The 143,403-nt window shown below is 33.9% G+C and overlaps 12 protein-coding genes and 3 long non-coding RNA genes across 42 annotated transcripts in view; 4 read left to right on the forward strand and 11 right to left on the reverse strand.

Annotated features, from left to right (window-relative positions):
• Positions 1–23,545: 23,545 nt before the first annotated feature.
• On the forward strand, positions 23,546–28,069 carry LOC112703602 (tubby-like F-box protein 7). The gene is made up of 4 exons (XM_025755136.3): positions 23,546–24,208; positions 25,077–25,164; positions 26,509–26,638; positions 27,295–28,069. Exons 1-4 carry the CDS (start codon positions 23,891–23,893, stop codon positions 27,875–27,877), a joined length of 1,119 nt encoding a protein of 372 aa, XP_025610921.1. The 5' UTR covers positions 23,546–23,890; the 3' UTR covers positions 27,878–28,069.
• Positions 28,070–34,429: 6,360 nt separating this feature from the next.
• LOC140174421 (uncharacterized) lies at positions 34,430–35,250 on the reverse strand. The gene is made up of 2 exons (XM_072198875.1): positions 34,975–35,250; positions 34,430–34,837 (listed from the first exon to the last, which is right to left on the reverse strand). Exons 1-2 carry the CDS (start codon positions 35,248–35,250, stop codon positions 34,430–34,432), a joined length of 684 nt encoding a protein of 227 aa, XP_072054976.1.
• Positions 35,251–37,490: 2,240 nt separating this feature from the next.
• LOC112703603 (multiprotein-bridging factor 1b) lies at positions 37,491–40,387 on the reverse strand. The gene is made up of 4 exons (XM_025755137.2): positions 40,200–40,387; positions 39,483–39,566; positions 37,947–38,029; positions 37,491–37,821 (listed from the first exon to the last, which is right to left on the reverse strand). The coding sequence occupies exons 1-4, from the start codon at positions 40,339–40,341 to the stop codon at positions 37,702–37,704; spliced, it is 429 nt and encodes a 142-aa protein (XP_025610922.1). The 5' UTR covers positions 40,342–40,387; the 3' UTR covers positions 37,491–37,701.
• A 29-nt stretch (positions 40,388–40,416) lies between these two features.
• On the forward strand, positions 40,417–42,494 carry LOC112703604 (mitochondrial protein pet191 homolog). Its single transcript, XM_025755138.3, has 4 exons — positions 40,417–40,635; positions 40,732–40,836; positions 40,927–41,031; positions 42,178–42,494. Exons 2-4 carry the CDS (start codon positions 40,768–40,770, stop codon positions 42,217–42,219), a joined length of 216 nt encoding a protein of 71 aa, XP_025610923.1. The 5' UTR covers positions 40,417–40,635; positions 40,732–40,767; the 3' UTR covers positions 42,220–42,494.
• A 2,196-nt stretch (positions 42,495–44,690) lies between these two features.
• Positions 44,691–47,008, reverse strand: LOC112703605 (uncharacterized). 2 transcript variants are annotated; one of them, XM_025755139.3, is made up of 5 exons: positions 46,869–47,008; positions 46,678–46,749; positions 45,359–45,940; positions 45,095–45,139; positions 44,691–44,990 (listed from the first exon to the last, which is right to left on the reverse strand). In XM_025755139.3, the coding sequence occupies exons 1-5, from the start codon at positions 46,887–46,889 to the stop codon at positions 44,931–44,933; spliced, it is 780 nt and encodes a 259-aa protein (XP_025610924.1). In that variant the 5' UTR covers positions 46,890–47,008; the 3' UTR covers positions 44,691–44,930. The 2 variants fall into 2 exon arrangements, with proteins under 2 accessions (XP_025610924.1, XP_025610925.1); XM_025755140.3 differs by lacking the exon at positions 46,678–46,749.
• A 5,278-nt stretch (positions 47,009–52,286) lies between these two features.
• On the reverse strand, positions 52,287–53,512 carry LOC140174422 (uncharacterized). Its single transcript, XM_072198876.1, has 2 exons — positions 53,015–53,512; positions 52,287–52,604 (listed from the first exon to the last, which is right to left on the reverse strand). The coding sequence occupies exons 1-2, from the start codon at positions 53,510–53,512 to the stop codon at positions 52,287–52,289; spliced, it is 816 nt and encodes a 271-aa protein (XP_072054977.1).
• A 5,905-nt stretch (positions 53,513–59,417) lies between these two features.
• Positions 59,418–60,371, reverse strand: LOC140174423 (uncharacterized). Its single transcript, XM_072198878.1, has 2 exons — positions 60,180–60,371; positions 59,418–59,876 (listed from the first exon to the last, which is right to left on the reverse strand). The coding sequence occupies exons 1-2, from the start codon at positions 60,369–60,371 to the stop codon at positions 59,418–59,420; spliced, it is 651 nt and encodes a 216-aa protein (XP_072054979.1).
• A 3,278-nt stretch (positions 60,372–63,649) lies between these two features.
• On the reverse strand, positions 63,650–64,066 carry LOC112701666 (uncharacterized). The gene has a single exon (XM_025752400.2). The coding sequence runs from the start codon at positions 64,064–64,066 to the stop codon at positions 63,650–63,652; it is 417 nt and encodes a 138-aa protein (XP_025608185.2).
• An 11,228-nt stretch (positions 64,067–75,294) lies between these two features.
• On the forward strand, positions 75,295–77,098 carry LOC112703607 (uncharacterized). 3 transcript variants are annotated; one of them, XR_003154656.2, is made up of 5 exons: positions 75,295–75,641; positions 76,093–76,140; positions 76,230–76,291; positions 76,383–76,534; positions 76,723–77,098. It is a non-coding gene; the product is annotated as an uncharacterized lncRNA (long non-coding RNA). The 3 variants fall into 3 exon arrangements; XR_003154655.2 differs by having other exon boundaries at positions 75,304–75,641; positions 76,230–76,274; positions 76,386–76,534; XR_003154657.2 differs by having other exon boundaries at positions 75,324–75,641; positions 76,230–76,274.
• A 442-nt stretch (positions 77,099–77,540) lies between these two features.
• On the reverse strand, positions 77,541–86,470 carry LOC112701667 (zinc finger CCCH domain-containing protein 5). Of its 20 annotated transcripts, none has more exons than XM_072199760.1 (13): positions 86,014–86,449; positions 85,232–85,343; positions 84,320–84,635; positions 83,921–84,026; positions 83,774–83,835; positions 82,568–83,064; positions 82,359–82,481; positions 82,109–82,267; positions 80,566–80,658; positions 80,006–80,122; positions 79,691–79,765; positions 79,263–79,480; positions 77,541–78,651 (listed from the first exon to the last, which is right to left on the reverse strand). In XM_072199760.1, exons 5-13 carry the CDS (start codon positions 83,781–83,783, stop codon positions 77,889–77,891), a joined length of 2,055 nt encoding a protein of 684 aa, XP_072055861.1. In that variant the 5' UTR covers positions 83,784–83,835; positions 83,921–84,026; positions 84,320–84,635; positions 85,232–85,343; positions 86,014–86,449; the 3' UTR covers positions 77,541–77,888. The 20 variants fall into 20 exon arrangements, with proteins under 20 accessions (XP_072055861.1, XP_072055862.1, XP_072055856.1 ...); XM_072199761.1 differs by having other exon boundaries at positions 85,232–85,301; positions 86,014–86,413; XM_072199755.1 differs by lacking the exon at positions 83,774–83,835 and having other exon boundaries at positions 86,014–86,453.
• A 12,925-nt stretch (positions 86,471–99,395) lies between these two features.
• LOC112703608 (uroporphyrinogen decarboxylase 1, chloroplastic) lies at positions 99,396–102,631 on the forward strand. Of its 5 annotated transcripts, none has more exons than XM_025755145.3 (6): positions 99,404–99,945; positions 100,088–100,163; positions 100,258–100,470; positions 100,555–100,839; positions 101,364–101,599; positions 102,238–102,631. In XM_025755145.3, exons 2-6 carry the CDS (start codon positions 100,140–100,142, stop codon positions 102,404–102,406), a joined length of 927 nt encoding a protein of 308 aa, XP_025610930.1. In that variant the 5' UTR covers positions 99,404–99,945; positions 100,088–100,139; the 3' UTR covers positions 102,407–102,631. The 5 variants fall into 5 exon arrangements, 4 of the variants coding, with proteins under 4 accessions (XP_025610927.1, XP_025610930.1, XP_025610929.1 ...); XM_025755144.3 differs by having other exon boundaries at positions 99,404–99,653; XR_003154659.2 differs by having other exon boundaries at positions 99,396–99,653; positions 100,088–100,470; positions 101,364–101,718.
• Positions 102,632–103,107: 476 nt separating this feature from the next.
• Positions 103,108–105,474, reverse strand: LOC112703609 (GEM-like protein 2). Of its 2 annotated transcripts, XM_025755146.3 has the most exons (5): positions 105,115–105,368; positions 104,908–105,018; positions 104,087–104,370; positions 103,727–103,819; positions 103,108–103,556 (listed from the first exon to the last, which is right to left on the reverse strand). In XM_025755146.3, exons 1-5 carry the CDS (start codon positions 105,230–105,232, stop codon positions 103,344–103,346), a joined length of 819 nt encoding a protein of 272 aa, XP_025610931.1. In that variant the 5' UTR covers positions 105,233–105,368; the 3' UTR covers positions 103,108–103,343. The 2 variants fall into 2 exon arrangements, with proteins under 2 accessions (XP_025610931.1, XP_025610932.1); XM_025755147.3 differs by lacking the exon at positions 103,727–103,819 and having other exon boundaries at positions 105,115–105,474.
• Positions 105,475–106,733: 1,259 nt separating this feature from the next.
• LOC140174524 (uncharacterized) lies at positions 106,734–108,567 on the reverse strand. The gene is made up of 3 exons (XR_011864201.1): positions 108,442–108,567; positions 108,066–108,138; positions 106,734–107,849 (listed from the first exon to the last, which is right to left on the reverse strand). It is a non-coding gene; the product is annotated as an uncharacterized lncRNA (long non-coding RNA).
• Positions 108,568–114,889: 6,322 nt separating this feature from the next.
• LOC112704155 (uncharacterized) lies at positions 114,890–117,369 on the reverse strand. Its single transcript, XR_003154804.2, has 2 exons — positions 117,104–117,369; positions 114,890–116,343 (listed from the first exon to the last, which is right to left on the reverse strand). It is a non-coding gene; the product is annotated as an uncharacterized lncRNA (long non-coding RNA).
• A 22,847-nt stretch (positions 117,370–140,216) lies between these two features.
• Positions 140,217–143,403, reverse strand: part of LOC112703610 (protein LIGHT-DEPENDENT SHORT HYPOCOTYLS 10) — a 3,193-nt gene continuing 6 nt past the window's right edge. The window contains exons 1-2 of the mRNA XM_025755148.3: positions 142,593–143,403; positions 140,217–140,528 (exon numbers count right to left, since the gene is read on the reverse strand). The exon at positions 142,593–143,403 is cut by the window's right edge and continues 6 nt beyond it. Of these exons, the coding sequence (XP_025610933.1) occupies positions 142,638–143,210 (573 nt within the window). The 5' untranslated portion in view covers positions 143,211–143,403 and the 3' untranslated portion in view covers positions 140,217–140,528; positions 142,593–142,637. The remainder of the gene's footprint in view (positions 140,529–142,592) is intronic.

The raw sequence follows: 143,403 nt of genomic DNA on the forward strand, positions 1-143,403 counted from the left end.
AAATTTGCACAAGTATATCTTATTCGGTAATTGTATAAAGGACTCGTAGGTCATTATGGAAAGTTCAAATCCGCAAATTAACCACTTAGCTCGATTGGTCGGCGTGTCGCCCCGCCTGTTAGGAGTAGAACCTTCTCAAGTTGTTCGCGTTCCATGTTCTCGGGACTTCCTTACCATCAAGCCTTTCTAACTTGAAAGCACCTTTACCCATCACTTTTTTGATTCTATAGGGGCCTTCCCAGTTCGCCGCTAGCTTGCCCGCTCCAGAGGTCGGTGGGCCGATGTCGTTTCGCCTTAGGACGAGATTGTTCGGCTCGAATTCCCTTTTGAGCACTTTGGTGTTGTAGCGTAAGGCCATTCTTTGTTTTAGCGCTGTCTCTGTCAAATGAGCCATCTCTCTGGCTTCATCTATCAGGTCCTTTTCCACGGCTTTCTCTACTCCTTTCAAAAGTAGCCGGGGGCTCGGTTCCTCGATCTCTACGGGTATTACCGCATCCAACCCATACGTTAGCCGGAAGGGAGTCTCCTTAGTGGAGGATTGTTCGGTTGTCCGGTAAGACCAGAGAACCGAGGCTAGTTCGTCGGCCCAAGCACCCTTTTATTATCCAATCTCTTCTTCAGCCCTGAAAGGATAATCTTGTTGGCAGACTCCACCTGTCCGTTTGTCTGGGGATGTTCTACCGAAGAGAACCTTTGTCTTATACCTAGGCCGTTAAGGAATTCCGTGAACTTCTTGTCAGTAAACTGTGTGCCGTTGTCCGAGATGACGACTTTTGGAATCCCGAATCGTGTTATCACCTGCCTCCACATGAATTTCTTGCAATTGGATGAAGATATGCTAGCTAGTGGTTCGGCTTCTATCCATTTGGTGTAGTAGTCAATGGCGACTATGAGGTACTTGACTTGCCCAAGACCGACTGGGAAGGGTCCCAAGAGGTCGACTCCCCATTGAGAGAATGGTCGGGAGAACGTTAGCAAGCTTAACTCGGAGGCCGGCGCCCTGGCGAAATTGGCGTTCTCTTGACACTTCACACATTTTTTGACAAACTCCTTGGAGTTTGCCATCATTGACGGCCAATAGTATCCGGCTCGGATTAATTTTCTTGCTAGGGCCTTGCCTCCTATGTGGTGTCCGCAGCAGCCTTCATGGACCTCCCTGAGGACGTAGTCCGTTTGGTCGGGGTGTAGGCACTTCAGTAGGGGCTGGTTGAGCCCTTTCCTGAATAGCTGTCCTTGGATGATGGCGTATTTGGCCGCTTCCCTTCTCAGTTTCGCCGCGTCCTTTTCGTCGTCAGGGAGTTTGCCATGTTCTAGGAAGCTGGTGATGGGGTCTAGCCATGAAGAACCCAGCCTTGACACGTGCAGGGTGACCGCTGGTTCTCTTGTCATACCTTGGATGAGAGACCGGTTGCCTTCTCCCGGTTTAGTGCTGGCCAACTTTGATAGGAGGTCTGCCCGTGTGTTCCTTTCTCTAGGTACGTGGTGGACCGTGACCTCCTCAAATTTTTGGCTTAAGTTTTTAACTTTTTCCAAGTACTTTTGTAATAACGAGTCTTTGGCTTGGTAGCTCCCGTTTACCTGGGAGGTGACGACTTGAGAATCGCTGCATATTTCTAGTCTTGTTGCTCCGACTTCCGCTGCTAGGGTTAAACCCCCTATAAGGGCTTCGTATTCTGCCTGGTTGTTCGAGATGGGAAATTCGAATCTGACCGACTGCTCGTATACGACTCCAACCGGGCTTTCCAGGATGATCCCGGCACCTCCAAACGTCTGGTTGGAGGCTCCGTCCACGTGGAGCTTCCACCGTGTGCTCGCTTCTTCGGTTGGATCCCCCGTTACTTCTACTAGAAAATCTGCCATCGCCTGCACCTTGATGGCTTGCCGGGGTTCGTATCGTATGTCGTACTGGGAGAGTTCGATGGTCCAAGTCATCATTCTTCCCGCCAAGTCGGGTTTTTGAAGTACTTGCCGGATCCCCTGGTCCGTTCTTACGACAACCTGGTGACTTTGGAAGTATTGCTTTAACCTCCGCGAGGAGGTCAAGAGTGCTAGGGCTAGTTTTTCCAGTTTGCTGTACCTTAATTCTGCCCCTTGCAAGGCTCTGCTTATGAAATAGACTGGTTGTTGAGCCTTCCCTTCTTCCCGCACCAGAACTGCAGCCAGGGCTTCTCCTGTTATGGCGAGGTACAGGTATAGCGGCTCCTCGTCCTTTGGCCTCCCGAGAACGGGTGGCGCCGCCAGGATTTCCTTGAAGTGCCGAAGGGCTTCCTCACATGCGGGTGTCCACTTGAACGCCATCCCTTTCTTCATGAGGTTAAAGAATGGCAGGGCCTTTGTTGCCGATGCCCCGAGAAACCGGGATAATGAAGTCAGCCGCCCCGCCAACCTTTGGACGTCCTTGATACAACCCGGGCTCTTCATCTGGAGTATCGCCTGGCACTTCTCCGGGTTGGCTTCTACCCCTCTCTGAGTTATCATGAATCCCAGGAACTTGCCGGCTTCCATGGCGAAGGCACATTTGAGGGGATTCAGCCTCATGCCGTGTTGCCGGAGAGACGCGAATACATTTTCCAGATCCTTTATGAGGTCATCAGGTCGCGTTGTTTTCGCGAGAATGTCGTCGACATAGACTTCCACTGTCTTGCCTATTAGATCGTGGAATATCTTGCTCATCAGCCTTTGGTATGTTGCCCCTGCGTTTTTCAGGCTGAATGGCATCACTTTGTAGCAGAAGGTTCCCCCTGGCGTTATGAACGCCGTTTTGTCTTCATCTGGACGGTGCATCGGTATCTGGTTATAACCGGAGTAGGCGTCCATGAAGCTTAGGTAACGGTAGCCCGCCGCAGCATCGACGAGTGCGTCTATGTTAGGGAGAGGGAAACAATCCTTAGGGCATGCCTTGTTAAGGTCAGAGTAGTCTACACACATTCTCCACTTGCCATTGTGTTTTTTCACTAGGACTACATTCGAGAGCCACGTCGAGTAGTCCACTTCTCGTATAAAACCTGCTTTCAGGAGGCTGGCCGTCTACCTGGCCACCTCCTCCGCCCTCTCTGTCGACATCTTTCTCCTCCGTTGCGCTACCGAGCGTGCTTCCGACCTGACAGCCAGATGGTGTGACATGATTTTTGGGTCTATGCCTGGCATGTCGGAAGGTTTCCAGGCAAACAAATCCCCATTGGCCCTTATCATTTCGACCAAGGACTCCTTTAACTCACATGGGAGGTTCTTGTTGATGAACGTGAACTTCTCCTCCGTGTCGCCGATCATGAATTTTTCCAGATCCCCTTCTGGTTCCGGTCTAGGTTTGTCGTCTACTCTGGCGTCCAGGTCGGCTAGGAACACGCCGGACGCCTCTTTGGATTTCTTTCTTAGGGATAGGCTGGCGTTGTCGCAGGCGACTGCCGTCTCGAGATCCCCTCTTATGGACCCTATAGATCCGTCATCGGTAACGAACTTCATGACTAGCAGCTTCGTGTTGATTATCGCTTCAACATCGTTTATCGTCTTCCTTCCCAAGATGATATTATAGGCGGTGGAATCTCGGAGGATCACGAACTCGGCCATCGTCAATCTTCGACCTTGGGCTTGTCCTACCGAGATCGGTAGGGATATTACTCCGTCAGGTTTGATGAAGTGGTCGCCCAACCCAATGACCCCGTGCTGGTGAGTCGTCAGGTCGGCGTCCTTTAGCCCTAGTGCGTCAAATACGTTGCGGAACATGATGTTTGAATCAGCCCCCGTGTCGACAAGGATGCGTTTGACGAGGCCAGTTCCCACTCTGGCCGTAATGACCATGGGAGGGTTTTCCGGGGCGTCGTCGAACCATTGGTCTTCCGGGCCGAAAGAAATGGACGGGGGCTTCTTAGAGTTTCGCACCAACGAGGAGGAGACCGCCAAGACCTTAGCATCTTTCTTGTGCGCCGATCGGGATTTTGGTGCGGCGTTTTTGGCTGTCACAACGTTTATCATAGTGAGGCCGTGGTCTTTATCTTCTGGCTCTTGTCGCCGCTTTGCCGAATGGGTTTTGCCTTCTTCGTCTTGGTCGCGATAGCGTCTCCTCGGTTCTCTGATAAGATGAGAGAATGCTGCTAGTTTGCCTTCCCTTAACGCTTGTTCGAGTGCATCCTTCAGGTCAAAACAGTCCTGCGTTTGGTGGCCGTAACCCTTGTGGTAGTCATAATAGAAGTTCTTGTTTCCTCCCGTACGGTCCTTGAGTGGTCGGGGCTTCGGCAGGATTCCCTTCTCGGCTATTTGTTGATAGACTTCCATGATGGGAAGAGTGAGTGGGGAACGACCTGGGTGTCTTGCTTGGTGCCTCCTCCCTGGTTTGTTCCTTTACTCTTTCTCTGTTACCCTGTTGCCGAGTTTGGCTGTAGCCGGACTGCCGCTTATTGGCAGCCACAACTCGGCTGACTTCCTCGTCGTTTATGTACTCTTTGGCTACCGTCTGGATCTCGTGCATCGTCCAAACTGGCTTTGTGGTAAGGTGTTTTCGAAAGTTTTCGTTAAGGAGGCCGTTCGTCAGGCAAAGGCTGGCCACCGAATCGGTTAAGCCGTCGATTTCCAAGCATTCGTCGTTGAACCGATCCAGGTACTTCCTGGTCGGCTCTCCCTGTCTTTGGGTTATCCTCAAAAGGTTGATCGGGTGTTTTACCTTTGCTATTCGAGTTGTAAACTGGGCCAGGAACGCACGACTGATGTCCGAGAAACTGTAGATGGATCCCTGCGGGAGGCCGTTAAACCACCTGATCGCGGGTCCCGCTAAGGTTACCGGAAAAGCTCGGCATCTCACCTCGTCCCCTACTCCCTCTAGGTTCATCCTCGCCTCGAAAGCCGTGAGATGTTCTAGAGGATCTTGAGTTCCATCGTATCTCATGTCCGTTGGTTTGTTGAAGTGTTTCGGCAACCGGACTTCGAGGATGGATCGGTGGAACGGGGTGACGCCCATTATCACAGGTTGTCGTGTCCTCCTGGACCTCCCTTCCCCGTCTTCACGATCTCGTGCCATGCGGCGCGTCTCTCTACCACGGGAGTAGATGATTGTGTCATTTCGTCTTCTCGGGATCGGGGACTCTTCACGGGTGCTCTCCGCTTCCGTTCGGGATGCGGAGGTGCGTCGCAGGCGGCTTCGGCGGGAGTCTCTCTCCTGGCTCTCAGGGGATGGGGTGTAGCTGGGGTCGGTGCTTCGTCCGTCGCGCTCTTGGTCGGCTAACTGTCGCTCCAAGTTTTGGACCCTGTGACGTAGCTCCTGCATTATTATGGCGCTGTCGCCGCTCGTTCCCCCGAAGGGTCGCGTCCTCGTGTGTTGTTCAGCGTGTTGTCGGGGAGACCTTCGCCGACCTCTCAACGAGGCGACAGAGGCTGCCCCTTCCGCTCCGGCTCCTCGGCCTTGGTCCCCGGGACCCGGCACAACGTCCATTAAGGCGTTCCCCACAGACGGCGCCAATGTACGGTAGTCGGTTTCCGGACAGGTCGGGTGATAATTGATGGGAGCGGGAATGCCTCGATCGCGGTTGTGCTGGGTTCAGGCCTGCCGGGAAGTCAAGCACTTGTTGTAGGAGGAAAGAGGGGGTGCCACCTGCAAAGACACTCCGACGATCTAGTCAGTTAGTGCGCAGGCGGAGAAATGATAGGTGAAACGGTGACGTACCTCCAGGGAAGGGCAGGTCCTTCCCCTTTTATATCGTGTCAGAGGTGGGCCCTTCGAGGACAGACCCACCCTCCTCGAAGCTTCCTCACAGCTGTAGTGGGGAGCTGCCAGGGACGCGTGTCCGGGTCGCGAAGAGAACCGTTTGTACTCGACCGTTCGGGTCGGGTCATCTTTGGGTCGGGTTGACCCGCGAGTTGCTTGGGCTGGGCCGTAACAGATATATATGAAAAGTTAGTTACTAGTCTTTCACTAACTCATAGTATAAATATATCTTTCTATATATAAACTCAATAATCAATAATAGTCTCTCATTTTTTACATCTGTTATCTATTTTTTTCACTCTTCAATTCTCTTAATTTTTTTTCTGCTTTCTCTGCTCATTTATCTCTCTTGCTTACACGACAATCTTTTTGTTTTCTTCTATCTTAAATACTTTGATAGGTATCAAGAGTCAATACGATTCATGGCTGATGATATTAAAACTGTTGAAAATAATGAGAATCAAGCTATTGCAAGAACTCCAACTCAGAATATGAATTTTGCTAATTAAAATTCAAATAAACCATTTAAAGTATTATTAGCAGACAAACTTAGTGAAGATAATTTTTTGACATGGTGCAAACTTGCTATGCATATAATCTGTGGAAAAAATAAAAAATAGAGAAAAATCTTGATCGAGAAAAGATTCTACCAATCTATACATTCACAAAAGATCAAATTTCAAGTATTGAACCTAAGAAATATAAGGAATGATACATTGATTATAAACCCCACGAAATAAATAAATAATTAGTTAATAAATTAATTATTAATAAAAAATTTAAAAAATTCAATTTTTATAGTTTAGAGAAGTAAAAATATTTAAAATACGAATTTTGACACTAATTTTAAAAATTTTAGTATAAAATTATGCCAACAGACCAAACCGATTAGATCGAGCCCAAAATATGCCCAAGACCCAATCCATTCACTCTCTTATAAGTTGCTTCAACCACTTCTCCCTCAATGAAAGGGAATTCACCCTATTGAATGAAGAGAGGTGAGAAAGGGGTTAGAGACGCTAATCACTGTTAACTTTCTTCGTCCATAACTTTCAATCTGGAACTCTGATTGACGAGTTGTCAGTGACAACGTGTTCGTCTCAGAATTTTCTTCAATTCTATTTGAATAAAGTGGTTAAAAATTTGTATTTCTCGTCCAGTTTTTATCCTCCTCAATTTCATGGATTTTGAGTTTGGGTATTAAGGAATTAAATGATTTTGATAGTTTAGGTGAACTCTAATAGCGGATAATCACTGGGTTTTGTCCAATTGATTCATAGGTAAGGTAAAGAACTGTTGAACCCTTGTGAATTATTGAATTAGTGAACCCTATGATGATTATAGTGATATTGTGTGAATTAGATTGTGTTCTTGGTGATTTGGAGTTTAATTTGGCAGTTTAGAATGAAATTCGGGTAATTAGGTTTGAGAAATTGACGTTTGGAAGCTTGGAGCTTGTGAAAGGAGAGGTTTTTGAAGTGTTTCGATTTTAGGGAGAAATCGGTCAATGTATGGTTTTGGTTTTTCATAGTTAGTTTTTATGTCATGTGAAAACTTATGCTAGAAGACCTTAAGATAGGAATAAACTGAATAAATTATTGATATATTATGTATATGGTATATGATGTGTGTAGAAAGGATGAATGAATTTGTATGTGTTGGATTATGTATTTGATAAGTAATAAAAATAATGAAGATTGTTAATGTGTTGAGGATTGATGGTGAGATATGAGTTGATGAATTTGAGATTTAATGAGATATGAGTTGATGAATGATGATGACATTGAGAATGATGAATTAAAATTCTATTTGACTTGAATAATTGAGACATTGTTGACCCTCTGTCGCAAGATGTGACCAGGCACTTTAACTTCCCGGGTTCCCCCATGAGCATGCATATATATGAATTTGAGCTTGAGTTGTCTCGCCCATGGATAAATTGAGTTTGGAATTTTTTCATGGATATTATTAAGTTTGGGGATGCGTGCACAGAGGGACTATCCAATGATTAATTACCAGGACATGTTGGGTTAGCTATATAACCGACAGATGAGACTCATCAGCCATAGGATAGGAATACATTATATTATGTGCATTGTATGTTTTGCTTGAGTGTTCATTGTTTTGGTTTGCTTAATTGCCTAACTTTGCTTATTTGCTACTTGTTCTACTTGCTATAATTGCACTTCTATCTGTGTTTTTCTTGCTTGAATTGTATGTGTATGTTTTCTGAGAGACTCCTCTTGGCGGAGGTGTGAGAGAGGGTTGTTCCATCGGTGATTCGGAGAATTGGAGGAGACATAAAGTAAAGTATTAGGTTAAAGTTACATTTAGAACTTGAATACCTTAGATAACTTATTTAATTCCTGGTTTAGTTGGATCTTTAAGCTGAAATCTGAGTGTTGAAGTTTGAAGAATGACTTTGGCTTTCCCAAGACCTTTTGTATAAGCGGGCACCTTTACCATTCTGAGAACCGCCCGTTCTCATTCCATATATATTTTTGTTGTTTTTCAGATGCAGGTCGAGAGGCACCTTGTTAAACGTATGAAGACCCTCCTTACAAGTGAAGAACTACCTTTTGGGTTGTTATATTTTATTTTAGGCTATGTATATATGTATATAGAAGTCTCCACATGTATATTTTGTATTTTGTCCCTCCTAGAGGTTGAATTGGAGAAACAAGTGTATATTCTATAGTTTGAGTTGTATTTTGGGTTGTATAAATATATATAATTATATACTCTGGCTAGCCTTAACTTCGCAGGTCGAGTCTGGAATTTGATATTTGTATTTTGGGACTCCGATCTGTATATTATGTTTTTAGCCTTGTTTTGATCTTACCTATCCGTTTTATGATTATCCATGCAAGTGTAAAACGATTTTCTGTTTTCGCTTTTGCTTAGCTTCTTCTTCAAGGCTCCTAGATATGAATTCTTTCAACTATATTTATATACGTCTTTTCTTTTAGAGGTCGTAATACCTCATCATCTCTACTTTATGACTTAAGCGTAAGGCTCTATGTGGTAGGGTATTGCATTGATGACTATAATGTCACTTCTTGGTTGCTTGCATCCATGAATGAATCGATTAAGCATCATGTTATTGGATATCAATTTGCACATGAAGTCTAGACCTGCATCCATACTTACTTTGCTTTACAAACAAGAGCTCAAGGTAGACAATTACAATTTCAACTCGAGACTATGAAAAAGATTAAAACAATTTCAGATTATTTGCTAAAAGTCAAGAAACTAGTAGACCCTCTTGCAGCTATATGCTCTCTAATTTCAGATACTGAATATACTAATATAATTTTTTACGGCAATATCATTCATTCATAATAATGATATCAGCAAAAGATCCACCTTAGCCAATATCATATCTTGAAGCCTGGCTTATGGCACAAGAAGAACTTGTTCAACATCTCAAGAAACTTGACACTTCAATGATGCAAGTACACTATACATTCAAATAGCTAATTCGAAAAATAAAAATCAATCTAAATTCACACCATTGTTAGGGTCTGGAAGAGGTAATAATGGCCTTTTAGGTTGTGATTTTGGAGAAAGATGTGGTTGTAGAGGAAGAAATGGATGCAGTGGAAGAAGATTCTTTGATAATCAAAATCGGCCTCAGTGCCAAATCTATAGAAAATTTGAACATGTAGCTAGTTGTTGCTCTTTTTAATTTGATCAATCTTTCAATTATGCACAACAAAATACTTCTTCAACCATCATGCACAATGCATTACCACTACTGCCACCATCACTCCACAATCCTATAGATATGATTGCTACTCCAACTTTTGTAACAGATTCTTCATGGTATGATGATTCTGGAGCAATACATTATTGCACCCCTAAACCATTAAATCTTCAATAATTCTATGACTATCAAGAGCAGGAACATGTATATATTGGTAATAGTACAGGTATAAACATATCAAAAATTGGTAATTTTTACTTGCAATGTTGTACTATAAAAAAAATATAAATTTTATGACTTACTGCTAATACCTACTAGCACTTAAAATCTAGTAAGTGTTTAAATTTATTAAGGATAATAATGTGTATTTTTTATTTTTACCTGATTTTTGTTGGTGAAATCACAAGCCACCAAAAAAGTTCTTCTCCAAGACAAAGCTGAAAAAGGAATGTATAAGTTTAAAAAAATAAAAATACCAAAATTTGTGTTCCTCTACTATGTACTTTGTAAAACATGCATCTTTAGAAATCTATTATAGAAGATTTAGACACCCTATTATAAAAATTGTAAAATCTAATCTAAATCAATAACAGTTATCAATTACTCAATATGCTAATAATACTGAAATAAATTTGTCTTATGAGTTTTGTTGCATGATTAAAGCTCATAACTTATCTTACCTTTTATCTAATCACAATTATGATTCTTCTTTGGCTTTGGTTGTCTCTAGTATGTAGGGACTAGACACCATCACATCACAAAATATTTACAAATATTATTTTTTTTTGTGAATGTATATTCTAGACATACTAGTATTTATCTTTTAACACATAAATCACAAGTCTTGAATGTGTTTAAGCAATACAAAGTGTAATGAAAAATTAATTTGGCTATTCTTTAAAGGCTTTGCAGACAGACAATGGTATGGATTATTATTCGAATGCTTTTTTTAATTACTTGAAAGAAGAGGAGATAGCTCATAGATTGTCATGTCCATATACTCCACAATAAAATGGTCTAGCAAAGAGAAAATATAGACATATTATGGAGATTGAATTGACACTTTTTGTTATTGTCTCTTTTTCACTACAATTTTGTGAGAATGGATCCTCTACTGCAATCTATTTAATCAATAGAATGTCATCATCTCTTACAAACAATAAATTCCCTCATGAAATTCTATTTAATACTACACTTGATTATACTTTGCTTAGAATTTTTAGATGTTTATGTTTTCCTAATATCATACCATATAATAAGCATAAGTTAGAATTTAGGTTTCAACTTCATATTTTTCTTGATTATTTTGTTCACAAAAAAAGTTACAAATGTATAAATTCTAAGGGTAATATTATTGTATCTAGAGATGTAATATTTCATGAAAACAAATTTCTTTATATGCCTTTCTTTACAAATAACTGTGAATTTCGCATTTACTTCTCATCTTAATCTTGAATCTAATTCTTTACCTATGAATTTAGTTTTACTTCTCACCCATCTTACCCCAACTACTCAATTTGGTACTAATTCAAACCATGTACAAGAGACTGGTCAAGATATTAACACTTTTGACTTTAATACTATGGATAAAACTCAATACGATCAACAAATAAATCAAGGTCTCAATACTATTCTGTGTAATTAAAAGATGCCAATTCGACTATACTAATATCAATAATTGAGATTAACCTTCCTCTTGCACAAATTGATTTGTCTAATAAATAACTACAAAATGAGAATCAACATCTTATGAGGACTAGATCTAAAATTGGTAGTTTAAAACCCGAAGTTTTTCAATCAACTATCAATATGATTGAAATTAATCAACATGACAAACTAGTAAAATCTGTTCATGCTGCATTACAATCACCTCAGTAGAAGGAAGCTATGTGGATAGAATATAAACTCTCCTTTACCATAATATATGGTCCTTTGTTGAACTACTCCTTAATAAAAAAGTTGTGAGTTATAAATGAATCTTTGATTTGAAAAAAGATGCTTAGGATCATGTCATAAGCAATAAAACCAGACTTGTGGCTTGTGGATACACACAAACTGCTAGGGTAAATTTTGATCAAGTCTTTTTTCTAGTCATTAAATCTGTCACAATATGATTTTCACAATGTTTTTTTAAATAGTACTCTTCAAGAAACCATTTACATGACATAATCACTAGGATTCACTTATAGAAATCCTCCTCTAGTCTATAAATTCAATAAAGCCATTTATGGCTTGAGATAAGCCCAAGGGTTTGGTATCTCACCATTACAGCTACACTAAAATAATATAATTTGGTTTGTACTAAGTCCAATCCTTCATTGTTCACTAAATTTACTTCAAATTCTATTATCTATATACTTATTTATATAGATGATATGCTTGTCACAAGAGATAGCACAGATGGAATTGCTTCATTTCTCAAACAACTATACCTTATTTTTATTCTTAAAGAACTTGGTAATCTGCATTTTTACTTAGTATTAAAGTTGTTTACCATACAAATACTTTGATTAAAATCAAAATAAGCATATCAAGAAGCTATTATTCAAGACTAGCATGCAAGAATCAAACCCAATGAGTATACTAATGGTCAACACATCAAAATTAACATTCAATACAGCATCACCCTTTGAAAATCTTACACTATTTAGAGTGATAGTGTGGAAATTTAAATATGTGAATATTACTCATCCAAATATAACATTTTTTATCGACAAATTAAGATAATTTATAGATAATCTTGGACAAAAATACTAGCTGGCAGTAAAAAAGGTTTTGAGATACTTGACAGGTACTACAAAACTTACTCTTCAATTTCACAAAATTTATGATCTTTATTTTTATATTTTTTTTAGATTCAGATTAGACAATAGATGTTGATGCTAAAAGATCAGTGTCTAGATATTAGGTATATTTTGGTTCAAATTCAATTTCATGAAAGTGTTTGAAGCAGCCACTAGTCAACAGAAGCTCCACTGAAGTTGAATTCAAAGCATTAACATCAATATTTGCCAAGTTAATTTGGATTTAAACACTACTAAGTGAGCTCAGGTAACCTTGTTTAATACCACCAACTGTCTTTTGTAATAATATGTTGTTTTATTTGCATATAATCCCATATTACAAAAAAATATCAAGCATTTCGAATTAAAGCTATACTTTGTAAGGAATAAAGTCATTCTCATTCATATTCTAGGAACTGAGCAAATTGCTGACATTACGACAAAATTTCTATCACAATTACTCTTTGACAAATTTAAAGGTAAATTTAGATTGGTTTTAAAGCCACCCTAAATTTATGTGTGGGGGAGGGGGGATATTAGATATATATATGGAGATTTAGTTATTAGATTTTAACTAACTAAATGTATAAAGAGTCTCTCATTTTTTTATCTATTGTCTATTCTTCTCACTTTTTAATTTTCTCAATTTTTCTCTACTTTCTCTACTCATTCATCTTATTCAACAAGCTTTTTATCTTCTTCTATATTGAATACTTTGATAGTAGTCTTGTATCCCAATCCTACAAATTTATGTTTCACGAGGTAATCTTAAATTTACCTCTCGAACATACTGTAAAAACACATTAAGATTATTATTAGTAGTAAAAAATTTTAATTTTTAATTCTAATAAAGGATATCATATTTCTTAATGCACAAGTTAATTTTTAAGGTACATGTTATCTAAACTTTTTAATAAAATTCAATGGTTCATAAAAGTAGTACATCAAATAAGTACAAAATTATTTGAATTTATTTTAGACACATTTAAAGGCGATTATTATATTTAATTCTCAAGATTTTTTTCAAAAATTAAAATTGTTGTTGACATTTTTTGTATGCAAAAAGCCTATGACATTACCATAAAATTTTAAATTGATCATTCTATTAAAAAGATTGTTAATTTTTGAATAAATTTACCTCCATAAAATAATAATTATAATTAATTTTTTTTTGAAAGAAAACATCTTTAGTCAAATTCATCACCTTTCCTCGTCATCCAATCTTTCTTCACATCTCAAACCATATTCTCATTCTATCTAGCTACATCTCCATTAAATACACTACTACTATCACCGTCACCACCTCATCTCCAGCAAAGAACTAGTAATTTTTAGCATCACTATCTTTAATCATTTTCACCAACTTCAGTTCTAATTTAAAAATCTCAACTTCATACACAGTTATCTTATAGACAAATTAAAAATAAAAATAATTTTAGTAACAATCCAACAAGTATTAGTTTATATGTTCTTAAAAAAATTAAAAAAATAGGAACGAAGAAGACAAAGTGAAAAAAGTCACTAGTTAAGACTAGAAGTGAATCGAGCTATGTCGAATCAGTCTAAATTCAAGTTTAGCTAAAAAAAAGAGAGATCAATTCTTAACAATTAAGCGAGTCTGTTTGTTAAGTTCAAATTCGACACACAAAAAACACATAAAATAACTTATGCTTAGGAACAGAATCAAATAACATAAATATATAAAATTTTATATTAAATATTAATATATAGATATGTTATTCACATCTATCATAAATAATTTAATTAGAGTTGTTATTCATTCAATTTAAAATAAAATAAAATAAAAAAGATATTATAATTTAAATATAAAAAAATAAAAATCAATGTAACTTAACTTACATGAATATTATAATTATGTGTGTATAAAATTATATATTATTATTATAAATTAAAAGTATAAATATAATAAGTAGTATTTAACTCAGCTCATGAGACAATAAACTAAGCTTACCTAAGTTTAGGTTTAACTAATAAGCTCATGAGCTTATTTTATCGAACTGTTAATAAGTCAAATTTGAGCTAAAAATGTTGAGCTTACTTGACTCACTTCTAGGCTTACCATGATTATTTTTGCCACACAATCCTCCTCCTTTGTGTTCTCAGAATCGTTGCTGACGCCAACACTTTGTGATACTTCTGTCATTTACGTCGTGTGTCATCTTTAAACCACTATCGTCGTTGATATGATACAATGTCTCTTTTGCCATTTTTTGAAACCGTACCGCTCTCACAAGCTTTCTCTTTCCTCTTACCAATGCCGCATTTTTTTTTATTTGCCTTATTACACCCTTTTATCCTCTTTTTTCTAAACCTAAACCCAAAGCAATTTTTAGGTTTGCTGCCTTTACATCTTCTGCTTTCTTTTCTTTCTCTTTTTTTGTTATTGTTGTTGTTGGTAGTGGTAGATTGTGAAAAAAAATTTGGAGTGGCCATAAGGAGTTGATAGTAGAATGAATGTGAATATGAGGATGATTGGGTGTGGGTGGTGGCAAGTAGATAAAGGACAATAATAGTAGGTGAAATTTGGATGAAGAGGATTATGATGGAAGTGTAATGATAGTGGTGGTATATTTTGAAGAAAATAAATTATTTCAACCCGCTTTTCTATTAGTTATAAACACATATATATACATCTTTTGATATAAAACTATATCAATTTTTTTTCATCTTAAAAGGCATAATTTACTATCCTAATAAATTAGAATACATAATTTTCTATCCTAGTAATATACATGAGAGTACTCAAAGAGTACTGTATCTATACTTTATTATCTATTAATACCCTCTCAAGGTGGAGCATGCAAGTTTTCAATGCTCAACTTGACCAATATTACTTCAATTTTTTAGTACCAAGAGCTTTAGTAAAAAGGTCGGCCAACTGAGTGTGAGTAGGAACATAATGGAATGAGGCGTTAGTGCACGATCTCATCCCGAACAAGATGACAGTTTACTTCAATGTGCTTCGTGCGTTCATGAAAAACTGAATTTTTAGCAATGTGAAGAGCAGCTTGATTGTCGCAATAGAGACGAATGGGGACATGATGAGGTACATATAGAGAGAGGAGAGTATATCTTTAATCTACTTTAACTCTTTTGTTGTCTAAGCCATTAAACAATATTCAATCTTAGCAGAGGAGACAGACACTGTCTGTTGTTTATGAGTTTCTAAGATATTGATGAGTTACCAAGCTGGATGAACCAGCCTGTGATTGACTTGCAAATAAGTGGACAACTAACCTAATCAGAGTCACACCATCCATAGAGTTTCAAATCATTTTATCGTGGGAGAAGAATTCCTTACCCAGGGTGTCCCTTTAAATAGCGTACAACACATAAAGCGGCTTGTCAATGTTCGGTGTGTAGATTTTGCATGAACTGGGATAACATGTGAACACTGTAGACTAGATAAGGTAGAGTAAAACACAAATAAATCAGTCTTCCAACAAGTCGATGATATATGCTAGGATCGGATAAAAGAGAACTTGTAGCTGATCCCAATCGATGATTCTCTTCACATGGTATTACTACAGGCTTAGCACCTAAAAGTTTTGTTTCGGTGATTATGTCCAAAGTATATTTTCTTTAGCACAGGAAGATATCAATCTGATATCTGGCAACCTTAACTCCCAAGAAGTACTTCAGCCGGGCTAAATCTTTCATGTAAAATCATTTGTATAAATACTCTTTGAAACATTGAATTGCAGCACTATTATTTCATGGAATTACAAGGTCATCAACATACACCAAAACTACTAATTGCACGCTATTGTGTCGAAGGCTAAACAAGAAATGGTCCTTTGGGGATTGTTAAAAATCATATCGAAGAAGGATAGATGAAAATTTTGCAAACCAGCAACGTGGAGCCTACTATAGGCCATAGAGAGATTTTTGAAGTTTACATACCAGTCCTTGTTAAGGCACTTGAAAACCAGGGGAAAGCTTCATGTAAGTGTCCTCGTGAAGCTCTCCATGAAGAAATTCATTGTGGACATCTATCTGGTGGAGTTCCCAATCTTGGCCTGCTGCCACTGCGAGTGTTGTGCGAATTGTTACCATCTTCACCACTGAAAAAAATATTTCATTGTAATCCAAGCCTTTCACTTTATTATTTTCGAAAAATTACTAGTCTTGCTTTGAACCTCTCTATTGTGAGCTTCCAAGTGTCATTGATTTGAAGCGCACAGATTTCTTGGGACATAGCTTCGCGCAAATGATTATCTCAAGTTGCTTGTGAAAAAAATAAGGGCTCTTGTTCTGTTTGGAGAGAGGCAAGAAAACTGCGGTGTTGTTTGGAAAAAAATTATAATTCACAAAATTTTGTATAGGATAGGACACACCTGAAGATTTGATGGAGAGAGAGGTTAGTCAATAGGGCTTATTGGTATCGTGGCAGCAGAGACGAAGTCGCGCAACCTGACTGAGGGTGTCTTCATGTTGTGACCTCGACCAAGTAGAACTTCCATCGTGACTGGTGGTAGATGACAAATGAATTTTTGTCGGTATAGAATTTATCAAGTGATCAATCGTAGTATAGTCTAAACCAACGCAAAATCCATCATCAAACAAATCTACAATCTATATCCGAGAGTACTAGTCTCCCGAGTCGTTCTCCCTTGGAATTGCCAAAGTGTGCATCTTATTGATTTAGTAAGCCTTGTTTGAGTTCTTTGAAGGTCTTAGCAAAGTAATGAGAAACAAACAATCAATTATCAAAAGGACTTGACTTAGGGTTGGCATTAGAATTCTTATCATTATAGTCCACTCAATGTTGACAACAATTAGGTCTTGCTCCATTTAGTTATCCCCCAAGTGTAGAGGGAAATCAAATGAAAACGATCAACTTGAGTCACAAGTTCTAGCTTCACCTCATGGGAATCTAGCTTTAGTGCACTCCAAGTCAATTGGCAATCCCTAACTCCAAATCAACCATTGATACAACTATTCAACTTATTCCAATGACCAAACCCTATGCCAAGTATAAAAATTCTACTCCATAGCTAGTGTTGACATTTTATCAAACATGTAATGAGCAAGAAGGAAGGTCATAGTAAAATGAAGAGAAAAGTAGAATTAAAGATATTGCAATACAAGGAATTAACAACAAACAATTGTCAAGGAGCAATAATGAGGATCAAAATCTCAAAACATCAATGGAATCCAAAAATCATAAAGTTGAATCCTAGATCCAAGGGATTTTAGCAATTACAACTACAACTTGAAATGGGAAAAGAAAACCTATTACATGAACAAAGTGGAATGAAAGTTGCAATGGATCTCACCAAGGAATGGGTAAAAATCCAGAATTTTGATGAAGAAGAACCCTAGTAAGAACTTGAGTCCTCTCTCCTCTCTCCCCCAAAAAAATATCTCCCAACTAGAAAATGAACTAAGTGTCTTTTACCCTTGCCCCCTTAGTCCTCTTAAGCCTTTTCCCGCCAAAGCATTTTCCCAAAAATGGGATCCTCAACCACCTCTATGCTTAAGTCACGTGACTTCTAAAAAAAAACACATTCGCAAATCGGCGCGCACGCGCAAGGTACGCGTACGCGCCTGTTGAGGCGTCTTGTATTGTGCGCGGAGGCGTGATGTACGCGTGCACATCCCTGAGGATCCTGGCTTAGCCGCCACTCAAACCGGCTCGTGGCTTGGCTCTTAGTCTCGGCTTCACGTTGCTCTCATCCGCGCGGGCGCGCCAGGTGCGCGCACGCGCCCATGTGGAAATTTCCAAAGCCTAATTCTCATGCTTTCTTCCTTTTGCACCCGTCTTCCTTTTCTTTTCCTGTCCATTCCTACTCTATATCCTGAAACCACTTAACACACAAGTCACGGCATCGAATGACATCAAGAGAAGATTAGAAATGTATCTATTTTAGTGCAAAATAAGCATGTTTTCATTCATGAGGCAAAACTAGGAAAAGAATGCAATTCCTTGTATTTTCATGCAGAAAGTGTGTGAAATCATTGATAAACCCCTTTGAAATTAGCACAAGATAAACCCTCAAGATGGGGTTTGTCAGTAGATCGTAAGTCGGCGTTGTTTCTGCTACACTTGGTTCCGATGCGTCGTCAGCGATGTACTCTTCAATCTCTTCATTGAGTTCATGTCCCCTTTGTTTGTCAATAGATGCTTCAATGAGGGGTTTTTTAACACAGACATTTAAATGTGGAGTACTAGGCCCAAGTGTGCGTTCTGAACTTGGCCCATTATGTGTGTCTTCTTTAACAATTATTTCTATTACAGGAGGTCCAACATCTTCAATTCTTGGTACCGGTGCCAAAGTCTGAACCTCTTGAAAAGAAAATATATCTTTAACGAAATGGACGTCATGAGAGACAAAGAAAATTTCTTTTTCCAAGTCAAATAGTTTTTATCCTTTTTGCCCGAAAGGGTACCTGACAAACACACATTTTCTACTACAGCTAACAAATTTGTCCCGTTGCTTATTCTGATTTTGAGCATAACACAAAAAGTCAAAAACCCTTAAGTGTTCATAACTTAGAATTGTTCCATGAAAAATCTCATACGGAGTTCTGCCCTTCAGTATTGAGGATGGGGTACGATTAATTAAATAGCCAGCAGTTGAGACACATTCTCCCCAAAATCGAATAGGAAGATTGCCTTGAAAGTGTAATGATCTAGCAACATTGAAAATATCGATGTTTGCGCTCCACTCGTCCAATTTGTTGCGGTATATTAACACATGACGAGTGGTGAACAATGTCTTGTTGTAAGAAGTATTATTTTAAACACATAAATTTCATCCCATGATCAGATCTCACTATTTTAACATATTTGTTATAATGGTGTTCAACCAACGTGAAAAATTTTTTCAACGTGATTGATACCTCAACCATTTCTTTCAACAAATATATACAAACCACTCGTGGATAATCATCTATAATAGTTAAGAAATATGAAGCACCACACGAGGAGGGAGTTCTATAGTGTTTTCACAAGTCACAATGGATTAAATAAAAAATATTAGAAGCTTGATAGTCACTTAAAGAAAACTTATCTCTTATTTGTTTGGATTTTTCACAAGTTTCACAAATCTCATTGCTTGTAGATTTCTCACTAACATTGGAGAGCATTTGCACAATTTTAAACAATGGATGCCCGAGTTTCTTATGCAAAGCTCTAGTTGATTCTTTGTTCTGGCATGACAAGCTTGAATCTTGTGTGCCCCACGATACCAATAGAGTTCATCCTTTCGCTCACCCACTCCAATCAGCGTCCTGGAAGTGCGGTCCTGTATGACACAAAATTTATCAGTGAATTAAACTAGACAATGTTCTGCATTTGTTAATTGAGAAACTGAGAATAAGTTGCATTTTAATTTACGTACATAGAGAATATTTTTCAATTCAAGTCCTTCGTCAAGAATCATTGTCCCTTACTTACACGCTATCACCTACTCTCCATTCGATAAACTTACTGGACACCCGTGTATAGTTTTTTTTCCCATAAATTTTCCAAGATTCCGGTTATGTGGTTGGAAGCTCCACTATCAATGATCCATAAATCAAAAATTCTTTTACCAGTCATTGTTTCAGATTCATTTGGTTTTTTCCTGTTGATTATATCTACCAATACGTTCCATTACTCATTGGTCAATCCTGATATCTCACATCTCTTGTCTTTCGTGTTGATAACATGGTTGCCACTTTCATCAGTGTGTGCCACATTTGCACATGCTGAAATTCCTCCAATACGTGTGCCTCGTCGTCCGTAGCCTTTGCCACCATCTCTTCCTTCATTCCTCGGTCGATTGTGAATGTTTACCATGTGTTCATAACACGCAGCTGAAGAAAAGAAAGTAATCCTAAAGATTTATTTTGTGCTTAAATTTTATTCAATTAAACAATATATATATCAGATCTAAATACCTGTGTATGCTAGTAAAAATTATTTTCTCATTCGATAGTACGAAGGCACTATGCATATCCACACCAAGACCAACCTTTGCTGTCAACTCCTTGACCAATGGACATCTGATATAAATTGAGAAACCTTTTGTAACTCTTTGCACGCCATAAAATTCTTCTCCAAGAATTAGTCTCACATACGTTTATGTGTGTAGAGGTAAAGGAATAAAATTCTTGTGCTTTATTCTCATTTTTTTTCTCTACTCTTGGAATACATATATATAGTATGAGATTTCTTACTAATTTTAAATTTGAATCTCAATTCAAATTTAAATCATATCTTAAAATTTTACTCTGAATCCTTTAAATTTATGAATTATATCATAACTCAATTTAAAATAAAATCAGTTAGGATATCATCCAAATGAAGAATTCAAATTTAGAAATAGAACAACTAATTATTCTCAAATCTTATTTAATATTCTCAATTATCATATTATTATTCTATTCTCGATGCTAGCAAAAAATACAACAACATTTCATTTGAATTAATATAATTATTTATTTGATCAAATCAAAATAATAATTAAATAATTCTACAGCAAAGATTAGAACACTCGTTAGTGTGTGACCCCATAGGTTTAATATTAAGCGAGTAGTAAATTAGTCGTACTAAATTTACTAATTAAGGTTGATGTCTAGCAATACTCCTCAATGACCCGATAGTATGAACTAGTATATTTTTACTAAGAACTTGAGAAGAACAAAGTATAATTCCTTCTATCTTTTTACCTCTTGGTTAACCCTTGGGATGTGTGTGGTTCAAAAATAGCATCAATATATAAAGTGACATTGTACGCACCACATCATTGACGTCAGTATACTTAACTCTAAAACTTATGCTCCTAAATGGTAAAACAAAACATTATATCTAACATTTACAAAAATATAAGAAAGACTCGTGATAATTTTTAAATGAATATAAAATAAAATAATAAAATTATTAATTCATACAAATATAAAAAAATAATGATAATTAGTTAATTACTAAAAAATACGAAATAAAATATTAGAATTATTAATAAATCTGAATATAAATAATTATTAAATATTAATTTGGGTATCACTAATTATATAATACTTTCTTAAAAATTAGTTGAAAAGAGAAAAATATTCAACAATATAAGCATGTTTGACGTTTAAATATAAACTGATGTAGAATTAAAATGTTGATAATTGATAATTGATTCACTTAAATATAAAATAAAAATCATAATAATAATTACTAAAAAATATAAAATATAATATTAGAATTATTGACACATTTAAACATAAAATAATCATTAAATATTAATTTGTATATGGTGAATTACATAATATTTTTTAAAAAATGGTTGAGAAGAAAAATGTAAGCAAATTATTATCATAATGTGTCACATCAGCTTGCGTGTTATAGTACATATTTATGTGTCATTAAGTTAATAAAAAAATATTTTTTTAATAAAAAATATCTTTTTTAAAAAGTTATAATTTACATATTTTTAAAAAAAATATTTTTCACATAATAAATAAACAAAAAAGTATTTTTATATTGTTATACTTAAACATAATTGATAAATAAATTTTTTTGTATGAAATATCTAAACATTAATAAATAAATAACTAAAAACAATATATTTTTTTAAAAGCCCAAATAAGCCATTAATACAATCTGTTATAAAATAATATAATAATAATTGACAAATTTCACCGTAATTAATTATTAAAATATTAACAAATCTAATTATTTAGTAGATAATATTTTAAAAAAAATAACATCAATATCTAGACCGACAAAAAAACACACCACCTCAACATACTTGACTCTAAAATTTATGTCCACAAATGATAAAACGAAATGCTATATATAACATTCATATAAATAAAGAATCATAATATTTTAAAAAAAAATATAAAATAAAATATTAAAATTATTGATTTACACAAATATAAAAAATTATTATAATTATTAAAAATATATAAAATAAAATATTAGAATTATTAACCAATTTTAATAGTAATTAATCATTAAATGACAATTTGTCTATGATTGATCACATAACATTTTTAAAAAAAATAGTTAACAAAAAAAGCATCCCAACCAACACTTAAACATGCTACGTTAGTATGCTTAGCGTCAAAATATAGTCTGTTGTAAAATTAAAATTATTGATTATTGATGTTTGACTAATTAAATATAAAAAAAATTATAATAATTATTTAAAAATATAAAATAAAATATTAATATTTTAATAAATCATAACATAAATAATCATTAAATCTTAATTTATGTACGATAACTATATAATACTTTTTTTAAAAAAATAATTAAGAGCATATACAAATTGATACTAAAATGCACGCATCAGTATATTTGGTGTTAAAATATAATTTTTTCCGTAGAATAATATAATAATTTTTTTATATTATATATCTAGTTTCTGTTTTTATTTTTATTTTTTTTACCTTTTTAAATTTAATAAATAAAATTACTCTATAAAAAAAAATCCTTACTCCGTAAAATATGTAAAAATGTCTTTTCTTACTTAACCCAAAAAACACGCTAATATATTAATTGGAGCATTTGGGGAGAAGGGGGTGTTGTTTAAATAAACAAACGAATGTAATTTACTCTAGAAGTAGAATAAAAATGATTATATGAGACTGCAATTGGATAATGGATACGTAGAAAAAGTATTAACTCTTATCTCTGTTCTTAACCTTTTTAGTTGAAGTTTTCAACCTTAATTTTTCAAGGGAAAAAAGAACTAAGAGAAGAAAAGTAAAACATAAGTGATTAAGGTTTAGTTTGGATAAATAATTTAATTAATTTTTTTAAAAAATAGTTTAATAATAAATTATTATATTAAAATTAATTTATAAATAAATTTTTTTATATTTAAATTTTTTATTTTAAAAATATTTATTTTATAAAAATATGATAAAAATAATAATATTATAAAAAAAGTTATTTTTTTTAAATTTTTTTATAAATTTTTAAATAATTTTTTAAAAAGCTATAATTTAATTTTAAAATTATACTAAATATTAATATTATTATTTTTTATAAATAAAAAAATAAAAAAATTATTTTTAAAACTTTCCAAACGACGTTAACCATGTGCCTGTACTTGATGTTTAGTTTTTTAAAAAAAGCTTTAGTAATTCTCAATAAGTAATTATAATTGGATTATTACTTATTAGTTATTACTGCTAACATCCCCAGAAGGCCACAACAAGTCAACAACTCATGGACAGTCAAAATTAAAAAGAAAAAGAACAAAAATAAAAAGAATAGAGAAGATAATAAATAATAAATGAGTAAATCCAGGGTGGAGAAAGTCAAAAATCATCAGCGCAAAATTCAGCACCACCCATGACAAACACAGAACACTATTCCACCCTTTAATAAAATTAAAAACCAACACACAAAATAAAATAAAAATAAAACACAGTACTCGCTAATCTCACGTGCCTGTCATTCGCTTCAGCGTCCTCTTGGGCCCACCATCCCATTTCAATCACCCTCACCCACCCGTCACTTTATCACACCCCTTCTTTCCGTTATTCCCATTTTCTCCTCCTCCTCCTCCTCCCCCCCTTCCTCCTCCTCCTCCTTCTTCACTCTGTAAAACTCTCTCTCTCTCCTATGACACCAACACTTATATTTTATTCTCAAACCCCTAACCCTAAATTCCCAAATTAGGTTCGATTATTCCTTACACCTTCTAATTGTTGTATTATTGTTGTTGTTGTTGTTGTTGTTGTTGTTCTGAGGAGATGTCTCTAAGGAAGGTGTTCCGCTCACGGAAATTCTCGAAATCGTTCATGGAGGTTAACGCTGCGGTAGCTCCTAAGGTGGAGGGAGGGGAAAAGAAGGAGGAGGCAGGGGAGGAGGGGAATGCGTGGTCGGGGATGTTGCCGGAGCTGCTGGGAGAGATTATAAGAAGGGTGGAGGTGGAGGAGGAGCAGTGGCCGCAGCGGCAGAACGTGGTGGCGTGCGCCTGTGTCTGCAAGCGGTGGAGGGACATGACGCGTGAGATCGTTGGACAGCCTCATAATAACGGCAAAATCACTTTTCCTTCATGTCTTAGGAAGGTTCGGATTCAAATTGTTATTCATTTCTCTCTCAAGTTTGAATTAATTTTATGCTTTTTCTTTCAATCAGCTTAAATTTTGTTTTTTTAATTTGATGCGTGAGGATTGAGTTATGTATTGTTTATGCGGAAGAAAATTTTAAAAAACGAAAAAGTTGAGTTTACTTCGTGGTCTTCTGTTGAAAATTTTTGAAGTTAAAATATTCGGTTAGTTATTTGTCTTTTTTATTCTTAAAAATTATATGCAAATATTTTTTTGAGCGTGATTCTAGAATTGGGATTTGATTGTTTCGGACATGTTTGAAGATGGCGTGTTGGATTTGGTCAATTTTTAGGGGATTTTTTTTTTTTTTGGTAAAAGTTGCCCAAAGTGCGGTTTTGATTATGAGCTTTTTCTTTTTTCTTCTAACATTAAAATTAGCTTAATCCAAAGACGTGATGAATGCTTCTATTAGTTTAGGGAGTGAATTTTTACTCTGCTCTGAGGAATCAGCCATGATTTTGGTATCCCTGCATTAAGCCATGGCGGTATTTGGGTGATTAATGCGTCAAATTCAGAATGGGCCCTCACTACTGCATACGAAATTGCAGTTCGATAGTCATAGAAGATGCAAGAGCGGGAAATGGTGATGTCTTTTGTGAGGAAAACTTTCAGATTCAGATAGTGGCCGTGCTTCACTGTGTGCGTATATGGATGATGTAGTTTCACTTTCATCAGAGTTCTAGTAGATAAAGATTAATTGTTTGCTAGATGTTTGCATTTGTTGTGATGAATGCTTTCGTTTCTTGTTGCAATTTCTTCGAATTTTGTTCTATTGAACTTTGGAGACCTGGAGTTGACATTATCATTATGTTTTGATGATCTGCAGCCAGGTCCACGTGAACTTCCCAACCAGTGTCTGATAAAGCGAAACAAGAAGACCTCGACATTTTATCTATATCTTGCCTTAACACCATGTAAGTAAGTATTGTCTTGATGAAAGGCCTTTTTTGCCTACTGTTAGAGATCGATGAAAATGAATTGTGGCCAGAGTTGAATGAGCATCTTTGTTCTTCCTCTCTTGTCACTATAAAGTCCTATGTTGTATGTGTAACAACTAGAGCTGGGCAAGATTTCATTTTTTAAGCGTATTATTCCAACCTTTCTTGTATGACTAGGTATGCTATCCCTTTGTGAATGAACTTGCTAAAGTCTGAAGGGCTTTGCGGTTTGCCAATATGTGAATTGACTTTTATTTATATTTATTTATTATTTATAGACAGATACCCCCTCTGCCCCCCCCCCCCCTTTCTCCTCAAAACTAAATAAAAAAAATAAAAGAAAAAAAAGAAATGTCAAACCTATTTTTCTAGAATCTATGCATTTGAGTGGCCAGACCCAGTCAATGTTGACTTGCTTTAGTCAATTTACAAAAACTTGTCCAATTACTCATATTAAAGTAATTTTTGAGAATGGAAATAAAATTGAGTTCTGCTAGTAACATAAATTTTATGGAGAAATATTGGAGGGTTCTTTTCAGAGGAAGTGAAAGGATCTATGACTGGAAATGTTCATTTATTTATTTCTTTCAAATTTTCATTTAGTGAGAGAAGAAACTTTAGAAACATATATCAAAGGGAGATTAAGTAATAGAAGAGTAGGTGTTATTAAAATCTGCCTTAATACAGGTTCTGTTATTTAGAAAGTTATATACATAAGTTATTTTGCATTAAAGAATGAGAGCACCCATTGCTAAATTTCAACACCTTGGTCCATGGCATATGACATTTCTCATAGTTTGTGAGGAGGATGTTGGCATATTCAATTTTGGCACAACTAATTAAGTTCACCAACAGTAACTTCTCCTGGAATCGGGCACAATTGGTTGAGTTGCAATGATTAGCTTTATGTTGTGCATTTGCCCTTCCAATTAGCTTATGGTATTTGGATATCCTCTTATAGGAGCATTCTGTGTGAATGGTGTGAGATTCTAAATAGAGTTCTAGCATTCTAATTCTTGACCAATGATTGGTGCTAGCAATATTTTCCCTAAACATATAGAATCTTCAACTGGTTGAAAGGGTGGAGAACTTTTAAAACTTTAGTGAAAGTATAGTATTATGAAGCATTGCAATAAATCAATGTATTTTGTAGGGTAGTTTATGGTAGCAATGCTTAATCCGAGGTTTATTTTTTCTCAGTATTTTATGAGATAGTTCATCTCTTTGAAAGTCTATTGCTCGTTTGTCCTTTTCTTATCTGATGGATATTTATGCCTGTTTTTCTCCTCTAATATACTCACCTACCCCTCTCCTTTACAGCATTCACAGACAAAGGGAAGTTTTTGTTGGCGGCTAGAAGATACAGGTTTGGTACCCATACTGAATATATAATATCACTTGATGCCGAGGACTTATCCCAAGGAAGCAATGCTTATGTTGGAAAATTAAGGTAAAGCTTTCTTACCAATTAAAAGTTTCTTTGGCATGTTTTTTAACTCAGTTTTGTCATTGGAATGTAGCATTTTTCTTAGTCTCTTCTGTTGGCTCTTTAAAGCCAATAATGAAATGGTACCTCGAAGTACACACTTGGTTATCCGATGAACCGTCATTTATTTGCTTCCAACTATATGATTGAACATATGAGTGACCTATCTGAATTCATCCCCCTCCCCCCAAGGGAATTAAATGAAGACCATTCTTTGTTTGCACGTGCTTAACAGTCAAATTAATTTTGGTGGCTTTATAAGATCAAATCTATCAAAGTGGATCTGGGACCAAAGTTGCTTGGTTATAAAAAGTTGAAGAAACCCTTAATTTGCTGTCAATTTGTCCGAAAATTGAGTGGCATGCCTTTATTTACATTTGAGCTGGATAAAAATGATTTAATCCAATTTTTTAAATCTTCTTAATCCCATCTTGGTAAAAAAAAAAGGCAGTAGATCTGAATACGCAATTTGATGATGCTGTTCTTAACAATTGTACGAAATCTGTTTGTGTTTTGGAATTTGTGATTCTCATTTAAATAAATAAAAATCTACATGTGAATTCTTGGTCCATTTTTGGTTGGTTGTTATGGACCACTTATTTGTTGAATCTCTTTAACAGCTCGGATTTTCTTGGCACCAACTTCACAATTTACGACAGTCAACCACCCCATGCTGGTGCAAAACCATCGAGTGGCAGGTCTAGTCGCCGTTTTGCCAGCAAACAGATAAGCCCTCAAGTTCCTGCTGGTAACTTTGAAGTGGGGCAGGTCTCCTACAAGTTCAACCTCTTGAAATCAAGAGGGCCAAGGAGGATGGTTTGCTCCCTCAAGTGTCCCGCAACACCATTGGGAGAAACTTCAGATATCACATCATTGGACGGCAACAAGACAAACAGTAAAGATCAAGCTACTCCTACCTGCACAGTCTTGAAGAACAAAGCACCAAGGTGGCACGAGCATTTGCAGTGCTGGTGCTTGAATTTTCATGGCCGCGTGACAGTAGCATCCGTGAAGAACTTTCAGCTGGTTGCTACGGTGGACCAAAGCCAACCAGGAGGGAAAGGAGATGAGGACACGGTTCTCCTGCAGTTTGGCAAAGTGGGGGATGATACTTTCACCATGGATTATAGGCAGCCCTTATCTGCCTTTCAGGCATTTGCCATTTGCTTGACTAGCTTTGGCACTAAACTGGCATGTGAGTAATATATAGTATGTGTCATTATGCTTATTTATTCCGTGGAATGTTGTACGTCAATAGTTTATTTTTGTTTAATATTTTTTCCCCGGCTGAGTCCATAAATTTGATTTCAGGAAGCTTGTTGTAAGTAAATGTTGTTATATTATCAATAGAACATGACATCTTCCATAATGAAAACATGTTGGTCCCTTCCTGCAGTTGATCCTCTTTATTTCTTTATTCACATTAGTCAGTATGTAATTGTTTTTAACTTCTAACCCAGGTTCCATTATAGTGTTTCATTTTTCTTTTACACAAGTCCCTGAATTTAGTTAGACTTAGAAGTTCTAACATCATCATGTGAATTGGGAATTACTGCAATTCAATATCCTTACCTCTTGTCTGGGGTAGCAGAGAGATATTTTAGTTAAAAATTGGAGGGAATGAATAAGCAATGTATAACTGAATTTTGTGATAAGCCAAAGATGGCATCATGGCAAGCAGTGGGGCTAAATATGAAAATGACCAAACATATAGGAAATTTTGGGTACCCTTCTTGAAGAAAGAATAGGTTCATAATAAGGTGGGATGGGATGATACCAATTTCTAAACTTTATGTAGGAGATAACTATTGAACATAATATATAGAACACACGTTGTATAGTGATCAAAAAGCGTTTTCTAATTTATACTTTTCTTTGCTGAATTATTTTCCTGGTCCCCACTTCTCTTCTAAATTGTACTGCCGGTATTCAAGTATTATTATCAGAAAATTTTAATCAAAAGATCGATATACTTATCATTGTGATCGATTTGAAGTTAGTATTTGACAGTGACAGCTCATATGGTTGGCCCTTGACATTGAAGCTGAAGCAGAAAAGCTGCATCAGATGCTTGTCAATGGATAAGGGGTTAGCTATGATGATATAAATATGATCAAGCATGAACGAATACTGAGTAGTCCATGCTCTTAATAGATTACTATTAGTGCTATTATTATTATTCTCTTCTTTTATGGTAGCATCCTTGCCTTGCCTTAACTGGGACCAATTGCAACTCCATTTCTTAAGGGTAAAGATATTGAAAGGTGTTAAGGTCCCACCATTTTCAAAATTCATAAGGTGGTTTTACCTTTTTGTAAGATATTTAGCAAAATATCTCTCAGAGATAGGAACAGAGGGGAATGGCACCTGTTTGGCTGTGTTTATTTACAAAGTTAGGATATAGAGACATGAATGTGACATAAAATTGTGTTCACAAAAATATTATATTTTAAAAAGATACAAAAATATTAGATAAAGATGTAATTTATATTATTATTTTTTATTATTATTATTATCAAATTTTTATAATTATATTTTTTATTATAAATTTTATCTAAAAAATAAATTAAACTTTTTATTATTTATTTTATTTTACGTTAAATTTAATACTAAACAAAATTTAAAAATATTAATTTTTAAATATCTATTTTTTTGTGCTATATTTTTAATATTTTATCTTATTATATTCTCAAAACTAAGCTTATCCTAATGGATGATAATCTTCCGGAGTCAAATTCTAAACTACTACCTTGTTCAATGATTTGATTGTATTGACAATTATACCCTTTGGTGACCTTGAATTTTAGGCACTTATGCATCACATATTTTTATTTGAGCTTCTGATACAATGCGATACGAATAAAACTATAAAATATAATATAATACAATACAATTTTAGTATAAATATAAAACTGGTAAATAGTTTAACAAAAAAATAAATATACTTCCCATTTGTATCTTTAAAAATTTTAAATGTCACTCACAACATAGGAAGTATTAATTTCTTTTTTCCATAGTAGATCACAGAAAGAGGAATTGAAAAAGTTATACGCAAAAAATGTAATAAAGGAAAAAGAGAAATGAATAAGAAACAAATACTAATATGCATGGAACATAGGTAGGGGATTCAGGTTGGTTTGTGTAAGGAAAAAGAAAAGGGGGGTGCGATGGAACGTGTCTATGAAAAATCAATTATCAAATTAATAATTTATATAAAATATATATTAAAAATAAATTAAATAACAGATAGATTTATAAACAAATATATAGCAATTAGTTTTATGATTACATTTTAATGAGCACATACCATTTTTTATGGAACTCTGCGTCTATATATGTGCAATAGATGTAATATTTTTTCGTGTTTTGATCATTTTAATTTGTTTTCTGGTTAAGGACTTTTCTCATATTGCTTAGAGGTTGTATGTGCTTTTGAGCACTTGTATTCTTGTAACTATTAAAATGAAAGTAAAAAAATAAGTGTAGTATTAACCGAGGGTAGATCCTCTTTAATGAAGAAAAAATTGGATGGTGTAAATTGTGATCTCTCATCTTTCATTACTTTTTTTCTCATATTTAATTTTAGTTTCACTTATAAAGTTAATGGTAAGAGATCACACTTCATTTTCTTAAGTGTTAAAAAAACTGGGAGAATCCATTTCCAGTATTAACCATATTAATTTGAATTTTGTCTTTTTCTTTTTAGAATAATTTTATCTGCTTACGTACATAATTGCTACTATTACCAAGAGGGGGATGCTTCCATAAAGATGCAGAAAACGTCTTTTTTTAAAGATATTTTTTAATAATTAAAATTTAACACATATAATAATTTAAATTATGTTATTTTTATCAAAATTAGGTCAGAAAAATTAATTTGATAAATGAATAGTGAATCAAATTTTGAATATGTCTAAATTAATATTATTTTTTATAAAAAATTACTACAATACCCCTATTATATAAAATGATTAAAATACTCTTATTATATATATTAATTTTGAAAATTCTAAATTCTAGCCCTTTTTCTCTATTGTTATAAGGTTAGAATTTAAAGTTTTTAAAATTAATATATATATATATATATATAATAGAGATATTTTAGTTGTGTTTTATAATAGGAATATTATAGTAATTTTTTATAAAAAATATTAATTTACACCAATTCAAAATTTAATTTATTAATTTTTGTGCTAAACTGATTTGTCCACTCTAATTTTAATAAAAATAATATAATTTAACTGATTATATGTGTTAAATTTTAATTTTTAAAAAACATCTTTAGAAAAAGACGTTTTTAACATCTTTATTTAAGTGGCTCCCTTACCAAGAATGTTCTTTTTTTTTTCAGGTCTATATATTTTTGCTTTGGAATATAGTTATTGAGAAATCGAATAAAGTTGGTATGGACACACCTACTATTTAAATTACTCTTACATTATGTTGGTACTTTTTTTACATTGTCATCTACTCATTCTGCCATGTTAGATTGTTAGTCATTAATTATACTCAAGTAACTCAACTAAAATAATAATTAAAAACCTTGAATTGGGTTGGGTGACCTTGAATGAGTTCTGAAACTTCCCAGTATCAAACTTATTAAAAATTAGACACCCTAGGCCCCCACTCCAACAAAAAAAAAAAGAAATGGTCAAATGTTAATGTGAACACCAATATGCTAAGCAGGAGACCTACTATTACTACCCAATAAAGCCGGTGTTAACTTTTGGGTCAAACAGAAAAGTCCAATAGGCTTACTGCTTAGGTTAAGCAACTTGACATGCCAATAAATGAAAGACCTTTCTTTTCCAATACCAAGTGGAATGGCTTTGCTGGTACACCAAACCCATCGCTCAAAGTAGTAATATTTTCCTACTGGCTGGAGAAGAATTGTTTTGCCACTTTTGGCCATTGCTTTCTGTTTGATTTGACCTGTTTCATTATAAAAATAAACAAAATTTCTAATAACCTAACCACATATTTAAGGGGGCAATTTACTTAAATAAATAAAGTGGAGATCAATTTTACTCAATTACACATTTCTGAATACAAAGATATAAATACATTTTTTCATAATTCTATAGAAATCACTATTAGTAATAGCGGATTAGGTTAGAATGTAAACCGTTGTTGGTAGCCGTAGTTTACGTGTGTTAGGAGTTTAACAGAAATTGTTGTAGTGGTTTCTGTAGAACGTTGTTTGAGCATAAACATATTGGATGTTGAACGTACATGACTGAAGGTAGTAGCGATTTTACGTTGAGTGTATTACCAATGCCTAAAGTTTTCAACTCCAAAAGTGTCTAGTATATCAAGAGCTTTCAATTTGAAATGGGCGCTTCATTGTGGTAACGCCCAAATTTCTTTTATGAATCAAATGTTCACGCTTCTATTTGGAATAACGCCCTTCATTTTGGGTGTTAACAACGTCCATTTCAAATTGGAAAGCTCTTGACATACTAGACACTCTTAGAATTGGACATTTGGACATTGACAACACACTCAATGTAAACCGCTACTAACAGTAGCGGTTTATGTCCAAACAATGTTTTATACCCCAACACACATAAACCGAGCGGTTTACGTTCTAATCTAATCCGCTACTGGTTTTTATAGAATTATAAAAAAATGCATTTATGTATTCGTATTAAAATATGTGTAATTGGATAAAATTGATCTCCACTTTATTTATTTAAGTAAATTGCCTTAATTTAAAGAGGATAATAGTATTCAAATTTTCCGTGTCTCCTAAAATTTAAATCATCTAACGATTTTATATTACTTTCATATGAAAACATATTAATGTGAGTAATCACCTTAAAAATTGTCTTTTATTGAGTTTTCTTCCAAAGATACCCTTATATATTTAGAGAGTATTTTAGAATAAAAATTAGTACAAGAACCTTTTTTTTTCGAGTAAATTGCCTTAATTAAAGAGGATAATAGTATTCAAATTTTCCGTGTCTCCTAAAATTTAAATCATCTAATGATTTTATATTACTTTCATATGAAAACATATTAATGTGAGTAATCACCTTAAAAATTGTCTTCTATTGAGTTTTCTTCCAAAGGTACCCTTATATATTTAGAGAGTATTTTAGAATAAAAATTAGCACAAGAACCTTTTCTTTTCGAGTAAATACCCTTTCCGTCCCCTATCCATTTTGAAAATTAACTACACGCCCCCTAATCTTTATAAATTACCATATCGGCCCCTATCCATATACTCCGTGATACCAATTAGCCCTTGAGTTGGTTTCTCCGTGCAAAGTCGACGGAAAAACGCTGAGGTGTAACGTGCAGCCCGTGACGTGGTGTTGGATCATCAAACGTGAAATGCTCTGTGGGCATGTGGACAAATAAACTCATGCACACTCAGCAAAGCGACGTCGTTTTAAAAAGAAGGCCTTTGGCTCGTTTAGGGTGAAATCTCAGTCTCCCCATTTCTGAATCCTAACACTAGTGCCTGAAGCATGAGCGATCCAGAGCAATCTTCAACCTCTAACACACGCCGTGTCTGGAGGAAGAATATGGTGGGTTCAAGTAGCAATGCAAGTGAGGGTAAGAAGGCCAAGTTTCAGCACCCTAAATGCAAGTGTGGCACCTATGTAGTCATGCAACAGTCTGGGACAGCCAAGAACCCAGACAGAATCTTCCTGGGTTGTTCCTACTATGGCGTAAGTGTGCATCCATCTTCAGTTTATGTAATCAACTTCCTATGTTGTTTAACAATTTGTATTCACTATAATGGCAATTGCAGATGGAACACGTCACTGCAACTTTTTTGTTTGGCTGGACGAACTGATTGCTAAACGTTTTGGGCATGAAGATGACAATGATATTCAAGGAAGAATGATGATGCTGGAGAATAGATTGGAGCAACTGGAATTCAAGATTAAGGATGAATATGAAGGAAAATAAAAAATGTAGTAATACTCATGGTGTATTTGTTATGCTGGCAATGTTAATTCTGTTAACAGCAATTGTGTTTGTAGTGTTTTAGGGTATATTGTGTTGCTGTAAGTGATGCATGGACAAGGTTAAGAGTTGGGTTAATTTGCTCTGTAATTTTAGATTCTGAATTGAATGTGAATTTTTTTTTGTAATAATGTAAAGATTGAACCCATGATAACTCTGCATAATGTTGTATAAGCTAAAAGCATAATGTTTATATTCATACTACTAAGCACAAAGGCTATTACATATTGAGCCAAAATCATCAGCACATGTCTGAATTAACAAAACAAAAAATATGTTCCAGTAGTGTTAAGTGTATTGCTTCTTATAATTTGACAACCAAAAAACTTGACACCAAAATATCCATAACTATAACGACAATTATGTCATTTCTGAAGTCTTGGTGGCCTAAACCCAGCCACCACATCAATAGCCCTTTTTTTGGTTGGTCTCCCAGGGAATCTCCTAATGATTGGTGCCTCTGGACGCAGCCACTGCATGCTTGCATGGCAACCTTGGTAGGATAGATACATAAATGCGACTTCTACTCAATCAATATTTACTTAAATAACATAAGTATTATTGCCAAGAAATCAGTTGATGATTAAACCTGTTAGTTGCCAAATGTTGCTAGCACATGTTTGTCTTTATAAAATAAACAGCCACTCTGGTCTGGTACCTCTGGACTTCAAACAATACCCTTGCTTCATCCCTAGCCCATTCTGCTGTCCACTTGTTGCTCTCAGGAATGATGTACTCATCCAGCCTTAGTTCTTGAACTGGAGCCAATATGCCCTTTCATTTGCTTATTCTGTGCTTGTGCTCTGCCATCTTTAACATAATGTAACTTCGAAGCTCCTCGCACATAGTTAAAATCGGTTTCTCTCTATACTCTACGATCTTGGCATTCCAAACTTCGCACATGTTATTGATGATATTGTCACACTTCGGGCCATGGCTAAAGTAAGCCTTCGTCCATGCACCAGGATCAAACTTCCATAGATATTCCCAAGAATTCTTGTTCACCTTCTTCACAAATTCCATTAAGCCTTTGAATTCTCTCATTGTTGTGCTCTTAGCATCCTTCCAAACTAGCCCTTTTGTGTGCTTGTCCTTAAAGTGCTTGATGAAGTTTTTTAATATATGTAAGACACAATTCCTATGATGGGCTTGTGGCATTACCTCATGCAATGCCTTAGCCAACCCCTGCAATAACAATTCAGCCAACAGTTGAATTAACAAGTAAGCACAGAACACAAACCATATAACAAAAAGAAACACAAAGAATGAAGTAATGTAACTTTCTACTGGTTGGATATGAAGTTTCACCCATTGGCAGCCACAGGACCAAGATCATCGTGCAGAATTGAAAGAAACCATTTCCAGGATTCAGTGTTCTCAGTTTCAACTACAGCAAATGCTATTACAAAGAAACTATTATTGGCATCCTGCCCCACAGCTGACAAAAGATGACCACCGAAGTACCCTTTTAAGAAGCATCCATCCAATCCGATCAGAGGGCGACAGCCTGCCTTGAAGCCTTTCTTGCAAGCATCCAATGAAATGTACAACCTATTGAACAGTGGACGACCCTCCGGTTGAGGAATTACATCAATCATACCAGTGGATCCAGGATTACTTTTGTGAATTTTATTTAAGTAGTCATGTAGCTTTTCATATTGTTCTTACTCCTTTCCAATTGCTTGCTCTCTAGCAGCTTTCAAGGCTCTATATATCATCCTATAGTTTATATGGACATTATAGTCCTGTTTCATGTGCTCTAGTGTCTCTTTCGGAGTCATTAGAGGTTGAGTTACTAACCTTTTTACCAATTTACTTGTCACCCAAGCTCTATCAGCCATGTTACTACTCAAATTCCTACCACAGTTGTGCTCTCCAATGAATGTCTTGATTTAAAAACTTAGACTCTGACTATTATGAGAGCAAAACACCAGCCATGGACAACCCTCCTCAGCACACCTTGCTCTAATCCTCTTTGGCTCATTCTTCAAATACATAAGCTCTTTTTCCTCATATACAAAGTAGTCCTTAAGTGCTTGCTTGAACATTGCCATGGTCTCAAAGTGTTGTCCAACCTGAAACTGAACCTCACCATACTCTGTATCCTCATTGAAGTCAAGATATCTTGCCTTATGCTCCTCATCTGAGTCAGAAATTGGGGAGTTAAATGCCGCAGACTCGTATTCATATGGCTTATCTAGGTCTGAGTCCAATTCCTCAACCACTGGATCTGAATTGGGCTTATCCCTTGCCTCATCATTTGGGTCAACATCACCTGGCCCATTACCTTGATCTCCACTAGGCCCACTGTTTGGCTCATTGCCTGCTTCTTGTTGGGATACAAAATGTTTTCTTTTTCTTCCAACATACCTTTTTGCCTTCTTCTTCTTAGTCCTAGGAGACATGTCCTTATCAGCAAAACTACCAGGTGGCACATTCTTCTTCTTTTTAGGTGTCTGTTGTCTAACACAACTCTTCTTCCTAGTACCCTTTTGTCCAGCATCCATTGCCTCTTTCATCCTCACACTAGGCTGCTTCTTTCTCACACTCTTCCTCTGTACATTAACTTCCTCATCACTACTACTACTATCAGATTCGAATTCAGGTGGAGGGGGTTTGTAGGGTTCGTCTTCAGTTGTCTCATAACCGTCATCGGAAGAAGGTGAATCTACCTCAACAACATCAGGCCCATATACTGGTTGACTAACATCATGCTTAAAGTAAATAACCAGCAAATCCGACTCCACATTCTCCATCTTTTTATCACACATTTCATTGATTTCCTTATCTCCTTTAAGAACATGCAACGCAGACTCTAAATCAAGGGCACTACCATCATACCAATACATCTGTTTGTAACTTGTATACCCTAAACCCTTGAACATTTTCTCCAAATCCTTGAAATTAACATAATCTACGTTTAATGGAGGAAATGTCTCCACACTTCCGTCGCGATAGTACAATGCACCATCTTCATCCTGTTCAAACCAACCCCATGATGAAAAACATGGACTATTTCATATGACATCTATTAGAACAACAATGTGCAATAATTAGAAATTAATTAACTACTTCCATCACGCCTCATTTTAACATTTTAGAACATGCATGGGGTGATTACTAATCCAAATCATCATTAACAAAAACCAAATTCAGTAAAAAAAAATGGAGCAACACAAGCTAACGAAGCTTCAAGATCAGATAATAGCATCGTCAGTTCCTCCGTCTGCAGCACTATCAACACCTCCCTGTTGGAAGTCTCTGTCAACTTGCTTGGAGGGAAATGTTTCGTTCTCTTAGGGTTTTTTTGTAATTTTGAGAAGAGAACGAGGGTGATGTATGGTAATTGAGGTGTGCACAAGGGGGAGAATGGGATTTCACCCCAAACGAGCAAAATGATGCCAAGAAAAATGACGTCACTTTGCTAAGTGTGTAGAGGCTTATTTGTCCACATGCCCGTCACTTTGCTAAGTGTGTAGAGGCTTATTTGTCCACATGCCCACAGAGCATTCCACGTTTGATAATCCAACGCCACGTCACGGGCTGCACGTTACACCTTAGCGTTTTCCGTCGACTTTAAACGGAAAAACCAACTCAAGGGCTAATTGGTATCACGGAGTATATGAATAGAGGCCGATATGGTAATTTAGAAAGATTAGGGGGCGTATAATCAATTTTCAAAATGGACAGGACCGGAAAGGGTATTTACTCTTTCTTTTCTTTCAAAGTGTCCAATTGTCCATTGTGAACATTAATGGGATGTAAAATGCACAAGCCAAATTTCATAGGGTTAATAATTGCATCTTCCACTTACAAAAATGAGAAAAAAAGGGGGATATGAACAAACAACACTCCAGCTTTGGCATTGGGACATAGAATTTCATAGTTCCATATTATGACTCAGACCACAAAACCATGGATCACATGACATTCATAGGTTAAATTCTGATTAGATTCCTTACAACAAGTATTCATATCATGACATCATAAAGATTTTTGTTGCTCCATCAGCAGAAAGACACACAAACACATAATTAAAAGCATATGATTCATTTCTTTCCACGAAGCTTTGCACCAAGAGCTCTCTCCAGTTTCCCTATGATTTGTTGATTTGGTATGGCTTTGCCAGATTCATATTCCTGTATAATCTGTGGCTTCTCATTGATCATCTGACAGAGAAAGCAAAAGTGATCAACATCTTAGCTTTCTAACCAAAGATAATACCTATTTTTGGAGATAATTGAGTTTTAAATGAGAGAGAGAGAGAGAGAGAGAGAGAGAGAGAGAGAGAGACCTGAGCGAGCTGAGCCTGAGTAAGTTTTTTGTCCAGTCGGGCCTGCATGATGGCTTTCTTTAGTTCTGATGGTACACGGTCGTCTGTGAGTACAGTCAGAAATACCATGAGAAGAATTCCACGTTCAATTTCTAATAAAAATGGTACTAACTACAAAAGAAATTTTGCTGAAAAATGCTCGGAATCAGAAGCTGAGGACATGGAACAATGAAACAAGTTGAATCTCTACAAATCATACAGCACCTGTGGTACCTGAGATGCTCTTAAAGTTTCTTCAACTAAAGTAGTATGGATGTAATTAAAATTTATAAACAAGAACTATCAACATTAAGAAACCATAAGTTTTACACAAAGCTCTGCCCAATATAATGTGTGAACGACATCACAATGTTCATTTTGATAGTATGTTAAATATAATTTCATTCGCATCAATCAATTATAGTAGAAAGAAAAAGTACATTACAGGGAAGGGAGAAGCTGGAGGATATACTACTATAAAATCAACATCTATTTTGCCAATTTATAATGCCTATTCTTGCAATTTATTTATATAACATTGTAGTTGTTGCAACATAATTTTTTAAACTGAAATCAATTTCAGAAAGTAACCAATTAAATCACATCATACATTTTCTCCACTTGGCAGTGACTGTGTGGAAGTTGTGCTAATTTTTCAGGAATCTCTTGAAAGTTGAAACAGTAACAATGCAATGAATATCATTGCATATATAGGCCTAAATGATAGGGCACCTGGGCAGATTTAGACTCAAACATTAAATAAAATAGTTGCAAAAGCAAAATTTGTCCTTTAGCCTCAAAGGGTTTTGAATTCATTTCAAGTTTATTATTGGGAATACCAAAAAGACCAAGAACATATGTTCGGCTTTCACACTCAATCTCAAAAGACCAACACTATATGATCCAAATTGTTAACGCCAAGATTGAAATGCTACAAAAGAAAGACAATTTCAGGAGCATCATCTTCTAACACTGAATACTCTTTCATCAACAACGATATATAAGTCACCGCATTCCTTGCCATTTTTGCTCTCACTAGTGGTCTGTTATTCAAAGTATTCTGCTATAGAGGCTGAACAATTAAGTCATATGTGCAAGTCACAAAAAAGGAGAGGTAACACAGTAACAATAGCCATCCACTAAGGTATCTGATATAGTAATGGAAAAATAGAAGTACTTAAAACACGAGCCAAACAATATATGAAAAATAAGCCAAATTAAAATGCTAAGGCAAAACATATTTGATAGTAACATGCAAATGCATATTAGTTTCAAAACCATGTAGACTCCATCAAATGATTAAAACTAAAGTCAAATGGGAAAGTGATGTGATTAGCCAATATAAACAAAGCCAAGCACTTTCTCTCTCTACAAGAATACAACCACCCTTGATACAAATGCCAAATGCAGAGAAAGAATAAATCCATCAAGTTGCTACTTCTTAAAGCTGATCAGGATTTCTATTACAATGTAGGTTAAGCAAAGGAAGCATAGAATAGACAAATAACATGTACTTACGGTGAAGATTCTCGGTTTCTTCATCAAGCTTCCTGGTGTTCAAAGAAGTGCTACTAGAGGCAGCTCTATTTGTTCCAGCATTTGCTGCGGAGAACACGAAATAACAAGTTAAATTGAATGTCATTATCAAGTATCAACACAAAAATGTTTCTATATTTTTAAACATATGTAGACCAATTATCAGTTGAGGGAGCTATGCATTAATACTCTCATGATTTGATCAATTCCTAATCAAACAACAAGCATAGCGCAAATAGACCATGACACTTGAATTCAGATTAGAGGAATGAAATTACTCGTTTTTCTTCTTCCTTCAAACAACAGTAACAATATAGATTCACAAACAAGTTTTCATTCTAGAACATATTTACTTCTTTTTTTTTCGTTGGCCAATATGCAACCAAATAAACAAGTACCTACCAACATCAGATAAAAAAAAAAGCACTTTTAGTCATCCCAAATGATCCATTCCATAAATCATCAACAAAAACCCTAATCCCCTATGCGCTAAATAAGTCATCACAGAAAACAAATACACAAAAGATAAAGCAGACCATCGATTTTATTCCAAACTTTCAAATATTTCCTCATCATGATTCTAACCTAAACCCATTAAAACCAAAAAAGCATATCACGACCTAGAAGGGAAAACATCACAAAAACATAAACTTTTTTTTTTCAAAAAAATAAAAACAAAAACCCGCAAAACAAATATACATTTCTTGACGGTTTCAATCTCAGCTCCGGCGCGGCGAGCAGCATTGACAGCTTTCTCATCCTTCTTGGCCGCAGCGTTTGGTGCCTTCTTCCTTATCACCACTGGCTCCCAATCCTGCGATATGGGCCCCACACCCGACATTATCTTCTCTTGATGATTCTTCTTCTCTGAAGAAACTTGAAAGGGTTTGTGAAAGTGTGATGTATGCGTGAGCGTGAGAGACCCTTCTTTCCCGGCTCAGAAAAAGGAGACATTTTCATTCTTGGGCCGGTCCAACCCATTTGGGCCCGGGTTGAATTTTTTGTGAAATGACCAAAAGGTCCTTTTTTTAGCTTAAACCCCATAAAAATACCTGCTTGGTTTTTTTCTGGAACCCTTAATTTTTGAATGAAGATTATTAGATGAAGGAAAGTCAGTTCCCTTAAGTGGTTCAAGGTGAAAACTTTTTGTTCATGTTCGCAACTAAAATTCAATTTTTATTTATTTTTTAGTGTGTCTATGTTAATTGATGTGGTTTTGGGGTTTTTGAAGGTAGGAGAGGTGAAATAGAAAAAGGGTGTGAAGAATATGTCTAAGTCTTGCAAAGGGTTGGCCACGGAGCTGGTCAAGTGCCTCAGTGAATCTGATTGTGTTAAGGTTCTTTTGAATGATTTTTTTTTTTTTGTTGTAATTCAAAAATTCTATATATTTATTCATCATTTATGCAATGTTTGTGTTGGAGAATAGGTTGAGAAGAGACCTTATAGGGAGTGTGTTGGAGAGAAGACTCCATCAATACCAAGTGAATGTGTGGGATTGAGGGAAACCTATTTCAATTGCAAGAGAGGCCAGGTACTTGTTATTCTTGGTTTCTTCTTTGTGTCTTTTGAATTGATCTTGGTTCATTTTTATGTGATTTTCAAATGCATATACAATATAATTCTTTGTTTTGTGCTTGCATTGAATGAAGGTTCAGTATTTCATTATATGTGTAGTTGTTTTTGTTGCTAACTTAACACTAACATCAACTTATCATCTTATTGGAGTTCAACCGAATTATTTGGTTGCTTATTTTCAAACTATTGTATCTCAAAAGGAATGTACCAAGATTTTGATAACCGATATACGGTTAAAAAGCATGGTGGGTAAGGGGAATTTAGTCTTGATGATTAATGAGAATGCATGCTACAATCCAACAAACAAGGGAGGGTGTGTTTAATCCATTTTGCTTCAACTTTCAAAACCAGTAGTGGAAAAGACGGCACTATTTTTGAGCTGGATTAGTCAGATTTCTAACAATAGGATCGATCTCAATACCAGTGAAAGATGAAAAAAAGTACATGAGGACAGTTTTGGCAATTGTCATTTATGTTGCCAAGTAAATTCGTTGAAATGCTCTAAAATACCAGTTGTCTTTATTCATTATTATATAATCTAAATTAAGAAAATATCGATCACTTGCAACCAATGTTGAAATGTTTTGATAATTAAGTGTATATATACTTAGTCTATATGATGTGGCATCCCTTCAGCCTTAAACTGCAATCTTTCTAGAAACTAATTAGTTAAGATCTTCATGGTATCTACTTGTATGTGTTGGTTGGCAATAAGTCACTAACAGCATATTTAGGTTTGTATTTGAATTCTGGTGCACTTTTCTATATTTGCATTTGCAAGAAGTTGTGTTGTATGTACATTTCCCACATAGGCCAAGTTGACTCGCGCCATTCCATCATCGTCGGACCCAAATTAACGGGTCTCACACGACATACAATGGTAGAAGGGAGTATGAATTGGTTCCATGTACGAAAAAGAGCGCGTTCAAGAATCGTTCTCCCTTTGTAAATGATATGTAAAATAGTAAAATGTACATAGTTGGTGAAGAAAATAATGAATAAGTTTATATTTGTATAGTATCATCCTCCATTATTCGTTAATATTTGCATGCTTGAGGGTGATATTAAAATTAAACATCTAACTTCATTTCATTGTTATCAGGTTGATATGAGAGCTCGGATTCGTGGAAACAAGGGCTATTAAGAGCTTTTGGTGATCTTAACTTAGAATGAGAATTAAATATCTGTATGTTCCAATTGCTCCCATATTCTGATGAAAATGAAAATTGTGTTCAATTAACAATGCTGCTTTCAGTTTCTTTTTGCTCAAAGATGAAATCAATATAATTAATGTTGATGGTGAATCACAGAATTGGGAAGAAGACTATTTGATTGTTTGATTAGTTGGCATTGCAAGCTCAAAACATTTTGCTTTGCTAGAAAAAGAACATTAATACAAACCCCATTTTGTTGCATGAAGGATTTGTGTAAGTCCCGTGTTTATTCATGGATTCTTGAAATGAACACTGTCTCCATGTGTTGGCTATTATGGTTGGAGAGGACTGAAGCTTTAAACGCTGTTATTCTTTGATTGATTCCAATAAAATTTGAAGTTTTAAAAGAGAAATGTTTCTACTTGTTTTTTTTTTTTTTCTCAAGACAATGAGACAAGATAGAAATAGATCATTTTATGTGAAAATTTCACTTGATCATGTTATGTATTGATTTTCACTTATTCATAGGACTATTTTCTTAATGGATGGGGAAAGTCAAGACATGACTAAATCATGTAAACTTTTACATGAAGATTCGATTTTGGACTAATACATACTTGATAAAATAAAATAAAAATAAATTAATAAAACACATACTTATCATCATTCATCAATGGATGATGGATGGGTTTTGAGTATTCAAATTCCTAATAACAGAAGACTAGCGAACAAAATTATCTAAATTTGGCTTATGAATCAATCATCTAAAATATAAACATTTCATTCATGCATGCTATAATAACTACCATTATGGTGGTTATGGTAGCTGTACAACTTTGAGAATATTTAAAAAATTTTATTAAAATTAGGATGATATTTTCTTTTTTTACTATTTGAAAATACTTTTGATTAAAGAAAAAATAAAAAAAAATATTTTAATTTTAACAACACTTTTTAGATATTATCAAAATTAAAAACTATCATAACCATCGTAACGTTAACCATCATCACCTCTATATTCTTCATGAACAACTAATACATAACATCGGATGATAATAGTTGTTGGCCATTTTTATTTGGAGCTTATGCAAACCTGACTTAGTTTGGTAAATCTTTTCGAAAATGTGTACTTTTCAAAAGCATAAACACTTCATTTTGTATTTGGTAAATTAAAAAATTAATGTGCTTATACTTGTAATTTTTTAAAGTTGGTTTGCGCTTATTAAAATTAAAAAATCTAATATAACTTTACACGTTAATTAATATCCAAATTTAATTATTACATTAATGTCTTATCATAATATTTTAAATTTTAAAAATTATTTTATCAAGCACACTTGTTTGCATAGTTATCAGAACCGAACCGGTAATTGACCTGGTCATACGACTGGATCACTGGTTCAACCGGTGAGTCACTGATTTACCTGATTGACCCGGTCATAATTAAATAAAATTATAAAATTATAAAATTAAAATTTAAATGCATATTTTTAAAAATATATTAATAATAATTAAATATCAATTCTTAGATAAAATTTATACTGTAAAAAAAGATAATAAATTAGTCACTAATAAAAAATATTTTTTCAATTTAAATGAACAAAAAAAAATAAAAAATAACACAATCAATATCAATATATTTATATACTATGTGTTGTTACTTGTTTGGTATTCATGTGATTCTATGCTTAAAAGGATAAAAAAATAAAAAAATCATTCATGTTTTGTTATATATATATATTTTGTCATACATATGAACAGGGATGGAGATAGCTAAAATATTAGAGGAAGGCCAAAAATATTAATATAATAAAATAAGACTAAAATAAAATTTTAAGGAAGAGATAAATTAAAATTTACATATAATTTAAATATAAAAAATTAAAATTATGGGGCATTGCCCCCCCCCCCTTCCCCTTTTCTTACCCCCCCCCCCCCCTTCCCCTTTTCTTACAATGTAGCTCCGCCCATATTAGTAAGAAACAAGTCTGGCATAGTGGTTAGGAGAAGGTTCTGCGTTCCCCAGTTCGAACCCCTTGTTAATATTTTTGGGTACACCGTGGACCCGCGGTGGGTCTAGTGCTACCTGAGGTGCGAACCGGCCAATTTTCAATGGATTTGACCACTGTTAACCAATTCAAATGCATATCCGGTTCAATTAACTAACTGAACCAACCAGATCACTGGTTCATCAGTTTTTTGGTCAAACCGGCCGATCCAGTTCGGTTTTGATAACTATGTTTGTTTGTGCTTATTAAAAGCCATTTTTAATTTATTTTGTCAAAAATAGATACTACAATTTTTAAAAAACTACTTTTTAAAAATTTATAAATTTCTTTTAAAAAGTAAAAATTTTATCAATCTAAATGATATTTAAGCTTTGCCTATTTTTTGAAGGCATTCCTCTTGGCCATTTTTCTTGGATACATCACTTTAAACTGCCATATATGAAGCTGAAAACTTTGGAAGCAACACAACACATAAATGTGATAATAAAAACTGCTTCAAAGTGAGGCACTATCCCAAGAGATCAAACTCCACAATAGAAGGATTTACAAAATTAAGGGTCACGAGATAGAAGTATATAAACATCTTTCAAGTCAGAATCATCAGCCTCTCTACTAGTGTTGGGGATAAAAGATTAAGGGCCTTCATCTAAAGTCTAAACTATATCATAACTGCTATTCGCTTTTCCTGCACTTCACTGAACATGAACCAAATCGTCAACACGTTCATCAGCATTACCATTACCAGTTTCACCCTGTGAAAACAACATAGTCAACAACTCAGCATATATTTTAAGTAACCATAATCTTAAACCAAATTAACATAGGATATACAAGTATCTAGCATATGGACACCTACATTTGAATCATCCATGCCATCCCCTCCAGACTTTTTGGATTCAACCTGATAAAAGAATAACTCAGTTAATTAGCATCAAGGTTATTAAATTCTCAAGTTAACTCGTAGACTACAAATCAAGTTTTACGATTTTATGAGTTTGAGCTTTGCAATTCAAATTTAGATAAAATCTCCAGCTTGATTCTCTCGGTTAGCATCAAGACAGGTATATGTATCAGAAAAACATAAAGACGTGTGATGTATGCATCAATCAAGATTACTCACCAAAATCTTCCTGGAATTTACAGGCAACTGATCAATGTCCCAACCAATAACTTTACAGACAACCTGAGCATAAGCCCTGTGAGCTCGCATCCTTTTTGTCCTTAATACAGTAGTTGAATGTTGAAGTAGTTGATTGCAATCCTTAAACCTCTTCCATACTTTCTTCCATACAGCCCCACAAACCAAACAATAAAAGTGCCCTTCTTTGTGGTTGTTCTCGTAATATCTTCTTAATTCACCATCTTCTTTAAACACCTTTTCAAAAAACTTGTACTCTGCAGATTCATCACCCTCGTCGTCATTGTCATCACCATCTATCGACTCATCCTCATCATCATCTTCATCCTCATCATCGATGATGTCATCTTCATCAGAGTCCGAATTAGTATTGCCAACTAAAAATGCTTTGCAAGCTTTCACTGCCTTGAGCTGCAAATCTAGTGCTGCTATGGTTGATTTTTCTTCTGCTGAAAGCAAATGAGTCTGAGAAGATGATTTGGTGTTGAATGAACGCCATCCTGAGTCTTCTGAGGGGATTTTGCAAACCCATCCAGCACCAGAAACCGGAGATTCATGAGAAACCTGCATTTAAGTTTCATTAGTAAATCAGGATGCAAACATGCAAGGGAGTTGTTAACATATAAAATTAGTAAAAATCAAAGAAAGTACAAAGCCTAGTCACAAAAGGAGTACCAATTCCCTCTTTCAAAATTTTAATCTGCATTTTAGTTTGTATTTTGATCAATTAACTAAGGAGGTTAATATCCATGGCAAGCAAAGTTTGCTGTATTTAGCTTAATTATTGCTGCGATTCTAGCAAAAAACATAGCATATGGTCATAACTACCATGCCATTTATGTGATCTCTCCAAAGAAGAGTATCAATCCACAGCATCATCAATTTATAACTTGAGGAAAGTAGAAACGATTTTACAGAAGATCAATCAAAAGGACACATGCACTTAATTATCTATCTACTAGCCTATAAACAGATCTGAGAATTAGAAAAGGAAAACATCTTATGTTTACATAAAAATAACCTGTGACACAAAAACAGCTTAAAACACATTAATCCTCATACATCATAATAAATAACAATGACAGCAAAACCAAAAAGACAAAAACACACACATTGAAAAATGAAACTTTAGGTCAAGCTTTCTATTCAGCATTTATATAATTTGAAAATAGAGCACCATAGAACAGAGCCAACATTAAAATGGCAAAACATTATTTTGGACCCAATTTACATTATTAGGTTTAGCTTCTGATTTGTGATTTTCTTTTTGTCTAAACGGATACAAAAAAGAGAAGATTAACCTCAGTAGCAGGAGACTCATGCTCATCAGATTGAAATGGAGTAATGGCTTTTGCTGCAGCAGCAGCATTGTCCTTAAAATGATCAAAAAACACAGCAAACCAAATTCATTTACACAAACGAAACAAAGAACTTGAGGAAATGAAAAATCTGGTTTTGAAATTAGAAAAGGAAAAAGGAAGAGAGCTTTTACCTGCGGCTTAATTTGGTTCATGTTGATCCCCAGAAATTGCAAAAAGAGTAGTAAAAGCAGTGTTGGGTCTCTAAACTGTGTGAAGTGTGAACTAAGTAGAAGTAATGGTAAGAACGAAAGTTGAAAATACGAATTTTAGGGCAGAAAGAATTCAAAAAAACTTTGGGCTTTTTTGTTTTCCATCAGGTTATATACATTTTTTACATGGTCATAAGAAGAAGCCCAATAATAAATTGCATACTAATAACATCTTTTTTAGAAAACCAACTTGAATTGGTCAAGTGGTCAGCTCACTCTTCGCTTAAGTGTCGGGATTCGAACTACGCATTATGCATGCAACAACTCATTCGGCAGCAGCAGACCCTTAAATAGAGCTCAAATCCGTGATGGATTAGTCCAAATTGAATTGATCTAGTAGTTACCTCACTCGTCCGTTTAAACAAGTTGGTTCCGCTTAGTCATTAATCGTTTGGGTTGGAGAATAGTGTGAAAAACAAAAAAATACCCCAACCAAATTGAATTAGTCTAGTGGTAATTAATATAAACTAGTATTTTCAAACCACCCCCACTTAAGAATGAGTTGGCATTCAAAATCGTAGAGGCTATTTTAGACAAAATTCAACAAACAAAATAATTATGAAGGCAAACAAAAAAATAAAAAAATTAGGAACACTTTTAATTTTCAATCAAAACTATAAAGATTAAAATCATATTTAATCCAAATCTTTTATTTATTGCATTTGGCTCATGATACTGTTAATAGACATGCAATTGAAATTTAGTAACATTATCAATGTTATCGATTTCTAACATTTCATTCTTATTTTCTTATCAATTTACAATATTTATGACTAATTATGTATGCTGTTTGAGCTAAGTTTTTCATTTTTGTATGTTTTTTTTTTCTTCTTCTTCAATGTGTTTTCTAAGTTTGTGTTATTAATTGTCGTTAATAGTTTGCTGATTCATGATCCTAGATCTACAATTAAATTTTAGTTAGAAATATTTTCTGCTGTCATCTTTTATTATGTGGTTCATGAATTACATTCAATGTTCTTTTTCAAAGTTACAACGCAAAAGGAGAAGTTACTCCATGAATGAAGAATTCATATAATATGAAAGACCAAAACTTAGCTCTTGAATGAAAATGAAGAAGGGTATAAACTATAAGAGTACTGTTAAGGAGCCAATGACCTAAGCGTATAATATGTATAATTGACTAAATCTTTGGTCTATGAATAAAATGAATATCACCCATATTATCCAGAATAATCATTTGGATACCCATGTATAATAAACATCTTATGTCATAAAACTACTAATCCAAAAAGGTTAAGCTGATTTTGGGATTCACCAAGGATCGAATTTTTAACCTTTTGGATCTAGAACTCTAATACTATGTCATGAAATCACTCATTCCAAAAGCGTAATCTGATAGAACAATGTAACACTAATGGTCATATCTCTGATACTTTCTAAACCTCCATTATACACATTATACGCTTAGGCTATTGACTTCCTCTACTTTCTTAAACTATAAAGCCTTTAGCTTGACTTAGTCCCTTTTTTATTTGACAGTATTTTATTGATTTTTTAGTATTTGATTAATTGTATATTCTTCCTTCATTTCCTTAAGACACGGTGGAAAAGTGATTATATGCGTGCATATGCCCACTTTGTTGATGATACTATTTTTTTTATTTGGTCTGAAATAATTAAGGAATATCATTTAGTAACATACTTATTGTTAAACAATTTGATGTGTTTCGATGAACGAAAAACGTCTTAGGGACTAGTATTAGTCTCGGAGTACAAGTTCAAGGATAAAATTGAGTAACTATTAATTTCAAGGACAACTTTAAAGCTCGAGTGCAACTTCATAGATCACTTTGAGGTTTAATTCTCCAAACATAAAGATGAAGAAGGACAACAATGACAAAAATGTGGATGAGACACGGTATAGAAGAATGATTGAGTCTTTGATGTACTTAACCTCATCAAAACCTGGCATTATTTAAAATATGGATTTCTGTTCAAGATTTCAGTCACAATCAAAGGAATCACACTTGTTACAGTTAAAAAAAAACATCCGATACGACATTTATAGGACAACGAATTATGGTTTATGGTATCTTAAAACTGATTTTTTTAATTCTATTACTTTTAGTGATGTTGATTTTGCCGGTGTAGAATGAATAGGAGAAGCACAAGTGAAATTTGCTGCTTCATAGGTAAATCCCTCAATATATGGTGTAACAAGAAGTAAGCTATAATTGTCCTTTCAACGGTCTAGGCAGAGTATATAGTAGCGTCCCTCTGTTGTTTTCAGGTTCTATACTTGAAAATTCAACTAATTGATTATAAAATTAAGACTAAAAATATTTTTCTTATGTACGATAATATGAGTGCCATTAACATTTTTAAAAATCCAATTTTGCACTCATATACTAAATATATTGAAGTGAAATATCACTTAATACGTGAACATATACAAAAGAAAAATTTAGTTTTGTTCTAATATCTTGCTATCATATGCACCATCCTTTGTCTAGTTTTATGTTGTTATATGTATGCAATTTTAGTACAGACTCAGATACAACAGTTCTATGATGATCTCACTCTTAGTTGGAGGATGTTCATAAAGAAGAGAAACTTGCTAAAATTCAGGAAAGTCGCTCTACTCACTCTTTAGTTTAAAAGTTTAATCATATTTATTATTAAAGGGGAGATTGTTGAGTCAATATTTGATTTGATACCTTATGATGATAAATATAATTAATTATGAGATATTCTCCACATCAAGTAATTTTGGCATCCAAGCTCATCCAAGTAATTTTAGGTCACGCACTTTTCCCGTTTTTTCTTCTTTCCTCACGCTTCTTCTTCTTCTTCTTCTTCTTCTTCTTCTTCTTCTTCTTCTTCTTCTTCTTCTTCTCACGCTCGTTTAACACGGAGCATCTTTTTCTTCGCCTTCTTCTTTGCATTCCTCCTCATCCTCCTCCTCATTCTCTTCCTTTTTTTCGCATTTCTTCTTCTTCACGTATTTTCTTCTTATCGCCATTCTTTTTTTGTTGTTGTTGCTGTCTTTTTTGTCTTTTCCTCCTTTTTTCCCTGGTGAAAAAGCAGTAGAAGATGAAGAGAAAAATTTTGAATTGTGTAGAATATAAATGAACCGAACATGTTATTATGGTGAAATAATTGTAATGAATGGAACATTATCCATTATATAAATTCAAATTCGAACGGCTTTCTGCATAATAAACCGAACATGTACTCATGGTGAAACAATTGTATAGTATTGAGTGAACGAAACATAATCCATTATATAAAATCAAATTCAAACAGTCTTCTGCATAATGAACCGAACACAGTACTCATGGTGAAATAATTGTATAGTACTAAGTGAATAAAATATAATCTATTATATAAAATCAAATTCAAACAACTTTCTGCATAATGAACCTAACACGTACTCATGGTGAAATAATTGTATAGTACTGAGTGAACGAAACATAATCCATTATATAAAATTGAATTCAAACAGCTTTCTGCATAATGAACCAAACATGTACTCATGGTGAAACAATTGTATAGTACTAACTGAACGAAACATAATCCACTATATAAAATCAAATTCGAAACACCTTTTTTTATAATTTAGAGGTTATCAATTCAATTCAATTCAGATTCAGAACACCTATATCCATTCAATTCAATTGAAAAAATAATATTTGTGCTATTGGTGATGATGATAACGAAAAAGGAGAAGGAGGAGGAGGAGGAGAAATAAAAGAAGAATATGCGTGCACGACGAAAAAAGAGGAGGAGGAGGAGGAGGAGGAGGTATACGTAAATTTGAAAGAAGAAGAAGATGACGTATGCGTGTATTTGAAAGAAGAAGAAGAAGAAGAAGCACGGGAGAGGATAAGAAGATAAAGCGTGTGTAATGACGCTCTTTTAATGAGAGTGATTTTTGTTGGTGTTGGACCTACTTGAATAAAATTTGGATAGAAAAATGCTTAGATGTGTAGCATAACCCATTAATTATTGTCTATTATAACTAACCATTACAATGAACAATATAAGAATCAATCAAAGATGATCAAATTAGTAAGATGAAACTGTGCAAACCAGCATCATTAAGAGGAATATCATTGAAGATATCAAGCCAAACTTAAAAATATATTATCATGAGTGTTTGGATAGTAATTGCACATTATCAAGATAAAGAAGAAAAGTATTTCCACTTCAATGTCAGCAGAATCAATTCATAAATGGTGCAACGGCTAGTGGATGAAAACGAAAATCATTCCAACATTAAAGAGAATATATCAAGTTTTATAAAAGAATATTTTATCCAAGGAAAAAGGAACTATTTTTTACCATATTGCAAATTATACAAACATTTTATTTCCTTGTTATTTGAGTGTGTTTATACTTTTTTTTGTCTAGATTCAAGTTTAATTTGAGAGATACAAAAGGCATAGAGAGTAGTGCATACAAAAGTCATTTAACCTTTAATTGAGTGTTTTGATTTTGAAAGTGTGTTGAGTTAGAGTGTACTTGATTCTCCTTAACTAGGTTGGATTAACACCTAGATGAGTTACTAAGTTTGAGATAGTTTAGGTAGTTTACAGAAATGTGAGTCTCTTAGAATTAGTGTTTGTAATCTATATTAATTATAGTAAAAATTCTATCATTATCGTAGTAGAAACTGAACATAAATCACATTACAAATCGTAGTCGAACCAGGATATAACTGGACGAGATAAAATTATAAATAATCTCTTAAAATCAGAAGTTCTGCACAATTTGTTTATAAATATTAAAAATAGTTTTTTGATTTAATCTCTTTTCTCAATTCACTTAAAACCTTTAAAACTATTAGGTCAATGATATAATTGATTAGTTATTGATTGAACTATTTAATTTAGTAATAATTAAATAAATATATAAAATTATAATAAACTAAATTTAAATAATAAAATTAAATAAATATAATATTATTATTGATTGATTATCAAATTTTTTTGGTGACTTGAAAAAAAAAACAATTGATAATATTATTATTGATTGACGATTGATAATTTTTTTTTAAAACAAAGGAGTTCAACACACTAAGGTGGAGCATATAGTATCAAATATCACATCTAGACAAGCAACACCCAAAAAAAGTATTAAGAACTAAAGAAAGGAATTCCGCATGTCATCTCCGGCATAGCCATCAACAACACTAGGACTGGGCACCTCTCCACTCGTCACAGCTAAGCATGGTCATGTGGATGATGTCTTCTACGCCTCTGCTTTGGTTCTGGAAAATTCTCCTATTCCTTTCCAACCAAATGTGCCAAATGATTGCACAGAAGCACCTCGTACGCTGCTTTCGATCCTCTTTTCTACACAGCTCATCTGTCTAACTTAGGAATGGTCTTTCATCGACCCCAGAACAGACCAGGGCCGACCAAACATAGATAACCATGCACTCCACACCTGCCAAGCAAAATCATAGCCAAGGAACAAGTGGTGGACCTGCTCAACATCCTTAGAACATAAAACACAACTCTTATCATCCTGGCTAATAATCCCGAACCGACTAAGCCGTTCCTTAGTGTTCACCCTGCCTACCAGGACAAACCAAGCAAATAACTCCACTCTTGATGGAACAAAGTCATTCCAGATGGACTTCGTGAAACTGTAACTGGTTACATCTTCTGGCAGCATTCCTTCTTGTAGCACCTGCACAAAGGAGTTAGTCAAAAAAATACCAAGTCTATCATATTTCCATACAACTCTATCCTCCCTATTATTTGCTAACTTGACCAGTATCAACGCCTCATGTAGCTGACTTAGGAGGTCTAATTCCCACTGAAAAAGCTCTCGTCTCCATTGGAAGTTCCAAACCCACTCTAACCCATCCCAAAACCCACAATCCCCTACAGTCAAACCACATTGGTTTGAAACAGAGAAGAGCCTGGGAAACCTATCTTTCAAGAAACCACATTGTAACCAAACATCCTCCCAAAACCGAGTCCGTCGTCTATCACCAAGCTCCATAGCCAGGCCTGTAATCATCTTATCCCTTATATGTTGCTCCTTAATTTGTAAATGGCAGATATCCTTCCATGGCCTCCTCTTGAAGGAGAAACTTGAGTGGACAGTAACTCATTCGGCCTTAAGTCATTAGAAGAGCAGACCACCTTCTTCCACAACGGGCACTCTTTCTTAGCAAAGCGCCACCACCACTTAAACAACAGTGCAGTGTTTCTAATCATTGCATCTCCAATCCCCAACCCTCCTAGCTTCTTAGGGGCCTGCACCACCTCCCATCTCACCAAAGCCATACCATTCCTCCCATCCTCCTTACTCCATAGAAATCTTCTTTGTAAAGAAATTAACTTCTTAGCAACTGCCTGTGGCATCTTATATAAGCTCAAATAATACACTGGTAAGCTGTTCAAGACTGATTTGATGAGCACCAACTTTCCCGCTTTGCTTAGCACCTTGACTTTCCAAAGGTTTAGTTTCTCTTCCACCTTATCGATGATAGGCTTCCAGGTCTTAACCAGCCTCGGAGTAACTCCTAAGGGGACTCTAAGGTATTTAACAAGGAGAGTATCTTCCTTACAACCCCACAGCCTACACATACTTTGTATCCACTACTCTTCACAATTGATAGGAATCAAACTGGACTTTTCGAAGTTGATACTGAGCCTTGACATCAACTCAAACCATCGCAGCAACCGCTTGTAATTCTTCATAGTCTCCTATTCTGGTGGGCAAACAAAATAGTATCATCAGCAAACTGGAGGTGTGATAGCTCCACTCGATCTCGCCCAACTACCAAAGGAGAAATATGTCTGTTCCTGACTGCCTCACCAACCATTCGATGCAGAACATCCACAACCAGCACAAACAAGAATGGAGATAGCGGGTCACCTTGCCTCGAGCCCCTTTGCATTTTAACAGGTTTTGACGGCGAGCCATTAATTAAGACCGACATAGAAGCTGTGGTCACACACTTCATAACCCACGCCCGCCACGTGTGTCCAAACCCCATCTTTTGTAGCACAATATCAATAAAGCTCCACTTGACTCTGTCATATGCTTTTTGGAAATCTAACTTGATAATGGCTGCCTCTTTTTTCTTTCTTTTAAGCCAGTGCACTATTTCACACGCTGTGAGGGCCCCATCATTGCCCTTCACAAAAGCACTCTGAGTCTCTCCTACCAACCCTAGCATCACTTCTCGCATCCTCCTAACTAAAACCTTCGAAATAACCTTGTATACACAGCCAACCATACTAATAGGTCTGAGGTCTTTAATCTCCTTCGCACCAAGAAACTTAGGAGCCAGCGCAACCCATGTAATATTGGAGCCTGTCGGTAACCTCGATATTTGAAAGAATCCTATCATAGCTGTCGTGAATTCAACCCCAATCTCATCCCAGCACTTCTTAATAAAATTCATGTTGTACCCATCACAGCTTGGCGCCCTTGATGACTTACAATCCCACACTGCCTCTCTAATTATCTCAGCCGATAGCATTACCTCTAAAGTCATAGATTCTTCCTCATCAATCCTTTCCACCAGACCATCTCTGAACCCCAACAAAGGAGAGCCTTCTTGGTAATACAAATCCTTATAAAAGTCTCTAATAGCTATTTTTATTCTAGCTTGGTTCCTTACCAGTCTGCCATTCACTATCAAGGCATCAATCCAATTATTCCTCCTTCTTGCCAACGCTATATTGTGGAAGTACCTTGTGTTCCTGTCCATTTCATTTGCTTGCCGAGACCAAGACATTTGCTTCCAATGGATTTCTTTCCTTGCGTACCACTTCTCACAGCAAGTAACCAACGCCTTCCTTCTAGCCTCAATAGTTCCATCATACACTCTATTACTTACCAAATCATAAACCTTTTTTTATCTCTTCCTCCAACTTCAATATCTTCTGGTCCATCTCACTAAAGTTGGCCTTATGCCACCTTTCCAAAGGACCCGTTAACGCCTTCAATTTATCTGTGAACTGCATCTCCCCTAGACTTCTCCATTCCTCCTTAACCATACTAAGAAAGCCTTCGTGGTTAAACCACGAATCAAGACTCTGAAAAGGCCTAGGACCACTCCACATCATTTTATCTTCCACAATAATAGGACAGTGATCTGACAGGTCCCTAGGACCGCCTCTCAAACAAGTCTCAGGAAACGCCTCTAGCCATTCTATACTAACCATATCTCTATCAATATGACTGCAAGAGAGGCCTCAGAACCACATAAACTTGCGATCTGTAAGCGGCAGATCCACTAAGTGCATGTCTTGAATCCAAATCTTGAATTCTTCAGCAGACAGAGGTAGACTAGCAGTGCCTTTCCGTACCTTCACATTCACTATCTCATTAAAGTCCCCCATGAAACAGCAAGGGACCTGACACAGCCCAGTAATGTAACTCAACTCTTCTCACACATGACTCTTCTCCTCTCTACTATGTGCACCATAGACCAAGAAAAAAGCACAGCTGAAATTATTTTTTAGTAAGACACCTTCCACGCATAACCACCTTTCCCCCTTATAGCAGTTGTTCATTTTAAAAAATATTTTATCCCAAATCATCAAGAGGCCACTGGATGCACCATCTGACCCTACATATTCCCATCCAGTCCCATCATACCCCACAGCTTTCCAACGTCAAGTCTCGTCACAATCTGTCTTTTAGTCTCAATCAAACCTACCATACTCAATTTATGTTTATTTTTTAAATCCTTAACCATTCTCATTTTTCCGTCACCCCGTAACCCTCTAACATTCCAAAAACTGAAAGTCATTTAGAACTATTAGTACACACCTATTTTTTATTTTGAGTCTGCACCGTCTCATCTTCGCCTTTTGTTTCGCCAATTTTCTCCTCTATGTTATTTCTTCATTCTGTGTCTGAAAAATTGCCATTATATCGTCTTTCTCATTGTACAGCACAGCACCTGATTCCTTTTCCAACTCCTAGGTCAGTTTATTTTCCATCAACTAATCTTCTACAGCACAGCACTGACATCGTCCTCTTGATAATTAAATTATATATACGTTGTAATTTATTCAACCCTTTTATATAATATATATAATAATTATTAACGCTTAATATAATAAGAGCAATTCTTGGTCAATTGAGAAATGGAACAAAGCTGACTCCTACCTGGACTTTTGGAATTAACTCGAGCCCATCTTCCACATTATTGGTTTAGAGTGGACATCGTGAGCATGCGTTGACGACCTTTTTTTATTTTTTTGAATAACGAAGCTCAACGGCAAAAAAAAAATTAAATTCTTAGATGGAGTTCAGTATAAATTAGTTCTTGATCTATCGAGTTGAAGATATTATAGAAAATAAAAAAAATCAAAACTTTAAACATTACATAAAAATAAAAAATTATTTCTAGTGTCATCTTTGACATTATCATTAATAACAAAAAAAATTCAAACTACTTCAATCTTTATAATTGGTTAAATATTTTTAAAATATTTTTTCTACACTCGTTGTTAAAAAGATGTCCGTTCCTCTCTAGCCAAACGACTTTTATTAGTATTTGGATAACTAAATCGAATCTTAAAAGGAGAATTTAAAGGATAAACAAAAAGTGGTGTGTGACCTGTTTCTTCTAAGGTATTTAGTTTGTTTATATAGACGAGTGAAGTGTTATCTTCTCTTTGTTCGTTCCGATCTTTTTGGTTGGATGGTGAGTGCCGTTTGTTATTGATAACGGATTAGAGATGACGTTTGACTCATTTTGGAGATGTATTCAAGTTGTGGTTGAATTCTCCTGCACTATTATCTCCATTTCATATGGTCAATTTTGATATTGATCTTATTTCCGAGTTTATAGGGTACACGTCATAGCCCTCAAGCTTGTCTGGCTTTGTTCAAAAGCAACAGGCAAGCTTTTGAATGGTCGGCTTTCGTTTGTGTTTTTCTCACACATATGGATTTGATTAGTTTTGTGATGTATCGCGTCTCTTTGCGATCTTGGGCTTTCCATGAGATGCATTTTTGGTGTTTGAAAATGAAAAAGAAGAAAGGGATATGGGAGAGACTGAAAGTTAAGGGACTTTTTACCTCGTGGAATGTGTTATGATTAATGTGCTTCCTCAGTGTTTGGGGTTTCGATGCCTTGAGCGGTTATTACTTGCGTTACCCACTAAGTTAGTGGGCTTGTAGTAATAGTTGTTGTTGCTACTTTGGGATTGACATTCTTCTCTTTCAAATTCCTCTTTCCAATTGACCCCAGCATGACTTCTAAAGGTTAGTTTTCTTCTCTACAGATTTTTTGTTTTTGTTTTTTGTAATGGCAAAAGTGAAGGAGAAAGAAAAGCAGAAAGTAATTGAAGTGAAAAAGGATAACCCGTACCATTGGGTACATGATGATGTGAGGACCCGTTACTCGTCGTATGTGGGCGTCGAGTCAGTGTGTGAACTCAAGGGTTTGAAGCTTGTGAAAGATGGCTCGGGTGTGGTTGTTGAGCTTCTTCACTGTTCTGGTAAGGATAGGGTTTGTGAGAGGAGAGGGGATTAGCAGTATTTTTATATTTATACCCCTTGTCTCACTGAACTGCGTGTGAGATTTCCTTTTTCTGACTTTGAGTGTGACATTTTGACTCAACTCAACTGCGCGCTCTCGCAGTTGCATCCAACCTCTTGGGTATTTCTTCATGCTTTTCAGTGTTTGATGGAGTTTCTTTCTTTTTCCTGTTCTCTGTCTGTATTTTTCTCACTGTTTCAATCAAAAGGGGTTCAAAAAGGGTTGTGGGTATGTTTGAGTAGTTTTTCCGGGCGTTCCTTTTTCATGTTATATAAATCTTCTTTCAAAAACTTTAAATCTATGTTTGTTAAACTGCGGTTGGTAGAGACCAAATATCCCTTCTATCTGGATGACGAACTTATAGAAAGGTTTCCCTTTTTTTGGTGCTCGGAGCCGATCCAAATTCTCGAGACTACTGAGCAGAACGAGGAGGAAGACTATTTCTTATACTTTTTTATAGAGAGTTTTGCTGATGGGGAGTGTTTATCTATTTCCGAAGTTCTTCGTTTTCATGATTCTGGAGACAGTGAGGGTTTGAAAGCTTACATAGGTAATGCTTGGCTGTTGTTTTTGCCGTCATGTTTTCATTTTCTTGATTTTTTTCTTTCTGTTTGTAGGTGTGCGAGTTTCTCTTCTTGATCCTTCTTGATTTCAGTCATTTCTCAAAAAGAAGAAAGAGAAAAGTGTGGGTGGCTCTGGGACCATGAAGGAGGGTGGGGGAGATGTCGTTCAATCTGTTGCCCAACCGGCGTCATCTTTCAAGAGGAAGAGAGATGACATTGAGAAGTCTCTTGAGGTTATTTTAGAGGGTGATAAGGATTTTTTTGGTGGCAATAGATCTGCTTTTGAGAGGTAGAAGAGGCTCCATGGCTTCATCCCTAGCACAAGTTCGCATTCGTTGTGGAGTGGTCAGTTTACTTTTGCCGAACTGTCTGACATGGTTTCTCAGTACCCTGGAGATATGATGATGAATCATCGGATTGGCTTGGAAGAGATGGGAAAGTTCATTTAGGTCAACCATATATATTTGTGTATTTTTTGTGTCTTTGTCAATATTACTGTTTATGTTTGTTAATTTGTGCTTGTCTTTTGATGCAGATTGTCGCTTCTCGTTTGAGGTGTGTAGGTCGCACTACTGAACTTCTCGGGGCCGAACAACAAGTGGTCGTGGAGAGGGTTTCTGAATTAGAGAAATCGTCAAAGGAGAAGGACGACATCATTGTAAATGTTACGGCAAAAATGAAAGAATTTGAAGAGGAGGTCGTTTGCCTTCGGGATCAAGTCCGGCTCCTTCAGGCAGAGGTGAAAGAGAATGATAAGACTAAGGGACAGCTGACCTCCAGGGTTCATGAATTGGAAGAGGAGAGGATGGAAATGTTCTCCTCCGGATTTGACCGAGCTGTCAGTCAAATTGCTGTGTTGCCCCCCCCCCCCCCCGAGTTTGATTAAGATCAACTTGATGTGACTAAGATAGTTATCGGCGGGAAGCTGGTTGTGGATGGAACCGTGGAGGACCATGATGAGAATGTTCCTCCTTCTTAATTTATGTATATTTCTGTGGTTTATTTGTTATGATATTTGTTGTCTTTTTGGATTGGATTAACTCCTGTTTGTGCTGACCAAGGTTGGATCAATTTGACAATTTAGTATTTTGATAATATATATAGCTATTCATGCTTTGGTTAATGTTTTTGCATTTGAAAGTAGAATAGGAGAAGAGAAAAAGTAAGGAATAGATCGGTTATTTATATGTCCGTACATAATTTGATATATTGGGCGTCTGGCCTCATTAAAATCCTCCTTAGGTAAAACCCGTATTTGGGAAAAAAAACCTCTAAGGGGGGAAAAAGAGTACCTTCATCCGCGGATTGTACAGGTTATGATCTATACAACTTTAATGAAGAGATATTCCAATTTCCTGATAGTGAGTCGCCTTTTAGTGTTTGTAGTTGGTAAGCCCCCATTTCGAGCACTTTTGCGATCTAAAATGGCCCTTCCCAATTCGCGGCGAGTTTACCATGCGATGGAGATCGTCTTGCTTCCTCTGTTCTTCTGAGGACCAGGTCCCCTTCATTGAATGTTCTGGGTACTACTTTTTTATTGTGTCTTCGTTCTACTAGTTGCTTCATCGCTATTTGTTTGATAGCTGTGACGTCTCTATCCTCTTCCACGAGGTCTAACTCGGCCTTTCTTGTACTAATATTGTGGTTTTGATTGTATAGTTTGGCCCTTAAGGTAGGGATGCCTACCTTGATCGGTATTAGTGCCTCTGTTCCGTAGACTAATTTGAATGGGGTCTCGCCAGTAGTAGTTTGTTTTGTCGTGTTATAGCTCCACAGTATTTCTGAGATCAAGTCTGCCCATTCACCTTTTGCCCCAATGAGCTTTTTTCTCATTGCTTGCAAGATTATTCGGTTAGCAGCTTTGGCCTGTCCATTTGTCTGTGGGTGCTCAACCGAGCTAAAATGATGTTGTATGTTAAAGTTTTTCAAGAACGATGTAAGTTTGTTATCTATAAATTGCCTACCATTATCCGATATTATCTCTTTAGGTATTCCGAATCTACATATGATATTTTTCTATATGAAAGAACGTACCTTTTCGGCTGTTATTCTTGCTAGTGGTTGTGTTTCTATCCATTTTGAGAAATAATCAATTGAAACTAAGAGAAATTTTACTTGCCCTGGCGCTATTGGGAATGGGCCGAGGATATCGAGCCCCCATCTATAGAGAGGCCAGCTTACCTCCATATTGTGCAATACCTCAGCGGGCTTCATTGAAATGGCGGCATATCTTTGACAATTATCGCATGTTTTGACCTTTACTATGCAATCTCTTTGCATTGTTGGCCAGTAATATCCTGTTTGGATAATCTTGGCCGCCAGAGCTCGTCTTCCTATGTGGTTGCCACATACACCCTCGTGGATCTCGTTCATGACTTCATTGGCTTATTTTTTTTCCGAGGCATTTTAGTAATGGGCGTGAGAAACTACGTCTGTATAGTTCTCCTGCCATAGTTGTAAAAAAACTTACTTTTCGCCTAAAGCTTTGAGGATTAGTCTCGTTTCTGGGGATAATTCCTGATTTAATATACTCAAGAAAACGTATTCTCTAGTCATTTGTATGAGTGATGTTCATTATGCACAATGATTCGATGCTAGGTTTTTCTAGTGTAAGTTGTGATAGTGCCGATGTGTGTCTACTTGCTCTAGTAGCGACAAGTTTAGACAATATATCCGCTCTAGTATTCTTCTCTCTATGCACATGTGTTATGATAAATTTATCAAACTTTGAGATAAGATCCTTTGCTTTGAGACAATACTGCTCTAATAGACGATCTTTTACCTGAAATTCTCCTTTGATTTGTTGGAACACTAAGAGGGAGTCACAATGTACTATCAGGCTTGGCACTTGGAAGCTGAGGGCGAGTTTGAGACCTGCTATGAGCACCTCATATTCGGCTTGATTATTGCTTGCTAAGAAGTCGAATTGAAGGGATTGTTTGGCCATTACTATTTCTCCTTCCTTTAGTACTATCCCAGCTCTGCTCCCTTCTCGGCTTGATGCTCCATCTACATGCAACTCCCAAGTCTGCTCGTGATTATGCTCGTCAGATGTAAGTTCGGAAACGAAGTCTGCCAGGATATGTGATTTCAGAGCCAGTCTTTATTGAAATTGAATATCGAACTCAAAAAGTTTAATGGACCACTTGGTCATCCGTCCTGCCAATTCTGGTTTTGTTAGTATTTGCCTTAGTGGTTGGTTCGTCCTTACGATTATTGTGTGGCTTTGGAAATAGTATCTTAGCCTCCTTACTGTTGTTACTAGTGCCAAGGCCAGTTGTTCTATTCTGGGATATCTTCTTTCTGTTGGTTGCATAACTCTACTAACAAATTATACTGGTTGTTGGGCTTTTCCTGCTTCAGTAACAAGAACCGAGCTTACAGAATAATTGGACACAGATAAATATAAATACAAAGGTTTACCGATTTTTGGACTTTGTAGTACTGGTGGCGAGGACAGGATGGATTTAAGTTCGTCAAATGCCGTCTCACATTCTTTTGTCCACTTGAACTTTTTGTTTTTGGAGATCGTCTGGAAAAAGTGATATGATCGGTTTGATACTGCAGGCAGAAATCGTGACAGAGCGGCCACTATTCCTGCTAGCTGTTGTCTTCTTTTATTGTTTTTGGGCTCGCCATGTTGAGTATTGCCTCACATTTTTCAGGGTTTGGTTTGATTCCTCGTGAAGTCAGCATAAAGCTGAGGAACTTTCCTCCTTGTACCCCAAAAGCACATTTCTCTGGATTGAGTCTCATATTATATGTTCGAATCTGTTTGAATATTTCTTCGAGGTCGTCACAGTGCGATCTTTCTGGCGGAGTCTTGGCCACCATGTCATCCACGTAGATTTCCATATTCTGACCTATTTGTTGATGGAATACCTTGTCCATTAGTCACTGATAGGTTGCACCTGCATTCTTTAGGCCAAATGGCATTACTCTATAACAAAAATTCCCATGATCAGTTATAAAAGATGTTTTGCTTTGGTCTTCTGGATGCATAAGAATCTGGTTGTAACTAGAGTATGCATCCATGAAGCTTAAGCTTTTGAATCCTGAAGTATTATCTACCAGTTTGTCAATACAAGGCAGCGGATAGGCATCTTTCGGACATGCCTTGTTAAGGTTTGTAAAGTCGACGCACATGCGCCACTTACCTGAGTTTTTCCTTACCATTACCACATTCGAGAGCCACGTGGTGAAGCGAATTTCTTTAATGAAGTATGCATTGAAGAGCTTTCTAGTCTCTTCCAGGGCTGCATTTTCCTTTTCTGCTCCGAGGTTTCTTTTCTTTTGGGCTACAGGTCGGATCGCTCTGTCAATGGCGAGTTTGTGGCAAATGATGTTTAGGTCCATCTCTGGCATGTCTGCTGGGGTCCAGGCGAACAAATCGGCGTTGTCTTGTAGAACCTTTATAAGTTTTAGTTGCTCCTATCCTTTAAGAGCTCGGCCGATGTAAGTGAATTGTTCTGGTTTTGAGGTTAGAGTGACTTTTTGGAGTTTGTCTGCTGGCTGAGGTCTGTCCTGGAAATCCTCCTGGGAATCGAGTTCTGCTAGGGACAATACTTCATTTGTGCTGTGGATAGCCTTGACCTCTTGTTGATGTTTTCCCCTTGTGTTCGCTCCTTTTAGACTTGCATTGTAACATTGCCTAGCTTGTTGGCGGTCCGAGTGGATTGTCGCTATCTCGATGTCCTGTGCCTGAAACTTAACACATAATGACTGGGGCAGGTTTTCCGAGAATAATATTATAAGGACTGGGGCAGTCAACTATAAGGTACTGGACATCCATGGTCCGTGATAATGGGGTGTCCCCTATTGTCATTTTTAGCCATATGTAGCCTTTTATTGGGACCCTTTCTCCGAAGAACCCTACCAGTTTTCCAGATGAAGCTTGTATGGCTTTTTCAGATAATTTCATTTTTGGGAAGGTAGAGTAAAAGAGGACGTCTGCACTACTACCTGGGTCCAAGATGACTTTTTTTTACCAATAATTCACCTGTTTGGATGGAAATCACCACTAGATCGTCTAGGTCTGGTCCAAGCAATGATATGTCGGCCTAACTGAAGGTAATTTTGAGGTCTGTTGTGTCCTTGCTCCCTTGAGGTATTGTTCCTTCGATTGCCATCATTGCTCGGTAACTTTGTTTGTGTGCCGCATTTGTCTCGCCTCCCCTGGCGAATCCTCCGGATATGCAGTTTATGACCCCCTTTGGTGGGTTAGGGTTGGACCATCTACTATCATCCTTTTCTTCTGAGGTTCGTTGACGCTCTTCTCGGTCTCGAGTGTTATCCTTGCTTCTTCTTCCTTCGACATATTTGTCAAGGAGGCCTTGTCGGGCTAATCTCTCTAATAAGTCCTTGGTGATTATGCATTTGTCCGTTGTGTGTCCGTACTTCTGATGGAAGGCGCAATTTTTGGTTGTGTCTATGAATCGTTGGTCCTGGTAGTTTTCTACTCGGGCAAGGGGTTTTATTATTTTGACATTGAGAATCTCCTTGATTATTTTCTCTCTCTTTGTGTTGAATCTGGTATAGGTATCAAATTTTGGGGTTAGCTTGAATGGCTTCCTTGGTTCCTTATTGTTTGGTGATCTTATAGTCCTATCTTCTTATCTCCTGGAGGGTTGCATGTCTGCTTTCTGTGCTTCTCAGAGTTCTTCGATCTCTATTTGGCCTACAGCCCTTTCTCGGAATTCCTCCAGCATCTTCAATTTAGTCACCGTGATTGTTTCCCGGAACTTACCAGGTCTGAGGCCGGCCTTAAGGGCGTGCAAGTGGACTGCTGGGTCTAGATCTGGTATTTCCATGGTTGTTTCAGCAAACCGAGTCATGTAGTCCTTTAAACTTTCGTGTTGTCCTTGTCTAATGGTTCCTAGGTAATATGATCCGTGCACGTTTATTCTTAATGCTGCGAAGTAGTCGATGAAGGATCTCGCCAATTCTTCAAATGAGGAGATCGAACCTGCTAACAATTTAGAAAACCAAAGTAATGCAGCACCATCAAGATAAGTAGGAAAAGTTTGGCAAAGTACATGTTCATTGTTAGCGTTGTTAAAAAATATCATAGACTGAAATTTTTTAACATGAGCATGGGGTCATCAACCCCCTTATATGGCCCAAGAGTAGTGGGCAGCACGAAATTTTTTGGCATCTGAAACTTGGTGATCTCTTCAGAGAAAGGGTTGTCCAAGACCAGCCTTTCTTTTGGCGGATTGATGCTCAATGGGTCTGTATTGCCTTGAGCTGAGCCTTTAGAGTTTCCTTCCTCATGTTTTCCCACGTTATTGGTGGAAGACAGCTCGGCTATCCTCCGAACTTCTGCCTGAAGCTCGGCAATCCGAGTTAGGAGTTCTTCTTGCGTGGGTTGTTAGATCCCATTATCAGCCATGCTGAGAATCCTGCAGAAAAAAGAGTACAAAAGCTAAGCAAAGAAATAGTGGGGTCGGATGAATGCTCGGGCCCCACGGTGGGCGCCAAATGTTCCGTTCGTGTGTAACTGAGGTATGATGACTCCTTCCAGCGACTGTTTGGTCATGGTGGAGAGCTATACTTCGTTTGGGGCAAGGGTCGGAACACCTCAACAGTGCGCAACACAGCGGCGGGAGAACCTGCAAAAAGCACTCCGACGCTCAAGTTACGAGAGTATCTTAAAAAGGAGAATTTAAAGGATAAACAAAAAGTGGAGTGTGACCTATTTCTTCTGAGGCATCTGGTTTGTTTATATAGACAAGTGAAGTGTTAGCTTCTCTTTGTTCGTTCCGATCTTTTTGGTTGGATGGTGAGTACCGTTTGTTATTGATAACGGATTAGAAATGACGTTTGACTCATTTTAAAGCTGTATTCAAGTTGTGATTGAATTCTTCCGCACTATTATCTCTATTTCATATGGTCAATTTTAATATTGATCTTGTTTTCGAATTTGTAGGGTACACGTCAATTATAATTAGTTTAATTTCAATTGAATCTCAATAAAACTTTAAACTTTTAGTTTTACCGATTCAATTATTAATTCAATTTTTAGAATCTTAATTATTATTGACTAAATTAATTGCAAATCTGATAAAAATATTAAAACTAAACTTAATTCGATCCGATTTTAATAACGATACTTTAGATATATAATACTTTATTTCTCTTTTTGTGATACATGCCTTTATATGCTATGATTTTTGTTGATTGCTTTGATTAAAAAGTAGTAACAATTTGATGTAATTTTGTAACGTGCATATTTATATTATACTACTTGTTAGAATATTTTTAGAATATTATATATTAATACAGTATTTAGGCATATCACAAATTATTTTTATATTTAATCGAGTTGATATTAAATTGATTTTGTTAATTATGATTATATTGTAGATTTAGCCTATAAATAAAAACTTTTCATTGCATTCTTGAATTATTATCATGTATTCTAATATTATTAATTAATGGCTTATATATACATATTTATTGATTTTTTTATTCTTCATCTATGGGTATAATTTACATCATTTGCATTTTTCGGAAATGAATTCACGTTATTTTTACTTTGGTATCTCGTCTTCTATCGCATGATTATATTATGTATTATATCATGTATTTTTTTTATATCATGCATTTAAATACTCATCTATTTATCATTTAATTATGCTATATATTTAACCATATATTTTTTTCCTAACATGGCGTGCTTAACAACATTCATTCACTTGTAAATTAATATCGCTTACAAGTTAGAACTGAGAACAAATATAGAAGACAAGAGTCTGTCCACAAAAAGAGAGAAAACAGAACTATTAAAAAAGAATTATAATTAAAAATCTTAATTTGCTTTTTATATTATTTTTAAAAAATATTTAAAAAAATAAATTCAAAATATTTTTTAATTAAAAAATAAATTAAAATTTTTAACCATTTTTTATTTAAAAAAAAAGTCTAAATAACCTAAAAGAAGTTTAAATTTTTAATTTTTGAGAATCTAATATACATGTGTAAATTTTTAATTTTTGAGAATTCAATATATACATTGCCCTATATCATTCATTAGAAATGAAACCATGAAAATGGAAGCCACAACAGCACCCATATATTGGTGCAGTTTCTAGGGCCTTACCCAATGGTTAGAATGGCTAAAAGTTTAGGATAGTTATCTTATTTTACACTTAAATGTTCATTATGATTATATAAAAATGTTGGAGTTAGAGGATTTTGGTCAAACACGGAAGCACCTATGAATGAAACCAAATACAACTTTGCATTGGTAGAGATACGAAATTGTTTGGCTCACTGGCTCCACGCCATTTATTATTCGTCATCTTTTACTTCTGTTTAAGATAACACAGCACATACAGTAAAAAGCACACATGTTTTCAAGTTTTTTCCGTAGAAAGTAACTAAGTGTGAAAGAATCTTCTCATCCAAATGCTATCTTAATTTTTCATTTTTTTTATAATAGTTTAGTTCTATTTATATTATTATTTAATTTTATTTTATTTTTTGTGATTATAAAAAAATTAATTAATTAAAAAAAAGATAACTTAAAAAATCACAGAGTTAGATTTTCTAGATGTCAATCTCAGAAATTATTGTTATTATCATAAATCTTAATTTTGAGATAATAACGAATTAGAATAATAGAAATATAAAAAATAAGAGTTGGAATAATCAGAATAATAGAAGCAACAAAATATAAAAAAAATATTTAATTTTTTCGTTTCTAAATAAAATATATTGTTATTTGTATATGTATTAAAATATATAAAACTTAAATTAGAACCTGTTCCTGCCGAGGTTACATACTCGGCTTTATAGATGATAAATTTACCAACTTGTGGTGATAAATTTGAGATTCTTGGCCGAATAGTGAGTCATGTTAGTGATGAGTTAGTTTCGCTGATAACATTTGACTATTTAGACTTTACGTCCGACATTTTCGTTTTATTCCGAGTACTGTGGATATTTTCGGTGGCCAAAGTATAAGGTACGTATCATAGTCCCCAAATTTGCCTTGGTTTGGACAGAACAAATGTGAACTTTTAATAGGTGTCACGTATATCTCGGCTTTAGATTTTATGCTATGTTGGTATCCCGTAGCCCCAAGTTCGGCCTGGTTCTGTTCGGAATATGAAACGGTTTTTGTAATTAATTGACGCATCGCTCTTCGCGCCTTCGTGATTGATTGAGTGAGATGTGTTGCGCTTCCCGAGGAATCCATGTCCGTTTCATTTTGACGTGAGTTAATGCCCCTTTTTTTAACGGCTCAGATTTAAAAACACCTCAAATTTAACCGTTTTAGTTTTGCCGGTATTTAGTTTTTCTTGTAACCTTTGGTTTCATCTTTGGGCATAACTGGATTTCCTGGGACTTTGTTTTTCTTTTCATAGAATGAGTAAAAATGGTGAGTGCTAAGTACTTCTTCTGTTTGCTACTTCTTTCTGTCTTTTCTTTTCTTTTACTTTGTGTTTGATGGAGAAAAGGAAGGCTGGGCTTGATGAAAATGATCCTTGTAACTGGGTTGACACTAGAGTTAGGGCTTATGTTTCTGAGTTTAATGACGAGGAGTCAGTGAAAATGCTAGGTTCGGATGTATGGGTTAGGGAGGGTAGTAACGTTAGGATAGAGATATTACCATGCCAAAGTGATGATTGCGTTTGTGACCGTTTGCATGACTGGTCTTTCTTTATATGTATAGTTGTTTGTTTATGGAATTAGGCGTTAGGCTTCCTTTTACTGAATTTGAGTGTGGGGTTTTGTACTGGTTAAACTGTCCTCTGTTCCGAGGGTTACCTGAAACTACAAGTCGATTTCGGGCGAGATCTTCTGTGCTGGTCGGAGTTGTTGTGTCCGACTTGATGATGGTGGCCGGAGCCGCCGTGTCCGACTTGTTGGACTTGGTGGTGGTACTGATCCTTCGTCACCGGAGGGTGGTGGTACCTGCAAGGGACTCCGATGCTTAAGTTAGCAAGGGTATTAAGCAGGATTTTAGTGGGATTAGAGTATGAGTTATAACTGGGTGTTCTAGTGTATTTATAATGGTGTGGAGTGACCTTTCTGGAGATAAGATAGTTATCTTATCTTATCTTTGAGTGAAGTCATCTTATCTTTTGGAAGGAACCGCCCTTATCTTTCTAGGCTTTGGGTTGCCTTTAGATTTGGGTCGTGTTCCTCTGTTTGGGCCTCCTTGGGCCTCTGTAGCGGTTTGGCCGACTTCTTTATGAAGAGGTCGGTCGAATTGTCTTCGATCTGCCCGGGTCGTACAACTCCTCTCAGGGTATGAACAGTGCCCCTTCTTGAGCTCGATCTTTTCTTTGAGGTCGTGTTTTTTCCAGACTGGGGCCCCTTTTTGGGAAAGTCGAGCTCGAGCATTGTTGATCTTTTTTGCGGAGTTTGTTTGAATGCAGATCATTTTTCTCACTCTTCTTTAATTGCATCGTACGTTTGCTCTTTCCTAGGGAACGTGCGAAGGCTTAAATACGCATTTATTTTTTGCCGTTTCCTTTTATTTCCCTCTTTGTGTCTTCATTTTGAATTTTTCACAGCCTCTCTCTTTAGTTTCTCTTCTCCGTGCTTGTTGTAACTTCTCTTCTTCTCTTTTACCCCTTCGTTTTTTTCCTTCTCGAAAAGGTGATCTTTGCTGGTGCCATCTCGGTTGCTTGTTTTCAACCTTCAATCAGTTGATCGTTTCCTTCTTCTCTACAGGTTGGTTCTCTCTATTTTTCACGCCATTCTTTTTAGGTTTGATTTGTAGAGAAAGTTTGCATCTTTCTGCATTTGCTGCGTTTTGATTGTCGCTGCGTGTTCTAAAGTTTCTTCCATTTGTGTGAGCCTTTTCTTGTTTTCCTGCTAGTTAGGGTTTTGACCATTTGTTTACTATCTCTGACTGTATCTTCTTTGATTTGGTTCTTTTGCAATAATGAACTGCCTGATTTTGAAAAAGGTTGCGCCTTTGATGATTTCTTTGCATTGTCTATTTGATGCTGATAGTTTGCCTGTCTTGTGCCTCTTATCTGTTTGTCGATGTTGATGGTTTTTTAAAGTCTGAAAGAACCCTTTGCTGATAAACTTGTGAAAAAGATCGTAGCTTTTTGATGTTTTTGTTGTGACTTTGTAACTTTTTCTTTGTGGAGTGTCTTTGTCAAAGGAGAGTTGTTTTCCTGTTTGAGGAGTGTCGAGATGTAAGCTGTAGATTTTTCTTGCAACCTTGTTCTGTTTGCCTCCAAAGGATGCCCCTGGATTCTTGGTGTGAGTCCTGGGGTTTCCTTTTGTTGTCATATCTGACTTCTTGATACTTGTATGGCTTAGTCCGAGTCGTATCTATTTACGCCCGAGTTGCTCTTCTTTGACTTGCCTGAGCTGTTTGACTAGTAACCCCTCTTCTTTTTTCTTACTGTAGGACTTAGTTGACCCATGTCTTCTCGCAAAAATATTTTTGAGACATCCTCCAAAGTACCTGAGGGCATGTCGGACTGGCTGGACTCTCTCGTATTGATGTGTGTTTCTGTGGTAAATTCTGAGTATTGTGTAGAGTTGAAAAACATCACAGGCTTTGTAATAGTCAGTAGCAGGAGAAAGACTATGAGCTAATAGCACCTGATCCCGATGAGCGGGTTTGTTTTCCAACCTCGGTCCAAGGGGAGCGTCCCTTCTTTTATGCCTATGACTATTTTCTCAGCCAACTGAACATTACTTTTCCTTTTACTCCTTTTGAGACCAATTTGTTGTGGTTGTGCAATGTATCTCCATCCCAGCTTCATCCCAACTCTTGGGGCTTTATAAAGATTTTTCAATTGTTGTGCAGTGAATTGGGTGTCCAGCCTTCCCAATTCCTTTTCTTTTATCTCTTTGTTCTAACAAAGCCTGGTGTGGTTAAGAAGAAGGCCGCTTGGGTCTCTTTCCGAGCTTTCCAGGGAAAAAAGGTTTTTTCAATGTATGATGAATCCTTCCGTGATTTTAAGAACTATCTTTTCAAGGTCCGAGTTGTTGAAGGAGCTCGCCCCTTTTTTTCTGGATGAGAATGATGAGCCCGCTTTTCCTTTAGAGTGGCAACAGAATGTAGTGGTATCTAGATATTCTTGGGAGATGTTGGATGAAGTTGAGCAAGCCTTTTGTAACTGTGTTGGAAGAGAACTGGGGGCAACCTCCCCATCTTGATACCAAGAAATTTTTAGGAGATCCCTCACTTCTCCGAGCTGAGCTGGGTAGTGGTGGACTTCTTTTGTATCTTGTTGTGTTTGTTTATTTTGTCGAGTTTATTCCTTTTCTTTCCGATTTATAACTTGGTTTTTGCTGTGTATTTTCAGAGATGGTTAAAAACAATTATTCCATGAATGTCTTTAAAAAGGCGAGAAAGGCAACTGCGGTCCAAAACATCTCGGCCAAGGTTCTCGGAGAGGGGTCGTCTAAGGCTTCCTTGAAAAGGTCGACTTCGGACACTTCTGGACCAAAGAAGGTCATCCCGACTCCCCATGTTCGGCTGGCCTCATCTGTTCATCCTCTACCGACCTCCAGTGTTGCCTCCCCATCTGCTGCCGGTCCTTCTCCCAAGAAACAGAGAATTGCTAAGCCCTTCAATTTGGATGCCCCTGATTTTGATGCCGTAGGGTTCGTTGATCAGCAAATTGCTCCCTATGGTGTTATGCCTTTGAATGATGTGTCCATTTTTCATCATTTGGACTTCATTACGCGAACTAATATCAAGATGGCACATATGGGAGCAGCTTTGTTTAGGACTGCTCAAGATGTTCTGGTTCATGCCACAAAGGCTTTCATGGAGGAGGCCAAGTCGGAATATGATAGGATCAAGGGGTTGAAGGAGGAGCTTGAGAAAAAGGTGGCAAAGTTGGAGAAAGAGTTGGAGGGTGAGAAGACTCGGGCTGAGGAGATGGCACAAAAGCATAAGGATAGCTATATCTTAACTTATGGTGAGATGGTAGAGCTCAGGGAGAGGTTGGACTCTGTTTAGGCAGACTATACTGAGCTCCACAACCATCTTGTAGGCAGCGTGAATGCTGCTTATGAGAATTTAAGGCTCAGGTTCGAGTTCTGGCGCCTGAGATCGACCTCACTTTATTCAGCTTGGACAACATTGTAGTATATGGAAAGATTGTTCTTGACGGCTCAGACGATGATGATGTAGATGTAGACCCTCCTCCTGTGCCATCTGCCAAAGCCTCAGCTGTCCCGGCCTCTTTAATTCCTACTACCGAGGTCGGCCATCCTGAGTCAGACCTTGATGTCTAGATTCTGAACCGGCCAGATGGGACCGTGGATGTCGTCCCTCTCGCGACTCGTCCTCCTTCTCCCCGGGATACCGCTACTGGGGAGTCTTTGAATCCCCTGTAATTTTCTGATTTAGTATCTTTATGGCCCGGTTGATAAACCACTATTTTATGGTCTATCTTATGTTTAGTTGCGTGGTTTTATCAAGTCTTTACCCACTTATTCATATGATTTGCATGGCTTTACAACTCCTTCCTAGTCTTGATCTATGGTTGAAAACTTGCTTTCTAGAAGTTTTTAATTTGTGTATTTTAATTCTTCTTTATACCATTCGATGCCGTGATCCGTGTGTTAAGTGTTTCAGGCTTTATAGAGCAGGAATGACTTAGAGGATGGAGAGGAAGCTTGCAAAAATGGAAGGAACACAAGAAACTAAGGAGATAACCAGTGAGCAGCGACGCGCACGCATGGCTCACGCGTGCGCGCGACATGGAGAAAATTGTAGTGACGTGTGCGCATGCCTAACGCGTACGCGTGAATCGGAGTTCTGCAATATGACGCAAGCCACGTGCTTAACGCGAACGCGTGACACGCCAAAACGACCAGCGACGCAAACGCATGGCTGACGCGTACGCATGACATGCGTGATCTGCAGAATTAATAGAAAATGCTGGGGGCAATTTTGGGCCATGTTTTGACCCAGTTTTTGGCCCAGAAACACAGACTAAAGCAAGGGAACATGCTGATAAACCCCATTTGTAGGGTTTATCTTGTATTGATTTTAGGGGATTTTATCACCTTTTACCCACATTTATTCAATGAAATAGCATGGTTTTATAACTCTCCTTTAATTGTGCTTAAGAGTGAAAACATGCTTTTTAGGTCTTAAAATAACTAAATCTAATTCTCCTTGATTCCATTAGATGCCTTGATATGTTTGTTAAGTGGTTTAAGGTTTAGGAGGCAAAGATTGGATCAAGGGAATGAAGAAAGAAGCATGAAAAGTTGGAGAACTCATGAAGAAATGAAAGAACCAGAAAGCTGGCAAGCCGACCTCTTCGCACTTAAACGACCATAACTTGAACTACAGAGATCCAAATGACGCGGTTCTAGTTGGGTTGGAAAGCTAATATCCGGGGCTTCGAAACGATATAATATTTGCCATAGTTGCTACACGTATGGTGGCACGCACGCGCATAGTACGCGCACGCGCCGTTGCTGCCACCTGGTTCACTTAAAGCAAAACGTGGCCAGCGAATTCTAAAGCCTTGTGGGCCCAATCCAACTCATTTCTGATGCTATTTAAGCCAAGGATTGAAGGGGGAATCAACATACTTTTGATCATTAGTCATAGTTTAGTTTTAGAAGTAGTTTCTAGAGAGAAAAGCTCTCTCTTCTCTCTAGAATTAGGATTAGGAATTAGGATTAGATTAGGATCTCATAGTTCTAGGTTTAATTCAAGTCTCCTTCTACTTCTACCTTCAATTGATGATTGCTACACTTTGGTTCTTCTTTCTATCCCTATCCTCTTGTTGTGATTTCTCTTATTTTGTTTCTAGGTTTTGTAATTGAGATATTTTTGTTCTTTTGTTTTCCTTTAATAATACAATTTGAGATAATTCATGTGATTGTGATGTTGTTGATTGTTGTTTTGTTAATTCTTTGTAATTGTTAGTTGTTGATTCCTTTTATTCTTACAAATAAAAATGCTTCCTTTCATTACCCTCCAAGTGTTTGATGAAATGCTTGAGAGGATGTTAGAGTAGAATTCTATGTTATTGGCTTGAGAAGGTGACTTAGGATTTCTTGAGTCACTAGTGTCCAATTGATTGATAGTTGATAGCCATTAACTCTAGCCTTCATTAATCCAATTAGTGGAAAGCTAGGATTTATGGACTAGGATTGATATAACTCACTTGACTTTCCTTTGTTAATTGATTTAAGGATGACTAAGTGGGATTAATCCTTGCAACTTCCATATTTGTGGCTAGTGATAATGATGAAGACCCTTGACAACCAAACCTTGCCAAGACCATTTTGTTAATAAAGTTTTCTTACCATTTACTATTCATATTTCTCATCCAAAACCCCACAATAAACAAGTCCATAACCAATAACAAGAACACTACCCTGCAAGTCCTTTGAGAGACGACCCGAGGTCCAATACTTCGGTTTATAAATTTAGGGGTTTGTACTTGTGACAAACAACTTTTTGTATGAAAGGATTATTGTTTGGTTTAGAAACTATACTTTACAACGAGATTTCATTAGTGAAATTCTAAACCGTCAAAAATCCAATCATCACATGCAAAGACTCAACACACATTCTCATTCGCATATTTTTAGGATTTTAGATCTGAATCTAGGGAGAATCGCTCTTCCTCTAGGTTTTCTTTACATTCATAGTTTATTAGTTTTATGCTTTTGCTTTGGATTTTGGATATTGAAGAGTCATTACCTCCATTGAAGTTACTATTCTAGTTTGTTTCCTTATTCCCTTACTCCTTTAGTTGTTTATTAATCCTGTTCAAATAATTATGTTGCATTTTGGATTTATTAATACAGTTTATTTCTTTTCCCTTTAATCAATTTTCAATCCTTATTCTATTTAATTTATCATGTTTTCTTCTATTATTTCTATGAGCGTTTTATTCATGTCAATGGAGTAAATCCCCAACTTGACATGGGGGTTGATTAAAAGGAGACACTTGAGTTGGAAGGCTTAAGTAAACTGGAAGTTGTTGGCTAGTTCTGTATTTACTAACGCTAGACCTTCCTAAGGGAGAGGACTAGGATTTGCGAATAAGAGTTAGCTCAATCACTTGACTTTCCTTTATTTAGTAAGGGTTAACTAAGTGAAAACAACAACCTTTTTGATACTATACTTAAGAGATCCCAACAAGGATATAACTTCCATTTAATCATTCCCCCAGTCAATGCCTTTTATTTTGGATAATATAAATTTCTTTTTATTTTCTTTGCACTAACTTACAATTATTTATTTTCTGCCATTCAACTTTCAAAATCTCTCGAAAAACTTTCGATCAATAAAATAGCATTTTCTCTGCAACTCGTTGGGAGACGACCTGGGATTCATACTCCCAGTATTTTATTTCTAAATTTTGTGACAACTTTTCTAAATTGATAAGTATATTTTAGTCGGTTGGGAACTATACTTGCAACGCTGTTTTCTTTATAAATTCTTAATCTGCCAATTTCCACCACGTCAATTACCGATACCTTCCATGCCTTGCCTTGTTAATTTGTATTCCTTGTATTGTTGCTTTGGCTAATTTATGATTGTCTTCGTATTTATAACTGAACTAGATTTGAGAAGTTGATTGACTAATGGCTCCACTTGTCGAAGCAGAACAGCTCCACTGTTGGAGAGTGTAAGGCTCTATTGTTGGAAAAAACTAGAATGTCGATATTAAACAAACCAATATCATAATACCAAAAAGACATAACAAAGAAAACCAATATCATCAAGAAGACTCCATATCAACAGACGCTAATAAAAACTAAAACCATCTTGTTCAACTCAATTCTTATATGAAGATTCTGGTTTCTAACTCTGTGTCGCTATCTTCCTTCTTTAGGTTCTAGTGATTAAACTTACATCCTCCATACTCCATAGGTCATAGCATTACTCCCATCATCCCATGTCCAATCCAGATTATGCCTAATGTAATCCAAAACAACCTCATTTTCTAGACTTATCATCTTCACTTTCACGAGGAACCCCTTCCTCTATATCTGCCTCGCATTCTGTCTTTTTAGTTAGTTTCTTCTCTAATCTTCTATTTTGCTCTTTATTTCTTGTGCATCCACTTCTGATATACAATTATTTTATTGCTCAATATACAATTTATATTCACATTTATATAATTTATCGATATAATCAATGTTCTAAAAATCGGATCGGACTGGCCGGTCGAATTGGTTCAATCAGGAACCGGCATAAAAAACGGTCCAATCCTCTTCTTAAAATCGCCATCATCAAAACCGTTGAGAAATTGTTGAACCGGACGGTTGGACCAGACTGAAACCGACCAATTCTTAAGAAACGACTGCGTTTCATTGCTTTTAAAAAAAGAAAGGAAAAAACCCCACCCCTCCACGCGAGTCCCTCACCCGCCTATACCCGCCCCCACCAGACACCCCTACTTCTCCTTCGAAACACACACTCAAGCCGTAGGGTTCCCCAAACGACCAAACCTAAAACCCAGCTTCGTCAACGGAACCGCCGCCGCCGTCCGTGGTTGTCGGCGCCTCCGGGGCCTCCTCCTTCCCCTGTCCCAAATCCATACGGCCAGACCTTCTCTTCTAGGCTTTCTAGCTCGGCACGTCGTCCTGTCTTCGTCGGTGACTTCGCTGTTCGAGGCTTCCAGCTGCTACGCCGTCGTATCTCCGTCGTCGTCCTGCTGTCAGTGGAAGGTTAGTCAATTTCATTTTGATTTTGAGCTGTTTCAGTGTTATGAATTTGATTTTGAATGTCTCTGATGAGTGATTTGTGATTTCTAAATCTGAAATTAATTAATTTGTGATAAGTGTTTTAAATTTAAAATTTGTGATCAGTGATTTTTTATGCTGCATTGCAGCTGTTGGTATTTAATTTGTTGTTGAAATAGTTACTGATTTGTTGTTAGTATTTAATTTTTGTTGTTGATTCTTTTTTATTTTTTGTTCTGCTTTTGGTATTTGGTAATCTTTGTTGCTGATTCTTTTTTATTTTTGGTTCTGTTAAGTTCTGCTCTTGGTATTTGGTAATGGTGTTTAGGATTTGGTATATGTTGCTGGTATTTAATTTTTGTTGCTGATTCTTTTTTATTTTTGGTTCTGTTTGATGTTTTTAACTTTGATTATGATGTATTGATTTCAATTATAGATGGAAGTATTAATCAAGAAGCAGTGGCTGATAACAATGCATCTTTGAGTAATAATTCGCCTGCCAAGAAGCTCTTTGTAATTTCAGTTATGTTTTTAACTTTGTAATTGCTGTTTTGTAATTTCTGCTGGTTGCAGGTTTAGAGCAAAGAAGCTCCTCGAGCAGGCAACATTGTTGAACAGGTCAATAATACACCAAAGTATTAATCTTGGGAGCTTCTTTTAACTTTTTTTCATCTGCGGTGGTGTTGTGATTGTTGTTGAGGCCTTTTTTTTTTTTTCTTTTTTTAGCAGATTGTGGTTCAAATTAGAGTGGTCTTGGCATTTGTTGGGGAGAATAGAGCACTGCAAGGTTACTCATCTGCACTGTGGATTGTTCAGCAGCGGCTCCGAAAAGAGCACCGTTGTGTCCCTCATAGAGAGATTCTATGACCGTTTATCAGGTAAACTTAAAAGTTAAAATTTCTCACTTAATTTGAGTGATGGCTAGGTAAAGATGCATTCTTGTTTAATATGTAGTTTACTTGCTTGTTAAAAAATCTGGAACTGAAGTTATGCATATTAGTTAAAGGCCATATGATATGGTATGGTATGTTATGTGGCACTAATTAATTGAAGAAATTGTGTGTAGGACAAATTTTGCTAGATGGGAATGATGTTAAGAGTTTGAAGCCAAAATGGTTGAGGCAGCAAATAGGACTAGTGAGCCAAGACTGGCTTTGTTTGCGACAACATTCAGAAGCTGACCAAGTTGAGATTGAAGAAGCTGCAAGAGTAGCCAAGTTTATAATTTATTTATTTTATTCTAAAACGATTTTTTTAGTTGAACCACGGTTAGATCGGTTGGATCAATAAACTAGTGAACCAGTAATTAAAATGGTTTGATGACCGATCCGGTTCTCAGAACCTTGGATATAATCACCAATATTTATTTTTAAAATTGTCTGATTAAAATATGATTGTGGTACGAAATTTGAAAATTTGGAATGTCATTATTCATATGCAAACTCTGTAGAGCATTATTATACTGATGTTTAAGAAAACCAAAAAGTTGATCAAATACTAATCTTTCAAAAACTTCCATTCCGTGTAAGTATGATATAAACTACAATATTAATCATCGTTACTTGGTACTTAATTATTATGAAGTCATCACAAAAACTTCTAGGTCCAATTGTTAAATTTATTATAAATAAGTTTTGGGCTATAAATAAATAAAGAATAATATTTTAGTTTCATTTTAACATAATCATTTCATACTTACTGTAGTCTATATATTTACAAAATATTTGCTCTGCACAATTATCAGGTTTTTTTTATTAGTTGTAAAATAATAACCAAAATTACACGAGTTTAATTTCAAGTAGGAAGCAAGGTATTGAAAACAATACAATTTATTACTAGCGAACTACAGGTGTGCCACCAGTACTGAGCAACACCAAAGTCATATATCTTGAAAAAGATTTTCATTACTTTAATTGAAACAATCTTACTAGTATCTCTCTTTTCCTACCACGTCCGGTATGCAAAGAATAAACCATCTGACTACAACTATTTTCACAGCTCTCTCTTAAACAATGTTAGCCAATATTAATAGCATAACCAATCTCCTCACTATAATGAGAATTTACAAAAACAAACCTGATGCTCGTTTGACTTGCATTCTTTTTTTGTTTCATAGAAGGAAAAAAAAAGAAAAAAAAAGGAAACACTAAGAGAAGAGATTGTACAAAAGATGATAAAGCATCATCACAGGAATACAAAAGTTAAGCTTACTTGCATTCTTAGATGTCTACATCACTGTAATCCAACATCTGGTGAGTGGTGGTGTCTTGAACACTTCTTTTTATGATGCGATCTTCCGTCCCCATCCCACCGTGACCAACCTCTATCGACTTCATCACATTCATTTTCATGGTCTTTAATGTCTTCTCGATAGCCAGATCTTCTGTGTCTCTCTCTCCGTGACCAATCTCCATCAACTTCATCATGTTCACTATCATAGTCTTTGTTGTCTTCTCGATGGTTAAACCTCCTGTGTCTCAAGTTTTTCCTAGAGCTATCATGAGGTTCCAAGTCTCCTTGATCAAACAAATCTTTATTAGATTCAGCTTCACCGGTTCTATTGTCCCTACTGTGCTGCCGTGAACTTTTCCTTCTACTGGTATGGTGCTCTGATTCGGACTCATAAATCCGATCCCTTCTATCTCTCTTCCGTTTCTTACAGTGTCGTCGTTCTTTTCCATGTTCTACTTCATCGTCCTTACCAGTTATAGTCAAATCTGTATCAAAATCCTCATCATGGCTTCTGCGACTGTCATCCTTGTCACTATGTAACGAGCTTTTTCTGTAATGTTTATGGTGACTTTCCCTATTTTCATCTTTTTCTAGCCATTCCCTATTGGATTCAGAAACCAGAGTTTTGTGCTTATTCTCTTTTGAATGGGCATTCCATGCCTCATCGGGAGTTCTTTGCCTTCGTTCGTCTCCATGTTTTCTTCTGCTAGAATAACTTTTCAACTGATCCCTCTCCCTAGATCTTGATCTACTTGAGTGGTACCTGCAAAAGATTCTCATACTATAAGAATGAGTATAAATTAACATATAAAAAATATACATAAAACCTGGCATGAACAAAATATTTGCCTCAAACATAAAATATGGTTCCAGTTCGCAAATTGAAAATTTGGACTCAAATCAACAAAATGCTATTCCAAGCCATATTTCCTCAATCAAATTTTATTAGACTAATGATAACAATTAGTTACTTTCCCTCAAATATAAAACAGCCTTTGTTGCAGCACAAGAATGCAAGCCTGTGTGTAGCCTGCAAAATTCTTTGCACAGATTTGATAGGAAATTTTGGTTAATTTATCAGTTGGAATTTTTGAGGGGGAATTTTGGACCAATAATTATCTCCAGCCCCTGTGACAAAGGTCACAGTTCATGTTGTGAAATCAGCCACTGGCTCTTGTATAAAGTTAGGCTGTGTGTGTAATGTGACATGCTTGTGCACCATGCCACCCTCAATTGGAGCTTTTGCTCCATTTTTCAAATAATATAAGCAGGTCCAAATTCAAGCATATTGATAAAATGGTAGTAGCTAATTGGTCCGTTAAAATTCACACCATTTATTGTCATAGAATGAGGAACAACAAAGTGAAAGCATACCTGAAAGAATCTGATCTTGACATCTCCCCGGTATTCTTTTGCAAACTCAAATTTTCTCGCTCCCCTAAAGCCTCATAATCATCAGAATAACCAAATAATGCTATCATCTTTTTCACCCAATATTTTGGGGGCGGTCTATCAGAATCAGCCCATTCATAGTCTCCACCAGGATTTCGGAAACAGTGTATAAAATTGCATGCTGTTCCATGAGAACAAGTCTGTTAACATGCAACGGAAAAGAGCAGCATCAACAAATTGACCTTCAACCCTTAAATTAATTTAAGGGATAAAAAAACTATTTAAAGTTTGAAGTTGAAACCAAGTCATCACATCGTTTCTACAAATGAACCACACGTGTTTTCAGTATCCAAAGCTATATGTAATATATACTAGGGGAACGAAATATAAATCACTGATAAACTGTATACCTTGTAACCTGACTTCATATACTCGCCACATATGGCAACCTTCCATCTTGTCAAACTAACAAAGTTACAACTTACCTGCAATAAGACACATCCAGTTTTGCATCAAACATCCTCAGGGTTTCCATGGATATCAGGAGTTACGGCCTTAGTCCTTACAGCTCGTCAATACAATACTGGGAATTTCCCGGATATTGAACAAAGGAGGGGCAGAAGTCCCAAGACCCATGAATTTCTATCTTAATTGGATCTTTGTGAAATTCATATGCTCATACAAAATTCAAGATATTCATCAAGAATAAACAGGGAATGAATTACCTGTTTCCCAGCAAAGTAGCGCCCATTAACAGTGTTGTAAGCAAGCAGAGCAGAGTCCAAATGTTTATACTGAACGTAGACATTTCCTCTCAAGTGAAATGCACCATTTTTACACACCTGACAGAAATAAGGATAAACAAGCATTTGCATAAGTTGGAGAAAAAGGAAGATCAGGAAGGGATAAACCAACTCATGCCCTGAAAATTCAAATATTTTTAACGTGTTTCAAATTTGGTACCAAAATATGGTCTTCTAATTGCTCACAAGTAACAAGAATGAAAAATAGGATAAGGGATCATTGTTGGTAAAGTTCAAAGCAAGACCACAATAGTTATGTAAGGTTGTGTTTGGAACAAGAGATAGGGTGAAATAGGACATTGAGACAGACACTGAAGATAGAGACACTAGTGCCCTTCCTTTGGAGATGCAGATTGAGTGAGTGTATGTCAGGTCCAATGTGTCTCTATTTGTCTCTATCTCAATACAACCAAACATATTGCGTCTCTGTCAAAACTTCATGCAGAAAACTTTTCAGTATATAAAAAGCATTACAAAAGAACCTTGAAGTTCACAATTTCTCCAAATTTCTGGAACTCCGTATGAACATCATCATAAAATTCTTCAAAACAGCGTTCAACCTCCTCATCCGTGTACTGAAAAATAGGTAAACAAGTCAAATAAGGATTTTAGATTCTGACAATGTAATAAATATACCAAGTACTAGAATATTAGCTTTCAATTATTTCTATACAAATGATAAAATATTAACTACAAGGCCTACATAACCAAAAACAGTGAAGATAATTCTATTCCAGTTTCAGCTATCTCAGTAGTGCAATAGGGATCAAAACAAAGCCAAAAGAAGTAGCAGATGCCAAATTCAGCACTTCTTGTTCGTGCATAAGGGATGAAAGTTCACTAGTTTGCAAGATTCTTAAGATGACAAGAAGATTCGTGGAGTAAGGATTGTATCAGCTAGAAGAATTATACATATCAATTTTGAAAAGTTATACACTAGGATGCCTACAAAGAGCAGTTTTTATTATCTTTATCTAAGCATACTAGACTCACACAACTTGAATGAAAATAGAATATAATAAAATAGTGGATTTTCCTATAACTAATAGGATCAATGAGTCTATAGCTAAGCAAGCAAGAACCAATGAAACACAGAAGCATAATGGAATATAAGTTTCGTATATGAAACAATACAGATTTTATCAACATAAATTCTGGCCATGCATAAAAATTTTCCTTTCCCCCACCCACACACACAAAGCAATGTACTTTCAAGAACCAACTAACTTCGTCCCCATTTTTATGTCTGGCTGCAATAATCTCAAACCATTTGGTGATATCTGCAACATAGCTCCACAATCCATGGCTTGAATATTGCCCAACAACTATTTATGGTTAAGGATCAAGAGATTTTGGACATTGTGAAATTTAAAAGTATGAATTTTAACTGTACAATCTAATTAATGAATACATCCTAAAATGTGATATAGATATAAAATATTGATTGAAACATCATGAAGAAGAAAATCCTCCGACCTCAAAGAAAATATCAAATATTGAAACTTGAAAGTAGTTGCGAACATATGATGCCAATGGTAATAGAAAAAGGACTCAGATACTAAATAAACACATATGACATATCTAAGAATAGGTATTAAAAGGAAAAAATGTCAAACACAACCAAAAGAAAATAGTTGATTAAGTTACTAACAAGGGAGGACGATCAATATTTCATAGATATCCCCAAGGATACAACAGCTAATATCGTTAATCTTGACCCACCATACCAAGACCAAAACCATGAGCCTCCAGCGCAATGAATCTGATTATTATCAAGTTAAAGAACAAGAGAATATCTACAAGAAAAATAATTGAACTGAATAGACCATTGACATGGATGCTTTCATTTTTTATTGATAAATGAAACAGCTGTAGACAAAAGACGTAAAAGGCATATTTTGATATAAGAAAGAAAACCGCTATTATATAATAAAGTAACTAATTGCAGAATAAAATTATAAAAAAGGAAATTGTAAGGAGCTCCTTTGAGGATACAGCGAAGGCACAAAAGCAGCATTAACAGACCTCAAGGCCTTCATCTTGCTCCCAAGCCAGGCCAGGACCATTGTACATGTTTTTCATCAGAAGGGTGCAGGATTTATCAGGGTAAAAGTGGACTCTGCTACAACGTTGACCAAATCGGCATGCTCCAGTTTTTAAATGAAAAGGGCAATGAGCTTTGTCCTGCCATGATAACCCAAAAAAACAAGATAAGCACATTGAGAATTAAGAAAGAAGAAAGAGCAAGATCAAGATAAGATAAGAACTAAATAACCTGTTCTGTTCCGAAATTGGGTACTTGTTGAGCAACATTCTCCAGCACCTGCTGAGCGAATGAATTTGAGTGAGATTCTGGGGGTAAAGGATTTGAGGTAGGTCTATCAGCATCATCAGCATGCTGCAACAGCATGAGCAACAACAACAGTGTTAAATAAGGTTGAAAGAAATTCTTTGAACAACAAAAGGATGCAGCTATGATAATACCTGATTTTGTTTTGTTTCCTTATTTGAAATCCTAACCCTCACTTTGTTCCTCTTGAGGATAATCTCATTTCCTTGCCAGATAATCTCAGGAGGCCCTTCCTCCACATACTCCCATTGATCATCATCATTGTCACTACCATTATCATTGCGTGCCGACTGTGATTCTTCAAGAAGGTCTATCTGTTGCTGTTGTTGCTCCTGCTGCTGCTGGATCCTCTGCTGTAACTCCATCCAAGCCCTCTCTCTTTCCTCGAAAAGCTTCCTGTCACTCTCCATTCTCTCAGCCTCCTGCTGCTCCAGAAGTTGCATCCTCCTCTTCTCGTCGGGATCGTTGATGCGAGCCTCCTCCTTTTCCCGCTCCTTAACTGCAATCTCCTTCCTGATTTGCTTCCGTTTCATTTTCTTTAATGCCTTCCGCTTCTCCTTCCGACTCATCTCCTTTTTTTCTTCTTCTTCTTCTCCCTTATTCTCCTTCATCTTTGCCGCTTCAGTCAGAACTGACAAGTTTATAAACATGCTCAGCATGACAGGAATAATTTAGGTCAATAATCACAAGGATTCATGTCATTGAGATTCGACAAGTTTTACGTTAGCTGTTGCAACTCGCAAGCCTAACACCACTCTCCTGTTTTATCCAAACCAAGGTTGCAAGAACCGAACCGGTCATTGAACCGGTCAAGTGACTGGTTCAATGGTTCAGTGGTCTAACCGGGGTTGAACCGGGGTCGAACCAGTTTAATGGAATATACAATAAAATTATTAAAAATTCAATATACAATTTCAAATATTTAAATTCAATATTTTTAAACTAATTTTAATTCACTTACAAAATTCAAATATAAGACAAAATTCAATTAAAAAATATAAGACAAAATTTCAAATATAATCGTAACACAAAACAAAATTCAATTCAATTACAAATTCCTAAATTCGCCGGATATAAGACAGCCAAAGTATATAATCATATTTTGTTTCTGGAATTCTAATCAACATGTTCTCATCTCAAAAATCCAAACTAATCTAAAAACACATCAACAACAAAAGTAATTGAATGAGCTCAAAGAGTGTGAGACAGAGTTATCTAAAATTAAATTTAGAATCAATTCAATATTCAGCAAATTGAATTCAGAATCCATACTCAAAATCACATCAACATTCAACAAATTAAATAATCCAATTTAAGCAAATTGAATTCAGAATGCATACTCAGAATCATCTTATTATATAATATGGTGTTGCTTCATGAACCTTGGCTGCCTATTATGCCCCTATATATATGTTCCATTCGAGTAAGTAATTGGAGAAATAACATTTGCGAAATAATTGTTATCAGTTTAGGGTAAGAGTGAGAACCATATACAAGAAAATCCTGGCCCCTCCGTAGTGTCAATTTTGGAAACAAATTCCATTGATTCCAGCAAATTGCTGGCATACCATAAGCCCTATGCCCCTATTCCAACTTGTTCATCAAGAAATTAAATAAAACATTAGTAAAAATCAATTGGGATTTTTTTGGTAGCATTACAACAGGGAAAGAAAGATTTTGAATTATAAGTAGAGTTTACTGTGATAGAGCGCAAATATCTTGTCTCAAACAATTCCAGTAGCTTTGGTTTAACATTCAACAAATTAAATACATAATCCAATTTCAAACTCACAACACAGACTCAGCTCAGAATCTTCAAAATTAGTTGGAAAAAATGATGAACGGCAAAGACAGAAATGAGCTCAGAGTGTGCGAGACAAAGTTACCTAAAATCAGAGGAGAAGAGAAGGGGGAGACAGCAAAAACGGTGAGGAGCGGAGCAGCGACAACCCACGGAGAGGAGCGAAGCAGCGACGACCCACGGTGAGGGGCGAAGAAGCATCGACGGCGAGAGAGCTCGAAGAGGGAGCTTGAGCTTGAACAAAGACACAGAGAGAGAGAGAGAGAGCGCTCTCGAAGACGACACCCACGGTCTGTCCCGCCGGTAGCCAAGGAGAGGAGATCAATGATGGAGAAGGTGGCGGCTAGGGCTTCTGGTGGATATTTGCTCTGATGGGGTTAAGTTTGAGATTTTGGTGAATGCTGAATAGTGAGAGAGAAGGGAGAGGGGTGAGTTTTGCTTCTACCAAAGTTCTGAAAACCAGACCGGTCATCAAACCACTCTAGTTACTGGTTCATTGGTTTATTGGTCCAATCGGTCTAACCGTGGTTCAACCGGAAAAACCATTTCATGATAAAATAATAAGTAAATTATAAATAAACATCATAAAATATCTTTCAAATTTAAATCCCTACCCAAACTATCACCAACTAAATGTAATTAATCATCAAAATATGCAAAATAATTGCAGTGCACAAGTTAAAGATAGACAATATTACCTTAACGTAATCGAGTCAAAAAGTAAAACAAAACAGGCTCTTTTAATTCTTTTATGCTTGTAGGCTTTAATATAATCATTAATATAATCATTATCATACAGAGGAACTTTCTTGGAGGAATTTATGGCAACCAAAATAGGCCCTGCTTTTGTCTGAATGGTACAAGATATTATTAACAAGGTTAAATATTGAAGTTGGTTAATCAGACCAAACAAGAATATTTCCCAGTTGTCTCACTGAGTCCAGCCAAATGGAAAAAACATCACTGTGTACTATCGCAATTATAGATCATATCTTACTTTCCCATCAGGCAGTGAAACAACAGACTCAGTTCCAGAAGATGTTGTTATCTTCACCACTCACCAGCTCCTAATTCCCATTTGAAAGTTGAAGCCAACACGAAATAACAAACTACAGAAGTAAGGGAAAGAAATAGAAAATTCTAAACTATTCATGTCTTACTAATAATGAAAACAAAAAAACTCAATCTCTTAAACTCAATAATTACATCAGTTATCCAACTAAATAATTGGATCACAGTTATCATAAACTGATTTCAAAGCCTAGAAGCAGAGTGAAATTAAAAACATGAAGCATATATTAAATCAAAAGATCACCAATTGCAATTTTTTAAATAAGAACAGAAGTTAAGAACAATGAAAAATGAAGATAGATTAACATTTTTCAACCCAATTTTAACAAAGCTCATCACAATGATTAACAACAACAAAAAACACTGAAGGAACAGTGAATCAGTAACATGGGCAGTGCAAATTTAAAATTTAAAAGTTATCAATTTAAAATCTATCATGAAATACAATCAGTGAGCAAAGCCAATCAACCAAGCACTGACTGAGCATTCTGTTATAATTCTGTGACTAGGAAGCAACAAATTCAGCAACAAATTCAAGTTACAGCAACAAATTTAACAAATCTTAGTAAAGTCCCGATTTACAGCAACATTTAGATCAGCAACAAGGCAAATTTATTGATTAGCAATTTTTTCAGCAACATGCAAAAATACAGGGAGAAGGGAATTCTGGAGAAGAGAGAACAGGGAAGCGATGGTGCAGGGACTCACCAACGGTCGACGGCGAGTCAGCGACCACCCCACGGAAGGCGACGAAGCAAGAGACAACCCCACGAGTTGCTTCTGCCGCCGGTGACGAGACAGGCGAACCACGAGATGCCAGTGACTGAGACGAGACTCGAGTGACACTGGGAGGCAGAATCGAGCAGAGACAACCAACGCGCACAGCTCGAGCACTCACTGGCGGAGGGAGGCGCGAGCAGCCGAGCACAGAGGAGAGAGGCGAGATGCGAGCACACGACGCGGAGGATCCGGCGAGAGGCCCGAGAGCACGAAGACGGTAGTTCTTGAGTGCGACGGACGGCGGCAGCAATCTCCCACTCCGACGGACGGCGGCGACGATTGGTGGAGACTGCTAGGGTTTGCTTTCTTTGGTGGTGGCTAGGGCATTTGCTGCAGGAAGGAGTTGGAGAAGTGGGGGAGAAGTGGATAACGCGTTCAATCTTTTCCCTTTCAACAAAGGAAACGACGTCGTTTTGAAAACCGGCCAGCTTCCAATCCGGTCTGACCGACCGAGTACCGGCCGGTTTAGCGGTTCTTGAGCAGTTTTACGTATTGGATCAGACAATTTTTTCCGGTTCCCGGTTGAACCGGTTCAACTGACCGGTCCAGTCCGATTTTTAGAACACTGGCTTTTGCCCGTTTGGGCTTTTTTTTTCCTAAGGATCAAAACAACACCGTTTTGAAGCCTGAGTAGAAAATCAACTCTCTAAAAAACTGGACCGGTTTATCGGTTAACCACCGGTTCAGTCGGTTTTGCCAATTCTGATCGAGATTACTTAAAACGTCAAATCTCCTTTCAATTGAATTGATTCGGGTTCTAAGACATGACTTGCATCAAAGGTATACTTTCGAAGCTGTGAAACGTGAAATACGTTGTGCAGGTTCAAAAGATGAGGTGGTTGAGCTATCTGATACGCCACCGACCCAATTTCCTTCTAAATTTAAAATGGACCAAATAACGATGATTCAGTTTCTTTGTCTTTATCGCTCTTCCGATATCTGTAGTCGGAGTAACCCTTAGAAACACATGGTCGCCCTCTTCAAACTCTAAACGTTTCCATCTCTGATCAGCATAGCTTTTCTGACGACTTTGAGCGATAATGATTCTAGATCGGATCTTCTTAATCTATTCCGTCGTCTCTGCCACCAACTCAGGCCTTAACAAACTCGATTCTCCGGCCTCATACCAACATAGTAGAGAATGACACTTTACAAAGCGTCATACGGAGCTATTCTGATGCTTGCATGGTAACTATTACTGCACGCAAACTCCACTGATAGCATGTATCGATCCCAACTTGCCAGAAAACTAGACAGAAAATCTATGGTGATAGCTTCCCATTTCCACTGTGGAATCTCTAAGGGTTGTAGTGTTTTGGACAGCTTCTGATGTTCAATCTTAACCTTCTGACAAGTCAAGCATTTAGATACATACACTGCTACATTATTTTTTGTTTCTGGTCACCAAAATATTGCCTTTATGTCTTGATATATCTTGATAGCCCCAAGATGAATCGAGAATCCACTCCTGTGAGCCTCTATCAGCACATCACGCCTTAAATCTCCCACATTCGGCACACAAATCCTTCCTTTGTACCTCCAAACTCCCGCCATGTCGCGAGTAACCTCTCCTTATTTCCAGTGCAAACACAATCGCAGCAAGTTTCAAGTCGTGAGTCGGATAATTCACCTCGTGAGGTCTTAACTGACAAGAAGCGTAAGATACCACATTTCGGTACTGCACCAGCACACACCCTAGACCCTTTAAGAAAGCGTCACAATAAACCTCGAATCGCTCAATGGGTTCAGGCAACACCAATACTAGCACTGTAGTCAAGAATTCAAGCCTATCTTATGGCAACTAACCTAAGTTTTTACGCAACATTATATATTAACTACAGGAAACCAAAACCATACCTTGGTTGATTTCATCCTAAGCCCCAAAACATCTCAAGACTTTGTTTTCACAAGTTTCCAAGTCTCCAAAGCCCACTTGACAAGCTTCCAACCATCAGAGTTTAGTTCCAAGCATACTATTTTGCCAATTTGACTTCAAATCACATGAAAAAATTCAATCTAATTATATACAATATTTTACATAGCAATAATTTCAATACCTAAACTTCATAAAATCAAAGAATTTAAAAGGGATAAAAGTTCTTCACCTTTATCCACAAAATAATTAGATGAAACCCAGCTATATCTCGCACTAGAGTACACCCCTAAACCATCAAAATTATACAATTCTCAATACCCATGAACCAAAATGAGAAAATTGAAGAGAGCTAAGGACTGGGTGAAAATTTCAAATTTCTTACTACTTTGTTCGAATGGATTTGAAGAGCTCGGCAAGGCGATCGCATGGCCGCAAACGATGTGGCAATCGGAGCTCCGAATTGAAAGTTAGAAAGAATCGAAAATTGAAAGTGGAATGGAGGTTAAGGTTCTTGTGTTTTGCTTCTTCCTCAGCGTGGTTTGATGAAAGGTAAGAGAGGAAGGTTGAGTTAAGTTTTATATATATGTTGGGCCTTGGTCTCAATATGGACCCGGTTCAATCGATTCAGTTCGTTGGTCCTGTTTTGAGCTAAAATCTTTAAAATTAGTGTTTTAATTCATTTTTTAAATATTTTTACTTTTCTAAAATATAAAATTTAATTTTCTAATTTCTGTAGCTCATAATTATTTTTTTAGTTAATTATTTATTAATTTATCGAATTCTACAACTGCCTTCTTTTTCTCTCATTCTTTTTCTCCTCATTCTTTTTTATTATCATTATCATAATTATTGTCATCATCATCTTCTTCATCTTCATCTTTTTTTTCTTCTTCTATATATGTTTAATAAAGATATTAAGTATAGAAATTTTAATACATAATATAAAAAATTTAGTATACATTATAAAAAAAATTGGTGCACAACAAATATGCTATATTCATAAGTTTATGGGCTATTGCAAAACTTTTTACGCTATATGAAAATTTGGGTATGTCTAAAACAAGCTATGCTTATTGAATGAGCCACATTTATATAGACTATTAGATTTTATTAGATAAAAATCAAACGCTAATATAAAAGAAGAATATTGATGGACTCTAATAAATATAAAATATCCTAGTATATAAATAAATGCTTTAAATGGTAATACTTTAATATACAATATTTTAAACGACAAGAAAATCTTTTATTCTTAAATAATTAAATATAAAATATATGAGTATTTTTTAATTATTAAAATTAATTATTATGCAAATTTTTTTTATAATATTAAAAAATTATATTAAAATAATATTTTAAATTGTAACATAAAAATATAAAATTTTTAAAATTTTATTTTATATTACTTGATAAATAATTAGATTATTATATTCAAAATTTATTAACTAACTACTTTTATTAAAGATATTATTATATAATATACTTTTTCATAAAAATATTTTAATAATATAATTTATTTAAAATATTATATATAATACATGAAAATATTTATTTTTTATTTTTTTAATTTTTTTAGAAAAATAAAATAAATAATATAATTTTAAATATATATCTAAATATAAAATTTAATATTTTCATGTATTATATACAACATTTTAAATAAATTTTACTTTTACAAATATTTTGATAAAAAATTATATTATATAATAATATTTTTAACAAAGTAAATAGTTAATAAATTTTAAATATAATAATCTAATTATTTGTCAAGTAATATAAAATAAAATTTAATTATTTTATATTTTTATGTTGTAGTTTAAAATATCATTTTAATATTATAAAATTTTTTTTGTATAATAATTAATCTTAATAAATAAAAAACTTATATTTTTTGTATTTATTTATTTTATATTTTTTAGAACAAAAGATTTTTACTTTTATATATATATATTAGGGGTAGTGATGAGCGGATAATTTATACGCTTTTTGACATTATTTTGAGGTAGTTTTTAGTATGTTTTAATTAGTTTCTAGTATATTTTTATTAGTTTTTAAGAAAAAATCACATTTCTGGATTTTACTATGAGTTTGTATGTTTTTCTGTGATTTCAGATATTTTCTGAGTGAAATTGAGGGATCTGAGCAAAAATCTGATTTAGAGGCTGAAAAAGGACTGCAGATGTTGTTGGATTCTGACCTCCCTGTACTCGAAATTGAATTTTTGGAGCTACAGAACTCCAAATGGTGCAATCTCAATTGCGTTGGAAAGTAGACATCCAGGGCTTTCCAGCAATATATAATAGTCCATACTTTGTCCGAGTTTAAATGACGTAAACTGGTGTTCAATGCCAGCTTTCTGCCCTATTCTGGCGTTAAACACTAGAATCAAGTTACAAACCAGAGTTAAACGCCAAAAACAGGTTACAAACTGGTGTTTAACTCCAAGAATAGCCTATGCACGTGAAAGCTTCAATGTTCAGCCCCAGCACACACCAAGTGGGCCCCATAAGTGGATTTATGCACTATCTATCTTAGTTTACTCTTTTTCTGTAAACCTAGGTTACTAGTTGAGTATAAAAACTACTTTTAGAGATTTATTTTGTACCTCATGACATTTTACATCTGAAATTGTACCTTTGACGGCATGAGTCTCTAAACCCCATGGTTGGGGGTGAGGAGCTCTGCAGCGTCTCGATGAATTAATGCAAGTATTTCTATTTTCTCTATTCAATCTCGCTTGTTTCTATTCTAAGATGTTCATTCACACTTCAACATGATGAATGTGATGATCCGTGACACTCATCACCATTCTCAACCTATGAACGCGTGCCTGACAACCACTTCCGTTCTACCTTAGATTGAATGGATGTCTCTTCGATTTCTGGTTCACGAGTTTGACTGCCTCTCCTGACAACAGAGCATTCAATCCGTGAGTCCAGAGTCTTCGTGGTATAAGCTAGAATTAATTGGCAGCATTTCTGAGATCCGAAAAGTCTAAACCTTGTTTGTGGTATTCCGAATAGGATCTGGGAGGAGATGTCTATGACGAGCTTCAAACTCACGAACGTTGGGCGTAGTGACAGACGCAAAAGGATCACTGGATCCTATTCCAACACAAGTGAGAACCAATAAATGATTAGCCATGTACATGGATCCTTTTCACTGAGAGGACGGCTGGTAGCCGTTGACAACAGTGATCCACCAACATACAGCTTGCCATGGAAAGAGACCTGCGTGCGTGAAGAAGAAGACAGTAAGAAAGCAGAAATTCAGAAGATAGAGCATCTTCAAAACTCTAACCCATTCTCCATTACTGCATAATAAGTATTTATTTCATGCTCTTTTATTTTTCACAATTAAAACTAAGAACCCTATTGATATCTTGACTAAGAATAATAAGATAACTGTTCCGGGGCTTACCTAGAACCGGATGGTGGTTGGGCTTGTTTGTGAAGTCCAAGCGCTAGAGGAGGGTGGTCTCTGACTTGATTTATGTCTGGGAGCTGCCATCCGAATTGTGCGTTTGGAGAATGGGGGTGGTACCTGCAAAGACACTCCAATGCCTAAGTCAGCAAAGGGGTAAGCAGGTTTTTAGAATATTAGAACTTAGAGATAGCTGAGGAGTGTCAGGATATTTATAGTGGGGATCCAATAACCACCGTTGGAGTAGTGCCACCTTTTTAGGTGGATAACCGTCCTTTTATCTAGGGATTGTTGGGATATGACTTCTAGAAATGGGTTGAGAGATTTTAGGGGCAGTTACTTATTTGAATAAGTGTTATCTGCCAGCTATCTCTTGAGCCCGACTTCTTTGGAAAGAAGTCTGTGTTGAGTCCGACTTCTTTTGAAGAGGTCGGTGAATAACGAAGGCCAATCTTTGGATTGGGCCTTTTGGTGTATTTGGACCTGGACCTTAATGTTGAGGCAGGGTATGAACAATAACCATAGCTTGCTTCAAGCCAGCAATCTTCGTGGGATCGACCCTTACTCACGTAAGGTATTACTTGGACGACCCAGTGCATTTGCTGGTTAGTTGTGCAGAATTACATAGTGTGAGTGTAATTTTCGTGCACCAGGTGGTAAAACGGGTCGAATCCATCGGGCCGACCTGCCGAACCCGCTAAAAAAGGTGGGTCAGGTTAGGATTTGAAACCTATTAAATTAAAAAAATTCGCCAAATTATGTATATATGTTCCAATTATGTGACTTTATTTATTTTATTTTACAATTTTGTATATATGTTCAAATTATGTGACTTATTTTTTAAAATAAAGATGGTTCTATTGACAAATATTATTTTGAACATTTTTATTAAAGTTAAATATTTTAAAAAAGATAGTAAAAAAATTATATTAAAATTTGACTATTTTTTATTTGTATTTAATTTTTTAATTATTATTTTTTAGTTAATTTTAATTAAATTTATTAAAAAAAAAAAACAAAATCAAACATGCTAGCATTTTGTACCCACTTTAGTTGGCAGGGCGGGTCGGTCTATCCCATTTATGGTGCGGGTCTAGGCAGGGCGGGTTGGGGCGGGCCGACCCGCATTACCACCCCTAATATATATACTATCTAGTAATTTTTGTATATATTAAATAATTATAATCATATAATAACATTAAAATCAGAAAACATATTAAATCTCTTACCGTATAACAATTTAAAATATCATTTTAATATAATTTTTAATATTATAAAAAAAATTTGCATAAAAATTTTGCGAATTTGGCTAATTTTTTTAATTTGACAGGTTTTAAATCTTAACCCGACTCACTTTTTCACATATTTTACTATATAAAGGTAAAAAAATTTTGCTCAATAAAATATAAAATAAATAAATACAAAAAATATAAATTTTTTTATTCATTAAAATTAATTATTATACAAAATTATTTTTTATAATATTAAAATGATATTTTAAATTATAATATAAAAATATAAAATAATTAAAATTTATTTTATATTACTGGACAAATAATTAGATTATTATATTTAAAATTTATTAACTAATTACTTTGTTAAATATATTATTATATCATATAATTTTTTATCAAAATATTTGTAAAAATAATATTTATTTAAAAATTATATATAATACATGAAAATATTAAGTTTTTTATTTAAGTATGTATTTAAAATTATATTATTTATTCTATTTTTCTAAAAAAATTATAAAAAATAAAAAAGTTAATATTTTTATGTATTATATATAATATTTTAAATAAATTATATTTTTAAAATATTTTTATAAAAAATTATATTATATAATAATATCTTTAATAAAAATAGCTAGTTAATAAATTTTAAATATAATAATCTAATTATTTGTCAAGTAATATAAATAAAATTTTAATTATTTTATATTTTTATGTTACAATTTAAAATATTATTTTAGTATAATTTTTTAATATTATAAAAATTTTTGCATAATAATTAATTTTAATAAATAAAAAAACTTATATATTTTATATTTAATTATTTAAGAATAAAAGATTCTGTATATTAAAGTATTGCTATTTAAAATATTTATTTATGTACTAGGATATTCTACATTTATTAGAGTCCATCAATACTCTTCTTTTATATTAGTCTTTGATTTTCATCTAATAAAATCTAATGGTTTATATAAGTATAGCTTATTCAATAAGCACATAATTGTTGAGCTCATTTTAGACATACCCTAAAAATTTATATATTATGTAATAAAATTTCTGTATTTTGTAATAAAATTTATGTGTTTTGCAATACAAATTTTATACTAAAAAAGTGTAAAACAAAAATTCATATGCTAGACACACATTTTTTACTTAATTTATACTAATTTAATTAGATTTAGTTACTAAAAATGGTGGACAATATAACATCACCGTTATTTATCTATGTGCTATTTATAATTCTATATATAGGAATATAATAATGACACTCTCGTATTTATGACAAAAGAGTATCGCATATTCATAGATTTATTAAACAAATTAAAAAGAATCGTAAAGATAACAAACTAATTTAAATTTTTAAAAAATAAATTTAACTAATATTTAAATATTATTTCAACATTTATAAAAAAATATTGGTAATATTAATGCACATGTTAGCTAGTCTTTATTATTGTTGTTATTATTATTATTATTATTATTGTTGTTGTGTGTTTGGTTAGTTATAGGGGGATTAAAGAGAGACTCCGAGTGCATGAGAATAAAACTTAATTCGATATATAACTAAACCAGATTTTGTGAACTTTTGGTTTAATTTGCATATTTCTTTTATATTTTTCATTTGCAAAATGTAAAATGCTTACACTCCAGTTTGACCATTTATCAATTAATTTATATGATTTAGTTGATTAATTTATTTATAGATATTGTTTACATATATTACATTAATAACGGTACATTAACATTATAATAATAACATCGAATTACATAATTCTACTTTTAAGACTTTAAAAATAATAAATTAGTGGTTCAAAGTTTCAAACGTTGACGATAATATTACAATATATACATGATTGGTTGAAAAAATAATTTATTTACTTCGGAATTTGAAGCCAATGTATTTAAGAAAAAAAGAGAAAAAGAGAGAAGAAGAGGGAGAAGAGGACACTGAGAACTAGAATTATAACTGTCCTGTATGTATGAGACTATGAGGTCTACATTAAGTTTTTTTCTGTTTTTCTTTACCGTACACAAATCTAGTCAAACTCAAAATTGCTCAACAACTTCTGCAAAATAAATAACATTTAAAATTTTAGAAATTATTTTTTATATTGGTTTAATTTTAGTGATGTACACGTGAATGGGTTGTACAAAGGTTGAATGCGTGTATGGTGTCTAGAGCATCTCGCAGCCCACGAGGATCTGACGCTGTCAATTGTCATCATGCTGATGTCGAGAAGTTAGGAAGGAGTCACGCGTCCTAGGGCCGGGAGCTTTGCTTCTCTTGCAACGCTACTTTTCGAGACTTGCAAGAAGCGTGGGAAGGTGACATGCATGCATGCTACGTATCACTACAAGAAAAACGTTGAGTATCGTTGGATTTAGCGACGGACGTTACCGGTAGATTTAGCAGCAGATTTTCCGATGGTTACGAGTGAAAATTCGTCCCTCAAATACGTTATCGTTGATTTAAAATTTCATTGCTAAATCTGACGGTAAATAGAGGCGCAAAAGTTAATTTTATTAGCTCCAAATTTACTGTAGGATTTTCCGTCGAAAAATTTCGACAGTAACAGGATTTAGTGAAAAGCGTCGTTTAAGCAACGTCGAACACCTTATTATTGGATTTTTCGAACACCACCATATCGGAAACTTCTCTCCCAGATGCTCGTCCATATAAAATAGATAATCCCCCTCAGCATTCCTAACCTTCACATACATTTCCTTGAAATTTTTAAACGAAGACTTGTACAGTTTGAAAATAGCAAACCTAGGAGAACTATTCAAATTTATCCAAACCCCCTTCCAAACGCCTTTGGCTTAAAACAAGGTAAAAAACAACTCAACTGTTGGTTTCTCCTCCAAAATGTCCATAAGAATCTTAAAGCTACGAAGAAATGCCCACCCGTTAGAATGAAGTTGGGACGGTGCACAATTTAACTGCTTCAACACTTGACATTCAAAGTCAGTAAAGGGAAGCTTCACCCTCAACTCTTCCAACACACTACTATACATATAAAAATACTCAAAACCCTCCTCCTGTGAAACACTCGATCACTAGAGGAACAAGGAAGAAGTTCCAACCGAATACCACCAACCCTCACAATGCTATTTTTGTCTATTTCTTTTACAGCATCTTCATCAAGAAACAGCGACGTCCGGACCCTTACATTGTCATTAACCCAATCGTAAGACTAATCAATTTTTCTCTTTTTCTCTTTTTCTCTTTTTCTTTCTCTAACCCCATAATCAGAAAAACAGTCGAAGAGGGTGAAAACAGCAAAGCAAAGACAGAGAAAGAAGCAGCGAAGTCAAAACAAAAAACAAACAAACTTAGAACATACCTCTTTTACTCATTTTTCCTTTGTAAAACTCTTCTGATGACAAGAAAGCTTAAACAAGCCAAACTCGAAAACCTTAAGGATTCCAAACTGCTTTACTATATTTAATCAACTTCTCGATTCCACTACTATTAATCACATCAATTACATAAAAAAGAGTGAAAGACATTGGAAACACACACGCTCTGACACGTGCATTTAATTTTTTCTCTCTCCTAATTATACCACTACTTGACAATTAACAAATGTCTAATAAAGCAAATTGAACTGGGGCTGCAAGGCAAAACCAGTCGCCGAACTACTCAACAGTCAACTTATGATTCATTAAAAGCTCAATTTGCTTCATGAAACACATTTCCAGACTAAGCTTGGGGGCTATGATCCGACCGTTACCAATCCGACCTCATAACTCGGCATTATGGTCATTAACTCGGCTCCACACCTCATAATTCGGTGATGTACGTTATGATCAGACACAACAGACTACATTTTTTGGAATAAAAACGTCCGATCATGCATTAAACTTTAATAACCACTCTTCAATACAGATGACTAGCAGCAAGCATAACCGACCTATCCTATCCCACCTATAAAGGTATGATATCTGACCCTTAAAATGACACATTTGAATTCTCAATACTAACTTAAGTTTCGGAGTGCCTTTGCAGGTACATCCCCCCTTGTTTCTTGCTCACACTCTACGCAATTGGACATCCCCTCGGAGTGAAGCTCAGACTTCCCCAAAGCTCAAAGGTCGGCACCGCATATAACAACTTGGCGCTGATCCCCAGGAGCCGAGCTCCCCCTTCAGGTATCCATACAGGAACACAATTTATTTATGTTTTTGTGTCTGACATTTCAAATATATTTTAATTATACTCTTACTAAACACCATTAACAAAAACATAAATGTAACATTTGTATAAGAGTTAAATCTCAAAGTAGTCTCTGAATTTGCACTCGAGCCTCAAAGTAATCCCTGAAATTAATAATTACTCGAATTCGTCCCTGAAATTGTCCTCCGGAACTCATAATAGTCCTTAAAATAATTTTCATCAATTCTTGCCATTAAAAGGGACTAAAACAACGTCGTTTTGTATTTATTATTAAAAAAAAGAAAAGCACCTCCTCTTCCCTAACCCTTTCTCAGTTCTCCTTTCCCTTTTCCTTCCACACTCCCCCCTTTCCCCTTCCCCAACCTTTCCTCTTCCTCCTTTCCTTTCACGCTCCCCTTCCACTTCCCCTTTCTCAACCCATCCCCAGTTCTCCTTTTCCTTCCCCATCCCCTTTTCCTTCCCCAATCTGAGACCTTTCCCTTCCTTTTTTCCTTCTCCAATTTGAGATCTTTCACCTTCCTTTGTTATGTCCTCCTTCTCTTATTTTGTTGCCACATCAACAGTAGCACAATGAGTGTCGTCATAGGATTCAAAGAAGTTGAAGAATTTTCAACATGATGAGCTGTGAGGGTAAGATAGAGGTGGTAGAGATGGAGTACGTAATGCATGAAAGTAACATTATCATGAGTATGGTGGTTGAGATACTCATGGTAATGGCTTACAGTGATGAATAACTCTGTTTAGCTATTGTCTATATCTTGAGAATCTTATTTAGAATACAGGAAGACGCGTGATTCAGAGTCATCGGAAGAGAAAGAAGAAGACTTCTTACTGGCACCATCACAGTCGTTGATTGGAGTTAGAGTGGGAGGGGGAGGTGGGGAGTAGTGTTGATGGAAGAAAAAGACAATGGCAGAGACAAGTGTTTTGAGGGAGAGCATGCGCGCCATATGGACATTGAAGAGGGTGTAGCTTTGAAAGAGTGCGTCGTCGAGCAAGTTACAACGGTCGCGACACAACGAAACTGTCGGAAGCCTCTCCACTTTTGAGTCGTCTCAGCCCATTGCCATTTACTTGGAAGGACTTAGGAGTGGACCAGTAAGGGGAAGGAGAAGGAAAATTGGGGACGGGTGGGGAAGGGGAAAGGGAGCGTGGAAGAGAAAGAAAAAGGAAAACTATAGAAGGGTTGAGAAAGGGAAAAGGGAGCGTGAAAAGAAAAGGAAAACGGGAACTGGAGAAAGGTTGGGGAGCGTGTTTTTTCTTTTTTTTTAATAATAAATACAAAATGATGTCGTTGCAGTCTTTTTTAATGACAAGGATGGATAGAAATTATTTTAGGGACTACTATGAGTTTCGGCAGACAATTTCAAAGATGAATTTGAATAATTATTAATTTTGAGAGATCACTTTCAAACTCGAGTACAAGTTTAGGGATTATTTAGTGTATGATTCGTTATTATATATTGTCTTATTGAATGGTACAATTGAAATATATTCGAACTTAGAGATAAAATTAAAATCAAATATTAAAAGATAAAATTAAAATAAAATATAAAATTGAAAAATAAAAATAATATTAATTATTTAATATTTTTTTAAAATAAAAATCATATTAATAATACATTTAGAACTAATTAATTTTATAAAGACTCACTTTAAGGTAATAATATTTTTTATTAAAATAAAAATTATGGTAAATATGGCTCAAAAAATGTATGTAAGAATATTATTTTAAAATATATCATTTTTATTATATAAAAATAACTTAAATATCTTTAATAATTTCTTTATATAATTTATTAAGAAATATGTGATTATGGTAAGTAAATAAGTATCATATATTTATGTTATTATGTTATATAAAAAATATTTTTAAAGAGATCTAAATTATTTTTATATAATAACATGATATATTTTAAAAATTATTTTATATAACTTTTTAAATTAAAATTATTATATATATGTGTGTGTCTGTGTGTGAATATATATATGAGATATTTATCATAAATTTTATTTTTGATAAAATAATATTATATTAAAATGAGTCTTAATAAAAATGATATATTTTAAAATATTATTAATATAATATTTATAAAAATATTTACTAAATTGTAAATATTATTTTTTCTCAATGTTAATATTTTATTTTATTTAACTTTTAATATTTGGTTTCAATTTTATGTTTAAGATTTTAATTATTTCAATTATATCTTTAATTGGATAACATATGATGTGACAATCTAACTTTACATGTGGATCAACAAAAAATTATCACGTATTAGTGAGATCTCAACATACAATTGTTAGATCATCATTGCAAGTCTTAAACATTCAAGAGTATAATTGAAATATATTTAAAATGTTAAGAATAAAATTAAATATTAAAAGTATTTTTATTTTTTTAATTTTAGAAAAAAATATATTTTATATTGATTAATTTTACTATACAAATATCATCCTAAGAAAAATTGAGAACTAATATTTTTTTAGATAATATTTTTCTTTCTTAATTTTTTAGTGTCTGAATTAATTGTTAATTGGAAAAAAATTAGTTACCAAACAAAATGATAGTATAATTGGGAGGCCATTGGGTAGTTTTGGAATTTTATGCGCGAGTTATGTATGTTCCCTGTGTGAAACTGAACCCAAACAGAAAGGGGATAAGGAGCAAGAGCGAGCAACGAAAGAAGAGAGAAAGAAAAAAACATGGCTTCCACTTCCATTAACACTTTCACTGGTTTTGTTGGATGGAAATCTTCTTCTTTGTTTCCACATTCTAATGCCTTAAACGCTACACTCTCACTCCCTTTCAAACCAAAACCGCACTTCTCCGTCACTTGCTCTGCCTCTTCTTCCGGTACCACAGTTTTTTCCTTCTTCTGATTATGCTCTTCATTTTGTTCAATTTAGCTTCTTTTTCTTTTTTATTTTCTTCCAGTTCATTTATTTTTCTGGTTCTTAATATCATTCGGTTTTAACAAATTTGTTGCTTTAGATAGTGGTGCAAATTGTTACAGGGTTCTAGGAGAGGGTAATTCAGGTATTTTTGAGTCTTTGAGATGAATCCATTATTGGAGATTGTTGAATTTGATTGATTGAAGGCATGGAGAAAGAGGGGAAACGGTTCTGTTAACAATTAACATTCATTTGTATGTTTTACAGAATGAGTAATATTGTTCAAATTTGGGAGACTGTTATAAGCATTTCATTCTCTTGATTACTCTTTCATTTCTTGATTATACACATTTAAGCAAGATAAATTCATGATTTTTGTGGTGATTTTATCTTCAGATCCTCTGCTGGTGAAGGCTGCCAGAGGAGAACCTGTTAGTCGGCCACCAGCATGGATGATGCGCCAGGCGGGAAGGTACATGGCTGTTTACAGAAAGCTTGCTGAGAAATATCCATCCTTTCGAGAGAGGTCGGAGACAACTGATCTCATTGTGGAAATTTCTTTGCAGCCTTGGAATGCCTTTAGGCCTGATGGAGTGATCATTTTCTCTGACATCCTTACGCCTCTTCCTGCATTTGGGGTCGAATTCGACATTGAAGACGTAAGGGGTCCTGTTATTCAGTCCCCAATACGCTCCGAGGAGGGACTAAAGGCTCTGCATCCAATTGACCTGGAAAAGCTCAGTTTTGTTGGAGATTCACTCAAGATACTGCGCAAGGAGGTAAACCTAGTTGCATTACCTCTTCTATATATCATGGCTATCCTTCAAAGGAGCCGTTTTCCTTACTTATTGCTTTTTACTTAGGTTGGTGGTGATGCTGCCGTTTTAGGTTTTGTGGGAGCACCTTGGACAATAGCAACATATATAGTGGAAGGGGGTACAACACGCACCTATACAACCATTAAGAGTATGTGCCATACAGCACCACATTTATTGCGGACTCTGCTCTCTCATTTGGCGCAAGCAATAGCAGATTATGTTGTTTTCCAAGTGGAGTCTGGGGCTCACTGCATACAAATATTTGATTCATGGGGTGGACAACTACCACCTGATATGTGGGAATGCTGGTCAAAGCCTTATATCAAAGAGGTAATGTAGAAATAGTTCCCATTTATTTTCATCTTATTGAAATTGTGTTCTAATTTTTCAAACTGTTCTATTTGGGATCCATGTCATAGCAAGCCTAAGTGTATGTATTTCAACTTTTGCTTATTTGTTTAGTTGAATCTTTGAACTAGACAAACCATCTGTCGCTTTCAAAGGTTTGCAATGATTACAGGTTTTGTTTTATGTAAATTATTGTCTTGTTCCAAGCTCTCATGATTGTCATTTGGTTGGTAAATAATAAGATGAGCTAAGAGCTTGTAATTTGTAAGCATCGAGTGGTAAATAAGCTCAGTGGATGTTGATCTTGGTCTTCTGAATTTCAGAGATTAAAGTCCAAATCAGAGGCTACACATTCAAACTTTTCTATTTAATTGAAACTATGTTGCTGTTAGTGCATCATCATAATTTATAAAACATAAAATATTTGCGAATTGAACGTTGGGCGCAAGATGCTATTGTTCCATATTTTTTCCTCTTTTGCTATGTACTGATTTCTAAACTTCCAGATTGTAGATTTGGTCAAGAAAAGATGCCCCGAGACACCGATTGTTCTTTATATAAATGGAAATGGTGGCCTGCTTGAGCGTATGAAAGATACTGGAGTTGATGTTATTGGGCTGGACTGGACTGTGGATATGGCAGATGGAAGAAGAAGATTGGGTAGTGGAATAGGTGTGCAGGGAAATGTGGACCCTGCCTACTTATTCTCCCCACTTCCTGCTCTCACTGAAGAAATTCAGAGGTTGGCGATTTAATATCTTTTTAACTCTGACCTTCTTCATTCTCGATAGTCATATCCTTTACCTGTTCAGCCTGCATTTCCCCCCCTGTTCATGATTCAGATCCAGTGCGACTGTCAAGGTTATTATTCACATATACCTTCCCTGATATTTGGTTAACTATCTGCATAAACGGGAACAAGGTTATCATACTCGAGAGCTCTCCTAAACTCCAATCCAGGAGTCATGGAGTTTAGATGAATCTGAATCGTAAGAGGTTAACTCTGAAATATGTAAGCTTGATTCGGGTGCCTAAACTTGTAAACTCCTCGGAGAGTTTATTAGTTTAGAGAGGTTGATAACCTTGGATGAAAATTTTGAAACAAATATCAAAAGATAAAAAGAAGAAATACTGAAACAGATGAAGCAGTGTGCAAATGGTTGGAGAAATTTTATAAAAGGCATTGTTACTAAGTTATTTAATTCACTTTCAAAATAAGTAGTGCGTTCAATGAGAGAGTCTGAAACTTGTGTGCTTGAGTTTTGTCTTACTTGATGAATGCTGTTGCGGTCACTTTATGTTATGTTAGTGGTTTATGAGAATGGAGAAATAGATTTTATTTTCTCTCTTGAATTCTTAAGCTGATAATGTATTTGTTAGGGTTGTGAGGTGTGCTGGGCCTAGACGGCACATCCTTAATCTCGGGCATGGTGTTCTTGTTGGCACACCTGAAGAAGCTGTTGCACATTTCTTTGAAGTTGCTAGGAGCTTGAAGTTTGATACACTTTTTCAAAACAAATCTGCAGAAGATCCTAGATTGGTAGCTTAAGGACAAATGCCACATTATCTATGCCATGTGTATTGCTTTGGTCTTTGGTGAGTGTAGAATAGAGCAGGCTAGTCCCTCCTCATTCTTCTGTAACTTTGTGATGATTAGAGGTTGAGGATTTGCACATTGAAGTGCCGGCTAACTGATCAAACTAGATGCATTTTCATTTTGTATTCTTCTGTATTTATTGTGGAATATGATAATCCAATGAGGTTCCCTTCCAAATAGTTTGTATTTATTGTGGAATCTACTCCAGCATTTATGGTTTTCAGTCAAAACACATCGGATTTTCTATTTGTAATCAATTTGGCCTCGTGATTTTATCTGGCATCAAATTGATCCTATTATTTGAGCGTCAACCGAGTATCAAAACAAGGCACTTAAGAGAGAACACAAAGAAAATGTGTCTAGAATATTACGCGTCTAACCTTACCTCAGATGAGATGATGTTAGTGTTGGTTTGGATTGATTTATTTGAGTGAAAAATATTTTTATTAAATTTTAAATATGTTTAGATACATCTTTTAAAAAAGTATTTATTAAACAAATATGAGCAAATGACGTTTTTAATATTTAAAAATTCTTTAAAAAATTTATTAAGATATGATTTTTTTTTTATAAGAAAGATTTAAAAAAAAAGGTACCATTTTTCAAAAGTAAATCTAAACTGATCCTAAATTCTCTCTCTACTAAGACTATAATTACAAATGTTGGTTTCATTGTGTCTATAAAATTTGAATATAGTAGCCATAATAAAGATTCATTCTAATTGGCTTCCACTGAAAAGTGCAATGCAACAAAGCTCTAACACAGACCAGAAAAACATTGTGTAACAAGAATGTTTCTTTAGTGTCTTGGTGAATAGATACATTGAAGGAAGCACCTTATTTTTCTGGACACATTTTATGGGATTGATCTAAGCATACATTTTCATTTGTCACTGCAGCTGAAGCCTTCCATTTCCACCGGAATAGTTGTGAAATTGAAGCAGTGCCTCATTGAGAGTCTTGAGAGCCATGTCATATGATATAAACCCCATGAAGTAGAACTCATAACCATCAACTGACACAATTTGGATGTATTTTTCTGAAGGGTTGAATCTGTTTGTGGAAGGGCTCACTGTGCTTACCTGAGGCAGCTCCAATACAACCTACACCATACCCCAAAAAACAAAGGATTAGTATATGACGCCAGAAAGTTACCCTAAAATCAGAATGCTGCTATTTTAGAAAATCCACAAGTATGATGTCATTTTTAGGATGGATTCTTTTGTATGCAAATACATCCAAAAATTATAAGAGGGTTTAGAATTCTAGACACCTGTGTTGTATGTCTATTTGTACGATACATATCTGTGTCATAGAGTGTCCGGGAAAGGGCCGCACCCATAGAGTGTAATCTAGACATCCTAACCTGATAATTACATCAGTGGCTGATTCATGGCTTGAACCCGTGACCTTGGGTCATATCTCAGAGTATACATCAACGAAATTTGTATGCACATGTTGAATTTTTAGTATTGAATAGAGAAAATAAGATAAGGGTGGAGCTATGAGAGATGATATTATGAACAATGAATAATTTTATATGGTAACAAGTTGTACAAAAAGTCCAGTCACTAAGGTAGAATAAACCTGTTGAAATCATTAGCAAAGCAATAAGGTAAGGACAAGTAAGTACCTTATAGTAAATACAGGAGGATCTATGGTGCTGAAAGGACATGGGATGGTGACAAATTGGATAGTCACTGCAAAATGCAACTCTTTTATTGGACACATAAAGTGTTCCAATCACAGGTCCAGATGTTGTTGATATGTAGCATGCAAATGGCTTCAATAGCCTCTCTCCTGGTACAAACCCAAATGTTTGTTGAAACAGTTTGTCAGATCCTCCATTTGTGAGTGCCCTTGTTCCTTGAACAATTCTTGCCATTGCTGCATCTGCTGGACTTGAACTTATTCTTACTGTGCACACAATTGAAAAGATACATTCAGTTTGAAACTAGTTATGTAAGAATGTTGAAGACTAGCAGTAATAAGTATCATTACTTGGTCGAACTCTCAAGTTAACTTGTAAATTCTTACAAATTTTAGCTCCTCTAAATGAAGTTTTTATGAGTTTATGAATTCAGTGTTATGATTAAGTTTACCTAAGTTTCATTAGCTTACGAGTTTGATAACCTTATATTTATGTCTCTGTCTCTGCTTCCAAACACGTTTTCGTCTTCATTTTTTTCCCTCGGTATTTATTTTTGTATTGGAACAGAATCCAAATGGAGCCATAAGATTTGCAATTCCCAATTTAATTGGTGTCTAATTGACACACACGTACACACCTTTAGATTTGCAAATTCACAATTCATAGTATCTATTGAAAAAGATACTTTGGCAAGAAATTTGAGAGATGAGTTTTGGTTATATATTCCTAAATTGTAGTGAATATTGTTAATAATCTGAAACTGATATATAAGAGGTGAAAGTGAGAAAGAAAAACTAACTCACTATGGTTCCAGAAATTATCAACCATGTTTTCTGCATGTCTAGCAGCTTTTTCAACCGTCCTGCTGCAGCGGTTAAATCCATCACATATTGAATCCAATGTTTGATTAGGACCTGAAAAGAGAAACCAAAACAAAAGAGCAAAATTAGTGAAAGAAGAAGAATCTTTGTGATCAGAAGAGTACTAGTGTTATTGGAAATCACACTCACGGTTGTTGTTGTTTGATGCAGAGGAAGGAGGAGCAGGGGAGATATGAACATAAGGGTTGTTGGGGTTGTTGATGTTGTTGCTGTTAGTTGTGATCGGAATCTCTGTGTGATTATTCATTGTTCTTGTGGAAGAGTGAGCAACAAAAGAGCAGATTTAAGATTAGATGAGTTAGCAATCAAAGTGAAGTGATAGTGATGAATAAGTTCAAGATAAATGGTGCATAATAAAAGCCGAAAGTAGGAATATGATGCTAAAATCATATAGTAGGTGTTAAGGTATTTTCTTGAAATAATATTTTTTTATTTCAAGTTGATGTTTGATGGTTTTCTAATTTCTATACTCTATATTTTTATTTATTGTACAAAGATCTCTGTTTAATAAAATAGAAACATATATATATATATATATATATATATATATATATATATATATATATATATATATATTAGGAAAATTATACAAATAAAAAAATATAATCCAAATATTAAATGAGTATAATCTATTAATGTATAAAGAAGAACAATTTCAATAATTAATTTTACCAAGATATACCAACAAATTCATTTTTTATTTAATTTTTTTATTAGTTAAGATGTATTTTAAAAATAATCATTTGAAAAATAAATTATTAAAAAATACAAATTAATATTAACTACTCAAAATTTTATACACTTATTTTTTTGTAGTTAGATTAAACATCAATATAATAATAAATTTAGAGAGTGAACCTTTAATATTTTTGACAAATATTTTCATAGGACTTTGACAAGTATTTTTTATAGAGTTCTTTTTTTGTTTACTTCCAACTCATACCCAAAATCTCATCATTCTGATCGTTGATTGGAATTGAAACACAAATTCTCTATAATGAAGTCTGTGGGAGGATTAGCCATGGCGCGTGGAAGAAAGAATGTGATGTGAAAGTAATAAGTAGTTCTAGTTTTTATATACAAGGTGTAGTAAAAAATATGGTGAACAATGTAGAGAGGCACATAATTAGAGTCCACCTTAATTGCAATAAACAAGTAAAGGCAGCCCAATTTCAAGACATTTTGAGGATAATGGGGCAGACTCAAAAAGATGTTATTATCTTGGGCGACTTTAATGCAATCACTAAGTCAGAAAAAAAAATAGGAGGTGGTGACACATCTTTATTATTAATGGCAGCCTTTAACCTATTTAATAGTGACAATGATTTGGTAGATATATTACAAGAAAAAGCAATATTCGTAACAAAAAAAATTGTCACAAAAAATCAAAATTTTGAAATAAAAGGAGTTTATAACAAAAAAGGCCGTTGCAGTATGTCCCGTTATAAAGAATTTTTGTAACAAAAAATGAAACTGTTACAATTTAAAGTAATATTTTGTAACAAATTTTTTTGATACAAAAAATGAAATTTGTTACAAAAATAATAACACTTTTTTACTTTTAAAATATTTTTCGTAACAATTTAGAATTTTGTGTCGTAATATTTTGTTACAAAATACTACTTACTTTTGTAACATTTTTTATTCTTTTAGTTATAAAAATAGAAAGTTCATTTTAAAATATTTAATTAAATAATTGATATATCAATTAATTTTTTAATTTCACTGACTCAACATTTATATGATATATAATCATATAGATAATTAAAATATCTTACATGTCATTAAGATTCTTTTACAATAAAATAAGTTCTACAAGTTCAACTAAACACAACTTTTTCCTAATATAAAATTGTATCACATCGAATTTATAATTCTTGACTCTTCTAGCATATTTCAGTCAATATAAAGTCTAGCATGTTGGCATCAATTTTATATATAAATAATGAAACCAAAATTAAAAAAATAACACATAACACTATCTCCATTCGAGTAAAAATTAAGTTAGAACTTACAAGTTAAAATTAACTAATTCTTTAAGAATCTATTCTCAAAGTTCAAAACTAGCCAATCAAGAATGCAAATTATCAAGAATTACAAATTCAATATATAAACTTAGGCCAATTAATCACAATTCAATCACAACTTAGTGAATAAAGTTATTAAATTTACATAAGTATCAATTGTAAAAAAATCACTACAAAACACAATTTTCACCAAAATCTTCATAACGAATATACTTGATTTTTTTATGCTTTTACGCTCATAAAGTTCTACAATGAGGTTTATGTCAAAACACAATATAAGAACATAGAGAAGCACCTGAACACTATCAAGCAAAACATAAATGGTAAGGTAACTTGGCCTTATATTTCCAATAATCTTCTGTTACACATAAAAAGAAACATATAGAGAAATAATATATTCATCATTACCAGTTGCTATGATACTCTCAGCCGATGCAAGAATAGCCCCAGGTAGACGCATGAAACAGCTTTTAGGTGCAGTCGTTTAAAACTGCATATACATATGAAATAATAATAAAAAAGGAAAATTCCATTCCTTCAGACCGAGGAGGCCTTGGGAATTCTCAGCCTAGAGAAGCAAAGTCAAAGCTTTACCAGAAGCAAAACGAGAAAGCAAAGTGGGAAAAACTGCTCAAGAGCATTAGGATTAAGATTGTGTCTAAGACCAGGATCAGATACCTAGCGCGGGCAATGTTGTAGTATATCTTAACGGAGAAGACTAGCTATAGAGGGAACCTTATAGGGTAAGTTTCTTTTCTTCTATTTGCAAATGTATTTGTTAGGGTGCTTTGACGACGCCTCAAAAATCTTGTCAACATGTATAGCTAAGTTGTCCTACTGATATAAAATCATAACATATATCATTAATCAATTAATATAGTGGTATCGAATTGTTCTTCTGCAAACTATTACAAAGTAAGTAAGTAACAAAAAGAATATGCAATTGAGTTCAAGATTCAGCCAAAGTAACTCAATAATAACAAATACTAGAAATGGGGAAAAGGAAATGCTAAAAGAGGGGAATAAATAAACAGTTTTAGATATTCACTCTACCTTGAAAGCTACATAGAATTTATTGATGTGTTTTTAATCCTGATAGTACTCCTAACCTGTTTGCCTGACTCATCTACAGAAGATAGCAAGAAACAATTAGACATCCACATAACACAAGGATTAGATTGAGAAATCATCCACAACATCAGCATAAAAAATCTTATCTATTGGATAAAGACCAAAATCATGCATTGAGCAAAAAAATATGAACACAAGCAGTGTGTGACGTCAACACATGCTAAATTGCTGAGACAGGAAGACGCAAGAGAAGCACAAAAAACTTGCTATCTTTTTGCTAACTATCTCATTTATTAAATATATTGCTTTCAGACTTTATGGTTGAGACTTGTCGATCAGAAACATCCATAGGATTTACCTTATGATAAGTAGGCTAAACTATACGAAGTATTTAATCTTCCATAGCATATACATTAGGGTGGGTTTCTTGTGAAGTGTGTGTGTTACGTCGAAAGAGAAGGGGGGGCTTGTGTGACTGAAGGAGCTGGGTTAGGGAAAATTAGGATTTTTTATAAAGATTTTATAAAGAAATAAGGATAAATATTAATAGATATTTTAATAAAATTGGAGGGTAGAATCATTTTAAAACTAAATATATTCTATTAAAAATATTTAAAAATATTATTTATCAACATATTACTAAGTTTAATTAATTATTTTTAATTTAAATAATAAAATAAAAATATAAAATAACTAATTATAATAAAATTCACAAAAATATTAATTAATTTAACTCTAAATATTCATAAAACTAATTTAATTACTTTAGATTAATTTCTAAAAATAAAAAATTAAATTAATAAAATAAACCATAATTTATTCATAATAGAAATTAGGCTTAATTACTCTGTTAATCCCTATAGTTTCACAAAATTTTCAATTAGGTCTCTATATTTTTTTCTTTTTAATTGGGTTCCTGCACTAATTTTTTTTTCAACTAGGTCCCTCTTGGCAGTAATTTTTTTTCTTGGCAGTAATTGACTTAATTGTATAGGGACCCAACTAAAAAAAAATTGGTGTAGAGACTCAAATAAAAAGAAAAAAAGTATAGTGGACCCAATTAAAAAAACAAATTGGTGCAAGGACTCGATTAAAAGGAAAAAAAGTATAGGGACCTAATTAAAATTTCGCAAAACTATAGGGACTAACAGAGTAATTAAACCTAAAAATTATTTAAATTAAACTATATAATTCTTCCATTACTGAATTTTAATCTCTATCGTGCAAAATATTAAATTATAATAAAATTACATAAGAATTTTGATTAATATAAAAATTATCCGAACAGATGCTTTGTGACAAAAAATTTTATATTTTGTGACAAACAAATAGCTTGTTACAAAATATATTGAATTTTGTGATAAATTAATTTTTTGTTACAAAATAATTAAATTTTTTGAAACAAATAGATATTTTGAACTTTTGCAACAACTTTATCTTTTATTACAAAATATTATAAAATTTTGCAATAACATACTGAATCATTACAAAAGTCATATATAATTTGTAACAAAAAAATTAAGTCGTTACAAAAAAATTGTTTTTGTAACAATTTTAAATTTGTTACAGATATTCCATTTTTTTGTAGTGATATAGGGATGATTGTCGACAGTACACTTGGAGCAATAGGAGGGTTGGGAGTGAATTGATTCAAGAACGTTTAGCCAAAGTACTAGTGAACAAGGAATTGTTACAATCCTTTTGCCACCCAACTGTCCTTAGGCTCTCTGAAAATGGCTCAAATCATGGCCCTCTGCTGCTGGACACCAACCCTTAAGTGAAAAAATCAAAGAGTAGATTTAAGTTCCAAGAGAGATGGTGTGGTATGAAGGAAATAAGGAGTATTATTTGGGAAGCCTGGATCTCTCCAGTTAAAGGTTCACCGATGTATATCGTTGTCCAGAAGTTAAAATTTTGCCGACATAAGCTTGTGTAGTGGCAATAAAATAGTCGATCAAATTCAAAGAAGGAGATAGCGATGCTCAATACTCGGCCAGAGGAAATAAGGGCAATAGGCATTTGTGGGGGTACAGAGGTACATGAGATTATGTGAAAGCTTGAAAAGGCTTACTTGAATGAAGAATTATACTGGAAGGAGAAATTTCGGACTAAATAGCTAAGAGAAGGAGACGATAACACTGCATTTTTCCATAGAAGATTCAAAGTGCAGAGAATGAAGAATAAAATCTAGTGTCTAATTGAAAGAAACGGTGAAGTGGTGTCTTCTTACGTTGAAATTGCAAGAGTGGCTGAGGAGCACTTTACAAACATTTTCTCTTCTATCAACCAGGCCAACCCGCCGGAGCCTTTCTTTACTGACTTTGAGTCTAAGGTTACAACTTTCATGAACCATAGGCTACAAAGACCAGTGTTAGGAGAGAAAATTAAAAAAGTTACCTTTATTTAGTGTTCACCCCAAAAGTGTCGCAGGTGACAACGGTATGACAGCAAAATTCTTCCAGTTCTATTGGGACATTGTAGAGGAGGATGTGACAAAAGTAATCAAAAGCTTCTTTGGGGGAGGGAGGATATTAAAAAGCTTTAACCACACAAATATTTACTTGATTCCAAAAGTCTCCGATGCCAACAATATATTTTAGGTTAGGCCTATTAGTTTATCTACAGTTATGTACAAAATTATCTCTAAAGTGTTGGTACATAGATTATAAAGCTGTATGAATAACTTAATCGACCCTAATAAGAATGTTTTTCTTAAAGGGCGGTTGATTTTTTATAATATTTTAATTGCCCATGAGGGCATGCACTACCTTAAAAATAAGAAAAGGGGGGCGTGGAGCATGAAATGACTATTAAAATTGATATGAGTAAAGTGTATGATAGAGTTAAATGATAGTTTCTATGGTTCATCATGGAAAAATTGGGGTTTGGTAGGAGATAGACTAACTAGATACGTGAGTTAGTTACCACAGTTTCTTATTTTGTTATTGTGAAAGGTCAACTATTTGGTTTCTTCAAACCAAATAGAGGAATCTACCAATAGGATCCTCTATCACCATATCTTCTTCTTCTTCTTTTTTTGTAGAAGGTTTATCCTTCCTACTACACAAGGCAGAGCAAAATGGTTTAATTCCTGGTATTCAGGTAACTAGAAGGTGCCCTAAATCTAATCATTTGTTATTTGTTGACAACTCTATTTTATTTTGTAAGGCATGTGAGGAAAGTTGTGACAGAATTCTAGAGCTTTTAATGTCATATGAAAGCTTTAGTGGACAAAAAGTTAATCTATCTAAATCGGTAATTTTCTTTAGCAATAGTACCCCTGTTACAACCCGAGAAATGCTTGCAACAAGAATGAGCATCATTCATATTGGCGCACAAGATAAGTATCTGTGGCTTCTTTCAATAATCAATAGATAAAGAAAAAAGCCACGTTCAACTCAATTAAGGACTGGGTCTTCACGAGGGTACAGGGCTGGAAGAAGAGTCTACTATCAAATGAAGATCATCATATTTTGATTCGGACAGTAAGGGAAGCAGTCCCTATCTATACTTTATCTGTTTCAAACTTCTAGATACAGACATTCGTGAGATTCTGACCTAATTTTGGTGGGAACAGCAAGGCAAGAAAAAACACATGATTTGGATTAGTTGGGACAAAATGACAAAGCCAAAAAGAGATGGAGGGCTTGGTGTAAAGGATTTGCGAGCATAGAACCTAGCTTTACCTGGCAAGTAATGCTGGAGAGTCATGACCCAACCTAACTCTCTTTTAGCTAAAATCCTAAAAGAAAGATATTACAAGTATGGTGATTTTCTAAGCGTAGATAAAGAATTATTACCTTCTTGGGGCTGGCAGAGTCTTCTTCATGGGTGAAGTGTGGCTGAAAAAGGTATTATCTAGAGAGTGGGTGATGGTGAGATCATTTAGACTTTCAAAGACCCTTGACTTCCTCAAGTCTTTCCATATAGAGTTCTCTATGATAACAATTTTAGCCAAGATTCAAATCACATTTTACTAGTCAAAGATTTATTCTCTAGAAGTAAACAATGGAATCAACATCTCATCTAAAAAAGGTTTTTTCTCTCCTGAAACTGCACAACGAATACTTACAATAACCCCAAATGAAGGTCCAGACAAGGTTCAATGGCTACTAAACAACTCTAAATGCTATGACGTAGTCTCTGGGTATCGAATCTCTTACCTGTTCTACCATGAGCCAATTGAGCTGTGTCTAGAGTATATGCAACAAAGAGGAATTTGGTCCAAATTATGAAAAATGCACACACCTCATAAGATCACAATTTTTATCTAAAAATATCTCCATAAAAAAATTTTAGTTATGCAACTCATCCACCAAAGGTTCCCCAACACGCCTCCTATATGCCATTATACTTGGAAGAAAACTAAACAATAAACCATTATATTTTCTAGTGCAGTAATGCGAAATTGATATGGCAAAAGGCAGAAATGGAAGCATATGTACCTGAATCTAGGATAATTAATTTCTTTGATTGTTGGAGTTCAACAGTGAGTCTTCTAGAACGCCAACCAAATGGAAGCAGCAAGCTTCTTCTCACGGCGATTTTGATATGGAGTATCTGGAAGGACCGAAATCAAAGAGTATTTGAACAACGAGGTTACTCTTCCGAAGGTGATTGCCACCACCACTGCCAAACATTACCAAGAAATCCTTACTCGTCCGCTGCATCCTCAACTTTAGTTCCGTCTTTGCTATACTATTTTCTCTTTCTTCTTTAGTTTACTTAATTACTTTATCTTATCTATGAGTGGAACACTTTGGTGAACTCCTCCCTTTTTTTTTTGTTAGTTTATGTTCTCCACTTTGAACAATATTTATTTTTTTTCTTTTGATGAATAAAATAAATTAAATATCTTTGAAAAAAAAACATTAATATAGTAAAAAAAATTAACCACTCAATTCAATTATTGCGTACAAAATTTTTTGTTATTTATATATAAACTCTTACACATAAATTAAAAAATTATAAATTAATCTGCACAAAAAGTGAATAATATCCTAATATATTATTTAAAGATATACAATTAGTTTATAAATAGTTACATATATAAAGTTAGACTTAAATTTTTAATACTTATTTAAATAAATAATTAAACTGATAAAAATTGATTTCTAAAAACACATATATATATATATATATATATATATATATATATATATATATATATATATATAAACTAATTTATATATTTCTTGTATCAAAGTAAGCTCAAGCCTATGACATCATTGTCTCATGAAATTTATTAATGTGAATGGTACGCTACGCATGCACTTCAATTTGTGCCCAAGACACCAAAAAAATTAAGTATTCAACTAATAATAATGGTCAAGATTCATATACATTTATTTTTATGTAAAATTATTATTAAAAAAATAATTTAATATATTTAATTAAATTATTATTTAATAATTTTTAATTATAAATTTCATATAAAAATAATTACAAATAAATTTTTAATTATTAAACAAAAAAATGAAACTTTTCAACAAAAATAGATTACAACAAATATTTTAAATCTTAATTCTGAGAGATAAATTTCAATTTTTTTAATTCTGAGAGAAAAAATTCCAACTCTTTAGAGATAAGGTTGTTTCAAATAAAATATTTTTTAATATAAAAATTAATAAATTTATTTCTAATATTTAGACTATTAAACAAATAAGTTTTTAATCAAAACAAATGAATTAATAATAGAAGTAGATATTGTCATTTTCAAATTAATAATATCGTCCCTACTTTAAGGCTATTATGCCCTCAATACAAAGTATATTTATGACATGGTTTTATCACATTGAAAATGTCATCATGAATTTAAAAATGATAATATCTATTCTTTAAGTATTACCTTTCTTAAGTTATCATAGAAATAGCGCTATTAGGTTTAAATGCTCTTTTAGGGTTTTTTACTCTGTTAGGTCTTATGTGATCGAGTCTCAAATGTCAACGGGTCAACGTCTATTCTTGATCAGAGATAGAAAAATTTTTCACTACTTTAAATAATCACGTATCATCTGTATGACTGATACAAGAAGGGGAGAAATAGAACGAAATGATGAGAGTGACAATGATAATGACAGTCCGATCCAATTAGAAGAAAGTTATTTTAGCGATGGCCTTAAGGCATGCTTCAATAGCTTAGTTGGCCGACTGTTTGCAGACAAAACCTTTTTTGTTGGAACAATGGAGGGAGCATTTTGGACAATTGAGGGTAGACCTGATGCTTTCAGAGTAAGTGAGATTGGTCATAATTGTTTTCAATTTTTCTTTGATAATGAAATAGATGTTATGAGAATGGAAAAAAGGGGTTACCATGGTTGTTCAAGGACTTTGTCCTCCATATACGTAGATGGACAACTGATACAATTGTTAACAATTAAAAAATTCACAAGCACCCAGTTTGGATTCAATTATGGGGACTCCCTGAGTACCTCAAGACACTAGAGGTGGCAAAGAAGCTGGGTGCAAGAGTTGGCACAATTTTGGAAGTTGGAATGTTTGTTGTCAAAGGGAGAGAAATAAAGACTGTGATGGCAAAAGTAGAGCTAGATGCCGAGAAGAGAATAAGAGACAGTATAAAGGTAACAAAGCCAAACAATTCCATGGTAGAGGTGATTTTGCGATATGAGAGGGTTGAGGTGGTCTGCACGTATTGAGCAAAGATTGGACATGACCACAGAACTTGTAGGATGCTAATGGAGGATACCCGCAACAATAAGCAAGGCCAAGACAAAATTGGAGAATGGATAAAAACAAATCAAATAGGAAAAAGGGTGCAATTAGAAGAAGAGCTTAAGGGGTCAAGCTATCAGGAATCATAAGCAAGTGATGGTATGAGGAATCATAAGTTTGATTTTCACATTGTAAACTTTGAAGGTAATGTGCATCTATTCGATATACATTGTCAGCATCTACAACCTCTGTTTTGTTGTCTTCATTCCAGATCAGCAAACTTTGATGCACAGTTGAGGGTACAGCTCCCACACCATGAATCCAGTCCCTACCAAGTAAAGCATTATTACTTGCCTTAGATGAAACTACCACAAATATTGTTCTTCAAACACAAGAATCCACTTTAACAACTAGCATGACCAATCCCTTGGCAAGTGCCGATGCCTCACTATCATCAGTCATCACAATGTTAGTTGGCAGCAAGTCATCAACATGAGTTAGCATTCTTTCTGGAAGCAAACTAATAACATCGCCTCCATTGATTAACACCCTACTGATTAGAATGCCATTCATTGTTGTTTTAATATGGAGGGGTTGAAGGTGTCCCTTTTGTTTTTCTGTGGGCTTATCGAAATACCCAATATAACTCCTTTTAGTGATAAGAACAAAACTATCCCTTCTCTCTCAAAACCTGCTTCGTAATCACCATCAAGGCTATCATTTTGTTGCCTTGCAAAGTCTGTAAGAAGAATAGAGATGATGCTCACTATATCATCATCTTTGTCAAAATAATCTTCATCAAGATGAGGATCTACTTTGTCTTTAACAACTGCCTTTGCTTCAAAAGGCTTGACAACTTTACCTTTAGTCTCAGAGATGACTGGTTCTTTACCCTTATCTAAGATACTCTTTAGAAACACTACTTTGTCCAAAGTATGCTTTGCCCCTTTGTTAGCAGAAGTTAAAGATATCAAAGTTTACACCTTACAAAAATGTTTGCCATCTTAATTGCCTCAATTTCGTCCATAAGGATAATTACGTCTTCCTTGCCCTCATTGGCCTTATTGGGATCCCTGATATGAATTCTCTATCTCTGAATACTTGACAATTCTTGATCTATTCAACTTCGACTGCTTGCGATCAATGAAAAGCAGTCGAATAACCTTCTTTAAGATCTTTAGAAAATTGTCCTTCAACTCGACACAAAGGATGCCTTTGTCAAACTTGCCCTTCTTTATGAGCTAACTCTTTCTTCATCCTTTTCTTTTCGAAAATAGTAGCTGCTACAGTATCAAAAATAACATTGCAACGTGGGCATATGGATATATCTCTATCTTCTAACTTCTGATGCATAAGAAAGTCCAATAACCCTTCTACGACACCGGGATAAGCTTGTCAGGTATTAGTTTCAAAATCACTAAGAGTGGTATCAAACTCAAGAGATGTAAAACCAACCATGCTTATTCTTAAGAATTTTGGCTCATAAAAACTAGCATTCATATCAAACGGGTCAACATCGACGTTCATCTCTTTTTTACTATCATTGAACTTCAGCATTCCTTCCATGATAGCCTCTTGAATAAGGTCCCTGAAACAAACATAAGTGTTAGTCGAATGGTTAGATGCTTGATGAAATTTACAATATGGTTTTCCTTTAATCTCTTTAGTCGAAGGTAAAGTTTTGCCTTCTAGTAAAACTAATTGTTTATCTTTTAAAACCACATCAAATATTTATTTTAACTTAGTGATATCAAAACTATATTTTTTTCAACTCTTATAATTTTTTTCCACAATAAAACTATCCCACTAGATGTGCCAATTTGTTGTGCAGATTTTACGTTTTGCAAATGAAAGATTGAACAAAACAAATTGTTGTCTGAATTTCAATATCTGGGAGCAAAACCTACTCCTCTTGCAAATACCAGTTTTACATGCATCAAAGTTTATGCTATGTCAATGAAAAATACCACAAAAATGTGCAGAATTATGACTACGCAAATAAATAATAACTAGTTGATTGGAAGAACATTAAAATAAACTTTACAGAATTTCAGAGTATTAAGAAATTACAAAGATCCTTCACAAAGGATTTAACAACAAAATAAGAAAAATAAACTAATCCTTGCGATAAAAATAATTGCAAAACCGTAAATAATAAGAAACCAGAAATGAAAGGAAACCTACAAAATTTACTAAAAATATCTGGAATGTGAATGTGTGTGTATTTTCTAAAGAGAAGTGCTAACCTCTGCCAACTTAGTCTGAAATTCTTATTTATAAACATTTCTACCCAATTCTTACTTGACACATAATTTTGGCAGTTACTAAAAATAAATAACTATTCATACCAAGTCAATTTGCCATTCTAGTTCTCGACCAACTCCTGGCATCGACACCACCAAATCATGATTTCGACAAGTATTCATCAATACTTCTGCAAAGTTATAATATCGACTACATAACACTAATCCAATTAGAATGTTCGTAGACTTTTTTCGGGAGGGAGCTATGAATTTGTAAAACAAAGAAACTTGTATCTGCGGTGAAGTAGTGCATTGGAGAAAGACAATGTTTTATTATGACAAACACTCATTATCTTAAGATATGCAATATATTGATAATAATAATATTGGATTGGATGAGGTTTACTCATAATATTATTCTATAATTACTATTTTTGAAAATCTTTCGAATAATTCAAGAGACATTCAACCACAACCGAAATAATTTATTCCAAAACAATATTTTGTTACAACGAGACGTTTTTATTTTGTTTATATGAGTACTTTTCAGTCACCAAAAAAAAAATATGAGTACTTTTCAACTCTTGGTATATAAAGAAGAGACATGAAGCAAGTGAGGAATATCCTCCCATTACTATTTCTAGAATAATCATATCACGTATATAATTTTAGGAAATAGTTTTAAGCGTATATAAAAACTATGAACTGTATATCAAACTTGTGACTAGAAGACAAAAAAGTAAGAGAGAGGAGTTACTATGGCTAGGAACAATTTGGGATATGCAATTGCAACATTGATGATTGTATTCGTTATTATTTGTTCTACCACTTCTAAATTTTATGAAATTATTTTGGAAGAGCACTAAACTACATCTTATTATGTTACATCTGACATTGAAGATTGTATTAGGAATTGCAAGAAACACAATACACGCAATCAAATAAAGAGGAAAGAATGCATTCATGAATGTATTGTAGCTGAATGCTATAAACGCCATCCCAAAAGAGAAAAATGCGCATCATGCTATGTCTATTTAGATCATATCTTCAACAACTAATTTGGATGTTCCGTATCGTGTCGTTTTCCGTGTCAGTGTCCCGTGTCTATATCAGTGTCCATGCATCATAGTCCAAAACAATAAAGTGTGAGGAATATGAGAATTGAATACATATAAATATTTTAAAATTGACTGTGAATTTCAAAATTCGCAGCAAAAACTTTACATATTTTTCTTGAATGATAAATTGGTAGTAAAATTTACAACAAATTGCTACAAGAAAATTCACAAATAAAATCCACAGTTATTTTACTAAACCACTAAACTATAAGAAACTAAACCACTAAACTATAAAAAATAATTTTAGAAATTGAATATATTTTTTATTAATAAAGTGAATTATGAATCATATGATAAGAAACACTCTTTTTTCTAATATAAAAAAAAAATCATATTTACTCTTTAAAGCATTTTTTCAATTTTTTTACCATTCTAAATATTTACTAACAATTTCTCAGGCAAGCTATAGCAAAATTAAGAGCTCAAATAAGAAGCTTATAATCTAGATGTTGCCAATGCAACATTATTATAGTGCAGCTACTGGCAATGTTATAGTGTGCAAACCTCGCATGTGATGTCTGTGAAATTATGTGTGAACTTGTCATGAATAATTGCTATATAAATCACATTATATTCTCCTAATAACTTTCTCCTTTCATCCATTCTTTCTTCTTTCTCACAAAGACAAATTCTTCAAATGGCTAGTGAGCATATAGTTGTTGTTTATCCGAATACAACAATATCACGCAAATATGATATTGCACATTTTGAATACAGTGATTCTATTGTTATGCATACTTAGCAATTACATTCATTGACAGGGCTTAAAAGTTTGATTTTAGTGAACATAGGAATGCTTTGAGTTAAGCATGTTCAAAAAATTGGATAACAGTGCATTTCGTTGGACGCCATGAGGAATATTCAGTATAAGGTATTGTGGCTAAAGGATGACGATCATATACGAGCTATGTTCGATTGCCATGGAAAGATTGTGACTGAACAAATGATGGAGCAGCGCAGCTTTGTATTGAGTTGGTGGACGTTTTTGGTAGTTCTTTTTCCTCACGTACATAAGTTTGACACCACAATAAAACTATCCCACTAAACGTGCCAAATTGTTGTGCAGATTTTACGTTTTGTAAATGAAAGATTGAACAAAACAAATCATTGTTCGAATTTCAATATCTTGGAGTGAAACTTACTCCTCTTGCAAATACCAATTTTACATGCATTAAAATTTATGCTTTGTCAATGAAAAATATCACAAAAATGTGCTGAATTATAACTACGCAAATAAATATTAACTAAAGTGATCGTAAGAACACTAAAATAAACTGTACAGAATTTTAAAGTATTAAGAAATTACAAACATCCTTCAAAAAGAATTTAATAACAACATAAGAAAAATAAACTAATCATTGAAAAAAAATCACAAAACTATAAATAACAAGAAATCGGAAATGGAAAGAAACCTATAAAATTCAACTCAAAACAGACTCAAAATTTCTGGAATGTGAATGTATATGTATTTTTTAAAGAGAAGTTCTAAACTCTGTCAACTTAGCCTGACATTCTTATTTATAAATATTTTTATCCAATTATTATTTGACACGTAATTATGGCAGCTACTAAAAATAAATAACTATTCGCGCTAAGTCAATTTGCCTTTCTAGTTCTCGACCATCTCCTGGTATTGACACCACCAAATCATGATTTCGACAAGCTTCTCCAATACTTCTGCAAGGTCATAATGTCGTCTACGTAACACTAATCCAATTAGAATATTCATAGATTTTTTTTGGGAGGGGGGCTATGAATTTGTAAAACAAAGAAACCTAGGCCTATATCTACGGTGAAGTAGTGCATTGGAAAAAGACAATATTTTATTATGACAAACACTCATTATCTTAAGATATGCAATATATTGATAATAAGATTGGATTGGATGAGGTTTACTCATAATATTATTCTATAATTATAATTTTTTTAAATTTCTCGAATAATTCAAGAGACATTCAACCTCAATTAAAATAATGTATTCCAAAACAATATTTTGTTACAGTGACATGTTTTTATTTTATTTATAGTAGTATTTTTCAACTCTTGGTATATAAAGAGGAGACATGAAGCAAGTGAGGAATATCCTTCAAAGGGTGTTAGAGGACAACAAATTTTATAATTTATAATTATCAATTAGTCATTACTAATGTTTTTAATGGTTTGAGATTATATTTAATAATATAAAATTATTTACTTTCTTTTTGCTAATTAAGTGCTAACCATATTTTAATAAAACTGTTGGCCTCATAGACTTTCTCATATCCTCCCATTATTATTTCTAGAATAATCATATCCTGTGTATAATTTTAGAAAATAATTTTAAGCATATATAAAAACTCTGAATTGTATATCGTAAACTTGTGACTAGAAGAAAAAAAAAAGAAAGAGAGAGGAGTTACTATGGCTAGGAACAATTTGGCTTTGGCATATGCAATTGTAATATTGATGATTGTATTTGTTATTATTTATTCTTCCATTTCTAAATTTCACAAAACTATTTTTGAAGAGCACCAAATTACATCTTATTATCTTACATCTGACCTTGAAGATTGTGTTAGGAATTGCAAGAAACACAATACACGCAATCCAATAAAGAGAAAAGAATGTATTCATGAATGTATTGTAGCTGAATGCGAGAAACGCCATCCGCCGAGGAAAAAAGGAAAATGGCAAGCATGCTATAACTATTTAGATCGTATCTTCAACAACTAATTATGGTTAGCATCTAAAAGTTATTGTGAATATTTTTTAGTATATATTATCTTGCATGATGAATATTTAATGCGACAATTTTTCACTCTTTTATTTATAATAAGTTCATTTCTTTTTATATTACCGATATATCAATAGTTACGAATTCATAAAATAAATATATATCACTAGTAATTTTTTTTATCAAAAACTTATGAAGCACGGATACTTTGCTGAGTTGTCGCGTTTACGTGTCTCACACATTTTGAACACGACATTCACCAACACTCGTTCGACACGCATGTCTGCTGTGTCCAACCGTGTCTTGATAAAAAGTAAAAAATTCTTCTCCATACATGCTTGGACACACCTAAATACTATCACGTGACAGCGTATCCAGTCTTATTCTTAACATATATTCGTGAAATAAATTTAGATATAGTATATATTATTATTTATTAAAATAAAAAAATATTTTAAATACTTGATATAATTAAAATAAAATATTAAAAATAATTAAAAAAATTAATTTATATTTTAATATTAATAAAATATCAAAATATCATTACGATTTATCTAAAAAATAATTTATATTTTATATATATACGTATCCCTGTGTCTTATAAGATTTTAAAATATTGGCCGGGTCTTGTCGTGTCCCGCATAGTCAAAAACAATAAAGTGTAAGGAATATGAGAATTGAATGCATATAAATATTTTAAGATTGACTGTGAATTTCAAAATTCGCAGCAAAAGCTTTACATATTTTTCATGAATGACAAATTTGTAGTAAAATTTACAACAAATTGCTACTAAAGAAATTCGCAAATAAAATCTACAGCTATTTTACTATTTTTTAGTAGTAATCTCTGTTCTATTTCAAATTAGTCATAATATAGAAAACTAAACCACTAAATTGTAAAAATAATTTTAGAAACTGAAAATATTTTTTTATTAATAAATTAAATTATGAAGCATATGACATGAGACACGCTTTTTTTTAATAAAAAATATTTACTCTTTTAATGTGATTTTTAATTTTTTACCATTGTAAATATTTACTAACAATTTTCAAGCAAGTTATAGTGTAGTCAAGAACTGTGAATAAGAAGCTTATAATCTAGATACTGCCAGCGCAACAGTACTATTGTGCAGCTGCTGGCAATGTTATAGTGTGCAAACCTTATAGCGCACGTGGTGCATGCAAAATTGTGTGTGAACTTGTCGCGAACGATTGCTATATATATCATATTATATTCTCCCAATAACTTTCACCTTTCATATATTCTTTCTTCTTTTTTACAAAGACAAATTCTTCGAATGGCTAGTAAGCATATAGTTGTTGTTTATCCGAATGCAACAATATCACGCAAACATGATGTTGCACATTTTGAATGCAGTGATTCTGTTGTTATGCATACTTAGTAGTTACATTCATTGATAGAGCTTAAAATTTTGATTTTAGTGAATATGGAAATGCTTTGAATTAAGCATGTTCAAAAAATTGGGTATCAGTGTATTTCGTTGGACGCCATGAGGAATATTCATATAATAAGGTATTGTGGTTAAGGGATGATAATCATGTGCGAGCTACGTTCGATTGCCATGGAAAGATTGTGACTAAACAAGCGATGGAGTTTTTCATTGAGTTGGTGGACGTTGGCGGTAGTTCTTCTTCCTCACATTCAATCCTAACAAGTTGTGTAGTAGGACTAGGGATGTTCATGGTTTGGTTAATCCAAAAACCAAACCAGTTTTTTGGTTAACCAAAAATATAGTATTGGTGAATTAACTAAATTGGTTTCATATGATAAAATCGGTTATTAACCGGTTAGTAAAATTCAAAACCGATTTTTAACCGGTTATTAAAACAAAAACCAGCTTTTATATTAAAAAACTGGTTTTAACACTGAAAACTGGTTTTTATATCAAAAAACCGATTTTTACACTAAAAAAATTAGTTTTTATACCAAAAAATTAGTTTTTACACCCAAAAACCAATTTTTATACAAAAATTAATTTTTTTACATATAAAAACCCAAATTTTTTACCTTTTTTCTTTTAAATTATTTTTTAAATCTAAAAATTAATTTTTTTCTTTCTAAATAATATAAATAACATTTGTAAATAATAAAATTCCTTCTATTATAAATTATAATTACTTTTCTAAATTTTTTGTGGCAATACTTATCACATACACCTACTAAAGATAATGAAAGTGAAACATTAAATATTGGGTAGAAAAATAGTTGGTAAAGCAGGCTAATAGGGTGATAAAAGAAAAAGAATGGTCCCAAGAGCATTTCCTGTTTAATCTATCATGATTAATGATGAGAATCATTTCTGGATCAACTTGCACAAAGTGCATACACAAAGGAAAATGCGAACAATACCTAAATTCAGGAATTGCAGCTGGAAATGTGGACAAGACAAGGTATATAACATCATAGATTAGTGGACATAAATTTTTGACAACTTTATCATACATTGCAAGACTAAAAGAAACAGCAAAGAATGAGCATCAAGAAAAAAACCCAAAATTCTCATTTAGGGAAAGCTACCCCATCAACATTTAACTTAGTAAGTCTAATCTCTTCACCACTTATAAAACAAACAATCAAGACTTTCTAGTCATCCTTAAGCGCAATTGAACCTGGACCCACTGAACAAGTAATGTCCTCTAATAAAATCAAATATGCAAAAAAAACTATAATTATAGATTTTAAAAAATTATAATTATAAGTTAAACTAAAACATTTTCTAAGTAAATCATATGATATATTTAAGAAACATTTAATATTCAATTTACCTTGCTCGACCTTTTCAAGCTCTTCGAAATTCTCAGGTGCAAGAAAAGAGAAAAAGTCTCCTTTAAGCCAATCTTCGGTACATGCAAGGGCTTCTACCATCTTAGGAGTCAATGAGCTACGATATTGATCAATGATTCTTCCCCCCATACTAAAAGCAGACTCAGAAGCCACTATTGAAACTGGTATAGCCAATATGTCCCGTGCCATATTTGCTAGAATGGAAAACCGATTCGAGTTAACCTTCCACCATCCTAGAATATCCAAAGGCTTATCGTCTGGCTCACATTCTTCATTCAAATAACGATCAAGCTCAGATTTAATATTGGATTTGCAACTGGTTGATCGGCGATATAACCCCAGATCATAATTGTCTTTGGCTTTATCACTTGCACTCGGTTGGGAGAGGGTATCATCTTAGTTTCCTTCTTCTGCACCTTGATATAAATTATTAAGTGAATGAAGACAAGAAGACAATTTTGTCTTCAATTCACCGCCCACTTCCGCACCAAAAGAATGAATTAGGCACCACTCAACATAATCCAACTTATGGCAAGGATCTAGAACTACATCAATTAACAACAACATGTTAATAGTTTTTGCATTTTCTCAATACTTGTTGTATTTTGCTTTCATCTTACTTGCCATAAGACTTATGCTCAAATCATCATCATCACGATATTGTTGATTCCTCCTTCCAAGAGCAAACACTTCTTTCATGTACAAGTTACTGGTGACATAAGAGGATCCAGAGATGCAAAGTGTAGCATCGTAAAACATCTCTAAAAATGGTAAGACGGACTTAGCATAATCCCAAACTTGAATTGAAGGTACCCCTCTTACCTTGTTTAATTCTTTAACAAATTTTTTGTCTTGCATCTCTAATAGCTCAAATGCCTTCTAATGCTTTAAGGCTGCTACTAACATTAAGTATGTAGAGTTCCATCGCGTTTCAACATCTATGCAAACAAGACTCTTATGTGGAATATTCTCTTGTGCAATACATGCCTTGAACCTAGTTAATCTTGAATTTGAGGATATAACATACTTCACAGCTAGTGCGGTAATTTACAACCCACAAACTAACCGGCAAGTGCACCGGGTCCTACCAAGTAATACCTTACGTGAGTAAGGGTCGATCCCATGAGGATTGATGGACTAAGCAACAATGGTTAAGTGATTGGCTTAGTTAGACAAATAGAAAAGAGTGTTTTGGTATCTAAAGAGCATTAAATAGTAAATTAAGAATTTCAGAAAGCAAGCAGCGATGAGTTGGGAATAAAATATGGAGAAAACAGTTAAAGTTTCATAGTTATCTATTTTTTGGATTGATTTTTCTTACTAACGATTTTAATCATGCAAGATTTAATTCATGGCAAACTATATGTGACTAGACCCTAATTCCTTAGACCTTCCTAGTTTCCTCTAAAATTCATTAACTGCCAATTCCTTGGTCAATTAATTCCAATTAGAGGGTGATGATCAAATTCCAGTTTATATGCCACAAGAATCCTAATTATACAAAAATAAGGGGATTATATGTCAGGTATCCCGTTAAATACAAACAATTAGAAATTCAGGATAATATGTTTTCAAGCTGTTTTTCAAGTAAAGTGCTTTTCCAAGTTTTACAAGAACTCAATTAGAACATGGGTCATACTTCCGTTCCACCCAAATTCATAAAATAAAGAACGAAAACAATTATTGAAATATAAATCAAAACATGAATTAAATTAGAAAGAGCAAACGAATCAATCTATACAAATAGACAGAGCTCATAACCTTAACAATAAAGGATTAGTTGCTCATGGTTCAGAGAAGAAAACTAAGATTCTGGTAAAATGTACCTAGTTCCAATCTGATGGCATCTAAATTCCTATTTATAACTAATCCTAATGAATTTAAAATCTAATTATCTAAAATTAAAAATAATATCTTTTCCTATTTTCAAATTCAAATTTGAATTTAAATCAGAATTAACTAACTACTCCGCGTCTTGTAACGTGGGGACCACTTGGCTTCACTGGATCCGTGCCTAACTTGGGTACTAAAATGGGGCCCAGAAATCAACCCCCAGCGGTTTCTACATTTTCTACACGTGGCGCATGTCATGCGTACGCGTCGATGGTCTTTTTCGCGAGTCACGCGGACGCGTCGGTCACGCGTACGCGTCGCCATGGAAAGCTCCAAATCACGCGTACGCGTATGTGTCGCTCCTCGCTGCCATCTCCTTTTGTTCTTGTGCTGTAGAAACTCCATCAAATTCAGCCGAATGCTACCTAAAATAAACAAAATTGCAAAAGACTCAAAGTAGCATCCATATTGGCTAAAAGATAATTAATTCTTTATTAAACTCAACAAATTAGATGCAAATTCACTAGGAAAAGATAGGAAAGATGCTCACGCATCAACAGCATCCCAAATTTTGGCGACCGAATCATCAATCTCCTTCAATCCATCCTTCACAATCAGGTTTAAAATATGTGCACAACACCGCATATGGAGATACTCTCCATTCAAAACTGAACTCTTCCAAGAAATCAGCCTTCTTTTTAAATACATAATTCCTACATCGTTAGACGATGCATTATCAAATGTCAAACTCAAGATCTTGTTCAACTTCCAACTATTCAAGCAAGCTTCAACATTTTGAGCCATAATCTCTTCCGTGTGGCCGGTGACTTGGCAAAAATTTAGTATTTTCTTTTGCAACTTCCAATCCACATCAATGAAATGAACAATCAAACACATATACGCCATATTCTGACATAAACTCCAGTTATCAGTTGTAAGACAAACTCTTCCTCCGTATTTGAAAAAGTATTTTTGAAGTTGAACCTTCCTTGTTTCATAGAGCATCAAGATGTCACATGCCAATGTAATACGTGAAAGAGTGTTGAATCCTGGTTGTAGAGCCACCGAATATTCTTTAAAACCTTGACTTTCTACAAATCGAAAAGGAAGCTCCTCGCGAACAAACATTGATATCAATTTTTCTCGGGCATATTTTGCATCAAACCTACCCACTTATATGCTTCTGGGCTAGGCGATTGCCTGTTTTCTATCGTTTGCCTCTATCTGAATCGGGATTGCTTATGCAAATCTTTAAATGTGATCTCATTGCACTTGTTCCATTCCTGCACTTGATCACTTTCAAACATTGTTGACATTGAACCTTATTTTCATCATCAGATGTTCTCTTGAAGTGGTCTCAAACTGTTGATCGATTTTTGCATTCAGATGATGTGGTTGGGAGAGGAGGTAATGTAGAAGCCGAATGCTCTGCAGACTCTGACATGGGAATATCACGATCGGCTACCTCATTTTGAATAAGAAGCCATAAAATCTAATTATTAAATACTTCAACAAAGCAAAGTTATCAAGCACAAAGCCAAGTTCAAACAATATATACGTATACTTTGAAACTGATTCCAAGGGTGTTCAAAATGTTGATGTTCACAATATAAACAATATACGTGCTAATGCCTAATGGATAACATATACATTAATGACCCTCTTCCATTTCCTTTTTATATTTTTTTGTTTATATTTTTTGTTATTAAACTGGGTTTGCTTTCATTTCCTTTTAAATATAACAAGGTAAACACATATATAATTTTATACAAAGTACAACGGCATCGTGCTATCTACATAGTTGATCCCACTGAATACAAGGCTTAGTTTAGCTATTATATTAGAATGCACTACCAAATGATGACATGCAACTCTGGTTACTTTCCTACCAAAGGAGATAAACCATATGGATGTTGTACTACTTATTAGTTTAGCTATTATATTAGAATGCACTACCAAATGATGACAATGCAGTTATTATTCATTAGTATATTCTAATCCAAGCCATCAAATGTTCCAATCTGATATAAAAACAGGAATAGGAGTATAGAACATAAGCTTCTTTTGTTGACCACTATATTTTATGGGATTAAAAAAGTTATAGTAAATTATAGACATGTATCAGTTATTCAGTTGCTTGTTAAAATTAAGTCATTCTTCTTCTATGACACACAATTAGACACTTTTTGTTCTTTCAACAAATTAAATATTAGTCATAAATCACACCAAAATACAATGAAGTATCTCTCCAAATAAAATAATTTGAAAAATGAACAAAAATGCATTCTCTGTTACCTTTTTTTCCATAGATAAAACAGAACCAACACAATTAAATATAACTATAGAGTTTAACAACAGTAAAAATAGGGGTCTGAAACCAAAATTACTTGCTTTTGCTTTCGATAGATTTTATATATAACTAATTATTGAGAATGATCGCATAAAAAAAGATAAAAGAATAGGAAATTGTTTTATCTTCACTTTGTATTAGAACTTTTAATTACAACAAAATAACTGATTTAAGCATACAAATACTGATCCTTTCTAAAACAATTGCTAGAAGCACATCCAAAGTATATCATTATTAAGCAAAACAGAAGCAACCTGTATTGTTCATATAAGGATTAAAATCTAATAGCTGACCTAATCATGTTCTAATAGCTGACCTAATCAATAAGGATTAATACCTATTTATATTTAAAAATGAAAGCATATTAAAAAGAATGGATAAAAAATGAAAGCATATTAAAATGAAAGCATATCAAGTGTTTTCCCCATGAATAGAAGTGTAGCTTATCATACCCAGTAGGAATTCAGCTTTCTAGAATACTAGACCACTAGCAAAAGGTGTCAAAGTCTCCCACCAAACTAAAATGATGAAAATTTAGTAATGGAAATCTTAACCTGATCACAAATTATTTTTTATACAAGCTGATGGAAAATTTGTTGAAATTTTGAGCTAATTAACTTTAGATTAAGAAATTAGTATATCTGAAAGAACTTGAGTTCATTAGTTCTACTTTCTATACAATATTTTCTTTGTTATTAGAAAAGACCATTATATTCCAAGTTCTGTGAAATGAATGCTAAAAGTTTAGTTATTATGCTTCTAAGATTAGAATAAAAATTGTTGCCGAGTGAAGAAATTTGAAGCTGTAAAGTTGCAATAGAGTGAATAATGCATGATGAGACATATAATTAGAACAACAATTCTCCATTCAATTTATAGTTTAATGGTGCAGAAACACAACATAATGCAGCAGCCAGAACAACAATTCTCCATTCAATGAGACAGATAATTAGAACAACAATTCTCCATTCAATTCATACAAATTAATTAAGTCTTAACAAATCAAAAAGTGAACCACAGTGAAAAAGAAACTTACAGTAGGATCCATTGAAATGAAGAGTTCAATACTGAGAGATTTAAAATATGCACATTTTCAATCCATTAAAATAAAGAAGTCCGAAGTATACTAATGAAGAAACAAAACAGAACAAATCAACAAAATAGGAAAAACCCAGATAACAAATCCAACTCAGAACTCAAAACCAAAGGCAAGGAGGGGGTTTACCTCAATTGATGAGCTCCGGCAAGCCACCAACAAAAGAAGAAGAGAACCAAAAAAGAGAGTTACTCAGGCAAAGCAAAGTGAAGACAGAGTCGCAAATGGGAGGTTGAGGCAGAGAGATAGAGTCGCGAATCAAAGTGAAGAATCGAAGAGGTAGAGGTCCGACGAGCCACCAGCGAGCTCTGGCGAGAGGCGGAGGAGAAGAACTATTGACGGTGGCGAACTGGAGAATTGGGTTTTGTCGAAGTATCGAAGACGAAGAGTGAATTTGAAATCAGGTTTTGATTTAGGTTTTAGTTTTAAGTTGGTTTTGGTTTTGGTTAACCGGTTAAAAATCGTTTTTTTTTAATTTGGTTTTGGTTAACCAATTCTAAAAAATATGAATATGGTTTTTAAATTGTTTTATTAAACTCGTTAACCAAAATGTGGTTATGATTTTTTAACCGGTTAACCACATTTTGGTTATTTTTTGAACACCCCTAAGTAAGACCTAGTCAGGTGGGAGTGGCCTAGGAAGAACTGAATCTGCCACAAGAATTTGATGTGCTCTCCAAATGGTTGATCTGATGATAATTTGTTTTTGACAGAGTCCGAGTCAGACAAAAAGGGGTCCAATATAGTTCTGATATTAATAGCGATGATGATACAAAATTTGTTTCAAAAACTTAACTATCGTCTTTTACTTCCTCATGGCACATATTGCCACTACCATTACCACTTTCTAGTCGAGCCCAAGTTCCAAGCTATTATTTGACATTGGACCTAAATGCTATGTAAGTGAAGCCAATTCCTTTTTGTCTGAGCAGCATTGATAACTATAACACAGATGGGAATATAGAGCTAAAGGTTGACATAGATTCTACAGTAGAGAGTCTATTCATCTAGACATCAAGAACTGCAGCATTTGTCGGAGTGTAGAGTATGAGGTGGTTGAATCTGATTATCTGAAATATTATTGTTGGTGCAGATATTATGTTGTTGGTTGTCGGTGGAGCATTCGGGTTGCATATCAGTAGAATCTTAGTTATTTGGAAGGTTCATAAATACTAGACTATGCACACATACTTGACGCTAACAATGTCTCAAGATCATTCAAATCTCGACAGCAACCTAATCTGTAGAGTTATCTTTTCCGTTATAGAAGGTAAACTTTTTAAATTTTTTTCATATATTTTTCTGAAAAAATGGTTATATGTTTATCATGTTATTGTTGTAAGATTTTCAAAAACGATTGACATATTAATCAATGTTGGTAATTACTCTGTTTCGATTAGAGTATTACAAGGGATAGTGGAGTAGAGCTACAGATTTAACCCATCGTATAGGAAGGTTTGGATGGCGAAACAAAAAGTAATTGCTCAAATCTATGGAATTGAGAAGCGTTGTACAACCAGCTTCTGAGGTTGCTAAATACAATTAGTGGGATGAATCTAGCCAAGTCACCCACCTCTGAATTGATAGTCATGCACAAAGAGTGGTAGTCCAAGCGAGTATGGCAGAACTCCACGAGTACTGCCTGAATATCTCAAAACTAGCAATTAATGGGATTCATCTAGTATGTACGGTTGCGCTAGATTTATCTGTCATTAGTAATCCAATGATCAATTTGAGTATGTAACAACGTGCATGTTACCGAAGTACATCTGGTGCAACATCCATTGGCATCTGTATCTGGTGAGCTTTCAAGCACGTCATCTTAATAGTGAAAGATTCGGCCTACCACACACTCTCCCGTGGCTCCAGACGGTGGCAATGCTCCAAGTGTATGCCTTATCAAATCACGACTGCAACCTCCTATCCTCTCCCCATACATCTGCAAGACAAGGTGATAAGCAATATCCTGAAGATTGATGGTACACTTACCCCACGACATATGGAATGAATGAGTCTCTGGACGCCATCTCTCGACAAAGGCCAACATGAGCCAGTTGTTGAAGTAAAAATCTCCAACTTGAGCTACGTGTGTGAAACCAGGCTCATCTAAATAAGGCAACAATGCATCCAGGAGGTTCCTCTACTCTTGAGTCCATATTCCTCCTCGAACATAAGACCATCCCAATTCTCTGTAATGTCGACATTAAGCTCAATTTAAACCACGACTAACAATAATACCTATTACATAAAAATTCCTAAAACTCTATCAATCAATCATAAATCACCATCCATCGCCACATAATAAACTACAACAATTAGCCTAAATACAAATATTTTACATAAAATTTTATCCACCACTACCAATAACATCTACCATATAAAAATCTCTAAAAACTATATTATACTTTAAATAAAAATACCAAATAAGACTTTTTTATTTATTTAAAAAAAGCCAACTAAGACTTTTGTTATTTATTTAAAAAAGACAAATAAGACTTTTTTTTAAAATAACTACTAAATCAACATTTATCTCATTTCATATTAATTTAAATATATAGTCTAAATTTAAAGATTTCTATATTAAATTTAAAAATTTCTCTAATCTATATATTTATAAACATCTATTGTTGTTATTGCGCTGGCAAGGGCTGCCCCATAGCACTCTTCCTTTGCTAGGCAGTTTTTTACTATAAAATAATACTTGCTTGCATAATAACAAAACAATACTTAAAAAGGTAAAACATTTAAATTTTAATCATATCAGTAAAAATGATGTTTTTTTATTTTTTTAAAAAAGCCCATGAAACAGCTGATAAAGAGAAATTTAAGTAAATTGTGACACCTGTTTGATGTAATCCTTGAAGGACAAGAATTTTCTGGTGTGAAGTTATTTCAAAGACCTAACATCTTCTTTCATTAAATTCGAAGAAGGTTTGAGCAATGTACTTTCATTAAATCGGAAAATGATCTATACGGATTCGACCCGCCTTTTTTCAATTTTTTTTGTAAAAAATTATTATTTTTATTTATTTTATTTTATAATTTTGTATATATATTTAAATTATATAATTTATTTTTTAAAATAACAAATAATTTTATTAATAAATATTATTTTAAATAATTTTATTGAAGTTAAAAATTAAAAGAAAAAGAGATAATAAAAGAAATTATATTATAAATTAATTTTTTATTTGTATTTAATTTTTTTTTAAAAAGTCAAGCGGACTAGCCGGTCGACCCACCAATCTGCCATAAAACAAGACGAATTAGCATTTTGAATCTATTTTAATTAGCAGAACGAGCTAGTTTGCTCCATTTTATAACACGAGTCTAAATGAAACGGAGCGAATTAGGACGGACTAATTTGCTTTGTCACCCCCACAATTAAGATAACAAAATGGTCTAAAATAAATATTTATTCGATTAGTTAACTTCAGAATTTTAGCTTATTTTATTTTTTGCTTTGAGTTTAACTTGGACTACTTAGTCTATTTAAATGTGCATTTAATAGGTTTACAAGTAAATATATAAATCCATTATATTGAATATATCAAGTAGCTGTAGAGTTTAGGGTTTAATGTATAAAGATAAGTTATTTATAAAGTAAATTACTAAAATAATATTCAAAAATTCATATTATTGATAAAAATAATTCAAAGATATGAACGATTAATAAATTTTAAAAATATTTAAAAATGTGACAAAATAATTATATATTAAATATATATTTTAACAAAAATTGTTAAAATTATATTTTGATGTGATATTTGAAAAATATTATTAAAAAAATAAGATTTTTTTATTCTAAGATTTGATTATTTTACATAAAGTGAATTTCGTTAATTTTTTTCGTAATGAATAAAATTGTTTAGAAAAATAAAAAAAATTTACGTCGAATTATATTTGCTTGATTTTTTTAGGTGCCTTTTAGATAATTATCTATCCAAATATTTTCACAACAATTCAAATAAAATGCATAAATTAAATGCTAAATTCAATAATCGTTTATTATTTGTTAAAAATATAATTATTTATACATTTTTCTCTTATAAACTTAAACTTTTGAGAGAAATAATTTTATGACACTATTTATAGAAAATGAGAATTTTTTTCCGTTATATTACTCACATTTTTAAATCATTTGATGTAAAATCTGGTTAATTAATATATAATTAATTCCTAAATTATAATTTATTCTAGAAAATTAGAAATGTGATTCTTAAAGTTTAAAATGATAGAGAAAATTAAAATGAGAATTTTGACATTAATTTTAAAGAATTTGGCGTAAAATTGAACTGAACGAGCCGAACAGACCGAACCAGGCAAATCAGGCCCGTATTGGGCCAAAAGCCCAAGCATATAATCCAAGGCTGTCAGCGGCCACATATTCGTCTCAGAATTCTCTACAAAGCCCAGTATATAACAAGGTGAGAAAACTATATTCCTAGCTTCTGTCCTCTCTTCTATAATTCGAAAATTTGGTAGCTTTGGGTGTTGAGATTCTTGATTAATTTGATGTTTTAGAATCAAATTGACTTGAGGAATTAGCGGACTTTTTTTTTATTAAGGCACATTCAAGGTAAGAACCTTAGCCCTCTTGTAGAATTGCTGAGATTTTGAGTTTAGATATTAATTGTAGTAATATATATGGTTTAGATAGTTGATTTGGAGTACATTGATGATGTGAGAGGCTTGATTGTTGGACCTTGGCGACTGAGATTCGGTTCGGAGAGGTCTTGGGGTGGTGGACTCTTGAGGAACGTTGACCTTGAGGTGCTTTTGGGTTTTACGAGAAATAAGCTAAGGTACGGTTTTAAGTTTCATTTAAGTACCGTGTGGTATGATGTGAATTCATAGGTTAAATGCCCCCTAGGATTAAGTTTGAATGATATGATTGGATAGATTGATGTGAGTAGAGAATGTTTGAAGGAAATTGATATTGGTGTTGGATAGTTATTGTGTGCTTATAAGTTGTGTTGATTATTGAACTTGAAAGATTGGATGTTGTTTGAATTGAATTGTTGATTTGAGATTCATGAAAATGGTGGATTGGTGGGTTTTGGATTGAATAAGGAAGTTAGAATCTGGTTAATGCTGAATTGGTAAAGTTTGGGTTGAATTAAAAGAGATTTGAAAAGAGTATGTTTGTATTTTTCTCTCTAGTTGTAAGGGTGACAAGGCACCGATACCCTCTAATGGTGATAGGGTACATATACCTTCTAATGGTGACAGGGCACGTATTCCCTCTAATGATATTTATACGCAACAGAGAGACGATATCTGGGTTAGCTACTAGGTGTGTCGGGTTCTGGCAGTTAACTGACACGTGAGCTCACGGCCAATAGAATAGACATATATTATATGCATTTGTTTTGAATTGTTTGGGTTTGCTTAATTGCTTTGGATTGCCTAATTGTACATGTTTCCTGAATATTTGCTAATTGCCCTACTTGCCTTACTTGTGTGTTAATTGTCTGTATTGTTTGTGTTTGATTCGGTCCTTGGATTATTTGGTTGGAAGATAGTGAATGTATGAAGGATAATGGGTTAAAATTAAAATTCCCTATGATGTTTGCCAAGTTATGGATTAGTGAAAATTTAGGTTGGATATGACAAGATAAGAAATTTAGGATGCCTAGTGAATTTATATTATAGAACATTGTATTTATTTGGCACTTTTACTGTACTAGAAATCCATGGGTTGGGGTTCTCATTCCGTATATATATTTTGTTTTTTATATACAGGTACAGGTGCTCAGCAGTGAGCTATGGTTTTTCTGAAAGACGACGAAGACCTTTGAATTCTCTTGTTTATATTTTGCCTAAATTCTATCCGCTTTTGTTCTAGAAAATCTTATGCTATGTATTTAGTCTTTTGAAAACTTGCCTATAGAGGCCCTTATGTATATTTTGGGAGAGATAGGACCTAATGTTGTCAAATTGCTTTTATTCTATACCTTAGCCGGCCTAAACTTCGCGGGTCGCGACTAGTGGCTATTTACTTATATTACATATCTACATTCTGTCTTTATCTTATTCTTCCCTACAGTTTTATTTTTATATTGCTTTCAATCAACGATTCATTTTTTTTATTGTCGACACGTGAGTATCCGTCTTCGTAATTTTATTTTACTCCTTTTTAGACTTCTCGTTTAATATTTCCTTTTAATATATATACAATTATGTATTAAAGATCTACTTTGAGAGTCGTGCCACTTTAGTATCGAAAACTTACGACTCAAGTATAAAAACTTGTATATTAGGATGTTACATTCGAAGCTTTATTTGTCATTCATATATTTTAAAGTTATTTTTGTCATAGATATAAAGATTCTAAAAATTAAATCGATATTGTTAGAAATTCAAAAGTTTAAAGATTGGACCGAGATTCAATAGAAATTGAACCAAATATGACCAAATAATATGTTAACTATTAAAAATTAGGTTGATTTGAGCATTTTACCTTTTTTTTTAATCGATTTAATTTTTTGGCTAATTCACTGACAATCTATTTTTATTCTAAATTAAATCGGTGTAATATAATAATCAATTTCGATTAATTCAGTCTAACCAATTACTTCGATCTTGTTCTCAAAATCATAATAATAATAATACCATGTTTAACTAATAATAATAGGGGGGAAATTTAATAAAGAATGAAAATGGTTTGGCTTTCATCATCATCATCCTCATCATCATCGCTTTAAAGGTACTTTCTTTTAAAAGTTCAAATAAGTCCTCCATTTTTACCTCCTCCTTTTGAATCATATAATTTACACCATCCTTTGTTTTACCATCCTCTTAATAATATAATCAAAATACTTAAATCTCCTAATAATATAGTATGATATTTTCTTGAATTTTCACTTTATTATAATTTTTCCTTTTCGGATCAAATCTATAGAAATGAATTTTCATAATTTTTTTCAAACAATATTATCAAGTATGTAAGTTTTTATTATATAATATCTTTTATCACATATTTTTTTTATATATAATAAAATATTATATTGCATCACCCGAGAGGGAAAAAAATATTCATTATTTCAGTTATTTTCTAACTCTTCTCTCGATCTTCTCATAAGAAATGTACTATAAAAAAATCAATATAATACTAAAGAAATAAAAAATTAGTTAAAATTTATTTTATTTAATATTCGTTAATTATTACAGTAATTAATAAATACTAAATAAAACAAATTTTAGTTAATTTTGACTAAATTTTTTAATTATCAAATATTTTTGAAAAAAAAAATACACCATAATACGAATTGTTATCTATGCTCAAAATTAGTATAGAAAACTATCGCTTTATTATAAGCATAAATTCTTATCCTAAACACCTGTTAATCACCAACCACAACTTTTAAAAAGCATAATACTAAATCTCATTTTAAATATCACTTCTAGGATAAACTACACTTATATTTCATCTTCTAAAAGTGATGAAAATGTAGAAATATAACGACTTATGTCCTTTTTATCTGTTTAGATTTTTTAAAAAAGTAATTTATGACAAAAAATAATATTGTAAGAAAAAATAAAAGAAAGTATATGTATTCCTATCTATGATAATAAGATCTCTTTTACATGCAACAGAATCTTCCCTCAAATATTACAAAGAACTAGAAACCAAATATATAGCAGTAATTTGACAATGCTAGGTCTCTCACCATTTCAATCCAAGAACTGAATATATATGTTGTCACTACTAATCTAAGAAAATAATTTAGTTTAGTTTATTAATCTGTATTAGTATATAGAGCCTATAAATATAATGCATGCTATCTTCGTCCCCTCTTTTACGCTCTATGTGTCATCATTGCATTATCTTCATTTTTGAAAATACCTATAACTAGGAACGTCATTGGACATAGCTTATATGATAAATTATCTTACAAATTTAGAAAATATATTTAATTGGTCATGGCTAGATGCCATACATTATAGGATACCAATATCTAGGTTTTTAGGTAATACTTTAATTTAGCGAAATCCCATTCCCACTTAAAATATAATTCAAAAACAAAAATATTATGTTCAGAAGTACTAATTAATATATTTTGTATTTACTCTAACAAAAAAATAATATTAATAAAAAACACAATTTATTTTTTATTTTTTATTATTTTTATTAATTTTTTATAATTATATATTTTTTAAATTTTTTAAATAAAAAAATAAAAATAAATTTAATTTTTATAATTTATTTTATTTTATTATTAAACAAAATATAAAAACACTAAATTTTGTATTTCTATTTTTTATATTTTATTCTTATTGTCTTATTTTATTCTGTTTTCAAAAACAAAAATAACCTTAAAAGGCCAAATTAAAGAGTGTACCAGTGAATGGCCAATAATTCAATTCATCGTGACTATGGAGGTGTTCATGTGGATTCAATCATGTATTTCTTATTATGAGTTTAATTTTTTAATATAAATAGTTTTATAATATAATATTAAAATATTTATAGTTAAAAAAATGAATTTTTTTATGTTTTTATTTTTTTAACTGGATAAAAAATTTAATATAAGGGAATAGTATTAATTACCAAATAAATTTATCTATTGGAATTTTCCTCAATTTTATAGTATATTTATTATTTGAAATTGAATTTGACAACTTAATTAATAATATATTCAAATAAAATATACTATAAGTGCAAAAATGATTAGATAAATCTACCGGTATATTATCCTTCAACTTTGTAATATCTATTAGTTTAAGAATTAAGGATATTTAGATAAGATATATCCAATTTTGTATCTAAATATATACTAATTAAATTTAAAATTAACAGATTTTTTTTGTTTATTTTAGTTTGACAGAGAAATAATTAATTCATTGTGAATTTGAACTACATTTAAAAATTTATCGCGTACAGAATTTGAATTTTCAATAGTTATTTAAATAGATAAATAAGTTAACTACTCCATCAATTTCAGTTGGTTAGAATGTGTGTGTAAAATTAATTAATTATTATAATTAAATTAAAAGCTAGACTATTCATGATATATATCTCCACCTAAAACATATAGACATAAGTGCATGACAAGATTTTAATTTCAAATCGAGCTTGATAATTGAAAGGAAGGCCTTAATCATTGAGTTAATTAAGGGAAATGGAGTGATCAAGTCAAATACATTGATTAAAAAAATTGATGAGGGGAGCAGAGGTATCCGATGACTTTAATGTTAACCCACTTGCATTATTTGCACCTATGTGGGGGCATCATGTTACATATTTGTGGGGATACTCCCAACAAAAAGAAGGTAATATTTCGGATCATGTATTCTAAAATAATAATTATGATCGGTCATTAATTATTAATTGGAATATAAACTAACCAAAAATTCAAATAATATAGAACACACGACCTACACAATATTATACTTATTTAAATATATACGTGGTTGATTAATAAATAAAAGTTTACCACCTAAAACACTTTTAAGAGACTAAAAAAATTTTAAATTATTTTAGACACTTTAATTAGTTTATTTTTCTATCAATTGTAGTATATCCACTCACATTTATTGGAATCGAAAATATGTGAACTACTACTTTTTTCTTAAGAATATAAAATATTTTGATATACATAACAAGATTCATTTAAATGTACTAATAGTACAAATTATTTGATTATATACTCTCATGTTAGCATATTATAGTTAATTTTTTAATTCATTATTAGAAACCTTTTTTTAATTTGATCAATTAAAAAAATGTGTAAACTTTAGTACTTTACCTGTCATATACTATACTAATAATTAAATTCTATTTATTATCTCATTTCTTGATACTACTCATACAAGAATAGTAAAATATATAATTTTTAAGTTTTAGAAGTGTAATTTTTTTATTTTTTAAAATGTGATAAAAATATTTTTCAATTGATTTCGATTGTTTCATTAGTTAGTAGTAAGATCTTAAACATACAAATTAGTTCTCAAGAAATTTTAGATAGTATACTTTAATTGTCTTATAATAAAATTTGTTAGAATTTATTTGTCGTATATTAAAAATTTGATTGAAACTAATTTATTTGAAGTAATTCTTAAAAATTAAAAAATTATAAAAATGATTAACTGCAAATTCGGTATCCGAAAGATGTAATTGCTGACAAAAAAAATCGTAAAAGATTTGATCGACAAAAACTCTAAAAAATTTAAAAATATAACAAAAAGAACCAATAAATATTATACTTTTTGTAAGAACAAAAAAATATATTTAGCAAATAACTCATCCATTAAATCTAATTTTTTTGAAAAAATATTTGAATAAATATTTAAAAAATATACAAAAAAATTTAGAGCAAAATTTGATCTAGATTTTTTTTTTATTTTTCAAAAAATGTGGTCATTCACGATAAAAATTTTTTTAAAAAAATTCACTTGACAACAAATTAACAAATTTTAAAGATTTTAATAATAGTTTTTTAATCAAAATTTGATTTCTAAAACTATTATTTTAAATATATATCTAATATTTAATTTTTTTATTGTATTTTTAAATTATTTAAAAGTTTATTTATCATTAACATCTTTTGAGTTCATTTTGTAAGCTATGCAAATTTTAGAGTAATATTTTAGTAGTTTACTCAAAATAAAAATTTATTTGAGAACAAAATATCCAAAAACTAAAATTATTCGAGTACCAAGTTAAATATTTACTCCTATAAAAATTATGTAGTTTCCCTATAGTTTTCCTATATAGAATGTATGGTTACATTATATATTCTTTTATCATCAAACCATATACTTTGTAAATAATAGTAATAATAATAATTATTATTATACTCATTTTAAATGGGATGTGATTTGTGATACATATGAATTATGAAATTTTATGTATCATTTAAGTACAGAGAAATATATATATATATATATATATATATATATATATATATATATATATATATATATGACATATGAATTTAAATACTCATCAACAGAATTATTAGCTATATAATGTATATAATACATGTAAAATATTTTGTATGCATATATTTGGCCATGCAAGTATAACTGAGTATGAGGATATAGTAAGCACATATATACATGTCTTGAACATTCATGCATGATATTGATATGTATAACGGCGGACAAATTATGTGCATATATACAAATTATGTGCATATATACGATATAACAACAAGTATAATCATATCACTGTACAATAGCAACATTTTAATGCTATTTATTAATTAGTTTCCATCGAAAAAGCAAGAAGATAATTACTTACATGCATCACATAATACTGGGGCATAAAATAAGATAATTTTCACACACATATACATGTTTTAGTACTAAATATATTAATTATGAAAAACATATATAAAAATTCTTCATCATCATAATAAAGTGAATACAACACAGATAGAAACTTACCCAATAAGGTTTACTCAAATTCCTTCCTCAACTGGATTTTTAGATTCTCATTTGAATAACAAAATACACTTAGCTTAGCTTCTTGACACATAAACACCATGGAATGCTTAAAATCTTGACCCACCCAAGGAATCCGTCTTTGTATTCATCGTAAGAAGTATTCATTCATTTAGCTCCAATTCCTTGACTTCTTCAGCTAATTAAAGTCATCATCCAAGTCCTATACATGTATAGGAGCTTAATTCAATTAGAAAACCGTAATACATGTATGAGATCTATTTAAATGGGATTATATATACAATGCCTAGCTAATAAACTCTCAAATAGTGTTTGTAAAATACACTAATAGAGTTATAGTTAGTTAAATGAAAAACCTTGTAATTAAATGAAACTTCTTTTAGTAGCATAATTCAAATTAATATTCATATTTATTTGCCAAATTAATCTTGATTATATATATGTTGCCATCCAATGAAGATTTGTTTTTACACCTTCTCACTTAATACACTACTCTTAATATATGTGTATGCTTGAAAATTAATTTGCATGTCTGAAATAAGATCAATCTTTACATGTTCTTATAGTTCACTCCATTATAAATTTTTATTTAAACTAGTTAAAAGTCATGTAAAATTCTTAAATGAGTACTCATATATAATTACTCCAAAAACATGTATGGTCCAATATGCTATATAGGAACATCAAAGTATTTCTTTTAAATAGTCAAGGATGCATTTGATTTACCTTTTTTATTTTTAGGATTTTGTAAAAAATACAATAAATAATAAAATGATGTTATTTTCATCTATCAAAAACAAAAAACAAAAAATAAAAATACAAACTAAAAGTATTTTGAGATGTTTTCACCTAAAGAAATGTCTATTATTTCTATTAATTGCCCCATAAAATAAAAAATGCAAGACAATATAGAGTATGGTCACAAAAGCAATAGTCTTCTTATCTGAGCACAAACTTATATATATATTTTAGTTACAAACACATTTGAGGTGGCATGGTGTGTACCTATTAATGGAACAAAAAATCCATGGTTGTAGAGACTCAGGTCCTTAATTAGCACAGTTAGGTAATGCGAGAAACAGTGTAATTCATGTACAATGGTTACAAATTAAAATACATATAGATAACATGACAAAAAAGAAAAAAGGAGAATATATATTCATTCAAACATAATCAGAAGATAAAAGCATACATGAAAAAATAAAAAAGAAAGTACAATTATTATCCATTGGTTAGAAATGGGAAAAAGAGAAAAGGAACAAAACAAAACAAAATTCGTTAGAATGAGACAAAAGTTTTTGAAAACAAAAGAGATTTTTCGTACCAAGATGATATGTTATTATAGATTATGCCACCAGCAGACAAGGCCTCATGAAACAGCATCTAATTTTTCCCACAACCATAGATCTTAATTATTTGAAAGAAATGTCCTTTCTTTTATTCTTTTACCCCCTATATATAGTAATATAAGAACAATTTTTATTAACCAGCAAATCAATTCGTGAATCAAATTTATTCTTAAAAAAAAAACTTATTTAATTTGGTTTAGTATTTGTTCTGTGGAGGGCGCAATAAGATAGTGCAAATCCCAAAATAAGTAAGATTATGTGAAGCAGCGAACTTATTATTAATATTATAAGCTAATATAATATAATATAAGAAGCAGAGAGAAATATATAATATATAATTAATTAATTAATTAATAAAGAATGAAACCATGGTAACATTATCATCTTTGCATGTGAAAGGGACCAATAGAGCAAACGTATGCAAGTGTCTTTGGAAGTCCCTGCTACTCCATGCTTATTCAGTATAATCTTGAAAGAAAAATGAATGTATATATATACTGTATACAGGTATATATACATGTTATATACATGCCATTTAGGGTTTTGAGGACCATGGAGCTTAGGGTTTAATATAATGAAGACAATGAATGGAACAAAATTAAAGTTTTGGGGGAAAATCTCTACTCTTTTTGTGAAATATCCGTGGGGTCGAACCAAATCAATTAAATTATAATTATATAAAAAAAATAAGTATTTTAAAAATCATACTGTGTTTGATGAAATTGTGGTGTTGAAAATTCAATGATCAAACGATCAACCTCATCAGAGTTTGAACCGTGGAATTAGTATTTGTCATTAATATGCACATACATAACATCAATGAATGATTCAATCAACATTTGAAAACACCCTTTTCTTTTTCCATGTCAACTTCTGAAAACAGCATCAAATCCAAAACAGTAACAAAAAGAAATTACCATAAGCTCTTGAAGGGGAATTCAAAAGGGATGTTGATGATAACTTTACTGCAAAGCTGGTAAGCTTGAGGTAGTAGTGGTGTCACCGTTGGCCTTATTATTGATTAGATTTCTCTTCTTCTTTTTCTTCTTATAAGGGATTCCTCTTGCTTTGGCTTGTGAGTCCCTAACCTCTCGTAGGTAAACTCTTATGGCTCCACTCGCAAATGGGTTTGTCTCGGGTAGACCTCCATTTTCCTCATATGCCGCTCTCAATCGGCCTATGAGAGCGTCAAGGCTCCCCCAGGCTTGTTTGAGAGGGCATGTGCAAGGTCCTGGTGGTTCGGTCTGCCCGAAAAACAAGCAACCTTGTGAGTGTACCTTTGTTTTTCCAAATTGATCTAAATATCTTAGAAATTCAAGGACATGGCTGGAGTTGCACTGAGAAAGCGGCACTGGAGGCCGTTGGTTCCTAAGGTATTGGCCGAAAGTGTTCCAATCTCTCTTCTTTTGGGACTCATATCGGCTCAACGGCAATTGATGTTGCGGTTGAATCCGATCATCACTACCACCACCACCATCATCAGTAGGAGATCTTGACGATCCCTCTACTATATCTTTTCCTTTGCTTGTGGACATATGTGTGCTATTGATAACTACTCATCTACTATTTGTTTTTGTGAAGAAAGGGGAAGGTTCTTTGGTGGGGTGAGAAGAAAGAAGACAATAGAATAGCAGTGGAAGCAAGGGGGGAAATTAGTTAAAAAAAAATTAATTAATTGAAATTTGGAGAGATCACATCAAAGAGGCTAGTGAGGGGACATGATATGGG

This window comes from Arachis hypogaea, chromosome 7 (assembly GCF_003086295.3).
Source record: "Arachis hypogaea cultivar Tifrunner chromosome 7, arahy.Tifrunner.gnm2.J5K5, whole genome shotgun sequence".
NCBI lineage: Eukaryota > Viridiplantae > Streptophyta > Magnoliopsida > Fabales > Fabaceae > Arachis > Arachis hypogaea.

What these genes read in the sequence shown, in the direction of transcription:
- LOC112703602 (XM_025755136.3), top strand. Translation starts at nt 23,891, where the DNA reads ATGTCTCTAAGGAAGGTGTTCCGCTCACGGAAATTCTCGAAATCGTTC. An exon ending in ATATCTTGCCTTAACACCAT is followed by an intron (nt 25,165 to 26,508) that starts GTAAGTAAGTAT and finishes TCTCCTTTACAG; the next exon opens with CATTCACAGACAAAGGGAAG. An exon ending in GCTTATGTTGGAAAATTAAG is followed by an intron (nt 26,639 to 27,294) that starts GTAAAGCTTTCT and finishes TCTCTTTAACAG; the next exon opens with CTCGGATTTTCTTGGCACCA.
- LOC140174421 (XM_072198875.1), bottom strand. Translation starts at nt 35,250, where the DNA reads ATGATTGATGTAATTCCTCAACCGGAGGGTCGTCCACTGTTCAATAGG. An exon ending in TGCACGATGATCTTGGTCCT is followed by an intron (nt 34,838 to 34,974) that starts GTGGCTGCCAAT and finishes TTGTTATTGCAG; the next exon opens with GGGTTGGCTAAGGCATTGCA.
- LOC112703603 (XM_025755137.2), bottom strand. Translation starts at nt 40,341, where the DNA reads ATGTCGGGTGTGGGGCCCATATCGCAGGATTGGGAGCCAGTGGTGATA. An exon ending in GATTGAAACCGTCAAGAAAT is followed by an intron (nt 39,567 to 40,199) that starts GTATATTTGTTT and finishes TGTTCTCCGCAG; the next exon opens with CAAATGCTGGAACAAATAGA. An exon ending in AGAAACCGAGAATCTTCACC is followed by an intron (nt 38,030 to 39,482) that starts GTAAGTACATGT and finishes CTGTACTCACAG; the next exon opens with ACGACCGTGTACCATCAGAA.
- LOC112703604 (XM_025755138.3), top strand. Translation starts at nt 40,768, where the DNA reads ATGTCTAAGTCTTGCAAAGGGTTGGCCACGGAGCTGGTCAAGTGCCTC. An exon ending in GTGAATCTGATTGTGTTAAG is followed by an intron (nt 40,837 to 40,926) that starts GTTCTTTTGAAT and finishes GTTGGAGAATAG; the next exon opens with GTTGAGAAGAGACCTTATAG. An exon ending in TCAATTGCAAGAGAGGCCAG is followed by an intron (nt 41,032 to 42,177) that starts GTACTTGTTATT and finishes CATTGTTATCAG; the next exon opens with GTTGATATGAGAGCTCGGAT.
- LOC112703605 (XM_025755139.3), bottom strand. Translation starts at nt 46,889, where the DNA reads ATGAACCAAATTAAGCCGCAG. An exon ending in TGAACCAAATTAAGCCGCAG is followed by an intron (nt 46,750 to 46,868) that starts GTAAAAGCTCTC and finishes GATCATTTTAAG; the next exon opens with GACAATGCTGCTGCTGCAGC. An exon ending in ATGAGTCTCCTGCTACTGAG is followed by an intron (nt 45,941 to 46,677) that starts GTTAATCTTCTC and finishes ACTTAAATGCAG; the next exon opens with GTTTCTCATGAATCTCCGGT.
- LOC140174422 (XM_072198876.1), bottom strand. Translation starts at nt 53,512, where the DNA reads ATGTGTAGGCTGTGGGGTTGTAAGGAAGATACTCTCCTTGTTAAATAC. An exon ending in ATGAGTTACTGTCCACTCAA is followed by an intron (nt 52,605 to 53,014) that starts GTTTCTCCTTCA and finishes TCCTTTGTGCAG; the next exon opens with GTGCTACAAGAAGGAATGCT.
- LOC140174423 (XM_072198878.1), bottom strand. Translation starts at nt 60,371, where the DNA reads ATGAACGAGATCCACGAGGGTGTATGTGGCAACCACATAGGAAGACGA. An exon ending in AGGTATTGCACAATATGGAG is followed by an intron (nt 59,877 to 60,179) that starts GTAAGCTGGCCT and finishes GAGCACCCACAG; the next exon opens with ACAAATGGACAGGCCAAAGC.
- LOC112701666 (XM_025752400.2), bottom strand. Translation starts at nt 64,066, where the DNA reads ATGATATTTTTTAACAACGCTAACAATGAACATGTACTTTGCCAAACT.
- LOC112701667 (XM_072199755.1), bottom strand. Translation starts at nt 83,999, where the DNA reads ATGCCAGCAATTTGCTGGAATCAATGGAATTTGTTTCCAAAATTGACA. An exon ending in AGGAAACAAAACAAAATCAG is followed by an intron (nt 82,482 to 82,567) that starts GTATTATCATAG and finishes ATGCTGTTGCAG; the next exon opens with CATGCTGATGATGCTGATAG. An exon ending in ATATGAAGTCAGGTTACAAG is followed by an intron (nt 79,481 to 79,690) that starts GTATACAGTTTA and finishes GCATGTTAACAG; the next exon opens with ACTTGTTCTCATGGAACAGC.
- LOC112703608 (XM_025755142.3), top strand. Translation starts at nt 99,503, where the DNA reads ATGGCTTCCACTTCCATTAACACTTTCACTGGTTTTGTTGGATGGAAA. An exon ending in TCAAGATACTGCGCAAGGAG is followed by an intron (nt 100,471 to 100,554) that starts GTAAACCTAGTT and finishes CTTTTTACTTAG; the next exon opens with GTTGGTGGTGATGCTGCCGT. An exon ending in CAAAGCCTTATATCAAAGAG is followed by an intron (nt 100,840 to 101,363) that starts GTAATGTAGAAA and finishes CTAAACTTCCAG; the next exon opens with ATTGTAGATTTGGTCAAGAA.
- LOC112703609 (XM_025755146.3), bottom strand. Translation starts at nt 105,232, where the DNA reads ATGAATAATCACACAGAGATTCCGATCACAACTAACAGCAACAACATC. An exon ending in TGATAATTTCTGGAACCATA is followed by an intron (nt 104,371 to 104,907) that starts GTGAGTTAGTTT and finishes TTGTGTGCACAG; the next exon opens with TAAGAATAAGTTCAAGTCCA. An exon ending in CAAATAGACATACAACACAG is followed by an intron (nt 103,557 to 103,726) that starts GTGTCTAGAATT and finishes GGTATGGTGTAG; the next exon opens with GTTGTATTGGAGCTGCCTCA.